Below are 144,179 nucleotides of genomic sequence, written 5' to 3'. Positions count from 1 at the left end.
CTGTCTGTCTGTAACTCTTTCTATCTATCTATCTGTCTGTCTATAACTCTATCTGTCTATCTATCTATCTATCTATCTATCTATCTATCTATCTATCTGTCTGTCTATCTATCTATCTATCTATCTATCTATCTATCTATCTATCTATCTATCTATCTATCTATCTATCTATCTATCTATCTATCTATCTATCTATCTATCTATCTATCTATCTATCTATCTATCTATCTATCTATCTATCTATCATTCATTCATTCATTCATTCATTCAAAAATATAGAAACATATAGAACTTGCTATAGAATTGAATGGAGCCACTCCATAAACAATAAAATACTCACTGTTTTAAAATAGACACAAGTCGTAAACATTATACATGTTAACATGATTTCAGTCTGATAAAATCTGGGATTTACAAGCTTTACCAGCATTACGTCATCATGACAAGAAAGTTGTAATATTGGATCTAACCTTACAAGGTTAGTGCATGATTTTATCACACTAAAATCATGTTAACATGTATAATGTTTACGACTTGTCTATTTTAAAACAGTGAGTACTTTAGTGTTTACGGATTTGCCCCATTCAATTCCATTGTTTGTACCTCACTGTAACCCTGATTTATAATATAAATAAATGAGTCAAAAAATGTTTTGTGGTAATCAACATTATGCCACAAATGCTGTTGATTGATGTGATGAGGTCATGTGACAGCAATGTAGCACACTATTGTTCAAAACGTTTATTGTTGCATAATGTGATTTGTTTCGCATTCTATGTCTAAAAATGTGCAGTAAGCACTATTTACTGTGGCGTAATTAGCAATCAAGTATTCTAAGTACGCAGACGTGAATACTTGGTCAACGCATACATAATGAAAGCACAACTCTTGAAAAAAATACTTCTTAATCATGCCTGGTGCTCAAGCTAATATTGTCACACATTAGGAAGTACGTCACTGTGGATTTTGAACTTTCGTTCAATCTACAACACTGCAGGAACGAAAGCTTCCTGATTAAAATCACAGTCAGTGTTTTGTTTGATGGCCTTTCACTGTAATTTTACTGCATGACCCCTCCTGATTAGTGTGCTATTAGGGCCTAACTGTCCATTTAATACGCATAACCAGCACAGCGGCTCTCAGAAAGCTTCATTAAGAAAGCATGTTTGGGCTAGCAAAAACACTACGCAGATATAAAGAGAAAAGTAATTACTGCAAATTAGCTGAACATCTGCTCGTGGTTTTGGGTTACCCTGAGATTAATTAAATGAAATATGGAGATTTCTGCCTTTTTTTTTTTTTTTAAAGCACAACTCATCAGGCAGAGATGCTGCGGTGTGGTCACATTGAAATTCTGGAATAAAATGAGATTTTGAAGCTCATGCTGTTTTGTGAAGCGCAGCTGACAGTGATCGTTTTGTCGAAGCCCCTGACTGCGATGACCTGAATTGGATCTCAACAGATTTAAAACAGCTATGCTCTAAAAAAAAAAGTGATGTTGAGTTCTCTTTCATCATCTCATGTTCGAGATCCACCTATGTGAAGGGCATCCGTACCTGACCTCTGCAGAAGCATTCAAGACAGAGGTGCATGTCCTATGTGAGGGAAGCCCCGCCCCTTACCTGGGTGCATATAAGGACCTGCACGCCCTGCTGTTCTTCACTTGACATTCGCTTCTCGCGACCTCTGTTTTTCATTCTCAGCTTGGTTGGATTATTGGACTTTCACTCTTTGTCTACAGAAAGACTCATTGTTAAGATCAGCCTCAGCCAGAAGTGACTGTCTTGCTTCTGCCAGGTTAGCTGTGTTTATATACTGCAAGCCGCCCACGCTCACTTACTACTACTCCGGCTGCCCGCCTTTCTCCTCACCTTTTCCCCCTGCTCCACGGCTGCCCGCCACAGATTTTGAGTTGTTTTACATTATGGTGCTTCCTAAACCCACAGCTACCCACGGGGACAACTCAAACACGGTCTCACGGCCTCGATATGGCGGCTCTCGGCATGGGTGACCCCCCACCCCCGCCATTGAGCAACCAATCGCCAGACACCTGGCCTTTGCTGTCAGGGCCCTCAACAGCTTGAACTCCTGGTCGACATGGGGCATCACCCCTCTCTATGGAAGGAGATTGTTACAGTACACTACCTCATCCTCCGTAATTTCCGTCAGGCTGTCCAAGTCTGTGGGCATTCTATGGCTCCTTCGGTGGTGGAAGAACGCATGCCCTGGCTTAATCTGTTGGGCCTCCCCAACTGCGAGAAGCGGCACATTGCGGGAGCACCGGTAGAGTCTGGTCAGGCTATTTTTGGACCTGCCGTCGCTTTGATCCAACAGCGCTGCAACGATAAGAAAAAGGAGGATGGATTCTGCCTTCCTAGGAAAGAGGTGACTATGCGGCACTCAGTAACTTTTGCTCGTGTCATCTTGGACTTACAGTGACGCCTATTGGTGTGGATGCAGCATTATTCAAAATCAATAGTTTTCAGTTACAGATACTATTGTAGAAATTCACTATTCACAATCAGCCATAATAAATGTAATCCAAGAGTGAAAGTGTCCAATAACAACAAGGTTATTGAGATTAAGGGAGTAGTATTCCTCTGGTCATGTGATTAAAAATGGCAGCCCCCGTGAGGACTCCCTTGCCTCATGTAGAATAAAACAGCTTTTATAAGGTTACTGATTTGACTAGAGTCCTCGTCTCACGTGAGTGGTCATGATTTTATACATATGTTTCAAAATTAAAATTAATTTCTTTAGGAGAAAATCTTTTTTATTGGGGAAAAATTGTAGAGTGCACCTTTAATGCATGTCTGTCCTGCATTATTCGAACCCTTCAAAAATGGACTGGAACATTTAATTTTAATCTTCTCCCCATCTTACTTCCAAAAGTAAGATGTAATCTGTTATATAAAAAGCTCTAAAAATAAGCCACTAAAATATAATTTGACTCTAGATGGATGTACCGTTACATCATCTTCAACAGCAAAGAACTTAGGTGTTATATTTGATACAAATCTGTCCTTTGAAAATCAAATTACAAATGTTTGTAGAACAGCATTCTTCCACCTAAGAAATATTGCTAAATTAAGGCACATGCTCTCGGTTGCTGATGCCGAAAAACTAATTCATGCGTTCATGACCTCAAGACTAGATTATTGTAATGCATTACTGGGAGGATGTCCAGCAAGATCAATAAATAAACTTCAATTGGTTCAAAATGCAGCAGCCAGAGTGCTGACGAGAACCAAGAAATATGATCATATTAGCCCCATTTTATCATCGCTACATTGGCTACCTGTTAAATTTCGTATTGATTTTAAAATTCTGTTATCTACGTACAAAGCTTTGAATGGTCTAGCTCCGCAGTACTTAAGTGATGATCTAACACGCTATATTCCAACACGTTCATTAAGATCGCAAAATTCTGGCCTATTAATAGTTCCTAGAATATCAAAATCCACAAAAGGAGGAAGATCCTTTTCATATTTGGCTCCTAAACTATGGAATAATCTCCCAAACACTGCTCGAGATGCAGACACACTCTCTCAGTTTAAGTCTAGACTAAAGACTCATCTATTTAGCCAGGCATACACCTAATTTATCCCACACTTAGGCTGCTTTAGTTGAGTCTGCCGGAACTAGAAACATTGAGCATGATCTCAAACTCTGCAATAAATTGAATGGCATCTACGCTTACATATTTTTATTTGTTTCCCTGTCTCAACCTCGGGACTCCTATCCTGAGGTCACCAGAACCGGCTGGATCCAGCACCATTCCTGCTTCATGTTGGACTCCACTGCTACATGTCGCTGAATGATGATGACTAAATGCGGTCGATTGATGGACTACGATCGTGAAATGGAATGCATAGACTAACTATTGCCCACAAAAGCCTTCGTCGGCCAATTGACAGGGACACTTGCATCTATGTGAACCTCTACAATTAATCTAGATGGACTTCAAAGACTTTGGTCATTAATCTAACAGTTCAAACACAATCGATTTTTACTCACTGACACCTTAACACTTAGTTTAATAATTTTAAAACATGATTTTACCTATACATAATTAATATTTACATTACATTCATAATGTTAGCCAGAGGGAACTGGCCCCCACAGTGAGTCTGGTTTCTCCCAAGGTTATTTTTCTCCATTAATCAACATCTTATGGAGTTTTGTGTTCCTTGCCACAGTCGCCTACGGCTTGCTCACTGGGGTTATTAACTCTTTCCCGCCAGCGTTTTAAAAAAAAAAAGTTGCCAGCCACCGCCAGGGTTTTTGACGATTTTAGCAAAACTTTAATGGCCCGCAGAATATTTAATTCCATGAATATATGAAGATGCTATATATCAAAATAAAGATCTGAGCCTCTGCTTTTAGGCAAATAAAAAACGATTTTATTTTATCTTCATTTGTTATTTTTAATGCCATTAAGGCATTAAAGGTAGGCTTTGTCAAAAACAACATTTCGGACAAAAAGCTGAGAAAAAGGCATTTCTATATACATTTTGAGCTACATTCTCAAAACTCCACTTTACGTTTAAGATGATCGCAATCTGTTTCTTTGATCAAAGAGTTGCGTACTCTTTCAAAACATGCGTCGTGGGTCTTTCTTACCGTATTCCACCTAAAACACGGATACCAGGAAAATTCCGTGTTTGGCGGAAGCTTTTTCATAAAACCCGGAAAATTCCGTGTTTGGAAGGGAAAGAGTTAATATAATTATCATTTAATTATTTTTAAACCATTAAAATCAAATTTTGTCTAAATTACACAATGATGATTAATCGACTTTGGACGTTGCAGTTTTTGTCGTCTGTTAATGCTGATGTTCTGTGAAGCTGCTTTGAAACGATGTGTGTTGTGAAAGGCGCTATACAAATAAAATTGAATTGAATTGAATTGAATTGAATTATGTGGTGACAAAATTACTATATCTCACCTGGAATTACAATAGTCAAACAGTAAACAACCCTGTAAGCACAACATAAATCACCAAGACATCTATATAAGAAATAGAATAGAATTGAATCCTTTATTTTGGTCACACATTATACAAACAGTTTTTTGCATATATACAGTGAAATTTATTGGTTTTCACATATCCCAGCTAAGCTGGGGTCAGAGTGCAGGGTCAGCCATGCTACAGCGCCCCTGGAGCAGATAGGGTTAAGAGCCTTCCTCAAGGGCCCAACAGTGGCATCTTGGTGGTGCAGGGGCTTGAACCCCTGACCTTCTGGTCAGTAACCCTGAGCCTCAACCGCTGAGCCACCACTGCCCCCTAAAGAAACATAAATGCAAAAAATATATATATTTTAGGCAACATATTTATGTACAGATGCCTGAAATGTTTTTTAAAGGTCAGATTTGCATGCATTTTGATTCATAAACTTCATATTAAAATGTCTGTCATTCAAGTATCCATCAGGAAGCATTTTAGAAACATGTTGCAAAACAAATGCTCTAAAAATGTCATCTTCCAGATTAAAACACATATAATACATGTCTTTGCAACATACTGTATGTGTGCTATCAGAGATGTTAAAAACATCAAGAACAAATGAATATTGAAACATCATTCATGTTTTTTATTTACTTGGGCCTGTTTGTTTTGAATATAGGTTAGCAAGCATGCTAGCAGGCTAACAAACACACATAAGTGTTCTCTGCTAGTACTCATTAATGTTCATTTTATAAACCCATTTTATTTCATCACCAGCGTGAACAAACTCTCGTAACACAAAAGTCTTTCTTTTTTTTCTCAGAACAGCACTAAATGCCCTCTCTGTCAGTTCTTGTGTCACCAAGGCCAAAAGTCTAGCAGTTGTCATGGATTTGTGTTTTGAGTGTCTATGATATATTCCTCAGTGAGGACACTGCTGTTCCTAACATTTCTGACCAGCTCTGTGAGAGAGAGTGCAGCTATATACACAATGATATTTCCATAATAACTATGACAATGTCCGGATGAAGTATAACGAGTGTAGGAAATGAGCAGCATTAGCATTAGCATAAAACAGTGTTGCTATACCCGCTTATTATAAGCAACAATGTGCTTTGGATTGTTTCTGAAATCTGCTTATAAATACAGTCAGACACGGGTTGTTTGCTTTTTTCTTTTTTTTTTATCAGAATACGGTCATATTTTTTGGCTAAAATATTTACAAATATTTAAACTTACAATTGTTATGTATTCTGACTAGCATGTAACTTAGTTCAAGTTCACCTGTTCAGTTGCTTCATTGTCTGTGCAGATGTAAATTGTTATATTACATATACATATATTGCTGATTAATCTCCCATGTATAGTGTTTGAGAGAAGTAATAACACATTAGTAAAGTTCAGTATACTGATGTTCAGCAGGGAAATCCCTTGCATACTATGAATGGATTATTATCTCGATTTTAAATATTATTTAACATTTATAATTTATTTAAAATAAATACATATAAAACTGTTAATATCATGCAGTATTATTTTCAGTATTTTCATCAAAAGTAAGTTTGAATTAAAACCGGTTGATTACATCATGACAAATCTTTTTCTTTTAATCTTCGTAATTATTGACAAAAAAAACTGCCCAAAGTACAATAATGTTGGGTGACTAATGTGAAGTATTTTGTGTAATCTAAATTCATATGAAAGTTGTTTGTGGGTAACAGACTTATAGACTGAAACTGCACTTTGTCAGCCACTGACTGTCTTGGGTCTTTTATTCCTGCAGGGGGCGCTTGACGCTCTGAAAACCGAATCCTCCATGCATCCGCATTTAAGTCTAAGAATCCATTTGGAGACATAGTTATTTATTTATTTTTTATTTATATATAAATATAAATATTTTTTCTCAATGCCCAATTCCCAATGCACTCTAAGTCCTCGTCGTGGCGTAGTGGCTCACCTAAATCCTGGGCAAATCACCCCCTTCACAGCATTGGGGGGACGGGTGCCCCTGTCTCCCCAAATTTTACGCCAGTGATGGAACATGGGAAATGCTTCACGCTGCAACCCCCCCAATGTTCAAGCCAAATCTATGCCCTTGGATTGGCCCAGTGGTGGGCCTGTCACACACACACACACATGCACACAGAGAGATGAAGACCAAGCTGAGCTGAGAAGCCCATGCAGGTCCCAGTGTCGCTGATGGAGCCATCAGCAGCGGCGTGACAGGTGCACGCAGAGGTGATAATTTTCTGCCGCTGCATAATGGACCATTGTTCCACGCCACAGACTCTTCCCCCATCCTGATGTTTCTCTCTTTCTCTTTGTCTCTTGCTGCTTTCAAGTGATGCTGGAAATATTGTATTTACGAGATGAGCACACATTAATGTCACCAAAATGTTGTTAACACCTGTGGGAATTGCTGGTAAACTTTTCTTAAAAGGAACGGTTAACTTTGAAGCTTGGGTCTAGCCCATGTTCATGTCCAGAAGTGGAAAAATTGACTTTCACGTTACAAACCAATGCTGTTTTTGTGCCAATTGATGCATAGTTTTTTTATTTGGACATGAATGCAGGCTATATGTATGCTTCAAAAAGAGGAACAGTGAATAATCACTTAAATTTCAGTCTGTTTCCACACACAAAGCTATTGTATGTCTTCAGAAAACTTAGAAAACAGAATCGCAGCACATCCCATCGTCATTACGAGATTGTAAAAAGAACTTCTCAAGGGGATTTGAAGCAGCATTACCTGGCACCTTTTTAAACTTTGTTTTTCGAGCAACCCCTTGTTAAGTTCTGCCACAACCTTCTGAAGTTGTTTGGTAGCAAAATGCTAACATAAAGACAGGTGGCAGATGGTGATGGTGAAATATTGCAGCAGGATTTCCTTTATGGAACCGCTCACCCTTCTCATGTCAAATATCACTATTGAGGTGAATAGATGGAGCAATATGCGGGGGTGCGAAGGCATGTTAAAAGAGCGGATGATGAGATGAGAGCAGTGGGGATTTCTTTAAGACTGCAAGGGAAGCTCAGCTTCCCCTATAATGTCAAAACAATAATGGTCAAATATGTACTATTGTGTAAACTATTTATTGACTAAAAATGCGTTAGAACACGTTCATCTCGAAGACGAGTTCGTTCGGAATCAGCTACATTACATATAGCAGGTCGGCTGACTCGATTTACTTCTCATACATTCCCGTAGCGTCAGTGCATTTCCCTGTTGAAGCCGAGCGTCCATTGACTTCAACGGGGCTGCTCTGAACAGTTTTTTCAGTGCTCCGAAAATAGACGGTCATTGGATAAATGCTGCGATTATGTCTCGCCCACGGACGCTCAGCGTCTCTGGGGGTGAATGAGGAGTGGGCTGGCCCGGACTCCGGGCTTCAGCGTGATGATTGGAGGATCTGTCGAAAGACTGCATCTCCTTTTGATTGACAGCGAATCTGTACTATAAGAAGTCACTGAAGCTATTTCAGCTCAGTCCCATCGTGGATTTCTCAAGTGTAGTCGAAAGACAAACTGCTGCAACCTATTTCTTTATATTTGTTTGGCGAAATTGCTTGTCAATTTGCATAATACATTTCACACAATTATACACCACATTCCTTGTTTCAGTTTTACCAGGTTTAATATATTTTGTTTTAGAGCGTTCGTTCGTTCATTCATTCATTCATACAGTAGGCTAGGCTAGCGTCGTACGGGTGAAACTGCGCACGATGGCAGACGGTGCTAATATTGTCGACCTGATTTTGGTGAAAGTCTTCCTTACGAGGAAAAAATTAGAATTAAACAGCAGGGCAGATCAACACCTAAGATTGATTTAGTGCAAAAAAATAGGGTAAATAAGTTTTTAATGTAGGCCGAAAATGAGCTTCCCCTCTTTGAAAGACCAGCAGCCGCCACTGGATGAGAGTGAGAAAAAGTGAAGATAAGCGGGGAGGAAGGTGATGGGCAAACACACAGGTGTTCTCTGCTTGTAATTTAATAACTTGCCATAGAACACGACGAATTAGCTTTTTGTGTATTTTATGAGGTTGGGGAAAGGGTTGGTTTAGGCAAAGGGGTTATGTTCAGGGTATGGTTTAGGGTTATGGGTAAAGTTTTTTCAACTGTAACTACAGATGTTATTAAAGCGAGTATTTTATATGTAAATACAATGCAACAATGTATGGTGTATACAGTATATACTATAAGTACATTGTATCAAATGCATATGTACAAAGTAGAAAAAGACACCTAATATAAAGTGGTTCCAAACCATTTTTATTTACATACATTTTTTACATACTCTGAAGAAGATTTATGTGCTAGGGTATTGCGGATGGTTGGCAGGGTGTTCTGGGTGGTAGTTAGTAGGTTTCTTACTAGCATAAAGTCTAAATAGCCCAACTTCCAAGTCGCTACGATATTCTAGTCTCTAGATATGGCTTGTGTCCCTCCAACCATTTCCTAACGTTCCAGGAATTGTTTGCTTGGAATGCATTTTATTCATCACTTGCCCTCTTTGCCGTAGAACTGTCTGAAAATTGGACATCTCTTGTTTCAGGTGCAAGTCCTCTCATCATCTTCAACAGAAGGTCACCAAGGAGATGGACTGAAGAGGCTGTCATTTGACAGAAGACGATGATTGTATATTGTGTCCTGCACCATAACAGGTTCCAAGAGTATTCATTTGCTGAAGGGTCTCAAATACCTGGAATTCACGAGAGCATCACTTCAGATTCCCTCTCTCTCTTGGTGAGGCAGCACTCGTTCTGCACACTTTATTACTTTGAAATGCTGCTGACCCTGGCTATAATTACCATTCTATTTCAAGGAGAGTGGCGCAATAAAGCACAATCTCGGGGTGGGAGTGAAATCCAATGGGGTCTTGCATTGTGAATGTCAGGGCGCGCAAACAGAGGGGGATGGGTGAAAGAAAAAGCGCAAGATCAGAGAACGGATGAGGGCCGCAGAGCTTGTGATGGCTCACTGTGAATATTTTTGCACCTCTTGTGTTCTATCTGTTATCACGGCATTTGACTCGCCTCTTGACATGCGAGTTCTGACTTCAAAAGAAACCAGACACTAGCCTTTTTTTCCCCCCGTACATGCTTCGGAATCGCTTCTGGGATTGAATTAGGGCAAATCCATTATGCTGTTGCCATGGAGACCAAGGCACAAATGCTGATAAAGTGTGTGCACTTTTTTCCTCGCCAAATGTGCTAGTTGAAACAGACGGCATGCAAGCATGCCACATTCCGTGCAGACTGACAGCGAAACTGTCAGTGTACATATTTGCGATGAAAGGTCTGACTCCGATTCAGAATACTTAAGCAGTGTACTGCCTGCAGGAGCGCTGCAGTTACGCATACGTTCATCGAGCTTGGATGCCAATTAAGGAAAGGCTGGGCTGCTGCCAGAGCAGCCACAAATAATCTGTCTCTTTCATTGGGCGGCTACAAACGGTCGCGATGGTTATCATTACAAAAACAAGAGCATGTTCAATCAGAGGTGGGAATAAATCACGGTGCATCTGACGTGGGACAAAAGAACTGGGGGTCTGCAGATGTATAACCTGAATGTAAAAAACACAAGTGATACAGATGTTGAAGCCTCTGTCACATTTAAAGGGATAGTTCACACAAAATGACTATTCTGCCATTTTTACTTACCCGTGTTGTTAAAACATATATATATATATATATATATATATATATATATGTTAATGTTGACAACATGGCGCCGCAGATGGCCGCCTCGGTGTGGAGCTCTTCAATTCTTTTGTTGTTTTTGTTAGTTTGTCCTGTGTTTAGCAATCTTTTACCAATCAGTTTTACCAGGGACGAACTGCTGAACATTCAGCAGCACATACCAGATAATCTTTTCCCGGTTTTTCAATATTCGGACGTTTTGCTGGACATTTTAGTTGGAGGCGCTGCTGTGTTGTTTAGATGCGCTACGAGACGCAGGCGAGGGAGACGAGCTGGCGCGCTGGTTAAACTCCGTCAGCGCGGCGTTCGAACAGCACTGCCGAGCATTCATCTCGCGAATCTCCGCTCTCTTCCCAACAAAACGGACGAACTACATCTCCTCACACATACTAATAAGGACTTTTCAAACTCTGCTGCACTGTGCTTCACTGAAACCTGGTTGAGTGAAGCCATTCCGAACAGCGCATTACATCTGCCGGGCTTCCAGCTGTTCAGAGCGGATCGCATCGCGGAGTTAACGGGGAAAACGAGAGGTGGTGGAACATGCTTTTACATCAACGAAAGTTGGTGTACAGATGTAACAACACTAAAGAGGATGTGCTGTCCTAATCTGGAAGCGCTCTTTATTAACTGTAAGCCGTTCTACTCGCCGCGGGAGTTTTCTTCGTTTATTCTGGTGAGTGTTTACATTCCTCCAAACGCGTCTGGGAACTTAGCGCTGCAACAGCTGGCTGATCAAATCTCAGACACAGAACAACAATACCCGGACTCAGTCATTATTATTCTTGGGGACTTTAACAAAACAAATCTCACACGCGAACTGCCCAAATACAGACAGCACATTACATGCCCCACCAGAGACAGGAATATACTGGACCACTGCTATACTACATTAAAGGATGCATATCGCTCTGTCCCACGTGCAGCTTTGGGTCTCTCTGATCACTGTCTGGTTCATCTTCTCCCGACCTACAGGCAGAAATTAAAATCAACCAAGCCAGTTGTAAGGACTATAAGGAGATGGACTATTGAAGCAGAGCTGGAACTACAAGCCTGCTTTGACTGCACTGATTGGAGTGTTTTTGAAGCTGCAGCTACAGACCTGGACGAGCTCACAGATACTGTTACATCATACATCAGTTTCTGTGAGGATATGTGCATCCCTACTAGGACATTTTTGTCATTCAACAATGATAAACCATGGTTCACAGGAAAACTCAGACAGCTTCGTCATGCCAAAGAGGAGGCTTACAGGGGTGGGGATAGAGTCTTGTATAATCAGGCCAGGAACACACTGAATAGGGAAATCAGAGTGGCTAAAGAAGCTACTCTGAGAAGCTGAAAAACAAGTTTTCAGCTAACGACCCAGCATCAGTGTGGAGTGGCCTGAAACAACTTACTAATTACAGGACTCCTACCCCCAACCCTGTGGCGGACCAACGACTGGCTGGCGACCTGAATGTGTTTTACTGCAGATTTGAAAGGCCCGATTTCACACCCCACATGCACTCGGACCTTCATTTCACACAACCATTAACACCTCCTGCAACCCCCTCCTCCCCCTCCTGCTACACTACCTGCACTAAAGATCTGTGAGGGCGATGTGTGCGTGTCTTTCGGAAGCAAAGGACAAGGAAGGCTCCAGGACCAGATGGCATCTCACCAGCTTGCCTTCGTTCCTGTGCTAACCAACTGGCCCCCATCTTCACTCAGATCTTCAATAGATCACTGGAGCAATGTGAAGTCCCATGCTGCTTCAAGCGCTCAGTCATTATCCCGTCCCTAAGAAACCAAAAATCACAGGACTTAATGACTACAGACCTGTAAGCCCTGACATCTGTGGTCATGAAGTCATTTGAGAGACTGGTGTTGGCCCACCTGAAGGACATCACTGGACCCTTTCTGGACCCCCTTCAATTTGCTTATCGAGCAAACAGGTCTGTGGATGATGCAGTCAACATGGGTTTGCATCATATCCTGCAACATCTGGACAGACCGGGGACATACGTAAGGATCCTTTTGTGGACTTCAGCTCGGCTTTCAACACAATCATACCAGATATACTCCGGACTAAGTTAAACCAACTCCCTGTTCCCACCTCTACCTGTCAGTGGATTACCAGCTTTCTGACCGGACAGGCAGCAGCTTGTGAGGCAGGGAAAATTCACTTCCACCACCTGTACCATCAGCACTGGTGCCCCCAGGGATGTGTGCTCTCCCCACTACTCTTCTCCCTGTACACCAATGACTGCACCACCAAGGACCACTCTGTCAAGCTCCTGAAGTTTGCAGGCGACACCACTGTCATCGGCCTCATCCGAGATGATGATGAGTCTCGCGTATAGAAAGGAGGTTGAGCGGCTAGCTGTCTGGTGCAGTCAAAACAACCTGGAGCTGAACACGCTCAAAACAGTGGAGATGATTGTGGACTTTAGGAGGAACACCCCAACATTGTCCCCCCTCACCATTCTAAACAGCACTGTGTCAGCAGTGGAGTCATTCAGGTTCCTGGGCACTACCATCTCACAGGACCTGAAGTGGGAGATACACATCGACTCCATTGTGAAAAAGGCCCAGCAGAGGTTGTACTTCCTTCAGCCAACTGAGGAAATTCAACCTGCCACCAGTGCTGCTGAAACAGTTCTACTCAGCGGTCATTGAGTCTGTCCTCTGCACTTCAGTAACTGTCTGGTTTGGTGCAGCCACGAAATTAGACATCAGAAGACTACAAAGGACAGTTCGGTCTGCTGAGAGGATTATTGGTTGCCCCTGCCCTCCCTTCAAGAACTATACACTTCCAGAGTGAGGAAAAGGCTGGTAAAATCACTCTGGACCCCACTCACCCTGCCCACTACCTTTTTGAACTGTTGCCTTCTGGCCGGCTTCAGAGCACTGAGCACCAGAACCGTCAGACACAGGAACAGTTTTTTCCCTCAGGCCATCCATCTAATGAACAGTTAAATTACCCCCATTGAGCAATAATTATGTGCAATACACAGTTTAATTTTAATTTAAATTATATTATCCAACTTATCCACTTCTGCCATTACTTACATTGCTCTGTACATAATATACTGTTTTTTGTTCTTTATATACAGATTGTATTAGATTTGCACTCACGTGTGTGTATGTGGGTATGTATGAAGGTGAGTTTATATGCATGATATGTATAATTATTTATTTTGTGTTCTTTTTGTTTTTAATTACCTATGCCTTGCTGCTGTTTTTTTGGTATTGTTTGTATTGTTGTTGACTGGAAGCTCCTGTCACCTAGACAAATTCCTTGTATGTGTAAGCATACTTGGCAATAAAGCTGATTCTGATTCTGATTCTGATTCTGATATATATATATATATAATTTTTTTTTTTTTTTTATTCTGTAGAACATAAAGCCAGTTAAATGTATCAATCTAGGTTAGCCTGTCTCCCAGGCTGGCTAGTTAGAATTGTTTGTTTTGATGGATTTAGAGGGTTTTTGGGGTACTTTTAAAGGGATTTTTCCTAAGCTACGAAATCAGTTAAACCAGCAAAGGCCCAGCATCCCACTTTTATTTAATAAAAAAAAAAAAACACCAGGTATTTAATGTAGTCTGGGTCATATTTTCTTTTACTCTGCATAGTTTTGTAATTGTTTTAAAAAACGAGGGCATGTCACGCATGTCCATGTTGGCATCTGCCTAATAGAGTCCAACAGTCTGGTTCCGGAAGTAAAAATCCCAACCATTTTCACCATAGGGGAGTATTTTTAAACTTTTAGACCCTGTTTACACCTGGTATGAAGATGCGTTTTTGGTTATCCGATCACATGTGGTCAACGCTAAATACAGGTGTAAAAGGGGTCTAAAATGTTTTGTGATCAGATCACAAAAAACAAATATGTATGTGGCAAAAACGCATGTGACTGCTTCACATTTGGTGTGTAAATGCTAATCTGTCCTGAATTCGTCCCAGCAGCAGCATAGTGCCACCCCTCACCTGTCAATCAACCTTTGCTTAAAACAAGAGTTTTAACTTAGCCGGTTACGAGCGGCTTTAAATGGAAATAACTGTCAGAGCGGAAAAGGTTAAAAGTTTATACATATACCACAACTGGAGTCGCAGGTTCGATCCAGTCAGGCTTCCTAAGCAACCAATTGGCCTGGTTGCTAGGGTGGGTAGAGTCACGTTGAGGTAACCTCCTCGTGGTCGCAATAATGTGGTTCTCACTCTCAGTGGGGTGCATGGTGAGCTGTGCTTGGATGCTGCAGAGAATAGCGTGAAGCCTCCACACGCACTAGGTCTCCGCGGTAATGCGCTCACAACAAGCCACGTGACAAGACGCACATTGGGAATTGGGCATTCCAAATTGGGGAGAAAAAACAAAACCAAAATCAACATTTGTAATGTTATGATTCACATTGGAGCTGGTTGGTTTGGTTCATGACTTCAAACGCTTTTATGAAGGATTTTTTGAAATCACTATGGAAGAATTTACACAGCATTCAAACAGAATTTGATTAGTCACATGACCTTTTACATCACATCCTTTAACAACAAAAGCACACTACTCCAATTTTTGTTGTCTTAATAGACGTTTTTAATCCAAATATAATAACTTACTCCACCTCTGAAACAACATTCCTTTTTTGATGACATCACAAATCCCCTTACATATAAACCCCTCCCCCTCCAACCAACTCACGCCATTCTGGTATGTAACGCCCACTCTTCACGGTCCATTAATTCCCAGTGATTAAAATCAAGTCCCATTCCATATCCTGTTTCACCTGGAAATACGTAACATTGCAGAATTAAAAGGGTTGCAAACGACATTTCAAAATGATTTCTCAAAGACATACTACCTGGCGAGAAAAACACAGCAGGATGATTTTACACACACTGCATCTGCATTCGAGCGAGCAGCAGTACGGCCGAGCTGTAATACATGCAACCTTTCTTTGTGTTCAAGTCATACAGTAAGTCAATAATATCTTTCTGTAGGCGCAATCTTTAAGCTCTCTTATTTTTATGCAGGCAAGCAGAATTCCATATTAGCTTATTTCCAGGGGCCGCTGTTGGAAGTCATGGAAGCACCTCAAGCCATGTCATTATAATATATTATACACAAATTTGCCACATATCACTTTCATCCCGGGTAAATGGCTACGGGGAGATGGAGAAATGAGCGGGAAGGGTGGCAACAGCGCGGCTGCGCGCCACCATTCAACAGAATCCAATTTACAGAGGCAATGAGGGATATGACACATAATGTATACTAATTTCACATCAGGCTAATATAACCTCAGACATGCTTCTCTTTACAAAACATGCATACATACACGGCCTCTGCTTTATCTTATGCACTGAAAGCATGTGGAGTGATGGTGGCGTAGTGGCTAAAGCACAGGGCTGTTAATCAGATGGACGCTGGTTCGATCCCCACAGCCACCACCATTGTGTCCTTGAGCAAGGCACTTAACTCCAGGTTGCTCCGGGGGGATTGTCCCTGTAATAAGTGCACTGTAAGTTGCTTTGGATAAAAGCGTCTGCCAAATGCATAAATGTAAATGTAAATGAAAGCAGCTAACGCTAAAACGCCACAGCATGACTCTTGCAGAATGTGTTTGATCTGAGTAATTCTGGTTAAAGTGACATTTATTTTTATTTTATTTATTTTTTTGCCATTTGCTGGTTCTCACTGATTGGGCTTAAGACCATAAAATCCTAGTTTTCTCTAAGTCTGTTAACATGTTTCCTGTTGAAACACAAAGTTTGGGAGTATCGAAGGGCTTGTCTCTTGTTTTTAAATAGCAGTTAGTTGAAGTTAGTTTCATTTTGTCAACTTTTAGGAGTGATTGGCAAATAGAGCAGATACCAGATATGGAATAAAAGACACAAAGAATTAGATTTTGAACCGAAAAGATGATTTAGTGTCATACAATAGTCGATTTACATTTAAAAGCTATGAAAAGAATTAACCCTTCATTTTGGGAGAAAATTCCAAACAACTTGTTCTGGTCAAAAAAAACATTTCAAAAATAGCATTAGAAAGAGCACCACCTATATATCAATGGTGGTACAAAGAAAAATGAAATATAAATACACACACACACACACACACACATATATATATATATATATATACACATATATATATATATATATATATATATATATATATATGTATATGTGATATTTGGAATAGTATCAAATTTGATCTGTTTGAAACAATAGAACAGAATAATATTTTTTATTTCAGAATATAAGCATCTGCCTCTCAGGTGAAAAATCCCATTGACTTCCATTGAAAAGTTCCCCACACATCCTGTATCTAGGGATCAGGACATCATAGAGACTTGGGGGCATTGCCCCTGAAACTTCTGATGCCACCACGCCGACTGAGAGCGAAACAAGCAAGGGGCACTCCGCACCTCGGACTTACGGCAAAACAATCAACGTTACATTAGTATTGTATAATGTTTTTAACATCTTAATGTTGAACTTTTTTAAGTCTGAGGAAGAGCGGTAATTTAAAATCCTGTTAATGCGAGCTTTGCAGGTGTCTTTCTTTTTTCCTACTTTTGAATTGTGTAATATTTAACGAAAAAATTTATTATCAAAACTGAAAATATTTTGTATAATTTTGTGTAATTTTTTATTTTATTTTTTAAGATTATTTCAATTTGGTGACATTTTTAATGAAATTGGAATGTGTAAATCTTAACATTATTTTTATTATTATTAATTTTTATTTGAGTAGCATTTTTCACCACTCACATTTTATGGTAACACTTTATTAGGCTCCATTTGTTAACATTAGTTAACATGAACTAACAATGAACAGAACAATACTTAAGCATTAATTAATATTAGTTAATGTTCATTTTAAATTCAAAAGTTTTATTTGTTAACAATATTTAATGCACTATGAATGTGAACTAACAATGAATAATTGTACTGTATTTTTATTAACTAACATTAACAAATAATCATTAATGCAGTAAAAATATATTGTTAAAGGGGTCATGACATGGTTTTTTTTATTGTATTATTATGTTCCCTTAGGTGCAATTATAGTATTAATATATTTTTTTTTAAGAAAAACTTTTAAAATCTAGTGATTTATGACCTTTTCCCACCCTGTTTCTCATCCTCTGATTCAAACAGTCTGTTTTGGGGGCGTTTTCCATTTAAGACTTCAGTGTTAACGCCCACTGTTATGATTGGCTAACGTCAGTGCCTATGTATCAATTATTGACGCCTCCAGCCAGAACAATATGCAAGTAAACTAAGTAAAAACACTGTGATTATTCATAATGAATGAAATTGCGCTTTAAAAAGTAGTTTAAAGTTTAAAATAGATTACTTACAGTTTAGCGTCGTCGTTGTTCCCAGAATAGTCGGCACGGACTTATCTTTGAGCAACAGTTTTCTGGAAAAGCCAGCATCATATTGAGATTTGTTCTCAAAACAGTCATCCTTAAAATGTACAGAACAAACGCTTAAGTTAACACTGCCGTGACTGGGACGTCCGCAAAAAATAAACTGCATCCATTTTTCCCTGACGCCTGGATCTTTCGGCAGCTTATTCAGAGGTTTTGTTTGACCACAGCCAGGAACAGCACATCTGTGTGGCATCGTAATTTTTCTGTTCACAAGTAGTCTCTGTCAGAGCTCGCTGTCCATCGACTGAACACTTGTGAGGCGCTACTGAGCGATGTCTGAAATTAAGCGTAGTTATCTTGCGCTGGAGGCGGTCATATGCAAACGCTGCTACGTCACTTCTAACCGTCACGTCACTTCTAACCATGAATCCAGAACGAGCTGTATTTTGAGCTTGATTAAATAAATGATTCGTTTAGAATGGGGAGGACGTCTTAAAATATTAAACTTGCAGGACGTTTTAATGATACAAAGACCTCTTATATACCAAAAGATCAAGGCAAATTTGGTTTCTCATGTCATGACCCCTTTAATTGTTTTGTTCATGATACCTAATGCATTATCTACGTTAACGAATTGAACCTGTAAAGTGTTACCCATTTTCTTAATAAAATAGAAAATATCTAATTAAAGTTTGATTAATCAAATAATCTTTGTGCAACATCCTGACGATTACCAACTGTCGAGTTATTGATCACATTAAAACAAGTAATGACATCATCTGCATTATAATGTAATTCTGTATTACATCACAATATAATATTATCAGGGTTGGGAGGGTTACTTTTGAAATGTATTCCACTACAGATTACAGAATACATGCTGTAAAATGTCATTTGTAATCTATTCTGTTAGATTACTCAAGGTCAGTAATGTATTCTAAATACTTTGGAATACTTCTTCAGTACTGTAAGACAAAATACACATACAAAATACATTCTCTGAAAAACCTAAATGTCTTATGCAGTGTTGTTTCTAAAACAAGATCAGTAAAAAAAATAGATATTTTTACAGGAAAACAATACAAAAATGATTAACAATAATATGATTTTTGCCCTAATATCAAAGGTCTTACTAGGAAAAAAGAAATTATGATCCAACGTGAATTTTCTTAATAAATAAATATGATCTTGTCTGGTAACATGTGCATGTAAAATGGCTAGAAATAGCATTTTAGCTTAGCGTAAAGCTAACAATTTACACAAGGTTTATTTCTATTTCTTCTGCTCCAAATTTACTTCAAACTCACTTCTCTGTCTGCGCGTATGAATGTAACACATCATAAGAAAGTGTTTCACCGCTGTTCAAATGCACTTTGAATCGTATCATGCAACTGTATTCTTATTACCAATTATTTCAATTGTAACTGTAGTGGAATACAGTTACTTATATTTTGTATTTTAAATACGTAATTACATGTATTACATTACATTTAAATCCCATTACATGTATTCCGTTACTCCCCAACCCTGAGTATTATAGCCTTATGTGCACATTTGTGCATATTTAATAAGATGATGCCTAACCAGCCTCTAAGTCGCCAAATTAAATCGTGTTGAGACAAAGAAAATTCCTTTCCCCTTTGTTTTTCATTTTTTGCATGCACATTCTCTGCCAGAGCATAATTTCATTTGTCACTTCACAGATCACTAGTTCCCGTTAAGAGCGGCTGAACAGAGGGGCCCAAATGCGAGCTGGAGGGATGCGCTTAGTATTGGCTGCTGTTTGTCATGCTGAGTGAGAGTCGTTGCGATCTGCGCAGGATGAGTGAAGCTTCACCCCCTGTCCCGTTCCATTCCACCCTGTCTTCTCTGGTCCCCCCATGTCCACATACACGTATCCTTGATGCGGGGATGAGACACATCTTTCATCACCATTGTGCGGTGCGGCACATACGATCCAGATGGAAGGATAAAACATGCATGAGTCGCCCGCAGCTCTGAAAATAATTATACTCATTTACCAGCGACGGAGAGAGTGCATCCAACCAAGTCACCACCCATCATAGAGACAAGCTCCCTGCATACTAATGAAGATGCCAGACAATGACTGACCACCACAGAGAGAGAGAGAATGTGGCATGTGTGTGCGTGCGTGTGCGTGGTAAATGTGTACATTTAAACGAGAGGTTTGTGCAAGTGTGTTTTGATGTGTGTATGGGAGAGATTAACAGACATATAGATCATAGAATCACATTACTATGTAGGTACATTTTTGCATAATTGTTTTTTACGTGGCTTGTTGTTCATATCACGACTCTTTCCTGGTGAAATGAACAGTAGAGGTGCCACAACAGCAATGACTATTATTCACTTTCACACAAATCACGAGTGCAACTGCAGATTATCAGTTCATAAACACTTCATTTTCACCCTGTTCCTCACACAATGTTATCGTATGACATCTAAACACTTACAATAGCGCATGACTTGTATGGCAATACATATTAACATTTGCATTACATAACCAACTACTTTTACAAGCTTGATCAAGTGCAATCAAACTGAGCAGTAGTTGAACTGACAGAGCGTTGCACTTGTGATGCAAAGGAAGGGGTACGAGTCCTGAAGAACACGTGTGTTGACATACCAAAAGCGTCATAAAAGCACCACAAAATTAGCTTTATCAAATGTGTTTTTCATGTCACATTTTCTTTTTATGACATTATCGGTTAGGTTTATGTAGGGAAGTTTGATTCAACATCAAATGACATAAATATGGGTTGTTTCTTGTCAAAACCTATCGGATGATTTCAGAAGACTTGGACTATGATCCACAAGCCACATGGACTGCTATATGATACTTTTGGGTCCCTTTTAAGCTTTAAAGATAGTAATTGTCCCCAGTCTGATCTCATAAAAAATATATGACTGTAGTTCCTTACAGGAACAGCATCAGGGCCGTTTCAAGGTGAAATATCTACTGTTTGGCACAACAATTTTTCTCCCAGAGATGAGTTTTAAATCAACAAAACCGACCTCCCTACCCTAAACCTTAAACCTAACCGATGGTGTCGGATGGTTCTCATATGTGAGAAGAAAAACACAATTGATTTTGAGGAACTCCTATGAAATGCAATGCTCTATAAATTGAAATACCATGCAATGTAATTGCATAGGAATAAGATTGTAAAAGTAGTTGGTTATGCAATGCAAACGTTGAAATGCATCACCTTGTCATGCGCTGTGAGGAACAGGGTGAAAAGTGAACAGATAATCTGGCATTTTACTTGTGATTTGTGTGAAGTGAATAAAAGTGATTGTTGTTGTAGCGCCTCTAGTGTTCATGAGAGTTGTTGCACCTCTAGTGTTCATGAGAGTTGTTGCACCTCTAGCCATGACACATACAACGAGCCACATAAAAATTACTTTTGCTAAAATGTTTGTATATTAATGTTATTGTATGAGACCAGGTTGCTGACTGGTCAGGGATCTCTTGGCCTGTGGTGGCTGTTCACGGACATTGTCCTATTGCAGTTGGGTGTGTATTGGATGCTCATTCCCTTGCTAGTGCAAGTAATTGATGAATGGGGTGTTTAATCTGTGGAATATGAATGAACAGCGGGTCCCCTTGAGAATATTCAGCAGTATTGTAATCATGCATGCTTATAGTGTCCCTACCTTTGACTAATGGCCTTTAAAGAAGCCTCTTAAAGCTCTGTTATTAAATTCACGATTCACTCAGCCAGACGTGTCACACAACGAATACTGTGCTTGTCCAATATGAAACGTATGAAATATTTAGCAATACAGTTTTAATACGTTTATTAATGAAGCTCATACGTTTTAGATTCAATGGCGTGTTGTGCAAAGTCCTATCTGCCTTGGACCACGAGGAGAAGCCGTTTGTAATGCCGGTGTCCTGAAATATGCAACCTATCAGGATTGTTACCAGTGCTATATTCACATACTTTTAGGGTTTGGGTTTGGGATAGGGTTAGGGCTTATGCTGCCTTCCTGAATTATCCTACTTCTCACTAATGAAGTGGTAATTAGGAATATGTCATGATTACATGCTTTGTTGTCGAAAAGAACGGGAAACATGGATGGCGCCATGTTCATTCATGCATATTTCTTGAGGAACTTTTATTTTGACACCATAATACATATCACTCAGTTAGCTTGCTGACGATAATGGAAGTTTGGTCAAATACAAGCTATTACCACAGTGTAATAATGTACAATATGCACAGAATGGTTGCTGATATACATAAATTAATTTGACCAAAACGGAAAGCACTAACAATTAGCTATATTTAGTCATGCACTACAGAAACTGTACTCTCCTCCGCCATGTTAAATGTTTAGAACTCCTCCCATCTCGGAAACTCTGGTATCAAAATTATCACCATATCACACTATTTGATAGTTATGCTGGAAGCACATCCTGATAGGTATTATCTGCATGACAACCTGTGCTACCTCGGTTTTTAGCACATTTCATGATGTTGTAGTACATACCGACAGATTCTCCCATGCCTCCTGACCCATGTTTTAACTTTACATATCTCTGTTTTTACTGCTGGTAACGCGTCCTGAGCAGGTATCACAGATCAGAGGGGTCCAGGGTAGCTCGGTGAGTATAGACGCTGACTGCCACACCTGATGTTGTGAGTTTGAATCCAGGGGATGCTGATTGATTCCAGCCAGGTCTCCGAAGCAACCAAATTGGCCCGGTTGCTAGGGAGGGTAGAGTCACGTGGGGTAACCTCCTCGTGGTTGCGATTAGTGGATCTCGCTCTCGATGGGGCGCGGGGTAAGTTGTGCGTGGATCGCAGAGAGTAATCTCAGACGCGGAGGCAACTGAGACTATAGTCCTCTGCCACCCAGTTTTAGGTGAGTAACCACGTCACCACGAGGACCTACTAAGTAGTGGGAATTGGGCCTTCCAAATTGTGGAGAAAATGGGATAAAAAAGGGGGAAAAAGCAAAACACAAAAAAATAAATGACAGGGGCCAGACTTTCTGTGCTTAGACTTTTATTTTGGAATTCTTGTTTAGTTCCCCATTCCTATTTCCTGTTAGTTTTGTGGTCCTTTGTAGTTTCCTTTCATGATTGGTTTTCCCCTGATTGTTTTCCCCAGGTGTTCCTCGTTCCCTTGTTTGGCCTTGTGCATTTAAGCCCTTGTTTCCACTGGTTTCTTTGTCAGTCTTCACATTTATTATTTGATGCTCTGTGCTTGGTTCCCTTTGTTTTGTTTCGTTTCCTTATATTTTGAGTTATTTTATCTTTATTTTATTAAAGCTGCATTTAGATCCTCATTCCTCGCCTGCCTCGTCACACACATTTAACATTTTTGGGACATTTCTTTCAATTTCGGTGACATTTTTGTCCTGAGCACCTGTTCATTTATACCCTAGATCAAGGCCATGATGAGATCTTTACATCAGGACATTTTAACATACTTTAGATTAAACATAATTTATTTTTGGAATTTGAAGTCAAAAGAAACCCTATTGATGAACGATGTTTGAAAATGGTGCATAAATCAATGTTTTTTTTTTTTTTATTTGCAGGTTACTCTACTGTTACCAACTCATAAAAATGAAAAGAATATTTAGCATAATTGTTTGTAAATATTACATTATAGTGCTTCTTTAAGTACATACAGTTTCAGTGCCTCTTACTCCTCCAATAATTTATAAAAAATTTGCAGTTTTTCTCTCTCTTTTCCTGTCCACTGAACCTGTTTAAAAACTTTCCGGTCGGAGGTGGGAACCTGTTCAATGAGCATTGATTTATGTCTTTCGATATTAACACATTTTTCATCCAGGGGCTGGGATGGAAAGCAAAGCTGATGAAGGATGGGAGGTAATCAAGGGTGTAATGTGGAGCAATGCCTGACCACAAATGAGTAATGAAGTTGCTAAGAATTCAAATGGCATTAGTTCAGACAGACATTATATAATGAATATTACATTGACTTTCAGCCATTCTATAATAGTAAAGTTACACCTGGTAAAGACCTGCACTGCTTGTCCTGCTTAGACCAACAATCATGTTTGGTTGATTACTTTATTGTTAAAACCAAACGATCTTCATGGACCATGAAACGTAACCTGTGATTATACACTCACCTAAAGGATTATTAGGAACACCGTACTAATACTGTGTTTGACCCCCTTTCGCCTTCAGAACTGCCTTAATTCTACGTGGCATTGATTCAACAAGGTGCTGAAAGCATTCTTTAGAAATGTTGGCCCATATTGATAGGATAGCATCTTGCAGTTGATGGAGATTTGTGGGATGCACATCCAGGGCACAAAGCTCCCGTTCCACCACATCCCAAAGATGCTCTATTGGGTTGAGATCTGGTGACTGTGGGGGCCATTTTAGTACAGTGAACTCATTGTCATGTTCAAGAAACCAATTTGAAATGATTCAAGCTTTGTGACATGGTGCATTATCCTGCTGGAAGTAGCCATCAGAGGATGGGTACATGGTGGCCATAAAGGGATGGACATGGTCAGAAACAATGCTCAGGTAGGCTGTGGCATTTAAACGATGCCCAATTGGCACTAAGGGGCCTAAAGTGTGCCAAGAAAACATCCCCCACACCATTACACCACCACCACCAGCCTGCACAGTGGTAACAAGGCATGATGGATCCATGTTCTCATTCTGTTTACGCCAAATTCTGACTCTACCATCTGAATGTCTCAACAGAAATCGAGACTCATCAGACCAGGCAACATTTTTCCAGTCTTCAACTGTCCGATTTTGGTGAGCTCTTGCAAATTGTAGCCTCTTTTTCCTATTTGTAGTGGAGATGAGTGGTACCCGGTGGGGTCTTCTGCTGTTGTAGCCCATCCGCCTCAAGGTTGTGCATGTTGTGGCTTCACAAATGCTTTGCTGCATACCTCGGGTGTAACGAGTGGTTATTTCAGGCAAAGTTGCTCTTCTATCAGCTTGAATCAGTCGGCCCATTCTCCTCTGACCTCTAGCATCAACAAGGCATTTTCAGCCCACAGGACTGCCGCATACTGGATGTTTTTCCCTTTTCACACCATTCTTTGTAAACCCTAGAAATGGTTGTGCGTGAAAATCCCAGTAACTGAGCAGATTGTGAAATACTCAGACCGGCCCGTCTGGCACCAACAACCATGCCACACTCAAAATTGCTTAAATCACCTTTCTTTCCCATTCTGACATTCAGTTTGGAGTTCAGGAGATTGTCTTGACCAGGACCACACCCCTAAATGCATTGAAGCAACTGCCATGTGATTGGTTGATTAGATAATTGCATTAATGAGAAATTGAACAGGTGTTCCTAATAATCCTTTAGGTGAGTGTATGTTCCGTGAAGGGACAAAGATCATCCTGTAAATGAAAGAATGTCCATCATTGATGACCCCATGAGATGGCTTGACAAGCACAGTTTTCCTTCTTGTGATGACATATTTTCTATTGAAACAGGAAGTTGGTAGTTATATTTTTTATTATGGTATTTTTTAGTTATTATTTATAATATGTAATTATTAGTGTTAATAAAGCTGATTAAATAAAGACTATTTAATATAAATAGTATATATAAATAAATATAAATGTTATAGTATTTAATATTAAATAACCATGTTGCTTTAAATATCTGTTTTTAAAATGGAAAAATTCAGTGATTAAACAAATTATGAATATTTGTATTATTAAAAATGTTAGTGTATTGTAAAATGTTATAGTATTTAATATTACAATTTATTATACCATTATACACTGTAATATTAAATAACCATATTATTATTCAACTTTTTTCATCTGTTTTTTAAAACTGAAAAAATATTTCAATATTTTTTATTCTTAAAACAGATTTTCAATTGTATTAATATGATTAATAATTACATATTACATTTATAATAGCGTTTTTATTATTAAAAATATAAATATATTACTATTTTTCTAAATATTATAGTATTTAATATTAAAATTGATTAAATTACAAGAAATTATCATAATAAATAACCATATTATTATGAAACTGTTTTTAAATATTTAAGACAAATTTTCAGTTTTGTTTATTTTATTAATAATTATGAAATTATTAATAAATATTTTTAAAATATATTATGTTGTAAAATGTTATAGTATTTAATATTAAATAACCATGTCATTTTTAATATTCGTTTTTAAATTTGAAAAGTATTTTAATACAGATTAAGACGTACATTTGATTAATTATTCATTATAAAATTATGAATATGTATTTTAATTAACAATGTTTTATATATTATTGTATTGTAAAATGTTATAGTATTTAATACAATTTATTATAATACATTATAATATTAAATAACAATATTATATTTAAACTGCTTTTAATATCTGTTTTTAAATACAGAATAAATATAGTTGATTCTTGGTGTTAACTTGATTAATAACTGGCTGATAAATATTGTTGGCGATACATTGGTGTATCTCTACTAAGAGCTGATGGCCTACAATGCGGCATATTACACTAAATGCATAAAATACTCAAATCTGCACACAGGAACTTACATTTACATTTATGCATTTGGCAGATGCTTTTATCCAAAGCGACTTACAGTGCACTTATTACAGGGACAATCCTCCCGGAGCAACCTGGAGTTAAGTGCCTTGCTCAAGGACACAATGGTGGTGGCTGTGGGGATTGAACCAGCAACCTTCTGATTACCAGTTATGTGCTTTAGGCCACTACACCACCACCGCTCTTACTGGATGTGCCTTGTGTGTAGTGTGCTATGCTACAAGGTCTACTTATATTACAAATGTATAGCTTCAGAGCAGTAGACTAATAAACATATGCAAAGTGGCCTTTAGCGACTGTCCTCTGAGACTCAACATTGACAAACCTACAAGCAGTAATTGGACCATAACGATTCTCTGGGATCTGTATTGATTTTCTGTTTTTAGGGCCTAGTCAAATGATCATGGTCTAGACATCAGGGCCTGCTTCTTAAAGCCCTTCTACCATAATCATCATATGTTGACCTAATCACTGTGTTTAGCAATTTATGCATGATTGTGCTGATTTTAAAATGATCATGATCACCTCTTACATCTGCAAATTGTTTGTTTAATCCAAGCACCAGAACAGGTTCATTTGGCATCGGTTCTTATGGTAAATCAGGATATTGGATATACTGTAGAGTCCCATCCTACTGTTCAATCCAGACCGATTACACTATAGACTGGGAATGGAGAGACCTTGGTTACAGCTTCCATAGTAACAACAGAGCCTGTGATACCTTATCAATGCATCATTTGTTTACGCACCAACTAAACTGAATAAGAATGCGTTTAAAACAATAGTTTACTAAAAAATGAGAATTCAGTCATTATTTACTGCAAGCCTTTTCCTTTTGTGTTGGAGGCAAACACATGCACTAATGCCTGCAAGCTCAGAGCCAAAGGCTCTTTTCACATCATTAGTCTCAGGAAATCACATCAAACGCTGATCTGAATGAAAGAACGGGCCAGACAGACCAAAACTACACACATACTCCGAGTTAAAAATATTCAGTTTTCCGAGGTCATGACAAACAGGATGGATATGGTGTGTTAAGGCACACCATAACTCTCTAAGGGTGATGGTGTGATGTGCTCATATAGCCCTCTATAGCCCTGTGTTAGAGACGGGTCACCAGCCATACATCACTGACTGTAACATCACATCAGCACAAGACAGTAAATAAGATAAAAAGTCTTTATGCAAGTGTAGATCTCACAGATACAGTTCACTCGATAATGAAAAATTTGGATTCATCATTTAGTCATCCTCATATGACATTCCAAACCCGTATGACTTTTGAGATGTTGAGCAGAACGACAGTCCAAGTCACATTCACTTTCATTGAATGGACAAAAGATGCAGTAAACATGAATGATGACTGAGGCTACCAATCTGTCTACCTTTTTTATTTATTTTTGTTATGATAATAATAATAATAATTGTATTTATAAAGCACCTTTTTAGTGACAAAGTATAAAGTGCTTCACAAAATATAAATAAAAATAATAAAACGCAGTAAACCATCCCTTTAACCTGGCATGACAGAGGCTATGACAAATCTTTTCACTTTAACTCTCTTTTATGAATATATATTTGGAGTCATTGTAACACATTTAAAGAGATCCATTTATAGCAGTGTATGCGGTTACAAAAAAGTAAGATAAATGTAGAAATATCTGTGAAATTCAATTTAACGCTGACGTGTGTAATTTCTGCGCCTTTAACAGAATGGAGAAGAAAAAATCCTGAATCTTAACCAAACTTTATACTAATTTTACAATATATAATATATTGCAATAATCAAGATGAATAAATAATAATTAGCATTTTTCCTGATATTTTTACCCAAAGAGTCCAATGAATTTTACAGGTGAATCTCATAAAAACAAATTTTTGTCATATTTCACCACAAAAAAAATAAGTCTATTTATAGGACCACAATTTTTTTTTACATTGTGACACTTTTAAAGATAACGTTTGATTTTGAGGTGATATATTACCCGGACATATGCTGTGATACCAGGACACTTTGCTATTATTAGGGATGGAACGATACCCGAATTATCAGTATCGGCCGATACCGATCCAGATCCGATACCAGTGTTGTTGTTTTCTTAATGAGTTTAGAACATCTATAATTCACTGTGTGGAACTGATTGGGGGTAGAAACAAAAACCTCTAACAATACTTTATTTCATAATAAAATAGGAAAACAAAATACAATTACATAAGAGCATGTGTCTGCTAGATGCATGTTCTCTCTCTCTCTCTCTCTCTCTCTCTCAATTCAATTCAATGGGCTTTATTGGCATGAACGTTTCAAAAACAATGTTGTCATCATATTGAATAAATAAAATAGAATAAAAGCAAAATACATTTTGTCCAATAACTTGGACAATATACTATAATATAATTATTAGTATAGAAATATAAATAACAGCAATATATAAATTATTATTATTTATTTGACCGTATCACATTGTGTGTGTGTGTGTGTTTTTGTTTGTTTGTTTGTTTGTTTGTCCAGATCTTTCACTGTCCCTCAGGTTGTGGCATGTTGACATATTGGGCAGCAAGATGTGCCCTGTCCCCTTCTCCTAGGGGTATTTGTAATTTTGAGAGGTCATTTAGGTCTTTAAATTCTGAAGTTTCAGAGTTAAACTTGTTTAAGTAAACATTCGTTATTTCTCTGAATGTTTCACATTTTAGGATGAAGTGCACTCTGTCTCTCTCTCTCTCTCTCTGTTATTTATTTATTTCATTTTATTTGTATTAGTATATCAATTCACTTTTCAATCACACAGTATTTTTTGGGACCCTGTCTGTTTTTAATTGTCATTTATAATAATAATAATAATAATAATAATATAATAATTTATTATACATTGGTAATACATGTCAGTTGTAATTTTTTAAGGCTTTTATTTTGAAAGTCCGGCACTGAGCGCTTCAGGAAGTCTGTGTTTGAGTGTTTGTTTGTAGGCTAATTCGCAGAATTGTAATCTCATTCAACATCAGGTAAAATGCTTGTCCGGTGCCGTTCTCGATGAATGTTATAGGCGGACCGAACTATTGATCATGTAGATCTGAGATGGAGTTTGTGCAGAGGGACCACATATTGCGCTGATCACCGCGTGCGCGCATGCGCGTGTCGCAGAGCTCGTTCAGTAAAGCGTGCTGCCAGAGACTACTAAGCTGTGCATGCTGACTGTATATTTATTATTTAACACAGCCTTTTGCTATTCACAAAGCTTTTGGATGACTGTAAGAGCCTGAATAAAATGCGCGCATTATATGGAGTACTTTAATGGTGTTTTGAAGGTTATTTATGTCATTTTTGAGCTTGACCGTAACATCACTGACCAACATGCGGTATCGGATTTTATTGGGCTCATCCGAACGATACACGATCTGGGTAAAAACATCTATGTCATCCCTATCTATTATATTAAATATTTTAAATAATTTTATTTGTATTTGTCTAATCTAATCTCTTTTCTGTTATTTTGGGCCTAAAATGTTTACGTGGGAATCTCACAAAACAAATTTGTGTCATAATTCACCCCTAAAATAATTGTAAAAAGGATTTAGATTTATTTATTTTTAATTATGATTTTTTTTGCAAAATCAAGCCTATTTTTAGGTACGTAAATATTATTTGCAGTGAGACATTATTGTCTGACACTTAACGAAAACGTTTGATTTTGATTTGACATATTACCCATACATGTCATTCCTTTGGCAATATATTAAATATTCTTTTCTATTATTTCTGTTGCTAAATCTTAAAAGAAGTACTTGCATACATATCAACACATCTATATTTCCAAAATTACATATTTTATTTTTATATGAAAAATTGACATCATAGAATTATCTTAAAATCAAATAATGAAATAAAATATATTGCATCGTTTCATGTTAATCTTGGCAGTCAAAATGAGCTCACTGTACATTATCACTGCTTGCCTTGAAGTAGCCCATTCAGTAAATATTGTATTAAAAAGTTCAATTTATGGCAAAGTTTAATATCTACATCTATCCAAGGATTCAGTTCTCCAGCATTGAGAGCGGGGCGAGCAATATGACACGTGATAGATGCGTCTCATTTGAGACGAGCTTTGCATATTCAGGGCCTGCTAATAAAGTCAGATGGATGGGGTGTGATCATTCATGATAGGTAGAGAGAGAGAGAGAGAGATGTAAACAGTGAATGGCACAGCGCTCTAAAATAAGCTCTTCATAACCCTTGTGTCTCCACCCTGACAGTAGCCGTAAATCCCAACTGTAATGATGATATTTCTGCAAAAGCATTGAAAGCAGCACTGGAATATTTCAAAACTGAAAATGGACGCCTTCTGTTTTTTAAAGCCTTAGCCTAACCCTAAATCATCAGATAGAAGGCATGACGACTGCCTTTGAAGAACTAACTACCCATATGCAACTTTCAAAAACCAACATTAACATTTGGTTTTGGGGCTTTGAATAGTATCTTGTACAATGGGGGGCCCCACCTTGGAATCAGCAAGGTTGAGAATCACAAAAATAAAATAAATATGAAACGGCATAATATGCAACAATACAAAATAGATTATGCTACAATAGATGGTTGATAAGGTGGAGTCCATTGCTTTGTGGTATACAACTTTCCATGCCGTGGGCTCTTGTTGTACTATGCACAATTTGGTAAAAATAGTGGGTCATCCAGGTGTTCCATGCATACAGAAAATCCACATATGACGCACAGCATACATACTACACACAGCATAGCATGAGCAGAATGGTAGTGTGCAATTGAAAACATAGCCATTGAATGATCTATGGTTGAGACTGCCACCGAGTGGTCTTGACTCGCATATACAAGTCCAAAAAAAGGCCAAAACACAACTGCACATGATAAGCAATGTCATGGTTTGTGCAATATTTGAGTATGTTTTATATTTAATTGAATGACATCTTGTAATCTTCTTTTTGAGTCTGTTTGGTGTGCTCTGTACCATGTTGTTTATTTAATCTGAGATGCACCAATGCTTCTCCAAAAACTACAAATTATTTATCAGAAACCAAAAACAAGTTTAATGCTCTTCCTTCACATAACCGTACATAGCCATAAATGTATTTTTAAAAGGTTTGATAATTGTTTTGTCCATGTCTGGAGGTACCGTGCATGCAAGTTTTATGAGAAAACTAGATTAGTCGTTGGATTCACCCAGTGCACTTTCCTGCTTAAAATCACTTCACAGAAAACCGAGTTGTTTGGCTTGTAAAATATTGTGTTTACTGACACTACAGAATCAGATGCATCAAATGTGCTTTAAACATCAGTCAAAAGTCTCGTTTGGGAGTTGTACTCCTTTATTTATTTATTAGAAATAAACACCAACAACAAGTCAACAAATATCAGTATATGTTAGATTAGATATTCACTTTGAGGATCTGACAGTAGTGAATCATTTACAGATGTGAGCATGTAGCAACTTGAAATCTCAGATAGGTATATCTATTATCTATTTTTTAGTCATGTTGTCATTTTAACGTCACAACTTTTGTGCTTTGTTGAGAATCAAATACGTTAGAATGTTGACACGTATGAAACCTGAATGTTTCGTCTTTGGTAAAATATACATTTCCGGATGGAAATTGACAAATAAATGTTCGCTTGGCTCAGGGAATATGTGCGACGACTTAGGAGAGAAAATTAATTGTGACTCAGGCTGTGACAGGCTTTGAGTAGAGGAAAGATAATGACTTTATCGTCAAAGCACCATGTATAAATGACAGCTAATGGACTAGAAATGAGAAATGAAGCACATACTGCCTCAGAACCAATGATATTCACCAGATCAGCTGATAGGAACTTGTCTGTGTTTATTTGTTGGCTTCTATTGGAATAACAAAAGAAACTGAGATTTTATAATCTACATTTGCAGTCGTAGTAGGTCTGAAGTTTGAAGTTCGTTTATTTGTCATTGTCAGGTGTATCACAATCACATTCAAATACATTTTCTGATGCAAATCTACATTTGTTCACTGTAAAGAATCCCTGTAAAGAGTATTTTTGTCTTATTTTCGGTAAAAATATAAAAACAAGAAAAACTGACCAGAGAAACAGAATGGCATGAGATATAATTTTTGTTTTCAAAGAAATGTAACACATTTTGGTGTTGTTTATACTTAAAAAAAAAACGAATATATATATATATAAAAATGTCCAATGGTGTAAGAAAAATAAACTTGTTTTTTTCTCTCACCACATTGGCATTTTTTTTTATTTACAATTTTTTTTATATATATAAAGCATAAACCCCACCAACTTTGTCTAATTTATTTTAAAACATGACAAAAAAGGCTATCGTATGACCTTTAGCTTCTTAAGTATATTTTTCTTGTTTTAAAAATGTTTTGATATTTTTACTGGAAATCAAGACGAAAAAACTACAAAATGATGTTTTTGCAGTGTTATCATCTGAATGCATTGCTTTCGTATAGTTACTCTTTGCCCGCTGGACAAACAATAGGCCTATTATGATATTAGCACAATACGTTATGAGATACAGATGCTATTTCACTGAATATGGCCTATTATTTCTACAAAAATAGTATGTGAAACAGTATGCATTATGCAACAATATACAGTATGTTAACAGCAAATTTCAAAGGAGATATTGCAATGATAAACAAACAGAAGTATGCTATGATGCTGAATGAGACGCAAAAACTCATGGTTGATTTTCTCCTGGTTCATTTGTCAAATTGGAAATGAAAAGACCAGTGCAACAAGAAAAGACCAACACTGGCTCGTTGCAAATGTGATTTTAAATAAAACAGAAAAATGCCTTCTGTGTTGTAACACTCAGTCTTGCCCGGTCATTTTACATTTCAGATGTTGTCATGATGTCTTTTCTTCTTTGCTCTCCTTGAGTGTGGCCCTTGAAATCTCACAGATAACTGGGGTGAAGGCACACAAACACAAACAAATATCTTGCCTTGTCTTTCCAATGCACACAATCTCATTCTGCACTTCAAAGTCTGTGAATAGATTCCCTGGAGGAAGTCTTTCAGTCGGCCTTCACCGTGCTGTGGGTCCCGATCGGCCCGCGTGTCACCTGTCAAATCTCCACACAGGAGAAGAAAAAGATTCGGGATGAGGGAGCACCACTTTTCGAATCCATTCCCCGGATAATACATCTCCTGCTGTGTGGAAGAAAAATGAGTGGAAAGAAAGTAAATGTTTCATTCAGAGACTGATGCATCATGGGATACGTGTTGTCTTCTCCACTGCCTCAATCATCCAAACAAAAACAATTCTACACACACTGATTTCGTCTATTTGTTGATGGGTTATTTATTTGATCATGTTTGCTAAGGCAAGCATCACTGTTGTTATTGTTCATACTTCGGATTAGAGGTTTTTATGGAAGCCAGATCCTGTCTCGGAATAAAAAAATAAATAAATAAAAGACGCAATCCTTTCTTTTGTATATCTCAAAATTTCAAATTTATAATCGCAATATCGACTTTAATTCTCGCAATTTCAGGCTTACTGCTTGCAGTTGCAACTTTATAATTGGGACCTTGTTTCTCACATTTGCGACTTTATATCTTGGAATTTTAACTTCCCGCAATTTTGACATCTCACAGTTTCAACGTTATATCTCACAGTTTTGATTTTTTCACAATTTTGACTATATCACAGTTTCGACATTATATCTCGAAATTGTGACTGTTTCTAACTATTTTGACTTTATTTCCCAATTTCAACTTTATTCTCATACTTGTGACTATTTTTTGCAATTTCAAATTTATATCTCACAGTTTCGACTTCATATCATGAAATTGTGACCGTCTCTCACAATTGCGACTATATCTCACAATTTTTTATTTATCTTGCAATTTCAACTTTATTCTCGTAATTGTGACTTTTTTGGAATTGCAACTTTATATCTCACAATTTCAACTTTATATCTCGCAATTTTGACTCTTTATCTTGGAATTTCAACATTATTTTCACAATTTCAACTTTATTTCTCACACTTGTGTCTTTATAACTCCAAATTACGTGATGTACATTCGCAAATGCGACTTTGCATCTCATAGAAGTCATAGTCACAATTGTGAGATTAAAAAGTCAGCATTACCTTTTATTACTTATTGTTTGTCAGGTTTGCTTTAAACCCCTATTAAATTATTAAACCCCCCATAAATACTGAACTTCAGCAAGTAACTCATCCCTCACTGTTTGTGCTACAGACTTGATTGATGACTCCAATCATACAATTTGTTGAGCAGATTTTGTATTCTTTTTCTAAGCAAACAGACTTACAATTTTCACCTAGTGAACAATAAAACAGTCCAAAACATCCCATTGACTTACACTAAAGGAAGGACCCATACTATATCTATGGATCAGAGTTTCATAGACACTTGAGGATAGGTTCTTTTGATTTGGGCCAGTAAGCAACCAACTATAACTGACCAAACAACCCTAGTGACCATATAGTATAGCACTGCATACATAGCAACCACATAGCAATGCCCTGTCAACCACCCAGAGCATCCTAGCATCTGTACATTTTGCATGGCCAAGCACCACTCATATTTTCTTCAGCAAATGTAAAAATCTAGTTATTTTCATATTCATGTGCAATGCCGACATTAACAAAAGATTGAGATTTACAGTGGAAAAAATAAATAAAAAAACATTATTCAAATTACATGCACTGTCTAGGGCCATATAAAAGCCAATGTCTTACACATGGACCTTTTATTGCAAAAGAATGATGGCAATCATAGCGTGACGCAGTCGTTTCTTTGCTTCAGACAGGCCGTATAAAAGGGTTAAATTAGGAATTGATTTGCATTCTGAGAACAAAGCAAAAACAGACAAAGCAACTATAAGGAAATATAATATTTTGTAAGACGGAGTTTGACAATATCAAATTATCCCAACAGATTGGCATCTGGTTAGTCCATAAATGAAGTACTCAATTTGACTCAAAACTCGATATAGCCCACAAGAATTACATTATCTTTGACGTTCTTCTAGAACATTTTTGCGTTCTTGGTCAGTGAGTCTTCTGTACCTTTTGTTTCAAACATACAGCTATAAACAGTCCTGTCATTACATACCATTTTGGAGTTTTACTGTAATATGGTCAGATCTCATATGGACAAATTGTATGATTATATATGAGACATCATTTATTTTTTATATGATGCCATGCTAAACAAAGAGACTTCAGACCTGGGTAAACTTTTCAAATTAATGTGTGGGGTGTTTTGCAGCTCCAATGCACAAGAATAAGGGTCTGTCTGCTGCTGATTATTCATGAAATCCCCCTTTAGAAATCGGCCTCCATTTGTTTCCAACTTTTTAATGATTCTAACGACCAATGATTTGCATGCCAGATAGAGTGCCCTATGTTTTTAAAGTGTTGTCCATGAAACATAATTTTGTCAGGCCTCGGTGAGGAAAAATAAGTACATATTCGTCGACAAAGTCTGTTTTAGCAGGGAAAGTAGTTTTGTTGTTTTCAGTTAGTGCATGTCCAAAGTCTGTTCTAAAGTCATCCATGAATTATTTGCAATGGCTGCAATTGCAGTTGACCTTTGAATGCGTGCATGCATGCATGCACAATAGCACACATACAAAACAGAGGAATATTATTTAAACAAGTCAAAGTATATGGCAGATCCAGAATTTTTATTTTTTTTTAATTATTGTTTGTAAAAAAAAGTGCAGAGACAATGTATGATATAAACTGTAGGCTATACACACATGTGCAGTTTAAACATGTAGTTCCATATTTGTCCTGTAACAATCAATTGTACAGTTGATCCTGGAGAGGGAAAAAGTAGTTGCGAGTAGTTGCCAGGATGTTGCTATGCAGTTTCTAAGGTGTTCTGAGTGTTTTTAGAGCATTGCAATACAGTTACTGAGGTGTTGTGAGTGTAAGCTTATTGCTATTCAGTTGCTAAGGTGTTCTGTGTGTTTGTTTTATCTCGAGTTGCTATGCAATTGCTACGTGTTCTGAGAGGTGTTCTGAGAGTTTTAGCACATTGCTATGCCGTTTCTAAGGTGTTTTGAATGTTTTTAGTGCATTGCTATGCAGTTGCTTAGGTGTTGTAAATGTTTTTAGCAAATTGCGATTGAGTTTCTAAGGTGTTCTTAGTGTTTTGAGCACATTGCTATGCAGTTGCTAAGGTATTTTTGGTGCATTGCTATGCAGTTTCTAAGGTGTTCTGAGTGGGGTTTTTTTTATCTCAAGTTGCTATGCAGTTGCTAAGGTGTTCTGTGTTTTTTTTTAGCACATTGCTATTCAGTTTCTAAGGTGTTTTTAGTGCATTGCTATGCAGTTGCTTAGGTGTTGTGAGTGTAAGCTCATTGCTATGCAGTTACTAAGGTGTTCTGATTGTTTTTTTATAGTGTTGATATGCAGTTTCTTAGGTGTTGTGAGTGTTTTTAGTGCATTGCTTTTAGTGCATTGCTTTGCAGTTCATTGCTTTGCAGTTACTAAGGTGTTCTTAGTGTTTTGAGCACATTGCTATGAAGTTGCTAAGGTATTTTTAGTGCATTGCTATGCAGTTACTAAGGTGTTTTGATTGTTTTTAGTGCATTGCTATGCAGTTACTAAGGTGTTTTGAGTGTTTTTAGTGCATTGCTATGCAGTTACTAAGGTGTTTTGAGTGTTTTTAGTGCATTGCTATGCAGTTACTAAGGTGTTTTGAGTGTTTTTAGTGCATTGCTATGCAGTTACTAAGGTGTTTTGAGTGTTTTTAGTGCATTGCTATGCAGTTACTAAGGTGTTTTGAGTGTTTTTAGTGCATTGCTATGCAGTTGCTTAGGTGTTGTAAATGTTTTTAGCAAATTGCGATTGAGTTTCTAAGATGTTCTTAGTGTTTTGAGCACATTGCTATGCAGTTGTTAAGGTATTTTTGGTGCATTGCTATGCAGTTTCTAAGGTGTTCTGAGTGGGGGTTTTTTTTTATCTCAAGTTGCTATGCAGTTGCTAAGGTGTTCTGTGTTTTTTTTAGCACATTGCTATTCAGTTTCTAAGGTGTTTTGAGTGTTTTTAGTGCATTGCTATGCAGTTGCTTAGGTGTTGTGAGTGTAAGCTCATTGCTATGCAGTTACTAAGGTGTTCTGATTGTTTTTTTATAGTGTTGATATGCAGTTTCTTAGGTGTTGTGAGTGTTTTTAGTGCATTGCTTTTAGTGCATTGCTTTGCAGTTACTAAGGTGTTTTGAGTGTTTTTAGCGCATTGCTAAGGTGTTCTTAGTGTTTTGAGCACATTGCTATGAAGTTGCTAAGGTATTTTTAGTGCATTGCTATGCAGTTACCAAGGTGTTTTGAGTGTTTTTAGTGCATTGCTATGCAGTTATTAAGGTGTTTTGAGTGTTTTTAGAGCATTGCTATGAAGTTGCTTAGGTGTTGGGAATGTTTTTAACAAATTGCGATGGAGTTGCTAAGGTGTTCTGAGTGTTTTTTGCAAATTGCTATGCAGTTGCTAAGGTGCTGATTGTGTTTTTAGCACATTGTTATGCAGTTGCCAATGTGTTGTGAGTGTAAGCTCATTGCTATGCAGTTGCTAAGGTATTTTGAGTGTTTTGAGAACATTGCTATTTAGTTACTAAGGTGTTCTGATTGTTTTTTATAGTGTTGATATGCAGTTTCTTAGGTGTTGTGAGTGTTTTTATTGCATTGCAATGGAGTTACCAAAGTGTTCTGAGTGTTTTTAGTGTGTCTTAGAGAGATCACTCTGAACAATAATAGTATACCTCTCCTAAGCGCACCATATGATTTGAGATGTCATTAATGAATGCAGCACAAACATGTTTGTTTTAAAATGAGGTTTAGGAGTTAGTTCTGTTTAGTAATAGTAGTGGTGCTTACTTTAGCACCACTATCTAGAGTAAAACAGTTAAATTGTGGAGTCATCTAGGCCTATTACTCTTGTATAAACCCAACAAACTGACACACATTCTCTTAAACTGTGGCAGGGCTGTTTCACGGTTACTGGGGAAACGGAGGATGAGAGAGTGATGTGATGTGAACACCAGCGGGACTGAGGAGAAGGTGCATTCAGCTGACAGTGAGAGCGCACAGATTCATTCATCTCCACCAATCATTGTCATTACAAAGAAAACTGACAGCACCGTTCAAGGTGAGGGAATTGAGGTAGTGTGCCAGGCCTCGCAGCTGTTTCAAGAAAACATATAGAGCAAATGTTCTCATTCTAAAGATAAGCATACAGCATTCATTAAAAACATTACATGCAGTAGGATGTAATTGTTCCTGAGCCAATGCCTTTGATAATGGAAGTGGATTGTGTAACGGGTACTGGATGTTTTAATGCTATAAGTATTCGTAATAATTATTTTAAGCATCTAAGCATAAACCTTTAGAGTGGGCCTGGGTAGCTCAGCGAATATTGATGCTGACTACCACCCCTAGAGTTGTGAGTTTGAATCCAGGGTTTGCTGAGTAACTCAAGCCAGGACTCCTAAGCAACCAAATTGGCCCGGTTGCTAGGGAGGGTAGAGTCACATGGGGTGTAACCTCCTTGTGGTCCCGATTAGTGGTTCTTACTCTCAATGGGGCTCGTGGTAATTTGTGCATGGATCGCGGAAAGTAGCATGAGCCTCCACATGCTGTGAGTCTCCGTGGTGTCATGCACAACGAGCCACGTGATAAGATGCGCGGATTGACACTCTCAGAAGTGAAGGGAACTGATACTTGTCCCGAATTAAGGTGAGTAACCATGCCTACTAAGTAGTGGGAATTGGGCATTCCAAATTGGGGAGAAAAGAGGCAAAAAAAGAAAGAATATACCTTTAGAAATGTTTCAATGGTCATGAGAAAAATTTTATAATTGATTGATGTTGTGCATTATGTTAAAAATAACAACTGTGGGAAAATATTATTATTTATAGTAATAATAAGCAAAAATTGTATCAATAATTTATGGATGCAATATATATCTAGTTACTGATTGAGTAAAATTATTTATATATATATATATAAAATACATACTTTTTAACTTTGTTTCTGATACTGATTTTTTTTTTTCTCAGTTAAATCATGCAAACAGCCCTTTGCTGCCATCATTTGTATTTCTGTGAAAGTGAATTTTATTCTGTTACAATTTAAAGAATGAAATATATTTTTAGATTAATTTGACTCTTTTCTAAATGAACGCAATTAAGAGTTTTTCTTTTTTAAGAGAAAATTAATTACAAAGAAATGAAAGATAATGTTAAATAAAACGTTTTATTATAGAAGCCCACTAAATCAGGCTTGAATTCAAGCCCAAATAATAAAAATAAATAACTTCAACAAATATACAAGTACATAATATAAAAATGAATGTTGTTTTGAGCAAAACTGATTTAAATGTATCCACTCCATCCAGACAAAAGATGCTGCTATGACGTTCTGCTGATGGGTGTGTGCGCTCTGCGCATGCGCGTTCATGCCGTACTCTCTCCTGTCCTGACCTCCCGGTTTCTGCGGACGCTGATCAACTTCTCCCGTTAAACCCGCTCAGATATACCCACACAAAAATCTGGCACACACATGAGGGCATGGCAGCTGTGTTCGGCAAGATCAGTATCGGAATTTATGTGGAGATCAAGCGCAGTGATGGTGAGTCACACCGTTTATCTTGTTGGGATGCAGTTTGTCGCCGCATCATCTTTGTTCAAACCGAGTAAACCAGTTTAACAGAGCGTCCGATTTAAACAAGACAAGACAGCTGGTACAAACTATAGAATACGGTCATTATATTCGTATGCATGAATATTTGTGCAATGCCGCCCTTGGTACAGAGTTATATGGTTTAGAGATGCCTGCTTGGGCGAATTTTACTATGGCTATGGCTTGGCTCATGAATATTGATTAAGTTCGCCTGACGTTGCTTGGTAACTATGTTGGAAAGTTGACGGACGTAAATGTATGAATAATCATGAGGCAAGCCGTCGCCAATAGGATTGGCCAGCAGATTAGCGCCGCATAACAATGTCTGATTTTCCTCCAATCAGGTTGACCGACTGGCCAAACGTCACAGTACGTAATGAATATTTATAAGATAGGCCTCTACAGTAGTAGGAGCGTGAATTCTCAGTCTGTTAGCATCATCCGTGAGGAAGACGCCCTGAGTCAGCCTGTAAAATGATTTGCAGTACTGTTTTTGTTTCTTAATTTTCGTTTAGTTTATTGTCACTGCAGCAAAATAAAAGTATAAAATGGAGCCAAATGTTATTTCACCTGGTCTGCAGTACAAAGAATTCACTGGAAACAATAATAATACACTATACTCAATAAGACAATACCTAGCTTTCTTGGTAAGTTTCTTTGATGTTGGCTTTACAAAGCTTAGTCTGAAGGACAAATAGATACAAAACACACTGTGTCAGTGCAAGTCTGGTATTATCAGAAATACTCAAACCAGCCTGTCTGGCACCAACAATCCTGCCACAGTCCAAATCACTGAGATCAAAATGTTTCCCCATTCTGATGGTTGATGTGAACATTAACTGAAGCTCCTGACCCATATCTGCATGATTTTATGCACTGCACTGCTGCTACACTATTGGCTTAATTCCAATTTGGTCCAGTTTAATTAAAAGCCCTTCCTTCCACGTCGTGTCATATGCTTTTTCAACATTGAAAAATACCCCCACTAAAACGTCTTGATTAACTTGTGCTGCATCCATTGTGTTTCGACTTCTTCTGAAACCACTCTGATGAGCACGAAGAAGACCTCTTGCTTCAAGAACATAAGTCAGCTGAGACATAACCATTCTCTCCATTACCTTACACTGGATGCCAAATATTTGGAATATTGTGCAGAATTTGTTGTTTCGGAAGGAAATTGCTACTTTAATTCACCAAAGTGGCATTCAACCACTAAGTGTAGTCAGGACATTACTGATGTAAAAAAACAGCACATCACTATTTGAAAAAAAATAATTGATGTGGAAGACCAGATGTACAACTAAACAAGAGGATAAGTACATCAGAGTCTCTAGTATGAGAAATAGACGCCTCACATGTCCTCCGCTGACAGCTTCATTGAATTCTACCCGCTCAACAGCAGTTTCATGTGCAACAGTAAAGAGAAGACTCAGGAGGCCTTATGGGAAAAATCCACTTTTGAAACAGAAAAACAAAAAGAAAAAGGTTCAAGTGAGCAAAGAAACACAGACATTGCACAACAGATAATTGGAAAAGAGTGTTACGGATCTTAACCCCATTGGGCTTTTGTGGGATCAGCTAGACCGTAAGGTGCATGAGTGTAACGGGAGCCAGCTGGTAGATAGCTGTGCAGTATGTAAACCTCACTCTCCTGACCTCTAGCCTTTAGCCTCCTTGTTAGCGCACCCTCCTCCCATGCTGGAGACGTCGGTTCGAGTCCCGTTCGGAGCAGGGCGAGCTGGACCAGTTACATGAGAAGTGCCCTACAAGACAGTCACATCTATGGCAAGTGCTACAGGAAGTGTGGGGTGGAAGGTCATCTGAGTACCTGGACAAACTGACAGCTAGAATGCCAAGGATCTGCAAAGCTGTCATTGCTGCACGTGGAGGATTTTTTTATGAGATCTCTTTGAAGTCGTTTAAGGGAAAAAAAATTCTGCTCCACTTCCTTCCATCTTTGCACCAGTCACAAACCAGCGTTCGCTAACCGCCTCCAGCAGTCCTGTCTAGCGACTCCCCTCACCAAGTGTGAGTGTTACCACCTTGTGGACCCACTAATTAGTGCAAAAAATTCCAGGCACATGCGCATAGTTCGGATTCAGATTACGCACGGTTAAAAAAAGTCTGGCTGCACGCATTCAGTGCTCGAGCACTCTGCTAATGACGAAATTTGCATCATGGATCCTGTCTGACCGAAGTATATTTTGGGGTTCACCGTTTTTGTCTACATGCAATTTTCCTAATATGGATGCTATTCCTAGAGGTGCTGTTATGCTTTTACAAGAGGGCTGCTAAATCACCGAAACCCTCACCTGTTCATTTAGATCCGATTGAAACTCCATTTTGGATATTATGCTTTTTGACACGTCCAGCGTCATGTCATTTTGGAATTAGGTCTCTTTAAAAAAAATAATAATAATTTTATTAATTTAAATTTTATTAACGAAAATACAATTTTGGATATTGCTCAGAGATATACTGTTTGGTTTTTACAGTATAACTAAAACGATAAAGAACGAATATTTCATTATTAATATTTTATTGCTGCTTGCCCAATTTCATACTCACAGAAGCAAATTCAATAATCAAAAGCCTTGGAGAAATGAAACGGTACATCCAATCCATCTCTTTTTCAAAAACACAAAAGGTCTAAAACTGTAACCTGTGCTTTATTTTTTAAACATGGAGTGGTGGTGGCGTAGTGGACTAAAGAACATAACTGGTAATCAGAAGGTCGCTGGTTCGATCCCCACAGCCACCACCATTTTGTCCTTGAGCAAGGCACTTAACTCCAGGTTGCTCCGGGGGGATTGTCCCTGTAATAAGTGCACTGTAAGTCGCTTTGGATAAAAGCGTCTGCCAAATGCATAAATGTAAATGTAAACACTTTAAAAGTGTTTTATTTACACTTGTATACCTGGCACGTTTCTCTTATTTTCCCATTAACATAGATTTACATTACTTAATGTAAATCTATGTATCTGTACTTTTAATGTTTGTTCTTGTTACAACTCCTTGGCAATAAAATGAAAACCTTTGGGGTTCACAGTCACAAATTTTGGTCTTGGTCAAGCCAACATAATCATAAATACATGTGTAATATGTGGGTGGTGTGGCATAGTGGTTAAAGCTCAGAGCTGGAAACTGAGCTGGTTGCTGGTTCTATCCTCACTAAGGGTCAAATGTTTACTATCAGTATTGTGCGTTTGAGCTAGACACTTAACTTCAGGTTACTCCAGGGCTATTGTCCCTGTAATGTGAGTGTGTAAAAGTGTCTGCAGCAGCGATGCAAAGCAATGAGGTAATAATAGTTTGATGCAAAAGCAGTGTGCAACAGATGGCTTAAAGCTTTGGTCAAATTATATAATGTCACATGAGGTCACTGGAATATTGCATGCAAACGGCTTTAGATTTAATTGACACTGGTTTTAATAATCCAGCTATAAAATATAATGGGGGTGTTTTATGGGCATGCTAGTCTCACATAGTCAGACCTTTGACTTATCGACATTAAGTCTAGTCAACACTGCAGCTTATGTGTCTTTTCACATGGATGTAAATCATAGCGGGGCAAACTTTTATAGCGGTTAATGGGAGACCACAGCAAATATTATTTTTGCGTTTCCATTTGCTCCAACAACAAAAGAAATGAAAATTATCTATTACAACTTCAAGAATGATGGTTTGTGGTAGTCAGAAGAGAGAAAGATGTCATTTCCTGCCACCCCAGTTTTGATTGAATTAATTCCTGGATTATATAATACAGAATAATGATATACATTTAAATGAAATAATTAAAAAAGGATTTCTAGACACTTCATCAACAATCAACATCTTATGGAGTTTTGTGTTCCTTGGGGTTATTTATACAAGTCTTATTTAATTACTTATTTTTAAACATGATTAACAATCGTATTTGATCTAATTACACAATGATGATTCATCGACATTATAGACATTACAGTTTTATCGTCTGTTAATGCTGATCTTCTGTAAAGCTGCTTTGAGACGATGTGTGTTGACTTGACACTGCTAATTAAGGTGGATACCCCAGTCTGGGAAAAGTGTCCATTCTGACCAAGAACCTCTTGATTTGACAGGAAGAGACTACTTTGGCACTACTAGCGCAGAAATAACACACTTTACTTTTAATGTTACGGTTACGTTCCTCTGGAATTAACAATGGTAATAAAAAAGTGAAGTTGGTATGCTTTAAGAATGATAGAAACACTGATGCACTAATGGAGTGGTGGTGGCGTAGTGGGCTATAGCACATAACTGGTAATCAGAAGGTCGCTGGTTCGAGCCCCACAGCCACCACCATTGTGTCCTTGAGCAAGGCACTTAACTCCAGGTTGCTCCGGGGGGGATTGTCCCTGTAATAAGTGCACTGTAAGTCGCTTTGTATAAAAGCATCTGCCAAATGCATAAATGTAAATGATGCGTCACGTTTTTAGGAATATTTGCACATGCACCGCTTGAACGTCCGTTCATTGATGTACAATAATGTTTGAATTGCCTCTTATCATCAGACAGCAGACTACTGCAGTAAACCTTTTTTGTATTATCAATTTCAGGCAGAGTACACCAGGCCATGGTGACATCACTGAACGAGGACAATGAAAGTGTGACGGTGGAGTGGATTGAAAATGGAGACACAAAAGGGAAAGAGGTATCATGTCTGATATTTAGATTTCATCATATTGGCTGTGTACAAGTAGGCAATGCAACTTTAAAGGCAAAAGCTTCATTGCAGAATCATTATTTATAGTCATTTTTAAGGAGCTTATTGTGTTGTAGCTTGCTGTACTTATACATGCATTATGTCTCTTAGAAACACACAGTTATACTGTTGATGTGTTAGGATAAAAGGAGATTTATTACAAAGCAGATTTTCTTTCTTTGCTGTAAATCTTTGGGTCAGTAAATTGTCTAGACTTATATAGTGCTTTTTTTAACATTAGAGGTTACCAAAGCGCTTTACACTGTGTCCCAATCACCCATCCACACTCACATTCACACACCAATGGCGACAGAGCTGCCATGCAAGGCGCTAGCCTGCCATTTGGGAGTAACTTGGGGTTCAGTGTCTTGCCCAAGGACACTTCGGCATGTGGAGTCGTGTGGGCCGGGAATCAGACCGCCAACCCTGTGACTGGTAGCCAATCCGCTCTACCACCTGAGCCACAGCCGCCCCATAAATTAGGTGTATGTGTAAAGTATAGGGGTGTAACGATTCACACATCTCACAATTCGGATCGGTTCACGATTCTTTAAACTAAGCTTGAATCAAGAAATGTTAAGATTGAAAGTTGATATATATATATATATATATATATATATATATATATATATATATATATATATATATATATAGTGAGGAAAATAATTATTTGAACACCCAGCTATTTTGCAAGTTCTCCCACTTGGAAATCATGGAGGGGTCTGAAATTGTCATCGTAGGTGCATGTCCACTGTGAGAGACATAATCTAAAAAAAAATCCAGAAATCACAATATAGGATTTTTTATCTATTTATTTGTATGATACAGCTGCAAATAAGTATTTGAACACCTGTCTATCAGCTAGAATTCTGACCCTCAAAGACCTGTTAGTCTGCCTTTAAAATGTCCACCTCCACTCCATTTATTATCCTAAATTAGATGCACCTGTTTGAGGTCATTAGCTGCATAAAGACACCTGTCCACCCCATACAATCAGTAAGAATCCAACTACTAACATGGCCAAGACCAAAGAGCTGTCCAAAGACACTAGAGACAAAATTGTACACCTCCACAAGGCTGGAAAGGGCTACGGGGAAATTGCCAAGCAGCTTGGTGAAAAAAGGTCCACTGTTGGAGCAATCATTAGAAAATGGAAGAAGCTAAACATGACTGTCAATCTCCCTCGGACTGGGGCTCCATGCAAGATCTCACCTCGTGGGGTCTCAATGATCCTAAGAAAGGTGAGAAATCAGCCCAGAACTACACGGGAGGAGCTGGTCAATGACCTGAAAAGAGCTGGGACCACCGTTTCCAAGGTTACTGTTGGTAATACACTAAGACGTCATGGTTTGAAATCATGCATGGCACGGAAGGTTCCCCTGCTTAAACCAGCACATGTCAAGGCCCGTCTTAAGTTTGCCAATGACCATTTGGATGATCCAGAGGAGTCATGGGAGAAAGTCATGTGGTCAGATGAGACCAAAATAGAACTTTTTGGTCATAATTCCACTAACTGTGTTTGGAGGAAGAAGAATGATGAGTACCATCCCAAGAACACCATCCCTACTGTGAAGCATGGGGGTGGTAGCATCATGCTTTGGGGGTGTTTTTCTGCACATGGGACAGGGCTGACTGCACTGTATTAAGGAGAGGATGACCGGGGCCATGTATTGCGAGATTTTGGGGAACAACCTCCTTCCCTCAGTTAGAGCATTGAAGATGGGTCGAGGCTGGTTCTTCCAACATGACAATGACCCGAAGCACACAGCCAGGATAACCAAGGAGTGGCTCTGTAAGAAGCATATCAAGGTTCTGGCGTGGCCTAGCCAGTCTCCAGACCTAAACCCAATAGAGAATCTTTGGAGGGAGCTCAAACTCCGTGTTTCTCAGCGACAGCCCAGAAACCTGACTGATCTAGAGAAGATCTGTGTGGAGGAGTGGGCCAAAATCCCTCCTGCAGTGTGTGCAAACCTGGTGAAAAACTACAGGAAACGTTTGACCTCTGTAATTGCAAACAAAGGCTACTGTACCAAATATTAACATTGATTTTTCTCAGGTGTTCAAATACTTATTTGCAGCTATATCATACAAATAAATAGTTAAAAAAATCATACATTGTGATTTCTGGATTTTTTTTTTTAGATTATGTCTCTCACAGTGGACATGCACCTACGATGACAATTTCAGACCCCTCCATGATTTCTAAGTGGGAGAACTTGCAAAATAGCAGGGTGTTCAAATACTTATTTTCCTCACTGTATATATACACACAGTATATATTATTACTTTAAAAACATAAACAGTTCCTTTCCTTTAAAATTTAGCTACAAGTTCTGTTCTTAAAAGTGCTAAATGATCCGTCAGAGAGGTACTGGGACTAAAAATCAGCGCAGAAAAGGGCAATGGTGACAGTGACCCCAAATAGTTTTTTTTACTTACTGAGAATACAGAATTATGTTATAAACATATGCTGCTTACATACTGTCACTGATTTCATACATTTAAAATATTTCTAAAATAATATTGTCTCTGATTACATCTAAATGTTCTTTTCAGAAATGCATATTCAATGGAAGTGCTTATTCAGTTAATAATAATTTACTGATGAAATCAAATCAGACATTTGACATCATGATTATTATATTCCCCCATAGCATTATTATACATCATATTCACCATTATATATAGTGGATTAATATGGCACTATCATTAAACCTCTTTAAACTTCCTTTTTCTGTCTTGCGTCAGAGCAGATCACTCTCGCGCTTCAAATGGATATTCGATCCATCACGCTGAATCGGTGCGTCTCTCTCACGCTCCTGATGCTCCCTGTATTCCACTCGCTTTTCGTAAAACACCTGTGGCTGCTAGTGTGTTGTCATATTTTAGAGCTCCTTGTGTACAATGAAGCGATTTCCATTTGTATTCCTGCGTTACATAGGCGTAGGATGTCACACATATTGGATTGATTAGACGTTAAAATAAAAATGTAAAAAAACCTCCATGTACCGCGATGTAGTGTGCCATAAACCATCACACACCAAGTAAAATATAAAAAAAATACACAATAGGCAAAACTAGACAATTTGTTGAGATCTCTTCTGAAACTACACATGAAAATACCCGGGCGGATTATTAGTAGTGATAGATGTGTTGTTGTTGTTGTTGTTGTTGTTTTTGTCCTATTTAAAGATATTTAGCATCTGTGAAAAATGCTTGATTGTCATGAGTTAAAGTGGTTTTAAAAACTGGAAACCCCTTTCTAATGTTCTTGTTCTGTGTGAACAGATCGATTTGGAGAGCATCTTTACAATGAATCCAGATATCGTGCCTGATGAGGAAATCGTACAAAGTCCAGAAACTCCTCCGCCCCCTGTGTCAAGTGCCATCAAAATCAACAAGATTCCCCAAAATAAGGTCTGGGTCTATATAGCTACAGAAAACAGCCATGTGTAGAAATGGATATATCAATCATTCTTTTATAAATGTTCAAAGGTTTAGATCCTGTTCAGTGTGCAATCACAGTGTACAGTAAGATAATTGAATTTGTAGGGATAGTTCACCCCCCCAAAAAATGTAATTCTCTCATCTTTTGCTCACCCTTATGCCGTCTCATATTTGTGTGACCCCGCTCCTGCTTGCCCCCCAACACTGCACATTTTGTATATCTTCCTTTACTGACAAACCCAATTCAGGTCTTGGAGTCTCCACTAACGAGCTGATGAGTTGAATCAGGTGTTTGATTAGGGAGATTACCAAAATGTGTATTGTTGGGGGGCCTCCTGGGACAGGGTTGGGAATCACTGGTATAACGTTTAGCTAAAACAGTCATAACATAGCAATGAATAGATGGTCTGAAATGTGAATGTTTTTGGGATTTGTCTCTTGTAGAATCGACGAACAGTAGCTCCACCTAAAAATGAACCACCCGCAAGGGATAATCGAGGTGTGGTAACAACTTACTGTTATATACAAATGCATATGTGGTGCAAATGACAAATGTTAGGCCTTTATTCATTTCAATACTTTACATATTGTGTTAAAATTACGTCTGGGTCTTTTTATAGGTACGACACGAGCGCGGCCGAGCCAACAGACTGAAACGCCTCCAGCAGCACCTGCGCCTGTACCACCTCCACCGATTCAACACCAAACCCTACAGCAGCAGAACGGTACCAGAACACACTCAGAACCTCTTAATCGCAATCCTTAATTGTTCAGTGCAGACAATACTGTGTTTAACTCACTGTACACTGTCAATTAAATAACTGATTTGTGTTTCCACCTAATGCTTAACAAGAGTCACATGTAGAATTGATAAATAAATAGCAAACTCTAGCATGACAGTCATTTTAAGGTCTGATGGCTTGTAAGAAATCTGACTTCCAGACTTTTGCCTTGTTCTCTTTGTTATAATTGTGCTTGACACACTGCACCCTTTGAGATAGCTGTGTTTATTAAAGGGGTCATGACACGAGGAATCAAATTTTCCTTGATTTTTTGACACAAGAGGTCATTGTGCTATAACAACATACTGTAAGTTTCAGAGCTCAAAACATCCTCCTCACCGCAAAAAGAGCATTTGTTGAAACCAAGCTGCCAAAACGACTTCCTCGTTCTCAACTTCCTCCACATTGAGATTGTGTCACAAGACATTTGCATCTGACCCCTCCACAACAACACATCAACACTTACTTTACCGTATCACTTTAAGTTAACAAGACTCCACAGATATTCCACAGTTGATTAAAGTCTATCTTGATGACAATACACAAATAACATTAGACAGAATCAATGTCAATAGATGTAACCAAGTTCCATAGATCAAAAATAACAGGTATGACTCTGTTATATATAATAAACGGTACAGTGCTTAATGAGACCCCCTGTACTACAACTCAATGATCGTTGTCAAAGCACTTTGTTAATATGACTTTGTTTCCTGGCAAAACTAGTGCACACTGTCTCCTGGAAGCCAATCAGATTGGTGCTTCCTATTGTGAGAAAGCTCATATAATTTTGGCATGCAGTATCCACCATTTGGTCTGAGACTAGTCTGAGGTGGTATAAATGCTGTCCAGTGACTTTCTGCATGTGTTCAGCTCGCAGGAAGTCCAACTGTGTGAAAGAGGTGGAGAAACTTCAGGAGAAAAGAGAGAGAAGACGATTACAACAACAGGAGCTTAGAGAGAAGAAAGCACAGGTGAACAGGAAGCTGTTAACAGTGCTCATCTTTCAGTGCTCACTAAAGCTCTTCTGATTGGCTGAGTTGTGTTTGGACCTCTTATGACATTTAACTTTTATTAATTTATTTCAGGAGGTTGAAGCCACAACCCCTAATTATGAAATTCTGTGCATGATCCGAGACTTCAGAGCGAGTCTGGATTACAGGCCACTGACAACTGCAGATCTGGTAAATAACTATTCATCATTACCATAATTACGTCACAGTTTGAATTTTTTCATTAGAAAACAATATATTAACTGTGTTGTATGTTATTATAATGTATGTTGTTATAATATGATTTATTTTTCCAGATTGAGGACCACCGGATATGTGTGTGCGTGCGGACACGCCCACTAAACAAGAAAGGTGAACCTAAAATTCCTTTTTATTTGGAATAATATTTGCTGTAATTCCACCAAACTTCTACTGTACTTCCACCCTACTTCTACAATACTTCCACTGTAATTACACCCTACTTCAACTGTACTTCCAATGTTTTTCCTATGTACTTCCACCATACTTCCACTGTCCTTCCACCCTACTTTTTCCCTACTTCCACTGTCCTTCCATTATACTTCCACTGTACTTCCACCATACTTTTCCCTACTTCCACTGTCCTTCCACCCTAATTTTTCCCTACTTCCACTGTTCTTCCATTATACTTCCACTGTACTTCTACCCTACTTTTTCCCTACTTCCACTGTCCTTCCATTATACTTCCACTGTACTTCCACCATACTTTTCCCTACTTCCACTGTCCTTCCACCCTAATTTTTCCCTACTTCCACTGTTCTTCCATTATACTTCCACTGTACTTCTACCCTACTTTTTCCCTACTTCCACTGTCCTTCCATTATACTTGCACTTTACTTCCAATGTTTTTCCTATGTATTTCCACCAAACTTCCACTGTAATTACACCCTACTTTTACCCTACTTCAACTGTACTTCCAATGTTTTTCCTATGTACTTCCACCATATTTCCACTGTCCTTCCACCCTACTTTTTCCCTACTTCCACTGTCCTTCCAATGTTTTTCCTATGTACTTCCATCATACTTCCACTGTCCTTCCACCCTACTTTTACCCTACTTCAACTGTACTTCCAATGTTTTTCCTATGTATTCCACTGTCCTTCCACCCTACTTTTTCCCTACTTCCACTGTACTTCCATTATAATTCCATCATACTTCCACTGTACTTCCACTCTACTTCCACTGTACTTCCACCCTACTTCCATTGTACTTCCATCATACTTCCAATGTACTTCCACCCTACTTCCAATGTACTTCCACTATAATGCCATACTACTTTTAGCCATCTTCCACAGTACTTTCACTGTTTTTCCTATGTACTTCTACTATACTTCCACCATAATTTTACACTAATTCCAACGTACTTCCATTGTACCTCCATCATACTTCCACTGCACTTCCACCATACTTCCACTGTACTTCCACCCTACTTTTACACTACTTCCAGTGTACTTCCACTATACTTCTACCATACTTTTACTGTACCCACTATTACACACTACTTTTACCCTACTTCTACTGTTCTTCCACTATTTTTTCAATGTACTTCCACCCTACGTTTTCCCTACTTCCACTGCCATCATACTTCCACTCTACCTTCACCATACTTCCACTGTACTTCCACCTTATTTTTACCCTACTTCCAAAGTACTTTCAACATACTTCCACCGTAATTTCCCCTATACTTCCACTATACTTCCAACCTACTTTTACAATACTTCCACCCTACCTTTACCCTACTTCCACTGTTTTTCCTATGTACTTTCACTGAACGTCCACCCTACTTCCACTGTACTTTCACTCTTTTTCTTATGTACTTCCACAATTCTTTTACACTACTTCCACTGTACTTCTATCGTACCTCCACCATACTTCCACTGTACTTCCAACCTACTTCCAACATACGTTCGATGTACTTTCAACGTACCACCACCGTATTACCACATATTTTCCCTGTCTTCCATCCTACTTCCACCCCTTCTTTCCATACTTCCATTTCACTTTGGTTTTTAATTTAAATGTATTGTGCTGTTTACTGTATACTGAATTATGTTGTTTGAACTCAATCTCAGAGCTGACTATGAAGGATCTAGACGTCATCACCATCCCCAGTAAAGACGTGGTGATGGTCCATGAACCCAAGCAGAAAGTGGATTTAACAAGATACCTGGAGAATCAGACGTTTCGTTTTGATTATGCTTTTGATGATACTTCGACAAATGAAATGGTTTACAGGTCAGCGATGACATTTTTTTAAATAAAAAAGGTGAAGATGTGTAAGCATAACAAAAAGAGCAATGTAAAGAAAGTTATTAATTAGTCCAGTCTCAAGGTGACATAGGAGTTTAGTAGCCATTATTTTATACACCACTCTTTTTTGCTACACATTCAACAGACGTAATGTGACGTATTTCAGACTGAAATGGAATATTTAGTGGGAAATAATATAGGGTGAAACTTTATCCATCAGTATTTAATTGGATCGTGAAAAGTAAGCTGTGATATTATTGGTTAATATTAGTTTCCCTGCACATACAGCCTCAGTTACAGCAGAAGGAAAGTAATTTCAAAGTTATTATATTTTGATAAAAGATTATGAGTAAGAAAATGAAAATCTATTAAGAAATTTACATTTATTCATTTGGCAGACGCTTTTATCCAAAGTGACTTACAAAAGAGGAAAACATAAGCAAATCATCTTAAGGAGACAGTGGTATGGAAAGTGCCATACTACAAAGTTTCACTAGCATCAGAATAGTATTTAAAACAGATTAAAGTGCAACAAGAAGATTTTCTTATTTATTTATTTTCCTCTTTGTGTTGGTGCGACAAGGTGACGTTCCATAGCCGACCGCAGGCTTCTGGTGGGCATGTAGTTCTTCAGAAATTATTTTAGGTATGCTGGAGCAGACCCAGTGACTGTTTTGTATGCCAGCATCAGAGCCTTGAATTTAATACGTGCATCAACAGGCAGCCAGTGGAGAGAGACAAAGAGTGATGTAACATGCGCTCTCTTTGGTTCATTAAAGACCAGACATGCTGCTGCATTCTGGATCATTTGCAGAGGTCTAATTGCACATGCAGGAAGGCCTGCAATGAGAGTGTTACAGTAGTCCAGTCTAGTTATGACAAGTGACTGAACAAGCAGGTGTGGCATGTTCAGAGAGGAAGGGTCTTATCTTCCTGATATTGTAGAGTGTAAATCTACATGATCTTACAGTCTTTGAGATGTGGTCTGTGAAATGTAGCTTGTTATCGATGGTTACTCCTATATTTATGACCATTTTGGAAGGTGATACTGTAGTTGTACCCAGCTTTATGGTGATGTTGTGTTCAACAGTATGGTTGGCTCTAAAGACAAGGAATTTGGTCTTGGCTGGGTTGAGTCCAGGCCGAGATATCTGCCAGGCAGGCAGCGATTCGAGCAGTCACTGTGGTGTCTTTGGGCTGGAATGAAAAGTAGAGTTGCGTGTCATCAGTGTAGAAGTGGTAAGAGAAATGTGACTGAATGATGGGTCCCAGTGATCTTGTGTATGTGGTCCAAGCACTGATCCCTGAGGTACCCCAGTAAGTAACTGATGTGGCTTGGATACCTCCCCTCTCCAGGCTACCTTGAAGGACCTACCTGAGAGATGGGATTTCAACCAGTCAAGCACAGTTCCTCTGATGCCCAGAGTACAGAGGGTGGAGAGCAGAATCTGATGGTTGACTGTGTCAAAGGCAGCAGAAAGGTCCTGCAGAATCAGAACGGATGATCTGGATTCAGCTTTCGCCTGTCTCAGTGACTCAGTGACAGACAGCAGTTCAGTCTCGGTGGAGTGTCCACTTTTGAAGCCTGACTGATTGTCATCCAGCAACTTGTTCTGTGAGAGATAGGCAGAGATCTGATTATAAACTGCCCTTTCAAGTATTTTGCCATGAATGGAATGAGCGAGACTGGTCTGTAGTCTTCTATCTGTGTTTGGGGTTAAGTGCAGGATTTTTCAGCAGCAGGGTTACTCGAGCCTGCTTAAATGTAGTGGGAAAAGTGCCTGTAAGTAGAGACGTGTTAATTATGTGTGTGAGTCCAGGTAAGATGGACGTAGAGATGGCCTGGAGAAGGTGAGAAGGAATGGGGTCAAGGGGACAAGTGGTGTGGTGGTTGGAGAGGAGGAGTTTAGAGACCTCAGTGTCAGTCAGAGGAGAGAACATAGAGTAAGAAGGGTTGCATACAGGAGACTGGTGTTTGACAGGGTGAGGTGCTGTGAATGCACCACTGATGGTTGTAACCTTATTTGTAAAAAATTTGGCGAATATATCCGCTGTCAGGTGATGGAGGGGGAGGGCAGAGAAGTGTGTTGAATGTTCTAAACAAGCTACGAGTGTCTGTGGCGCTGTTGATTTTTGTCTGGTAATAGGAGGTTTTTGCAGCTTTAACGTTATCTGAGAAAGTTGCAAGCAGAAACTGATACTTACCTAGATCTGCTGGATCTTTAGATTTCCGCTATCTCCTCTCAGATGCCCTGAGGTCAGTCCGATGTTCACGAAGGACGTCAGACAGCCAGTGAAATTGTCAATTTTTTATGTTAAATGTTAATATAATTATTATGAATTCATATTAACTTTTAAAATGATCATATATAAATTAGAACTCAAGACTTTGACCCCTGGTGTTGCAGGTTTACCGCTCGGCCGCTGGTAGAGACCATATTTGAGAGGGGAATGGCGACTTGTTTCGCCTACGGACAGACGGGCAGTGGAAAAACTCATGTAAGTATTACTCTACAGATGCCATGATATTAAATGATACCTGATGGCATCACAATGTAATACTTGGTGGAAAAGAATTAGCCAGAGGATCATTTAGTTTGATACTGTGTTATAACAGATTTTCCTTCTTTCCAGACGATGGGAGGAGATTTTTCTGGAAAGAATCAGGATTGCTCGAAAGGAATCTACGCACTTGCTGGTTTGTATCTGACCATCAGCTAATCCTTAAATAATAGTTCCTCTGTCATCATTTACTCTCATTTATCTCTATGCTCGTATGACTTTCTTTCTTCAGTGGAACTCAAAAGATGTTTTGCTGCTGCTCTTTTCTGTACGATGAAAGTAGATGAAGTAAGGGGCTTCAAAGAGAACAAAAAAACTCTGTAAAAGTTGTTTACATGACTTGTGTGCTACATTCAAAGTCTTCTGAAGCCGTACAGTAGCTTTGTTTGAGGGCCAGATTGAAATTTAAGTTATTATTCACTGATAATTTTGCCTTATGCCTGTTTAAATTGGGTGAGTTCATGTTACAACCGAGAACTTAACTTGTTGCTTGCAGACGTATGAGTAGATGATGACCGAATTATTCCTCATGTTTGTGTGAACTGTCCCTTAAAATAAGTAATTCCTTGTACCTAAAATGCACTGTACTTTACTTTTTTCCAGCACGGGATGTTTTCCTCATGTTAAAAAAACCTAACTACAAGAAGTTGGATCTTCAGGTGTATGCAACTTTCTTCGAAATTTACAGTGGGAAGGCAAGTTCTCCCGTTCCTGATCATATCAGATAATTTAACTGAGTTAAATCCTGCACACTAATCAAGATTTGCACCTTGCTTTTTATCTGTTTGTGAGCAGGTGTTTGACCTTCTAAACAGAAAGGCAAAGCTGCGTGTGTTGGAAGACGGTAAGCAGCAGGTTCAGGTGGTCGGGTTGCAGGAGAGAGCGGTCAAATGCACAGAGGATGTGCTCAAACTCATCGAGATGGGGAACAGCTGCAGGTTAATGTCTCAATATGATCAGGGAGGGTGGAATTCTTCCTTCCTAAAGCGGTGACGCCCATCGTCGACTGAAAATAATCAGTTGTATCTGTTGTGTTTCACCTCAGAACGTCTGGCCAGACCTCAGCAAACGCTCACTCGTCTCGCAGTCACGCCGTCTTTCAGATTATTCTTCGCAGGAGGGGCAAAATGCATGGCAAATTCTCTCTCATAGATCTGGCGGGAAACGAGCGAGGTGCGGACACGTCGAGCGCCGATCGACAGACACGACTTGAGGGGGCAGAAATCAACAAAAGTCTCCTGGCACTGAAGGTTTGCGATAACTGCTACTTCAAAATCTGTAGTGATGATAACAATCTCCATTGCATTTCTACTTTTTTGTGTTAATTTGGATGCAAACATGTTTGATTTGTGTTTTCATGTGTCAAATAGGAGTGCATCAGGGCTTTGGGTCGAAACAAACCACATACTCCATTTAGAGCTAGTAAACTCACACAGGTCTTACGAGATTCATTCATTGGAGAAAACTCAAGAACATGTATGGTAAGAAATCAACCGAAACGCTGCTGTTCATTACTGTGATAACTTTTGTGTTAGATAAACACTGTGTAGCTTATGTTTATCATGGCTTAAATATGTTTGTGGAATATTGTTGATCTTTTCTGAATAGATTGCAACAATCTCTCCTGGAATGGCGTCATGCGAAAACACATTAAACACTTTAAGATACGCCAACAGGTACGTCTGCCCACTAACAACTCTGAATGTACATAGATAGGGCTGGGTATCGAGTTCGATACATTTTAGGCACTGACCGAATTGCCTCTAAACAATCGAGTATCAAAAAATGTCTTGTCGTTAGGACCAAATGTCGATACCTAAGGGGTTAATCTCGTCAACGTCAGTGATAAGCATGTAGCATGCTAGTTGTGCCCAAATCTCAAAGTGCCAGTGTTTGGCTGTGTTTAGGCATCAAGGGAAAACACTAGTTTACGCCGGTTACGCCCAGAGGCTGTAGTGTGTATGCATCTCAAACCCCATACATGTGAAAGATGTGGACAAGATCAAAAGTGTGGCGACATTTCACCAGGCTCGATGCCAACAGAGCGCGATGCAATATTTGCAACATGATAATTGCTGCCAAGACCGGCAACACGACAATTCTGATGAAGCACTTGACAGTTAAGAGCAGAAAGTTGCTTCGACTGCAAGTAGACCGAGCCGGTGCAGTCATCCTCTTAGCGTCCTCCTGCCACAGAGCCTCATTCAGATGCCCACCACTGAGTCCTCCTCCAAAACTACTGATGAATGCAGCGGTGCTATGACTAGGACTCCGACAGGTAAGGTTAACATTTAGCCAACAAACAAAATTGGCTAACTTGTAGTGGTACATGCTTGTGTACATGTTAAATTAACATTTCTGTGCTCGGTGACATAGTCCTATAAACTGGGACCTACGTAACGTTAGACATTGTTTGGATGTATGGCTATAGATAGCTAGCTAAATCAATGCTAAAAATGCTTTAAGGTTAACCGTAACTGACAAGTTTAACTCACATTAAACTAGTTATCTTGTGAAACCGTACTTATCCTTAGGATCGGCTGAATTTTTTTTTGCCTCTTCACATTAATGTTATAGCCTCTGCCCCTGCCGACACTGGCATGAGGAGACCAGAAGGCTCAGGAGATGAGTCTTTGAGTCTGTAAAAAAGTCAACAAACTGAAAAAATAAAACCAAATGTTTTTTTGGAGGTAATGTTTGTAATCTTGTTAAAACAGATTTCATAAAACTGGTATCGTTTAGGTATCGATATCGACTGTTTTTGAACGATACCCAGCCCTATACATAGATGTAAGATATACTATATAAAAGAAAATCAGCCAACCCATCATTCTCTCTTGATATGAGCTGAATTGTGTTTAACCCTCTATATTGCAGCGTTTCTGATGTAACTAGTCTAATTAAATCGATGGGCTGTATGTGATGAGAAGAGAATTCCAGTTTTTTCAAGTAATTAATAGCTTTTAGGAATTGTACTAAGATGCAACTTACTCTTTGAGACCAGCTTGCATGTCATAAAATTGCTTTGGCTGTATTTGGGGGAAGTGACCCATATTAAGCATTATGTCAACATATCCCATAACCAATATGCAGAACTGATATTTAATAATTGTTTTATTTGTTTTTGCATAATGATAACAAAATAAAAAGCATTAGACAATAAAAATAAAAACACAATTGCATTAGCCTTTGAATATTTTAATAATAATAATAATAATATAAAGTAAATGTTACAGTATATTTTATTAAAATGTCAGGAGATTTGCACGAGTGGATTTTGTTAAAAGCTCTGGCTGCATACGCTGACTAAATTAACAAAGTAACATTTAAAGCTGAAGTGTGTAACATTGTCAGTGTTAAAATTAAAGGTCGACCGATATTGGATTTTTCACATACCGATAACGAAGCTGGTGGAAAAGGCCAGTAACCGATTATTCAGCCCATAGTTTTTAAAATAGTTTTATATTGAATGCTACAACATTTTCTTAGTCTTTCCTTACTATGATGGCCACATCGTACAGTAGAGGCAACAACAGTCCAAAATAAATCAAAGCACTTAAAAGCACATATGGGAAATAAATCATGCACTCTTACAATGATCTACAATCTATTACAGTGTAAACACTATAAAGTAACTATATGATATAATTGTATGACCAGTAAATCATCAACAGATTATCATCAGCGATCGCTTGCATAAATTGACTTGCATATTACAAAAAATAGACTTTTTCATTTTCTGTAAGTACATCCTTGGACAAAGTGAACATGAACATTAACATTGAATTTTGATTTAAATTATATCTGCTCAACAAGATCTATTCAGAGCATGCATTTTTATAAATGTACCCCTCAACCCCCAAAAATAAAACACAGAAACATGCGCTATTCTCTAACAACAACCTCCAGATGCCGCCATTTATCGGTATATTCGCTATTATTAAAACGATAACCGATTAAGCAGAAAATTGCAAATATTAATAGAAAACATTGGTAAAACCGATCAGCGGTTAATCTCTAGTTATAAGATGACATCTATTTTAGTGGAACATTATTCACATCAGGGACCAAAAACAAAATGTTTTTCATTTTGGTTCGCTCTGAGCAGAAACAGTATTTTTTGTTATGTTCCAGTGTCCCGCTCTTCCTTTCCAAATAGTAACCATCAGAACAGAAAAAGGTTAATAATGTTCTTTTTAAAATGACGTTCTCTATGCTAAGGATGGGAGATATACCAGTTGCACTGTTGCCAGATCTCACAAGAGAAACAAGGCACCTGTAATGGAAAAACAAGCTCAAAATTTGTAATTTACCGTACCCAGAATTAGCAAAAATATGCATAACATTTTTTTTCCCCAATAGAAATTATAACAAGCATAGTATACAGTACCCTATATAAAGTCTTGTGTATTTTAATGTCGATTCAATAAATGTGTGCTTAATATTAAATATATCCATAACAATATTTCAAATATTCATTTGGTCACCTATAATAAACGAATAGCCTTAATGTCTCTCTCCTGCATGGACTAAACGTCACCTTTTGCATGCCAAATTATTTTTTTAACGTTGGTTTTAAACTACCAGTTTACTTCAGAATCAAAGGGGATGCTAATGTTCTACTAAAAAGAAAGAAACATCACTCAAAAGGTTAGTGGTGTAATTTAGGAAATGTACTGTGATCAGGGCTGGACTGGTAATCTGGCATTCCGGGCATTTGCCGGTGGGCCGAAGCACTTTGGGGCTGATCTGGGGCGGACTGGCCATCGAGAGAATCGAGTGGGTCGGCCGCGTAACGTGCCGAATGGGCCGTGATAGGCTAATATGAGCCAGCGTGTTATGCAGAACGGACCACAAAACGGCGCCGTGATATGCAGAAAAGGACAGCGAACAACCCATGTAAAATCCCGGGCCGATTTCTCGCCCCAGTCCAGCCCTAACTGTGATAAACCATTTAGATTTTGGTTTCCTGAAAAACTTATCAGAACCAGTTATTAACCGGTTACCAGCATTTGAAAATAATGTTTTCACTCCGGAACAGTTGAAAGGAATTTCGTTCCCGTTTTCAGTTACAATCTACAAAAAATGACATTCATTTTTGGTTTTCGTTCCTTGAACTGTTTTTAGTCCCTGATTCACATATTTCAAACATGTCAAACTTTGATTTGTGTGGGCTTAATTGTGTCATTAACCCCTAAAGTGCTTTCTAATCTTGTGTATGTGTTTATGTAGATATTTCACATGCCCAAAACAAGTTTGTCCACTATTCAATTTTGGAAATGTACCATGCAATACTTCAAATTTTGATTTAAAAGTGTTAAACTTTTTTTAAATGTGTTTGGGGAGAAGTCTTAAAAGAGTTATTTTCAGTTTCGTCCATATAAAGTTAAAAACAACTCAGAATATCCCTTTAATTGCTCTTCTCCCTGAAACGTCTCTCTGTTTCTCTGGCGGTCTGTTGTCCTGTCTTCAGAGTGAAGGAGTTTGGTATAAGCCCATCAGACATTCCCTTCTCGCAGGGGGGCAGCAGTCGCTCCGAGCTCTCTCCTACCTATGAGTATGATGACTTTGATACCTCACCCAGCAGGTCTCACCCTTTTCCAGTTTTAAGCCTGTCTAATTTTAGACAGCGCGCTTATAAAACGCCCTGTTTTGCTTTCCCATTAACCACACTAATGATTTGCTTCAATTTCAATTCACAGAATGCTTCTTATCTTCATGCACTTGTTTCCCTTTCATTTAATTATTCTTCGTCCCTTTTCCATTCCATTTGCATGACATTTCAGGCATGTGTAAAGGAACAGTTCACCCATAAATGACAATTTTGTTATTCACTCTTGTTCAGTGAAACGTTTCGGAATATGAAACTTTTTTGTACGACGTAGTAGCCACAGCTTTCAAGCTCTAAAGCGACCAAAAAACCAAACAAAAGCACCATAAATATAGTCCATACCACTCATGCACTATATTCTGAAGCCATGCAATTGCTTTGTGTGAGAAACAGACTGAAATTGAAGTCACTCCCCTGCTCTGAAACCCCCCAATAGGGTATGTTCTTGCATATCTCGTGTTCCTCACACAAAGCTATTGTATGACTTCAGACGTTTTGGAATAATGTGCACGAGTCATATGTCATAATCATAAGATATTCTTTTTGGAATTGACAGTACAAATCACCATTTACTTTTGTGTTATGAAAAGGAAGATGTGAGCCATACAGGTTTGAAACTAAATAAAGGAGAGTAAATGATGACTAAATAAGCATTTTTAGGTGAACTATTCATTTAAGCATTTTCTGTTGCAACTGCACTCTTCTAACATGTTGATTTTTGTTCACTTGTGCCTTATATAGAGCTGATGAAGACATAATTATATAATTATTATGAAGTATGAAGGTGTTTATCAGCACATTCATTCATTGGCTGCCCATGCTTCATGACATCATGACATTAAATCCTCTTGTTTTCACACTGTGAGATTGTGTATTGAGATGATGTTTGTGTGACTGTAGGGTGAAGGAGTTGTCCATTGACCCCAGTGTAGTGATGGAGGGTCGGACCGGAGGTCACTCTGTCAATCAGCTGGATGTGTTGGAGGCTCAATGGGGAGTTGGCAGCTCTCCTCAGAGAGACGATCTTAAGCTGTTGTGTGAACAAAATGTAGGTATTTCTCCTTATACTTACATTCAACATGTTTTAATTAGAGGTAGATTGATATATCGGTTTGACAGATTAATCGCTGCGATAGTTGATTTTTGGAACTATTGGTTATCGGAAAAATCGATGCTGATAATTGCCGTTAGGTAACGTTCAACATGTTTTAATTAGAGGTAGACCGATATATCGGTTTGACAGATTAATCGCTGCCGATAGTTGATTTTTGGAACTATTGGTTATCGGCAAATGTCGATGCTGATAATTGCGGTTAGGTAACGTTCAACATGTTTTAATTAGAGGTAGACCGATATATCGGTTTGACAGATTAATCGCTGCCGATAGTTGATTTTTGGAACTATTGGTTATCGGAAAAATCGATGCTGATAATTGCCGTTAGGTAACGTTCAACATGTTTTAATTAGAGGTAGATTGATATATCGGTTTGACAGATTAATCGCTGCGATAGATGATTTTTGGAACTATTGGTTATCGGCAAATGTCGATGCTGATAATTGCGGTTAGGTAACATTCAACATGTTTTAATTAGAGGTAGACCGATATATCGGTTTGACAGATTAATCGGTGGTGATAGTTGATTTTTGGAACTATTGGTTATCTGCAAAAATCGATGTTGATAATTGCCGTTAGGTAACGTTCAACATGTTTTAATCAGAGGTAGACCGATATATCGGTTTGACAGATTCATCGGTGGTGATAGTTGATTTTTGGAACTATCAGTTATCGGCAAAGATCTCTGCCGATAGTTGCCTTTAGTTTTGTGGCTTTTGCTGAAGGATTCTACAGTTAGAATGGCTTTGTCCTACAGTATAACAGTAGCCTCTAAAGGTGAAATAAATACAATCACTGAAACCTTTTGGGGATTTGCTGTATCTATATCTTTCATCATTGATAATATTCATCTGTATTTTCTTCCTCACTTCAATGCATATTTTTGATTTTAGATTTAGTTTTGATTAGATAATGGAAACATGCTCCATCAGCACATAGGCCGTGTCTTCAACTACATATGTTGTGAATAATAATGAACCTCATTCCACATTAAACCTCATAGATTATAAAACCTATTGGTCAATTTATCGGTATTGGCAAAATCCACAATCGGCCGACCTCTAGTTTTAATTAATTTTCCCTATTACCGAAGCACATAATGGTATATTGTTGTCAAGCACATCATGTCCCAGCTTAATATGTGATGACAACTATAAGTTAGCTATTCATAGGTTGATTTCCCCAAAGGTATAAACACGGTGGCTCTCCAGCTCACTACAGCAACATTGAACTAACTGATTCCACATGTTTGGAGCAGGACTGTCTGTTTTTCTTTTTTACTAATGACAGATCTTCGAGAAACCTGTATGGAACCGGTCATTGGCTAAATTCAGAACAGTAGTATGCATACCATGCAAATTGCTTTCCTTTCTCTGTAGACGACACACTTTTAGCAAAACACATTGAGGCTCAATCCACAGAGTAGAGCATGAAAGCATGTTTATGTGATGAATGTTGTGTACAGGAAGAGGAAGTGTCTCCACAGCTCTTCACTTTCCATGAGGTTGTGTCCCAGCTGGTGGAGATGGAGGAACAGGTTCTGGAGGACCATCGAGCCGTGTTTCAGGTACTGACCTCACCGCTGCCACGGTTGTGATGATGGATAACCTTGAAGGCACCATATTCTAAACTTCTGTAGCATTTTATTTTCCCCTAAAGTCCACTAAGAAGGTTAGTCAAGGTATCTTGCCAGTTCAGGAAAATGTTTTGTTTCATAACGATCTGCCACACAAATGCTTCATTGTGTTGATCAGGCTGGGACAGGTTGTTGAATTGTGAATAGGTGATATGTGCACTGTAAAGCCAAAAGTGTGTGGACACCCCCTTCTACATTTCAGCACTTGGCAGATTGTTTCTCACCAAAGAATATTACATAGCATTGCACTTTTTGTGCCAGATACTTCATCATGGAGTCTTCCATTTTTGTATGTGATGGTGATGGTGGTGGTGTAGTGGGCTAAAGCACATATCTGTTAATCAGAAGGTTGCTGGTTCGAGCCCCACAGCCACCACCATTGTGTCCTTGAGCAAGGCACTTAACTCCAGGTTGCTCCGGGGATTGTCCCTGTAATAAGTGCACTGTAATTCGCTTTGGATAAAAGCATCTGCCAAATGCTTAAATGAAAATGTATGTTTTCAGTTGTGCTTTTGTCATATCGCAGGAGTCCATACGGTGGCTGGAGGATGAGAAGGTGCTCTTGGAGATGACGGAGGAAGTGGATTATGACGTGGAGTCTTTCGCCACTCAACTCGAGCAAATTTTGGATCAAAAGATCGATGTGTTAATAGAGCTCAGAGGTCAGTGCATGTGGAGTTTTACTCAAATAACTTTCATTTAAACACAATGACAATGGATGATTCTTTGTAGCGATTTATTGATTACAGTGCTTAAAAATACCAATATAATATTTTTGATCCTCTGTACGTCCTTCAACGATTCAACGTTTTGTTGACGGTTTCATTTTTAGGTCTATTTTATTTTATTTTTTTAGATTTGCCATTCAAAATCGAAAATGTGCACGCTGCTGCATGTACTGTCCTGAAGGAAACTGAAAATCTCATGTTTAAGATAATGCACAACAAAACATTTTTGGTAAATTCGTGCTTTTTTTTAATGACAGATAAAGTCAAGTCTTTCCGCTCTGCTCTTCAAGAGGAGGAACAGGCCAGTCAGCAAATAAACCCGAAACGTCCTCGAGCTCTGTAGCGTCACTGCAGCACCAGCGCACTTAATGCTCAACACTTTATTTCCTGCCTAAAACACATTTTTAACAATCAGATCAGCTGTTCTTTCTCATCAATCCTGTCTCAATGTGTACATGAGTACTGTTAGTGTTGTGACCATTCAAATTCATCCATGAGAAGCACATTTTAAAGCCTTGTTGTATAGAAAAAGTTAATTTCAGTTCTTACTAAAATGAATGATTCATACAATTGAAGGCCTGTGATGATGTGATGAAGGGAACTTGTTCCAAAACTGGAGCTATTGCATGGACAAACCAACTTTGATTGTGCATCTGATTTGACCGTGTGTCTGTAAGTTTGTAAATATTTCATTAACACATTATTAATGCTTTTCAAATGTATAGATACCCGTTTACACAAGAGTTAGCCAGTTAATGAAATACAATTATGATCTCCTAATGCAGAGAAATCTCCAGATATACAGTTAAAATGATGGATGCACCAGTATTAGTTGATTTTGACAGATACATTAGAAACATACATTAGCATGGACAAACAGTTATTATCTGCCAAAAATATCAGATCAATTAAATGTCAGTATTGCCCATGGTCAATAATATATCCTTGTTACCATACAAAAGCTGCACGACTGCAATACAGATGATCTCTATCGAGACATACAGAGCGGACTACCTTTGTTATAGTTACTTATGTTGACGTGTTGCAAGACGTAATTGCACTGTTGAGTCGTTTTATTTGTTTTAAGAGGGACGTAACAAAAAAATACAGGCAGTGTTGCACCAGCTTTCCACAAACCATCATGAAAATGTCTAATTCTGCTCTTATGGACAATCTAAAAAAATAATAAAAAAAAAACCTTTACATGGTACGTTATGCTGTCGATATCCAAAAGGAGTTTTGTTACCAGATAGTGTTTTATGTTTACATTTTTTTAATATTAAGATTTCTTGAAAGTGGTCAATATTAAATTCTGGCTACTGGTTTTAAAATGCTATTTATAAGAGCAGTCCAACACGATCCTGTCTATCAACAAATTAAGTGTTTTTTTGTTTTGTTTGTTTATTCCATTTTGAAAGTTGCTTGTGTGATGAGTTGAAATGCTCCATGAGTCTGGAACTGTACGGTACTCAATGATTCATTCAATGTATTGCGGCGCAAAAATAAAGAGCCATCCGATAACTTCATCCTGTATGTTTTCTTGCGCTTGGAGAATAATAAAGGAATATTTCTGGTTCAATATAAGTTGAGCTCAATCGACAGCATTTGTGGCATAATGTCGATTACCACAAAAAAATTGCGACTCGTCCCTCCTTTAAAAAAAGCTCAAATCGAGTTTCAGTGAGGCACTTACAATGGAAGTGAATGGGGCCAATTACCGGAGGGTTTAAACAGAAATGTGGAGCTTATAATCTTATAAAGCATTTACATTCAGTTGTATACTGTTATGTGTACAAGATTGAATCTTGCACAAAATAAAAGGTGGGAAAGATATCTGATGACTCCTACTCCCTGATCAGAGTACTGTAGTGGTTAAGACCTTAAAAACCGGCATTCAGTGGGGCAATCCCCAACAGTACAGTTGTTTAAGTTGTAATTTTCAATCATTTGTTGACATTACATTTACATGCCAAAATTGGCTAGAATGTTTCACAGAAAAGGTAAGTGAGGGATTTAATTACGCTAAAATCATGTTTACACACATATTGTTTTTGTCTTGTGGCTATTTTATTTAATTTTTTTTACAGCATTTTAATGTTTAAAAATTGGCCCCATTCACTTTCATTGTAAGTGCCTCACTGTAACAAAGAAAATGAGGGACAAGTCAAAATGTATTTTTGTGGTAATCAACATTATGCCACAAATGTTGTCAATTGAGCTTAACTTGTATTTAACCCAGAATTTTCCTTTAAGATGGCACAGTGCATAAAATCTTTTACATTTATCAGATGCATTTATCCAAAGCGACTTACAGAGCCCTTATTACAGGGACAATCCCCCCGGAGCAACCTGGAGTTAAGTGCCTTACTCAAGGACACAATGGTGGTGGCTGTGGGAATCGAACCAGCAACCTTCTGATTACCAGTTATGTGCTTTAGCCCACTACACCACCAAAAGGTTATTTTAAAAATTACCTTTTATTTTATATAGGAAAGTCGGCGACTTCGCGGAATGACCCAACAGCAACGTTGCCAGTATGTTTATCTTTTTATTCTACAAATGTAGTATAAATATGTTTGAAATACCACATTGCCTATAGATAACCAGGGTAATCACAAACCATCAAGTTAACATGACGACATGTCCAAACAAAAGTGAACCAATTCCACACCTTACTGGCCAACATAGGAATGAAAAAAAAAAAATAATAATCTACATTCTCAATCAGGTGATAAAGGTAAAGTCTTGGATTGCATATTGAATAGTGCGATGGTTGGAGCTCATTAAATCGAGAAGTTATTTTTCCCCTCCCCTTTTCTTCCCAATTTGTAATGCCTAATTTCCAAAGTCCTTGTGGTGGTGTAGTGGCTCACCTCAATCCGGGTGGCAGAGGATGAATCTCGTTTGCCCCTGCGTCTGAGACCGTCAATCCGCACATCTTATCACGTGACTTGTTGAGTGCGTTACCGTGGAGACGTAGTGCGTGTGGAGGCTTCACGCTATTCTCCGCGGCATCCACGCACAACTCGCCACGTTTCCTATAATTCTAATAAAATATAGATATAAAACTATTATAATTGGAATGGCCACTTTACACATATAATACATTATAAATCACAGAAGACTTGCAGAGTTGTCCAACTGCATTTAATCCACAGTACATACAATTATACATATGAGAGCACTGAACCACCGGCCTGGTAAGAAAACTGTAAAGGAGGGATTCAGTCCAGATCAGCACTTCAACAGTGTAAAATAAACCTGCAGCTTTCACTCATAATCCAAAGGTGTCAGAAAAGCCTTCTCTTCCACTGTAAGTGTTTGACACAGCAAACTCAACGTTTGGCAACAAAAGAAAAAAGGAATCGGTAACAGATGACAATAGTTTAGGAATATTACACCACATTTATTTCATCCAATAGGAACATGTTAAACCTGAAACACAATTGTAAATAATGTGTCTACTGCTATGTCAAAAATGCTGTAAATTCTCATTTGTAACAGTATTTCTGGTCTTTGCACTGTCTGATATATTATAGCCATAATTACATTTCTTAAAATTTGATCTCAATATTTAAAGGAATATTTCAGGTTAAGCTTAATCAACAGCATTTGTGGAAAAATGAGAATTTAATTTCGACTCGTCCCTCCTGAGGTTACAGTGAGGCACTTACAATGGAAGTGAATGGGGACAATTTTTGGAGGTTTTAAAGGTAGAAATGTCAAGCGTATCATTTTATAAAAGCACTTGCATTAATTCTGTTAAAACTTGTGTATTGTTTGAGCTGTAAAGTTGGTTAAAACGTCATTTTTACAGTCAGGGTTTAAAATGTCAAGTCGTTATGGCAACAAAGTTGTAAAATTGGATATAACACACAGAAAATGTTGGTTAACTATTTTATCACACTGTAATCATGTTAACACACATATTGTTTACGTCTTGTGGCGATATATTTAAAAAGGTGAGTATTTTAATGATTACTGACTGGCCCCATTGACTTTGACATTGCCTTTTTTCAAAGAGGGACAATGTTTTTGACATTTCTGTGGTAAGCAACAGTATGCCACAAGTGCTGTGTTAGCTTGACTTGTATTGAACCCGGAATATTCCTTTCAAAATATGGTTTGAGATTTACTAAGTTTTGCCTTAACACTTTTTAAGATCATTTAAATATTTGGAAGTAACATTTGATATGATCTGCTCTATACAGACAACAGCATATTTGCATTGATAAACTGGAGGTATGTATTTGTGGCTCATTACTGAATACAGGAAACCGTACGAAAGCTTTTCCTGTGACATGCAAAGTACAAAAGTGGCTATAATCAGTTTAATCTGTGGATATAATAATCGTACATTGGCCTACAAGTGAGACCACGTATGTTTAAATACATGTTTACTGTGTAAAAAGAGTTCAGAATTGTGGCACAAACTTTCATATGACTCCCTGCGATGACTGAATATTGGAATCTCAATTAAGCGGATGGCGCACATCAACTTGCTCAGCACTCCTGAAAAATAGCCAGATTTGAAAAACTGCAGTAGGTTGTAGAAGTTGTTGATGTGAGTGAATGTGGAACAGTATGATGGAAAAATCGCAATTTCCAGACTGAGAATTTGTTTAGTGACTAACATTCAAATTGTTATTTCTTTAACATAATAAACCAACAAAGGTGACCTAGATTTCACTCATACAATTTTTCAGATGTCAGTAACATTTTAGAACATTTCCACAGAGACCCCCTGATGTCTAGAGACAACTAGACGCAATAAAACGTCTGAACATTACCTACTAAGACTAGCAATGCCAGTCCAAATGCAAATTTAAAAGCAACTTTTTTTTCTTTTTAAGTGGGAATGGCAAATCTTGTTCAGCACCAATTAAAACCAAGTAGTTTGGAGCATATTTATCACAGATAAATGTAACAACATTAATGAGACCGTTACAAACCAATTCACAATACGTGGACATTTTGACTCCCAGTGCATCAATGCGATAAACCATTTTCCAGAGTACGAGTTGTCAAGAATGTCTGCTGAATAAGAAATTAAGCATTTGTTTGTACATATGTGTGTGTGTGCTCCTTGCCAGTTTGTTTGCTGAACAGACTTGATTGTCCGTGTGGTGCGTCCTCTAGAATTTGGCTACAGAAACACTGTCAACAATTATGCACACTGAGACACATCATTGGTCCTTAAAATAATCTTTTTAGAACTGTCAGACAAAAATAAAAGCAACATATGAAATAGTCAAACCTGAAATAACCATAATTTTATGAAGCTACAGAAATAAATAAATTCTGACTGTAACATGTCCTATATAGTGAAATTTCTTTACAGTATCTTTACAATATCTACACTGTTTTACGTCCCATTCGGACCACAGATTATAACATACACTCCAGATGAACAGCGAAAACTGGGGCCGAAAACCGTCGGCTGTGTTCGAAACCTCCCAGTTGATACAATCTAACATAAAGCTTGATTTGAAATCCTTAGCGCATATGTCCACACATGCAGCATGGCTATTCCAGTGTGTTCATGACATGATATATAAACAAACCGCGTGCGGTTCACGACTCCACCCGACTGAAGCGACTTTGTCATGCTGTCCGATCTAAAATCGTAAAATAAAAAAAGCACAATTTCTATATACCTCAATCACTTACATATGAACAATATCATAAATTACTAAACTTTAAAGGACTTAAGTTGATCTAAAATGATCTAAAATCTTAAAAACATTATACATGTCCCATTGCAACCGCTCAAACGCTCTGGAAACGTTGCTACAATACATTAGAAATGTTATACGTATTTGAGTTCTGGTTTTGGCACATTTCTCTTGCGTTATTTTGTTTCCTATACATCGGAGAACTCTATAATCGTGCATATACGCACAAATACCCTGCCATAAATAATAAGGGTCATGTACTACATGTAAACGTTATGTAGCGACATGAGATGGTAACAAGAACCTCCTCTTTTCCACTAGTGCAAAATAACAATGAGGTTATGCAGTTGCAGAACTACAGCTTTCGACATGAATTCATTTTGGCCATCGGCGGTATCGAGTGAGCGATCGATTCATCACTCCCCGATCAACCGGAAATGAGTGCAAAGTTCAAGAGGAAACAGTTGAGAAAGTGTGAATTTGGTCTCTGATTCTGACAGAGAAATCTTGCCCGGTTCGGCCAAAAAATTGCCCGTTGTCATCTCAGCTTATCGTTAGACCATGCAAATACAGCAAGCTGTGCAGCCTGTCCTCATGGGGGATTGCGAGCTTTTCTCCAAGTCTTAAGAAACAGCGGGAACGTTTTTACAGCAGATCAGATGTGACATGAAATTGCACGTGTGCTTACGATTGTTGTTTGGTGGCTCAGAAATAAAGAAATGCAGAACGTGACCCAGCAGCCCATGTCGAGAGCATCTTGTTTGAGAAAAGGTGCCCTCAGAGGTATTGCAAGTAGATGGCCTTGTAAAGGGATAGTTGCTCCTTTTGAGGACTTAAGAGTGATACTGCTCTCCATTCATACTCTGAAAACAAAATTAAGGCCTCTGACGACCTGCAGACCAAGTGTGATGGGGTTCGATCCTTATTGCCAAATGCTGCTGGGTTTTGACTTGAGATGTCACCAAGATCGGGCGAGAGATAAAGAGCGAAAATGAATAAACCGTAAGTGAAATGGCCTCTGGGTCTTCTAAGCTCCTCTAATTCATGGCTGCCCTGAGCAGGTAAGAGGAGGCACGTATATACATGTGAGGGACACTCTGTCGATGCCAAACGGGAAATTGAGGAGAACTTCCTGGATGTTCCTTGATGACGGGGGAAGGGGAAGAGTCCAAACCCACCCAATGATTTGTCTCCCGTGCAAACAGTACATTCAATCAAGTCAGAAGCGAGGGCCATGACCCAGAGCGATGCTTAAGGTGCTAGAATTTGTTGACGTTAAAATGTTTGGCTGCCGGACAAAAAAAATTTATAAAATAAAAATCTTCTTTTCCCAAATGACTCTCATGCAACAATAGTAATGCGGTGGTGAGGTTTTATCACAGAGTTTGTTGTATTACCGTGAGATAACGTTTGCCCCTACGTTACAGGGTCCGTCTCCCAATTTTACAGGCCACGTACATGTTTTTGTGCCATATGGAGTGCCTTCCATTCCCTCAGAACTTGGACCCGGTGGGGGAGCCTATTTAGGGCTCAGAGCTCCGCCCTCGAGTTTGCTGGTCCGGCCCCAGCAGCCCGCAGCAATGCTCATGCTTCTCTGAGCACGCTCTGCCCGCTCTCGGTCACATTCGGATTGGCTCTGGGCACGTTCGGGACGGCCCACTTGCACAACCGGCGTGGAGGAGGTGGGTTGCGAGGAGATGGTGCGCAGCAGGTGATTGCGCTTTCGCAGGAACTCGCCGTTGCCGCCCAGTCCAAAACTGCCTTTCCGTAGGACCATGCGAGCACTGCCGGTCTTAGCGGGTCTCGACCTCTGATTGTACTCCAGCTGGGACAGGTGAGATGCATAGCCATCGGCGATGAACTTAGGGACACAGTGGAGAGAGATAGGTCAGAATGAAAACTGTTTTCCAGTGAAAATATCTGAACATTCTTAAAACAAGATTTGTTTACTTGACAAGCAAAATGACATAACATATATTAAGTCTTGTTTTTTGTTTGTTTGTTTTTTTCTCCCCAATTTGGAATACCCAATTCCCAATGCGCTTGTGGTGGCGTAGTGACTCGCATCAATTAGGGTGGCGGAGGACGAATCTCAGTTGCCTCCGCGTCTGAGACGTCAATCCGCGCATCTTATCACGCACATTACCGCAGAGATGTAGCACGTGTGGAGGCTTCACACTATTCTCTGCGGCATCCACACACAACTCACCACACCCCCCACAGAGAGCGAGAACCACATTATAGCAACCGTGAGGAGGTTACCCCATGTGACTCTGTCCTCCCTAGCAACCGGGCCAATTTGGTTGCTTAGGAGACCTGGCTGGATTCACTCAGCACGCCCTGGGTTGGAGTCTTATTTTTAGAGACTTTATGCCTAAAACAGGAAAAACAAATCTGCCAATGGCAAAAGAAAAACAAACTTGCTTTTAAATTAAGCTTTTTTTTCATGTTTTAAGCATAAAAATCACTAAATTAGGTTACATTCTCTCAAAACAAAACTCATTATGTAATTTTGTTTGTAAATTAAATATATCTTTTGTAAGAATGTACAGATATTATTACTAGAAATCAAGACAAAACACTAATTAAGACAATTATGTTTTGCAGTGTATATTTTTCTTACACTAATGGCAATAATTTTTTTTAAAGCATAAATCTAAGTAAATATTTTCACATTTTTCTTTAAATAGTCATTTTGCTGATCATGTAAATGCATCTTGTTTCAAAGATGTTTAGATATTTTTACTGGACAAAAGACAAATACTACATAAGAAAATATTTGTGTGTGTGTGTGTGTGTGTGTGTGTGTGTGTGTGTAAAACTGATATTACCGATACCAGTAAAATTTCTCGATACCAATTTTATACCACAGAAAAAAATAGGTAATATGCTATTAAACACTTCTTTAGCCTAATTTAACCTAATATGTTCATTTTCAATGTAAATAGTAAATTAAAACAATAGCATGTTTCCTTCGAGTGTTTTCAATTAAGCACACATTGCTTTAAAAAAATGTAATACTCCCAAAACAATTTTTGGTTTTATTTTTTTCTAAATTCTATAAAAGAAATTCCAACATTTTCCCTTTTTTCCCCCACTGAATTCCATGTTTTAATTCAATTTCATCATCAAAACAATCCAAACTTTAATCAGATAGAACCACATAATGAAAATGAATGAAAACATTGAAAAAAAGTTCTATTCATGAAAAAAGCACAATAATACTAATGATAACATTCATTTTCCTAAACATATTTCTGTCGCAATTTCTTAAATTACACGCGTCAAGCTTTTATTTTGACGTGAAGGCGTAACTGGTTTTGTGTTTTTGACAGTAGTTTCACACTTCCGGAAAAGATATAGGTTATATGACCCAATGCACAAAATTCGGCTATTTAATTATATAAATATTTAGTCTGCAGGCACCTTGTCACACATTCACTTTGCAGCACGCAGCACATGCAGACTGTTTTTTATTTAATACAATCTCATCCATTTGTGGTGTAATAGTCACATCAAGACATATCTCAATTTAAATTTGATTGTCCATTTCTGTGTAAAAGGAGTATCAGAACACACGTGTCAAATGAGTGTGTGAGCATTTGAAAGCAGCTTGGTGTCAGTCAGACAGCGCACTACAGGTACTGCAGAATCACTAGTGTCATTACATCATTTTTATTTTAGTATCGACTTGGTACCGAAGTACCAGTACTTTTGACATCACTACATACTGAGGCTCAATAACTGTATAAACGGCCTCTAAACAAACACGAGGATAGTGTCACCTAAGACAACAGAATAATATCACTGTGGTGTGTTTGCAGTATTAAGCCTTTGTGTAAATGATACCTGACACTGATGTTGCATCTTCTTGGTCAGTCTCCCCACAATGTAGATCTGTGATGGAGGCAGGCCCAGTGACGTGTACACTGAGATGTCTTTAGTAGAACCATAAGCAGCAAATATCTTCATTTGTGCCTACAAAAAAAGCACAATCTCATGTAGACCAGCAAACAGACAACTGAATAAATCAAACTGCAATGAGAGTATTTTCAGTAGAAGCACTTGACTCTCACATTTCAAACTTCTGTTTAAAATCTTTACACACTAGTCTACTGTTTAGCCAAACAGTAAAAAGACCCTCCATGTTCCAATATGTAAGACCATGTCCTAAAAAGTCATTTATGATGCAGAAGAGGAGTAGTTTGTGATGCTACTCACCTCTGTGATGAGATACTTGAGGAAGTTGGCTTTGTGTCGGAGTGGGTCGTGTACCAGACCATCACAGAAGGACACGATTCCATGAGGGAAGTTGTGCTGTGAAAGCCAGGCCACCACACGCTGCTTCTGCATGTCTGGACGTCCCGTCACATACACAATCAAGTAGCCCAGGTCCTGCCAATGTCTGCGAGAGGAAGAAGCATCGTCAAGGACAGCAAACAAAAGGACCGAGAGGCAAAGCCGAAATGGAACCTGTTCCATTATTGACTGATGAATATTCATGAGTTGTAGGGCATTTGCCAACATAATGTTATACATTTTATGCTTATTAATATCCTAGAGCTTTCAAGTTACATACAACAAACTCTGCATAGACCATCAGACTGTTCTGGAGGCGTGGTCTATCTTTTCTGACTGATCAAACTTAAAACCTGAAAAATCCAATATAATATAAGTTTAATTACTAGATGGCAACTCGGAGGTTCTTCTCGGAGCGGTTCACGTTCAGGGCCCTCGGAAGTTATTCGTTTCTATGACAACACTCATTAAGCCAAAACGGATTTGTTGTTGATAACAGCTAAATGTTTATCATTAATTCATCTCTCTATATGTTGTTGTAAACGTTTAAGAACAAAGAAAACACTCAAGCTAACGAAAGCATAATAAAGTGGCAGAGATATGTGTTCACTACATTTAACTGTTGATATATTTAAATAACGTCAAGTCAGAGCTTTCATAGAAGTCCAAGTTTACAACTTGAAATAACGAGTTCTTTGAATGCTTTTACAAGTCGGAATCTCGTAGTTAGGAATATTCCGACATGACGTAAATGCAGCATTACATTGAGAGAATTTTCAGATGAACCAACAGTATTCATACTCTTACTGCCAAAAATTCAAATGTAAACAAACCCACACAAGGACTTTAATATGGTCCTTCTCATTTATATTTCTGTCTCTCTCTAAACATGCTAGAAACCCCAAGCAACATGCTAGCAATGCCTAGCTACATGCTAAAAAATATATAGGTACATGCTGAAATGCTAGAAATGCATAGGAACAAGCTAGAAACACTAAGTAACATACCTAATTACATAATAAGAAAAACACCTTGCTACATGCTAAATCATAGCAGAATTCTAGCAATGTGTTGAACATGCTAGCAATGCAGATCAATACTTTCCTACCTACCTTGCCTAACTAAACTCATGACAATACATTTTATACTAGTTTAAACTTTAAGACAAATGCTTTGTCAAGCCAACATCAAAGTTTGTTTCTACAGACTTGCTAACAGCATTATCAAGTGCTGTTTATTATCAAAACCTGATTATAAAACTTATAATCAAGTTTTTTTTTTTAATTAAAATATTTTGTATTCTTTTTTAGAAGTTGATAGAAGATTTATGAATCTTCTATCGTTTATAACCACATACCTTCTAATTAACATAATTTATCCAAATACATTTTCAAAAAACCTTTCAAATCCTAGAATTTTCAGGAATCCGTCCCCAGGACTTGATTGGTTTGTGAAATTATATTTTTGGCTAATTTCCCCACTCATAAGCATTGGTAACGGCAGCAAAACTTGCTTCAGATTCAAAGAATACAAGGAAATGTATTATATTTTTATGAAAGGCCTGATATATTAAGGACAATAAGACTGGATGAAGATTTTTGCAAATAAATTTATAGAGACTGCACTCATAAACAGCCATTTCTAGTAATTCAATATTTAAATATTTTAACTTATATTAACAGAAACTTACATGACGTTTCCATCCCTGAAAATCACATTTTGACCCTACATAAGGTAACTTTTTGTTCCCATGTTGTCTTCGACTAAAAAAATGAAGTCAAAGTCTCACCGGACCACGTCAACTGCTCCTGCACGCACTTTAGGGTCACTGCCCATGATGGACACGCTAGCGGCAAAAGAGCCATCAATGCTGAACACGACAAACTCAGTGCCATGGGGCAACACGGTCAGGTAACTGTCCGCAGATGTGTGGTCGCCCCTGTGGACAAAAAACATTCAAGAGTTGGTCATGTTAAAAAATACAACCCGCTTTTTAGTGCAATAATTTGAAATGTGCAGGAATAACACCATTAAGATCAGTCAAACTAGTATGTTGTATGTATATACCTGACCACCATTTTGACAGGATACACTCCAATTCCCAACCGTTTACTCTCAGGAATCACGTAGGAGATTCGGCCACTGCTATTGGTCAGTTCTGTGTCAAAGTATACCCACTCACCAGACGGAGGCTGCGTCATGATATGGATGTCCACCTTGAAATCACCACAAACAGAAATGAATGACCTGAAAACGACTGACAATACAAACAAGTTATGATAAATAATAAGAAACTACAGAAATCAGGCCCTTTATGGGTGATAACCTTCTCTCCTGTCAGTGTGACCATATCCAGGGGTCCATACATGAAGCGACCTGTGACCACCTGAGAGCCATCCTCCGTGAACACGGCATCATTCACACGATGGTTTGCTGTAACATTCTTAAACACAAACGCATCATATAATAAGTTCCTGTCAGCGCCTTTCAGACATGTACAGTTAAGTGTTTAGTGAGAGATGTGTAGAGGTCTCACCCTGATCTTCACGTGGGTCCTCTTCCTTATCCACTTCTCCCGTGGTTTGGACGGAGTGAATTCTGACACCTCCTTCCCATCGAGTTCCAAAATACTAGAGTTCTCATGCCTCATGACCTGAGAGATGGAGAAAAATAAAATCCACATATGTAACCATTAAAAGGAACTGCTCAAGTGAGAATTCAACGTTAGTTCCATGGCAGATTTGGCAAGGAATATTCTAGGTCATGGGTTTGCAAACTTTTCGATGCTTGGGACTCCCAAAGATGATGATCCCGTTGTATGGGACCCCTGTTCATAATCATTAGTTATGAAAAAATACAAGTATCTTTACTGAGAATATGGTCTTACAACCCCTAGTGAGCAAGCTAAAGGTTAAACATTTTGCTTCTAGCAACACAAGCTCAATTTTGTGCATTGTTGCGATCCAAAATGTGTCAGAGAGCAATTCATAACAATACACAAAGCATGAAGTATGTTTCAAAGCATGGTCCAATTATTCTGGCTTTACTTTCAAAACAGTGTCATAGTTGCATATTTGAAATGTTTATTCACGATGTTGCCTGCAAGGCTTCCATTGTAATTGCGTTACTGTAAATGTGTTTTGTTCATTTTTAAAGCTGAGGGACGACTCAGTACTATTCTCCATGGTTACTCAACCGTATGCAGCAGATGCTGTCTATAGTTATAAATAACCCAGAATGAGAGTCCATCTTTTTTCAAATAATGTAACAATGCAGAAATCTTCACCTGTCGTAGCAGGAAAGACACAACGTCAGTCGATTCCCAATAGGAGGCGTGGAACAGGTGAGGTAGAGCCACGGTAGGGAACGCAGTGAGGGCATCAGGACAATATAGCGCAAAATCAATGCGCTTAGTGCCCCACCAACGAGACGCGACTGTAGGAAACAAAACATGATATTCAGTCACGCGAATCAATTAGGGTTACAATGGCAGCTCCAAATGCCATTAAAGATATCTCTATCACTTGTACATGTTTTATAAATGTTTCAGCAGCTGGTTCGAAGACAGGATGAGGATATGATGCAGGTTTGCTTTAGGGGCTCAAAAGAAAGGAGAGAAATGGAGAGCAGTCATTTTTGAATGTGCACTAGGCAATGCCAGGCTGGAGTGCACATCTCTTGTTTGCTTCTTCCCATGATCCATTGCAAAGACATTCAAGTACACAATTCTATTTTTGGCTTGAATAAAGTCATAAATAAATAAATAAATACTGGAAGCAAACTGAGTCACCAGTTTGCAGTCTAAATTGGATGCGATGCAGTGAAAGACTAGTCACAATCGAATATAAAGACAATAAATTGATTACGCCTCATCTTTTTATTGCATTGTCCTCATATGGTTTCATGCAACAAACATGTTGCATGACCAAAATAGGACAAATTTCAGTCCACACTGAAGATCTGGTGTTTAAAATCGAATTTAAACTGGAAATAAACTAAACATAAAAAAGAACAACAATAATAATAATAAAGCATGAAATAAAAACAACAACCTTGTATTTAATTTAATTAAAAAAAAACTAAATCAAAGAAACAGAATGACATAAAATAACAAAAAACTACTTAAGCTTCGGCAATATTTATTTTTTTGCTTTAAAACACACGATGCTGGGATAACATGGATCATGATGTTTTGCACAAATAAAAGAATAGTTGAAATCAGAATGGTTACATTCTTGCGATCTGAAGCACTAATATCTGTTTTCATTTGAAAACACATCGATTTTTCTGCATTTATTCCTCATTCACAATGGAACGCCGTTTCTCCACCACAATTGGAGCGCTTTGAAAGCACTCTCTAGTACCGGCCTATGTAACCTCTAATAGAAGACACAAGGATGTAAGCATGACGCACAACCAGGAAATGGAAGCAAGACAAGTAGGTGACCTTTTAAAGCATCTTCAGAACAGCTTCAACATCCAGCGCAAACTCAAGAGTTCTGAAGATGAAGATCCAGAGCACCAGCGCTGAGCTTTTAAAGGGGAAGGGGGCATGACTTCAGAAAACAGAGGCATCAGGGCTGGGGAAGTCACTAAGAAAACAGGCTAGGCTGAAAATACGGAGGTTCAACAAGAGGAAGTAGGAGAAATTGCAGGGAATGGCTGGGTGGTAGAAACTAACGCAGGCAAACAGGAGAGCGGGCAAATCTTGAAGGTCTAGAAGACCTGACCTGACATCTAACCCACTCTCCTGCACCAGTACCTTGCTCGATGTCCAGCGGGACACATGGTGATGGTGGGTCTGAGCCGAGCGTGGGGGAGGGCTCAAATCCTAGAGAGTTGCTCTGCTCTGAATCATCCAAACAGCTGCAATCCTGTGATTCTACCTGCTGCCTATTTTGCACTTTGCTGCAGGATTTGGGGGAGGGACTTTGGGAGCCGTTTTTATTATAGGGGCGGGCCAATTGGGACAAAAGACTGAGCTTTTTGGAGAGACTAAGTTGCCATGCTATGAGACAAAACAAAATCAAAACAACAGTAGTCATAAGGAGAACACAACAGTCATTGTTCCTAGTGATATAATGGACACAATAAAGCAAATTAACTAAAAAAATCATTATGTAAAAGATTTGCTCCATAGACCTTAGATAGACACGATGCCAAACTTAAATGGACATCAACGAAAATGAGCCTGTACTGGATAGTTCATGAAGCACGAGCAGACACATTTCTATGTAAATTGTTCGTAAAAAGAATTCTTACATAAATTCCCACATTTGACACTTTACGCAAGAAATACAAAATGTTTTACAAACATCATATTCATGCAATAACGTAACAATGGTTTTATGAACTCTGCATTTGTGCAACAATTTATGTAAGAATAGTGTTATGAGCATCAATATTATACGACAATTTACGTAACGTTGCATTCATGCAACAATTTATTTAAGAATGGTTTCACGATCGTCACATTTATGTTAAAACAATTTGTTAAAATAGTTTTTCTGAACATTGCATTCATGTAACAATTTATTTAAGAATGGTTTCACGATCGTCACATTTATGTTAAAACACAATTTGTTAAAATAGTTTTTCTGAACATTGCATTCATGTAACAATTTATTTAAGAATGGTTTTATAAACCTGTTAAAAAATTTACGTATAAATGGTTTTAGTAATGTTGCATTTGAGCAAACATTTATGAAAGAATATTTTTATGAACCAAGTTCATGTGACAATTAATGTATGAAAAACAGTTTTCCAAATGTTTCCAATTTATTTAAGAATGGTTTTACAAACATAACATTCATGCATCAATTTACGTTGAAATGGTTTTATGAACATCGCATTTATGCAACAGTTTATGTAAGAATGGTTTTACAAACGTCACACTTGTTTGGCAATTTATATACAAATGGTTTTCGGAATGTTGCATTTGAGCAACAATTTAAGAACGAATGATTTTACCAACGTTCCATTTAAAGTCAATTTAGGTACAAATTGCTTTAAAAAAAAAAATCACATTTGTGCAACAATTTATGTCACTTTCATGCGACAATTTCACGTAAAAAAAATTTTTTACGATTTGCATTCATGCAACAATTTATGAAAGCATGGTTTTACTAATGTCACATTTATGCGCCAATTTGGTTTTACGAACATCGCGTTTGTGCAACGATTTATGTAAGAATGGTCTTCCGAATGTCAAGTTCATACTATACTTTATATAAGAATGGCTATACAAACCACACATTCATGTATCAATTTATTTATAAATGCATTTTCGAGCAGCGTTTTTGTGCAACAATTTATGTTAAGAATGGTTTAACAAATGTCATGAGTGACAATTTACATAAGAATGGTTTTACTTGTGTGCCACCAATAAGGCCCAATATGGTGACTATTATGTCATAGTTCTGCTGACAAAACACTGAAAATACATCTTTCCAAAATATTTCCTGCGAACAGGTTGTGAAATGTATGTGTGACCCAAGACGTTCAGAAAGCATGATGTAAAGAATGGATTTTATTATTCCTCCCCACATCATTTAAGCAACAAATTAAATATGTTGTCTATCCCATCTTAAGTCTGCAAGTAAACACAAATAATATGCTCCTACATTTGAAACTTCATTTAAATTTGAAACTTTAATCGTTTTGGAGGGAAAATTCCCAGTACGTTTTTTTGAGTGAACATCCAGATATTTTATTCATACCTTTTATTTGTTTGTATTTGGCTGCAAGCGTGTGTGCAAGTTAACTCACTGTTGGCGATGTTGGAGGCAGTGTATGTGTCCGCTAATCCCGACACCTGGCTGGCGATGCTGGTCTCACTGGATCTCCGAGCCCCGCGGAAGGCTGGAGCTGATGCTGGAGATGAAGGATTGGAGTGTTCCGAAAACATAATGCCGTGAGAGTGCATCACATCAGCTGTGAGGAACAAAACCAAATCTATTTAGTTTCAGGGACCAGAAACAGACAAAAGAAATTTGACTATCAACTTTACTTATTACTTATGATTATAGCCCTTTGATTAAACATTATAAAAGAAAAATTCAAACACAATGCCAAAAAGAGAAAGGAAGTAAATACTGCCCCTGAGTCTACTTTGATCTGACATGACACATTATGGAAGGATTTAAGAGGAAATTTACTGTTGATTTTACTTAGAAGTCCTCATGGAGCATTATTTACCAAACACACATGGAAGCACATCATTAGAATTACAATTTGTAATTAGTAAAATTGACAGAATTTTCATTTCATTACTGTTTTACAACTTAAAGGTGAAGTGTATCATTTCTTTGCCACACTACCCCCACCTGCCATTGCCAAAGAGGTAGTCACGCCCCCAAACTCACTCCAATGGTTGAGCCAAAAGTTAGCATGTCAGAGCGCTCAAACAAACAGAGCAACGCTTGGAAACTTTTTCAGAGCCAAAGTATTTATCAGTGAATTTCACAAAACTTGTCAACAGGTGATATATCACCTCTAAATCAGAAGACAGAAATATGAAAATATATTTTGCTCATTGAATATAAAGATAGATTTTTTGACAAAATGACCATTAAGCACATTTTTAACCTCACATCTCATTTCTGTAAACCAAAACTAAATATCTTTATCATTCCTAGAAGTATATATTATTTAAATATTCTTTTTTTTTTAATAAATCATGATATTGTTTGTTATACTGCCTTCAAGCTGATGGCACTCTTAAGCGAGAAGCAGAAAAAAACACAAGATGCAACACAATGGTCAAAGACATCCATCTAGTGCATGTTTACATAGAAAAACAATTGAAAAACAGCACAGATGAATGCAAAAAAAGAAAGAAAAAAAAAGTCGGTGTGAACAACCCCTTTCATTCTAAGTCAACCTATGAATGGCTTACTTATAGTTGTCTCCACAATAAATTCATGAAGGAATAGAATAATTTTACTGACACCAAAAATACACACTTCACCTTTAAATTAAATTCCACCAGTTCCACATTGGTTACACTTCAGGAAGTCAAAAAACTAGAGGCAAGCCTAAATCAGAGCACTGATGTTGAAGCGGACATATAAACAGATCATGTGAGCAGACAGAAATGAGGCAACGCCACACACAGGCAGACACACAAGATGGGGACTTTACGCCAAAAGGGATGCAAGAAACCCGGAATGACTACACACACTCGGCTGGGGCCGGCATGGTCTGCCAGTTGAGCACAGGGACGGGAATGGAAGTCTCACTGATGCCATCCTGACAGCGCTGGGCGGCACAGCTCCCACTCTCCAACAGGAGGTGAGGGGAACTCTGGATGGTTTCCACTGCGGCATGAGGGACGTGGAGACATGAGAGTGCAACGAGACGAGAGAGAGACAAGAAAAATAAAGACAAATAACAGAGACAGAAATGAGACAAACGGAGGTACAAAAACACCAGTCATGAAGCAAAACTCACGGCAGAACTGCAATGATGGAAAATGCTTGTTTCGACTAAACTGTTACAACAATATCCTGTCCAATGTGCAATAAAAACATGTTATGTTTACACCTGGCATTAACATCTGTTTCGGGTGATCCGATCATAAGTGGACAGTGCCAAAAACAGGTGTAATCTAGGGTTGCGCTGCTACAATCATTTATCGGAATACTTTTTTTTTCATGATAATGTAAATACCAGGTTATAACAGTGATCTGTCTTCTCTGACCACTTGTGCTTGGATCATCCGAGGATCATATTAACAGCAGGTATATGTGTTAGTTAATAAATCCCCCCCGTCTTACCCAACAGGGCTGACTGGCCGTCCCCGAGGGGGAAGCGCTGGTAGCGGGGCACACTGAGCGGAGGCAGCAGGTGAAAACGCTTCTCCAGCAGGGGCTCCAGGCGTGAGGCAGAGGGGTCCGCGGGGTGGAACAAGTTGTACACCTGCTGGCACGCTGGACGGAGATGAGCCACTGAGGACAGAACGTCAAGAAGAAAGACTAAATTTACAACAAATTCAATTATTAAAACTACAAAAGGGATTATAGTTTTAAATAAAAAAAATTATTTGGTTTTCATTTTTAGTTTATATTTGTCCATTCAATGTTAGTTTTATTTATCAGTGTTTTTTTTTTTATATTTATTTTTTAATTTATCTTTAGTATTTTAGGGCTTCCAAAGTTTATGCCTGACCTAAAATAATTTAAATACGTTTGACATTATTTTTCAACTTTAATTGCCGTTTTGTGTCATCGCATTCAAAGAGCATTTTCATGTATCAGGTTTTATAATTTAATGTATCAAAAACTGAAATGTGTGGTGATTGTTGTTTTGGTGTTTTTTGTATTTTACTTCAGTTTTTTTTTTTTTACAACTTAAAGGATTTCAGTAAATGTTTTTCATTTTGTTTGCGTTAAGTTTTGGTTTCGTTTTTTTTTTTACAACAAAAGATTTCAGTTAATTAAAATGTTTTCATATTCTTTTTGGTTTCGTTTTTTTACAACAAAGGATTTCAGTTAATTAAAATGTTTTCATATTCTTTTTGGTTTCGTTTTTTTACAACAAAGGATTTCAGTTAATTAAAATGTTTTCATATTCTTTTTGGTTTCGTTTTTTTACAACAAAGGATTTCAATTCTTGAAAATGTTTCAATTTTGTTTTCATTATTTTTGAGTTTCGTTCGTTATTTTTTGTTAGTTTTCGGTTTATTTTTTTAGTTTTTTAAACAAAGGATTTCAATACATGAAAAATGTTTCATTTTGTTTTTGTTAGTTTTCGTTTTTGTTTTTATGAAAAGACAATAAAACAATACAATAAAAGTAACAATGCTACACTTGCATTTATTTTAATTCTTTTTAGAATTAATTCAAATTTATAATAATCAAGAGTTAAAGAGGATTTAATATGTAGAGGCAACTTTTCAATTAATTAAAATATTTTCATTTTGTTTTAGTTATTTTGTCAGTTTGTTTTTCGGATTCCTATTTTACAACAAAGAATTTGAGTTAATGAAAATGATTTCAATTTGTTATTGGTTTCGGTTTTTTTACATCAAAGGATTTCAGTTAATGAATACATTTAATTTAGTTTCATTAATAATAGCACAAACAAAAAGCAACATTAAATTAAATATTTGACAGCAAAGAAAAAAATGTATCTGCAAATGTTTGCTATAAAATAACTAAAAGAAAGTTGGTGTTGGTACTGCAGCAGTAAAGTCTTTAGTCCTCTGTTCAACATGTTCAGTTATTCAGCCATCCTTGTGTTTGTTTTGGTTGAGCTCTACATGACAGATTTTTATGGAATAACCCATAAGCATACTGTTCATTTCCCCTGTGAAAGCAGCCCTTTAAAACAATCTCTTAATCTGCTAGCAGCCCACCAGGCCAACTGATTTAAATTCCTTTCAGGATTAATGTGTAAAGCCTTTTAAAAGACGTCAGCCTATTTGTGGAGAGATTTGGACTTTGTAGCAATAACAGAATACAAAATGTAGATTATACGGTACACCCCAAGTAATCATGTTACACTTTAAATGACCTTTTGGCATCAAATCTACACTTTTTGTTTTCAGAAGATTTCAGAAGTATTGTAATGAGATTACTAGAGGTTAATGTACCATCTAGAGAAGGAACCACAGTCTTCCTCAGCGCAAGGACCAGACCCAGCGGAGAGCCAAAGAGGAAGAAGTCAGCCACTTCAAAGTCGAACTTGCCCAGAGCGCCGCCACCCTCCAGCATGGTACTGCCGCTGGACCGCCGCGATCCCGGATCGTTCCGCAAAACGCTGGAGTGCAGACTATGTAAACACATATACAGTAAACAATTTACATTATGTTCTACATTACTTATATTATTACTACATTATCAAACATAAGATTTGATTGGGAGTCACCTGGTCAGGAAGGCCTGGTGCTGTTTGATGGTGTCCAGCTCGTAAGTTGAAGAGTCGCTGCGTTTTCGTGGCAGCTGTTTTTTGGGGTCATCAGGGCCGCTGCAGCGTGGAATGTCTATATTACTGCGACTGAGATGACGGCTGCCCTCCAGAGACAATCCTGAACCTGATCCTGAGCAGTGAGTGCTGTTAATTATGATCCCTGGTGATAACAAATCGTTGTCCTGCAGAGAAAGTCAATCAAGAGTGAATTCAGGTAAACTGGGCCACTTTTTGTGATCAAGGTGACTGGAAAAAAGTGGCCTGAATTCACCTCTAATGAATCAATATAATAAAAAAAGTCTGCTCAGATTATTTATTGAAACGATTAATTTTGTAGTTAGGTTAGGGGATCACTTCTGAAGTGCTACATGTGACAGGGCGGGGCTGGGTGGTGATTCTACACACCTGGTCCCTTATCAGGTTAATTAAGCCTCCGAGGGGGATAAAGGCCGACTGCGGATGGTGGTGCGAGAGAGAGATTGTTTACGATAAATAATAGTTTTAATGATTAACTTAAACAAAAGCAGGAGCAGCTGCCAGTAAACGATCTCTCTCTCTTGCACCACCATCCGCAGTCAGCCTTTATCCCCCTCGGAGGCTTAATTAGCCTGATAAGGGATAAGGTAAGGGTGTGTAGAATAACCACCCAGCCACACCCTCCGCCCTGTCATGGATCACTTTAAATAATGACAGAACTTTCATTTTTGGATGAACTATTCCTTTAACAATGTAATGTATCCAAAGCACCATCCAAAGCATTGAGTTGTAGCAGAAACTAAGATTTTGGTGAGAGTAGGGTTGGGCGATGTCCCCTAAATTGGCAGTTGATGATGTTGACAGTAAAACATCGCGATGGACGATGATATCGTCGGTGGGGCGGGGGGTGAATTATATAATTTTCAAAAATTATATGAAAAATTATAATTTCGTTATTTTACTAACCCAACTAATGACTCGTCAGCGCTTTATCAGTAGGTTGCACGACACGTGAAGCATTTTTTTTTTTTAGCTTTCACTTAAGAAGAGTTGTGCACTTTTTATTTTAATATATCTCTTTACATAAATACTATTTTCCACTTAAAAACTATAATTTTGTTATTTTACTCACTGATGAGCAAAAGGTCGAGGCAGAAATGACCATGTACCTGCAGGAAATGGCCATTGATGGGGAACAGGACCCGCTGACTTGGTGGAAAACGAACGACAAAATGTTTCCGTTCATGGCAAGATTAGCACGGAAATATCTGTGCATATGTGCTACCAGTACTCCATCAGAGCGGGTCTTCAGCACAGCGGGTAGTGTAGTTACTCCAATCCGCAGCTTATTAAAACCAGATAAAGTGAATATGTTGGTATTTCTGGCCAGAAACATCGAAATTTAAACATGGTCTATGGTGAAAGATATTAGACTCCTTTACGCATTTTTCGCCATCCGTTGCGGAGCTATTCGATTTTGCATATTATTTTTTAAACGTTCATTTGTGCAGTTCATATGACCACTTTACAATATTTCAATAACAATTTATTTTGTAGCCTGTGCTGAAGTTAATTGTGCTGCTAATTATAAGTGAAATGTTAATGCCGAGTTTCGGTCTGAGTGTTGTTCCGTTTTCTTGTTCTTTATTTGTTGTTCTTCTATGTTTTAATAAATGTGTGCTATTCATATTCACCTTGTTCCTTTCATTTGATTTGACATTATGGATTTATGGCCAAGGAAATTTTTCTTTAAAAGTATTAACCAGACCAAAGTTATTTGACGTTCGCTGGTCTGGGTTTATCTAAAACTGCCGCTTCAGTGTATACAAGAGTATGTGACAATGAGCAAGATTTTCTGAGACACTACAACTACTAATAATTAATTAATAAAGGCTATTTTCTTGTAGCCTACAACATAAAATATTTTAATCTAAATGTACAGTGTAAGACGTAAAAAAAAGACAAGAAGCTAACAATGTCAAGATCAATATTTGTGTAGCCTGCCTGACACGGTATTTTCACAGACTAACACGTCACGTCTCTGGCATAAACTACAGTATTTAAAATAGCATATATGCATTAGTTATATTCTCAATTTAATTTACAGAGCAATCCCTGCAAAGTTTTTAGGTTAACTATAGAAGAGACTAGGATTAGTGAGTCACACTAGCAAGACTCGCAAAAGGGGGCGTGGCATCACGATGGTGGCTCTACATCGTGATGTTGGTCAGCCATCACGATGGACGATGATATCGTCCATCGGCACAACCCTAGGTGAGAGGAGCAGTTTCACTGTTGACCAAGGCAAACAAACGCACAAATGACAATCAAATTGCTCAAATTATTTAAAGATGGAGCGATTAATCAAACACACGCGCACATTCATAATTGAAAAAACACAATCAAAAACATGTCATCAAGAAACCGTTGTTGGATTGACGTCACAACCATAAGCATATCATTGGCATATGACCCTAATGATGAATGAAAGAGCGTAGGCCAATCATGACACAGTTCATTTACATATACAAGTCGTAAATGTACAAAAGCAAAAACAATATAGAATTGTAAGGGTCAAAGAAAGGGTGAGAAATTATCATGAAAAACTAAATTTTTTGGTGAAATAAACTTTGATTAACTTTGTTAGTGTACTTCAGGGTGAAAAATGCAACAAGTGTTGAAAATTACCCCTTGAATAACAACAATAACACAGGAAGTCAGTTGAAATAAGATAAAAGACAAATAAATACATTTATTTTATGTTGTAATTTATTAAGAGGGTTCATAAATCATTATGAGGATGATCAGGCAGGCACATGTGTGTGTGTGTGTGTGTGTGTGTGTTCCCACCTGTACGCTGACTATACTGCCCCGTCGGCTGCTGTTCTGACTCTCTGACACTGTAATGTTACTGCTACAGAGAGCATCAAATCCCAGAATCCCTCCAACACAGTCACCAATCAGACACACCTGCACGCATGTCACATCAATACATTATATTCATATATGCTGGTAAGAATGTCAATTGAACTTTTGTATTGTGATGCATTTCAGAGTAAATCTGAATATTCAGTAGTGTTAATGTAAGGAAGACTTGATTTACCCATCTTAATTTGAATGGGACGTTGATTGCTACGCTATGGCACTATTAGTTAAATTGAACATGATTTTTAAATTATCCCCTTTTACATTCTTATTGCACATTTTGTTCTAAATAGGTGTATAACATTTTTGAAATCAAAAGTCTTTAATGACTTTCCTTTTTGTCTGACATCACCAAGCCCTTTTATTTTTCAACCCCTCAGCTTCAAATCCAAGCCCTTATTTTATTTCGGAAATATTTCACATTACGGAAGCAAAATGGCATGTTGACTTAAATAAAAGATTGTTCAATTAAAACATTTCTTTTTACGTTTACATGCCAAGTAAGACCAGGAACATTTGAGAAATAATCAAAGTTTTTCATTCACTATTGTCTTTGAGACAGGATACCCATCCGTTTAATTTCCATGACCATTCCAGACCTTTCTCTGGTAACTGGAAGTGAAATAATTTTACAATAATTTTTATTCAGACAGATTGGCTAATGAATCATTTAGAAAGATTTGAGAACCATTTTGACCAATTCATCGAAAAGAAAAATTCCAATGAAAACAAAAATAAACCCAATCCACTGACTTGGCCTGTGAAAGTGGCCCCCTCCAGGGATTTGATGAAGTCACCGTAGACCTGATTGGCTCGCACTATGACCGTAGCCACGGCGTCTTGGTACTGTGGCGCAGAGGTGGCCAATAGGGGCAGGGCGGCCAGAGGGATGTGATCCTGACTGTTGGACAAACAGCCCTCATCATAGCTGTACGGACTCAAACTGTGTCAAGGACACACAGAACAGAGAGCATGCTGGGTTATTACCAGACAGAAGCAATTTAAAACACTGAATGTAAAAATAGATGTACAGTATTAAGATTAGTTGACAGGTTTGAGATACCAACAAATGTTGGGAAAGCTATTTTTTAAACGAGTAGCTCGTAGATAGGCAAGCTACAGTTTCTAAGTAGAAAAACAGTCAGTCTTGGGCTATGTTCAGAATAGTATAGAACAGATCTGACTGTTTTGTTGGTCCTTTAATTTGATTTTAGTGTAGATTAACCATTATTTAAATAAACCACTATTTGTTGGAAATCTGAAAACTACAGCTGAGCTACCAAAAACGTAATTATGATAGTAGTGTTGCTACTTAAATGAGCTATTTCCACTGCTACTGCTACTTACTGGCAAGGCTTTGGATCAAGTTGCATGTGTGTGTGTTTGTTTGTTTTTATACTCACTTTGAGACCAGAGAGAAAGCCTCCACACACACCGCCGGACACGGCACCATGCGAATGGCAATGCGGCTCAAAGCGTTTGGATAATGAACCCTCATCACAGCATCAAACGCGGTGCTGATGGTGTTGACATCACACTGCTTGCCGTTCTGGTCACCGATGCCCGTGTCTAGGATGTTTCCACCATGCAGGACAAGGATGAGGACGTGGATTTTGGAGGGTTGTAAACACTGCTGTGACGAGCAATCCTGAGGAGACATTTAAATTGCTGTTTCTGCTGCATTTCACATACATCCACACAAACACTCATGACAACATGCAATTATGAATGACAGCTATTAATAAACAGATACAGACTGCAAGGGTAGGGTTCCGAAGGTAAAATCCCATTCACAAAATGATTTTTTGCAATAAACTTTTCAAGACAGACCTTTTATGAGGAACAGTTAAAAGAACTGTTCAACGACACATTAAAATGTCTTTATGCAGCTTTTTCATACGACAAAAGTTCATAGTGACTACAGCTCCAAAATGAATGAACATGAATAAATAAAACTTGAATAAAAACTAGTCCATACGAGTCATGCGCTACATTTCAAGTCTACCTTTCATGCAGAATTCAAAAGTGTCAACCCGCGCATCTTATCAAGTGGCTTGTTGAGCGTGTTACCGTGGAGACTTCACGACATCCACTGCGGAATCCACGCACAACTCGCCACGTGCCCCACCAAGAGCGAACCACATTACAGCGAACATGAGGAGGTTACCCATGTGACTCTACCCTCCTTAGCAACCGGGCCAATTTTGGTTGCTTAGGAGACCTGGCTGGAGACACTCAGCATGCCCTAGATTCGAACTGGTAACTACAGAGGTGGTAGTCAGTGCATTTACTCGCCAAGCTACCCAGGTCCCCACGGCAAGATTATTAAATAATGACTTTTTATTACTGGTCTGTTCCTCACACAAAGCTATCGTATATCTTCAGAAATCTACTAAATCTACTTGAAATGTAGGACTGGTGATTTATCAAGTTTGCTATAAAATTAAGCAATATTGTGAATATCGTAATGATTGTAGTGCACTTTTATTTGGCCACAATATTTCTAAAAGAGTGACTCATTTCATGATCCTTCTGGTATTTGACAATATTGTCATTTGTGACTACTAAACCGCAATTGGCTGCATTTTAATTCAATGTATAGATGGTATCTGTGTGCTTCAGATTGAACAAGTGTTCTAATGATATGCTGTTTTAGCGTTCTCAGAGGGGTTCGTGTGCATTGTGAAAGCAAATATACTGCATATTCATGCACTAGGGCAACTGCAAACATTTGGAAGTGCTACAAAATTATACAAATCTAAAAACTGAACATGATATCACAGAAAAGGATCATGTGACAGCGCTTCAACAGATTTGTCATGAGAAACACTGCCCAACTGAATAATTTCACACACTTTCAGTTTTCTGTCAAAATAAAAGCTCAGAGTGAAGGTGGAGTAAATATGTAAGTACAAATGTATCGTTATTGTACAAAACAAATATAATCCTCATAATAATTAATATTAAACAATATTTCAGTATAATAATTGTATAATAATAAAATTTAACATGTCTCCAAAAAGTGAACGACCTTCTTTTTTAAAAAGTGAGTACAAATATATGTAGGCAAATGTTGTTGCATTAACGCATCTAAATAAAAATGATTACATGTTGTTTTTGCGTAATTTAGTGAAAACCATAATTTTTTATTTCAAGCATTATATTTTTTATCTACTTGACTACAAAGGCTGATTGATAGAAATGGTAGTTCCTTTGATTAAAAAAAAAGTTTAATGTAATTTTAGAGCAAATACATAAATATCGAGACGTATATTGAATATCGTCAATAAGCTTAAAAATATCAATGTAAAACTATTGTAGCCATATCACCCAGCCGTAATTTAATGGTGTTCTTTTTTTATTTTGTCAGATGTAGTTACTATGGAAGTGTGTGGTCACTGTTACAGCCTTTAGATGGAGATTATTCCATGATGCACATGGAAAAACCTCCAAGCCACACACTACTAGTCAAAGTGTCCACTATGCAAATGAACATTTATGACATCACAATCAGAGGTAAGATCAGGGTAAATACTGTATCAGATGAACTCTATTCAAACACAATCTCTATCAGCAACTCCCACGACACAGGAAGACGACTTCAACTCTACATGTTTTCTGACAGGGCTCTAAATCACTAATGGTCCTAAACTGACAGTTTAGACATTGTGACTCACAGCTGGGCGTCTGCGTGTTCTACGGCTACGCTTATGGAGGGTGGAGCCTCGCATGGACCTGGGTCTCTGTGGACCAGAGTTAAAGAGCACTGACATGAAACACAAAAGGCCTTCAACTCTCTTCCATGGCCTTCGAAGTTGACTACATGCTGATGTTGTCTTTAAGACCTTCTGGAACGTTCCTACTTATGATCTCAATTGGTGGTTGGAATTAAGATGTGATGCGATGTGTAAGATGTGTTGTAATTATGATGTGATGGAAACAACGGACACATTAAGGGGCGTTCAGTCTGAACTCATTCTTAAAAAAGAAAAAAGAAAAGCTTGACATAACAACAAATGGAACGAATGGTCTCGACTCGCATTTTTAAATGCATACATCGGGTCTTTAGTGACCCATTCCACCTGCTTTACTTCATACCACTTCTTTAGTACTCCATTACCAAACAATAATAATAAAAAATATATATATATCGTTCTATCATTTGTTGCATCATCTCTTTGATATATGAAAAATAAAACTCTAAAAATATAACTATTCTAGAATATAATAGAATAATCTATTCTATTTTCTAATTGTCTTAAAAATGCTTTTTACACTTTCTGGGCATTTTTGTAGATCCATTTTTAAAGATATAATTGCAAGTCCTTTAAGACCCAAAGTAATAATGTTTGCCAAAACAACCATCCATTTAAGAGTTAAACTGACAATGCGGCAATCATGCACGAGATGTTGAGGCATTTGCATATTTCTTTCATTTACTAATGAACAAAAAACGCTTTTTCAGTGCTGGTGCTTGATTTTACCTTATTTTACTGTTCTTATGCGACCACAGCAAATTAAAAGAAACTTAGTTTGGTGGTTCAGGCCAATAGCCTAAACAGGCTAAAGAGCAGTATTTTCTGGCAATGTTGATAGCTATTCTTCATCAAGAGTACACAAAAGGTGTATAAACAAAACTGTACAGTCTGACTGACACATGACTGTGAGAGCTATTGCATAACATAGAGAAGCTTTGATGCTGTTGTTTTCATCAGCATTAAAGCAGTGTAGCTGCTCTTGGCATGTGCAGAATATTTGTTCCATTAACACAAGTACAGATCAATGCATTTGATCTCTCCCTGCTGCAGTTGCATTAATAATGCAACAGCAACAAATCCACTAATGTCATCATTTAATCTTGGAAATATGCAATGTTTATGTTGAGGAAATGTCTTAATAGAAATGATGCATAAGTGTAACATACCTCATTGAGGCAGTCCACGCTGGCCGTCCCAGAAAACTCCACCCCAGATTCTTGATACAAGTCACCTAGAAATACAACGAAATACATCTAAAAATAATGCACTCTTGTAATGTTTTGGATCATCAATTGTTTATTTAGTAAACACGGTGTATTAAAAGTCTGTGGAAATCTGCATATGAATGCAATGATTTTGCTAGATCTTGAATATCGCAATGATTTTAATGAGCTTTTTATTTAGCCATCAAGTCCTCTAATGACCATGTCATGTGTCTAGTTAAATGGCCATTCCTCATTTATTTATGACTCGTATGTGAGTTGTTTTAATAGTATCTCTGATTTAGTATTAATAAATAATAATTAAAAAGATGAATTTCAGTAAATCTGTTCACGCTATTCAATGTAGGGATGCACCGGTCCAATACCTGGATCGGTATCGGCTCCGATACGGAGGCTTTTAGACGGATCTGGTATCAGTCTGACAAGCCTGATCCAAATCTGATACTGTGTGTTAGTCATGTTTGTTACTGTCAACCTCAAAAAACAATGTAAATGAACCATAAAAACATCATTAAAGTGGTTCATATGACTCGTGCATTTTATTCAAAGCCACTTGAAGACGTGCGATAGCTCTGTGAATCACAAAAGGCTGTGTTTTATAAGTAAATATATAAAATGCACACACAGTGTCAACGCATAAGTGAATGGCGCTGCTCTGTTTACACACACACACACACGCGCGCTATTTTTAGCCTTCATGCCGTCCGCAATATTTGAGCGCTATTCACGAATAACATCTCAGATGTAGATGCTCAATAGTCCGGTTAACTTATATGCATTTAGAACGGCACCATAGGGGCTTTTATTTTTTTTTATTTGAATAAGCAGCAAATTAAACTATTGTGAACTTGCCTACAAACAGACACATACAGGGCTTCCTGGAGAGTTCAGAATGTCAAAATAAAAGCATGAGGGTTTGAAAGTTAAAGGTGCACAATTGAGATATATTACGATTATAAAAAAAACAACATTTGTATCGGATCGGCCGATACTGAGATTTCCGATATCGGAAGAGAAAAAAGTGATATCGATGCATCCCTAATTCAATGCATCTATTTGAAACTCTGAATCAGTTATTTGTTTGCATAATCATTTAAGTCTTTGGCTTGCATTTAAATGACATAAATATATTAATGTTTAAGTAAAATAAATATATATTGTGGTGTATTACCATGTTTTGTTATATTGGTGGTGAACAACTTATTCTGGTCATTTAGGGAAAAACAGTGTTATAAACACGCCTTACTTTAAATTAACATTTGAATGTATTTTACTTCTTGCATTAAACATTTTGAATCTATTTGGCTACAATGGATGTTTGGTCGAAGTGTTGTTCTCTCTAATTGGGGAAAACTCAAAAAAATAAATAAAAGTGTAAGCAATTTCACAGCAAAAATATAAATGTTAAGATAAATGTCAATGTGCAAACTGTACAGCAGCCAGTGTTTGACATTGACTGTCACCTGGTCTTTATCAGCGCTAAATCTATATAGCCAGAAGGTTCTGTCCTTACTGAGTTCTCATCTCATTAACAGCTTGAAATTCTTTGTTATTACTTCTCTAAACCCCACAGAGTCAACAGGGCTTTATAACAACAGGGCTTTTTAATAGGAATAATCCTATTAAAGATGTGAAAACAGACCACCACCTTCCTCAACCCAGACGGAAAGATGCCGGGAGATTAATTCTGACAGTAACATGGGCAGGATCCTGTTTTAAAGTGCGACAGCACAGTTATACGGTAAATGGCCTGCACTTATATAGTGCCTTTTTAACCTTAACGGTATTCAAAGCACTTTACACTGTGACACATTCACCCATTCATACGAGGAGCTAGCCTGCCATTGGGACACTTCGGCATGTGGAGTCATGTGGGCCGGGATTCGAACCACCAATCCTGTGATTAGTGGCCGACCCGCTCTACCACAAAGCATCATAAAAATCTTGTGTATCATTAGTCCCAGTGCAAAAAATAGTCCTACAGTAATGATGTCACACATACCCTGGGCTTCCTCCGCTGTCTCGATTTTATCCATCAGGTCGTTAGAGCTCCATTTCGTGATCTCCTTGGCAAAGATGTCCTCGTTGTCAGAAAGGTCCTCTGTAAAATGAGTCGTCAGCTTTTAGTGAAAATCACATATTCATAAATATGTTTTTAAACTGAGGTTCTGAGGGGTCTCACACCTTTTGGTCACACCAACATCATTTGTGATTTAGAAATCATGTAAGGGTCTTTAATGATCATTGTATAAACATTTGAGCCACCTAAACATTTTAGAGCTCAACATAACTAGGAAAAGAATTGTAACTATGGAAAAATCCATGACTTCTTGGGAAATTATAGACTTAATGACTATTGACCAGGCCTGAAAAACACCATTTTAAAATTCTGTAATTTTCAAGGTTGTCTATGACCATGGGACCGTGGGATTGGTTTTGGTGGGACCGTGGGATTTTTAAAAAGATTATTCTAAAAAGTTCTTGAGGAATTTTATGATGTTTCCATGTGTTTACGAAGCTTCATAGTCACAATCATTATTAATACAGGTTTGGAACAACTTGAGGATAGATTAACTTTTTGGGTGAACTATCCCTTTAACATTGCTCCTGCAAAGCAGTATCACTTTTATTTATTAGATTTATTTGATATTTGATTAAGTATATACACACTCACCGGCCACTTTATTAGGTACACCTGTACATCTGCTTATTCATGCGATTACCTATTCAGCCAATCGTGAGGCAGCAGTGTAATGTAAAAACAAATCATGCAGATACGGGTCAAGAGCTTCAGTTAATGTTCACATCAACCATCAGAATGGTTAAAAAATTGATCTCAGTGATTTTGACTGTGGCATGATTGTTGGTGTCAGACGGGCTGGTTTGAGTATTTCTGTAACTGCTGATCTTCTGGGATTTTCACACACAACAGTCTCTAGAATTTACTCAGAATGGTGCCAAAAACAAAAAACATCCAGTGAGCGGCAGTTCTGTGGACATAAATGCCTTGCTGATCAGAGAGGTCAACAGAGAATGGCCAGACTGCTGACAGAATGGCTATGGTAACTCAGATAACCCTTCTATTAAATTGTAGTGAGCAAAATAGCATCTCAGAATGCACAACGTGTCGAACCTAGAGGCGAATGGGCTACAACAGGAGAAGATCGTGTTGGGTTCCACTTCTGAGCCTGCAGTGGGCCTAACATTTGTGTACCTCAGCAGAAATCTAGATTTGTCAGAACAGGCAATGTTTTTCCAATCGTCTACTGTCCAGTTTTGGAGAGCCTGTGCCCACTGCAGCCTCAGTTTCCTGTTCTTAGCTGACATTAGTGGTACCCGGAGGGATCTTCTGCTGCTGCAGCCCATCCACCACAATGTTCAACGCGTTGAATTATCAGAAATGCTTTTCTGCATAGAACTGTTGTAACGTGGTAATTTGGGATACTGTCACCTTCCTGTCAGCTTGGACCAGTCTGGCCATTCTCTCCTGACCTGTCATAAGCCGTTTTTGCCCAAAGAACTGTCGCTCACTAGATGTTTTTTGCATTTTGCACTATTCTCTTTACACTCTAGAGACTGTTGTGCATGAAAATCCGAGGAGATCAGCAGATAATCACTTTGCTCCCTATTCTGATGGTTGATGTGAAAATTAACTGAAGCTCCTGACCCATATCTGGATGATTTTATACATTAAATAAATCGCATGAATAAGTAGATGTACAGGTGTACCTAATAAAGTGGCCGATGAGTGTTCATGCTTTATATTTGTGACACAGAAAGTAAACAGAACGATATAGGCCCAGAGACAAAATATACATTTAGAAAAAAATGGTTTTTTTTAACGAAGAGTGTAATTTTCCATTATTCTGCACAACAGTGAAAACTCAAGAAGCATGTGCAATTTTCATTGCTCTCTGGAAAACTTTTTGTTAATCATCATTAAAACATGAAATAAAAATGTAGTTGTTATTTAATCTCAGTTAAAAAAATTAAAATAAATAAATAATAATTTAACCGTTTTTTCCCCTCTGATTATTTGTATTTTTTTTTTAAATCTAATTTTGGGGTGGGTGGCACAAACATTTGTTTTGTTTTTTTTCCCAAAGGGGGGCGTAACCTCATCTGAGTTTAGAATGATATGAAGGTAAGTAAATAATGACCAAAATGTAATTATTGGGGAATTATTCCTTCGGGTCATTGTTAAGCATTACCGTGAGCATCAAAGAACTCGTCATCTGTGCTGTCCTCAGAGTCTCTAGCGATGCTCTGCATGCGCCATTCAGAAATGCTGTGGCATGAAGGGCTTCCTGTGTGCAACACACAAATGATATACATTACAGAAGTGTCTGAAGTGTTCTCGAATTTATTATATAAGGTGAACTTACCACCCCTCTTGGAGGAGCGTGAAGATCTGGAGGAGGTGGACCACTGCTTGGTCAGCTCTCCTCGCGCCTGTAGAGTGTCCCCTTTGCTCCTCACCGTACCATCTGCCTCGATGGAGCTGATGGCCTCTTTGTTTTCGAGCTCTTTCTCAGGGTTGGTAACCGTGCCATTGTTCTCGCCGCTCTCTTCATTGCAGCTGTACTGTGCCATCTTCTGTGCAAGGGCCAGCTGGGTCTCCAGCTCAAGTTGCCGGATGTCCTCCATGGTTAAACCGTACCACTCATCCTGCCAGCACCATGCCTGTCGATGGGCACGGACCATCACCTTCCTCAACCCTGATGGAAAAATTATGGGAGATGAATTCCCACAGTAACAGGGTCAGGATAATGGAGTATTTAAAAGTGCCACAGCACTGTAATATAACACTCAATCAAAAATACTTATATATATATAATATATAATATATTGAGTATGACAGGAAAAGCATACAACAGGAAATTATATCACAGACAACCCCTAAGAAAGTCAGAAAGTCTGATATCTGATCATTTCACCTATTTATGACATGGCATGCTAAAACCATGCAAAAAGCTCATGATGCTAATGATTAAAAATATATATAAAAAAATTAAAATGTACCTAGAAAAATTATTTGGAACGTATTTTAAGATGTAACTCCACTGTACACTCAATGTGTGAATTTTAAATTGTATCTAACTTTTACACTATTTGGCATGTTTAAAGTCATTGCATTAAAATCTTTGGTATGAATTCTTCCGTTCTGGAAGAGAGAGAGCCACAATAAGAAAAAAAGCACTTAATTCACTAATGCGTTACTTTCCATAAAAATGTAAAGATGCAACATGATCAGGTTTTGAAATTAACACCCAACTACCCACCCAGTGCGGGTATTTCATGTGCAGTGGCGGGTACTTTTGCTCATCTGGCCGCCACTGTGGCGGGCGACTGTCTCAGAGTGGCACATGACAAGGAATGCTTTTTGTATATATCACCATATAGTTTTGTTTTTCTGTCAGGAAAATCAACAGTTTATTTCTTAAATTAGCCATGTGGTAGGGGTGGGCAATACAAGCAAAAATATAAAGCAATATTCTTGACATTATGGTAAATAATGATATATCATGATACACATTTTTATGGAAAATTTTTAACAAAAATATATAAATAAATAATCTGAAAAAATTACAAAAGCTCCTTATTTTATTTTATTTTTTCCCAAAGTAGTCTAATTTGTGAACTCATTAAATATATTTAGTAGTACATTTAACAAGTTCATTGCAATGAAAAAACGTTATCAATAAATAACTAATAATTACAAATTATAACATCTCTAGTCTGTTTTCAAAGCAAACAATGAGGCTTCAGCCCAGCATGATATCCGCTCATGCTTCTCTTGATTAAGATACAATATGTCACAGATAACCAGTCCTTCAAATAAATAATCTTGCTAATCAAGAGATGCAAATATGTTTTAAGTGTCCAGACAACAGCGTGGCAGACTAGGAAAATAGAAAAAATAAAGGATATCAGCCAAGGAAGAGAAAGAGGAATGGCATTAGATCACTCGAAAATTATCAGAGAAAGAAGCAAATAACCAACAATCAAAGTAATGAAAAAGATTAAGCAGACATCCTCTCCCATGTGCGATCCCAGTTTTGGGTGAACAGGGCACAAATGGTGAACAGGTTGATATTAAATCGAAGAATGAAAACCAAATCAATGCATCACTGCTATTTTTGGAGAACATTCTGAAAAGTGATGACACGAATCTTGATTTGTCCGATGCATAAAGTCTCTCTAAGGCCACATCAACACAAATCCATTTTCATTTCAAAACGCTTTAATTTGGCTACGTTCACAACTCACATCCAAACTGGAACGCGCATTCCTCTACCAAAATCAGACTTTTGAAAATAACCGTAGTACTTAAATCTGTACCCACATGTTGTATAATAAAATGAAACCCATGAACATTGTGCAAATGTCTGCACTTACCCACGTCGTGAATGAAGCGTTCAATCTTAGACTGCATGCCCCAGTAACGGAACTCCACTTTGCACAACTTGTAAGCGCACATGACGGGCATTGTGCCTGGGTTGTTGCTGATTTCCAAGATCCAGTCGTCGGACAGGGGGCCCCGCTGGGTTTTTACAGACTTGAAGAGTTTAGGATCCTCCTCGGCAAGGTACTCATGAGGGCCAATGAAATCTTTCACAATGTCAATGGGGTCTGTGAAAGACATTTGCTCCTATTAGTGATCACAGTTTTGGGGGAACAAGGCACAAATGGTGAACAGGTTGATAATGAATCAATTAATGGAAAACATATGAATGTATCACTGTAATGTTTTGAGCATTTTAGAGCAAATACATATTATTTTTAGATGCCAAATATCTACCAACCCTATTGTGGATGAACACCGTATTTTTCTATGGCAAATTAAATCATTTTTAAATGTTAAATAATAATCACTTAAAAAGGTACAAAAAAAATAGCTTTTTGTTTATATAGTTAGGGAGCTAATTCAAGGGTTGCTTTCAAAAAAGTACAAAAAGAAACATTAATGGAATTGTTAAGGAACCATATTTGTCAAGTTGAATCAGAATTAAAAACCGAATTGATGAAGAGTCCCTACGGTTTCCAACCCTACTCTTCTTGGTTTATTTACATTAATACGGTGTCAAAAAAATGACTTCTAACTTCACAGCTTCACACTTTGCAGGTCTTCGATGATTCACAGTAGCTGGTATTGGGCTGTCTCCTAACTCGCAGACAGGCATGTCAGCAGCAGATGGCCTCTAGGTGTCTCTGCATCATGCTAATGCAGGCACATGCTCCAGCCCGAAATAGAGTTATGTAACAGCATTGACAGGGCGCTTCCCCTGCAGTGTTTCCGTCTGTCTACATTCGGCACAGACAGCCTTCAGTACCTGTCCCAGAGTGCAGTGGCACTCTCCCACAGTGGCACATTACCCAACAGCGGTGTGGTAATATGTCAATGAGGTAACACGCTGTCTGAATTTTAAACACAGACAGAGGCATGACACAAGAGCTCTTCCTGCTCATATATTGCTCGAGTGCGCAAGGGTCTGTCAGAGCTACACAAACCAAGAGCTTCTGAAGCAAGCAGTGCTCACGCGGTTGATAGTGTGCAAGAACGCTTTATCTAGATGCTGACTTGAGGTTTTGCATTTGAATATGAAGTATATGTTAATTATATGGAAGTATATTCATGAAAAATCTTTGAAACAAAAAAAAAATTGGTTTCATATGGTTGTATATTTAAGCTGTGAACATTTCCATTGAAAACGTTTCGCACAAAAGTTTCATTAAAAATTAAATAATAAATATTTACCTTCCAAAGTTCAGCTCCAAAATATTACCTGTTATTATTTAACAGGTAATATTTGGTCCATTATATTTCGCTTTGCAAACTTGCCTCTAAATTTTCAGTGGCTTAAATTTTACATCCACCAATTGCAACTCTCATGCAGAATAAAATTGAAGAAGGTGCAACTGTACCTATGTCCCGTTGTCTCTTCTCGTTAGAGGACATGTTGAAGACATCATTGTGGGTACCTGTGTCAGGCTTGTAGTACGTCTCAATATCGATGGAAAACTTTTCAACAAAGGGACATGTGTAGCTAAAGAACACAGGAGAGATTAACACCATTGACGTAATTTCATTACATCAACGCCGTGGATTATCACAACCATTCTGCGAGGTTCTCTCATCTTTACATAGGTCAGGTAAAGATACACATATCCTAAACCTTTAATAAGGTAGTAAAAGGTTATCCCCATTTACTTCCTTAATCTGACTTATTTTGGAGGAAAACAGGATATTCGTCCAGAATAAATATAGAGCAGGACTTGCTTGTGTCCATCAGGAATGACTTGGATCATGCAAAGTGGCCATTACATACCAGAATGAAGCCAGGTTGTAGGAGGAGAGGGTTTGAAAAGTAAAGCCCAAAGCATACTTTGGTTTTGACATGAACGCTTGGTGTCTGCATACTGTCGAACGTGCAGCCTTGCAAAGTATACTCCATTTACTGTGTGTGCATACGCAGGTGATTGGTGCATGCACACAACGACTGCTTTGAGATACTAGACTATTTCTCTTCAGGAGTTTAGATCCATAAAGATGTCTTTTTATTCTTTCAAGACTCGAGTTATACAACCGCAGGTATCTCCTGGCCTTCTCACACATGCGATGTTGACGTGCACATCCACTGTTGTTGTTTCCAGCTTTGTCTCTTGTTGTTTAGCGGTGATTACATCTTCTAGTGCTTCTTCGTGAGGGCAACGGCTCAACTGTAAGTGTTGCCACCTCGTGGACCCACTAATTGCAAATAATTCCAGGCACATGCGCATTTCACGCGTTTAGAGTACGTGCGGTTAGCAAAATCGTGTTACGCATGCTCGAGCACTCTGCTGATGACGAAATTCATGCATCCTGTATGTGGACGCTCCGTGTTCGTGTGTCTGACTGTAGTATACTTTAGGCTTAAAGTCGATTTAAAGGGATAGTTCACCAAAAACAAAATATTATTTTATTATTTACTCACCCTCATGATGCGCCAAGTGTATGACTTTCTTTCTTCACCAGAACACATTTGAAGAAAAATAGAAAAATATCTTAGATCAGTAGGTCCTTAAAATGCCCCTTAGGGGGGCCTGGGTAGCTCAGTGAGTACTGATGCTGACTACCACCCGTGGAGTCGTGAGTTCGAATCCAGGGTGTGCTGAGTGACTCCAGCCAGGTCTCCCAAGCAACCTAATTGGCCCGGTTGCTACAGAGGGTAGAGTCACATAGGGTAACCTCCTCGTGGTTGCTATTAGTTGTTCTCGCTCTCAATGGGTTGCGTAGTAAATTGTGCGCAGAGGGTATCATGAGCCTGCACATGCTGGGAGTCTCTGCGGTGTCATGCACAACGAGACACGTGATGTGCGGATTGACCGTCTCAGAAGCAGAGGCAACTGAGACTTGTCCTCCGACACCCGGATTAAGGTGAGTAACCATGCCACAACGAGGACCTACTAAGTAGTGGGAATTGGGCATTCCAAATGGGAAGAAAAAGTACTTAAATATTTCATATTTTTTGCACCAAAAGCTATCGTGTCATTTTAGAAGACATTCATTTAACAGCTGGTGTAGTATGGATGACGTTTAAACAGACTGTCTGTGATTTTTGGAGCTTCAAAAGAGAAATCTCCATTCGCTTACATTTTAAGGACCTACTGAGCAAAGATATTTTTCTCTTTTTCTTCAAATGTGTTCTGCAGAAGAAAGAAAGTCATACACCCCAGGGATATCATGAGAGTGAGTAAATAATGAGAGAATTTTCATTTATGGGTGAACGATTCCTTTAAAGGCAAAGCAAGTTATTCCAATAAGACAAAAGATTACAAAGACAAACTTTGTTTTATTGGGAATAACAGTCACCAAGGAATCATGCACAATAAGATCAGGAATGTTCATTAAGGAGGTAAATAGAAAGGAAAGAACTTGGGGGATAAAAGGACCTTTGACAGAATTATTTTGCACAAACGAGTCATGCAAAGACTAGGAACATGAGGGTTAAAAGTACAAAGGCTCACTTTTGATTTCATGTCGTCTATAAGACCAGTGCTATGAGGCTCCAATGTTAAAAGCTGTAATTGGTATTTATCGGAGGACTCTTGAAAGAGAGCCAGTTTGTGTATTATTATCAGAAAGTTAAGGCACTCACCGTGTGCGGGTGTAAGGGTAGGCGTTCCAGGATTCCTCCTCCACACGAAGAGCAGCTTTAGGCAAGATTGAACGGAACCAGCTGGGAATGTGTTGGCCGATGTGGTAGACCTTATGTGTGTACTGACCAGAGCCGCCCGGCCCATCTTTATATGGTCGGTTCTCCAGGATCTCCACCCCGCTGCCCTCGCCTTCGCTCTCTTCACGACTCTTTTTCTGGAGAGAGGAAAAGATCAAGGGTCAGGGAAACTTTGCAATGCTTATAAAGAGTCCTGGCAACAATTAAGAAAAATGTTGCACCATAGAATCCAAAACATGTTACAAAAAAAAATTTAAACAACCATGTTAAGATAAAATTGCACACTGTATTGATCAATCAGCATTCAGAACTGGAATTTTCCATTTTATAAAGGAGCTTAAAATATCTCAGGACAACTTTTTTACATTTCTATTTGAACTAATTATGTTGGCCTGATAAAGACTTTGTTTAGGGTTTATCTGAAATCCCTAAACAAGACCAAAATTATCAGTTGTAACTGCCAAGCTAAATCCACCAAACTTGGCACAGATTGTAGAAAACATTTCCTGTGTTAGGTCAGTTAGGATCACTATTTTAAGAATGTGAAATGTCAGAATAATAGTAGAGAGAATGATTTATTTCAGCTTTTCTTTCTTTCATCACATTCCCAGTGGGTCAGAAGTTCACATACACTTTGTCAGTATTTGGTAACATTGCCTTTAAATTGTTTAACTTGGGTCAAATGTTTTTGGAAGCCTTCCACAAGCTTCTCACAATAAATTGCTGAAATTTTGGCCTATTCCTCCAGACAGAACTGGTGTAACGGAGTCAGGTTTGTAGGCCTCCTTGCTTGCACACACTTTTTCTGTTCTGCCCACAAATTTTCTATCAGATTGAGGTCAGGGCTTTGTGATGGCCACTCCAATACTACTGCTGCACGATTAATCATATCGCAATCGCGATGTCAGCCTGTGCGATTATATGACGGCAAAATGCTGTGATTTTATTAAATAAATAAGTGCACGTGAGGACATGACAGCCCATTCTCTCTGAGAGCTGTTTGCCCATTTTCTACACCGCTAATAAAAAGATGACCAGTCAGTCTCAGTTTAGGGAGTGGCACGTGTGGTCATGTTATGTGAGTTTCCGGTGTGCAGCGTGGAAATCAGGTGAAGATGGATGCCGAGCAGACCGACACTGAACTGGTGGCCAGGAAAAATAACACAGAAACACAGATCACAGCATGTCGACATATCTTTATTTCATCTTTAATTAAAGTTCATATAATACGGGTGCGTGACATGTAAATAAACACAAACTCCAAAACTGTCATTCTCTGTGTGGTCAGAGCTGCTTCAACCAGTCGTGGAAGAGACCCAATGTGAGCGGGAGTCGAGACCGGGAGAGATATAAAGTTCTGCCGGGTGATGCGCACTCTAACACGGAGACTCTCGTCTCTCACCGCCGCTGTCTGCAACTTGCAACGTGTTGCATCATTGATGAGATCATCATAAGATCAATCTTATGTGAAAAATAACATTAAAATTACAACAACAATAAAATGTGTGTGTGTGTGTGTGTGTGTGTGTATATATTATACACACAACAACAACAGCTTTAGTGGTTTGAGTGAACCACACTTTTATATCCAGTTTCCTTTTCAAAAGAGTTTATAGAAAGTACATGTTACATCCTGCTTAAACTAAACTTATTTTCGTGAAAATTCGTATGTTCTTATTTATTGTTCTATTTTATTTAGGTGTAATATTGAGAAATTAACACGTTTACAGTAATGCAAAGATATTATTTAATTTTGTAAAAATATTTTAATTTGAAAACACTGTGTATTTATAGTTGTTGTTGCTCCTTTGTATGGTTGAGTTGAGAAATACACATTTCAGCATTATCAGTAATCTATTTGTGCATTTCCCTTGATAACCAAGCAACTTGACTCATGATACTATTTGTTTATTATATTGCAATCGCATATCGCAATATTAACCTCAATAATCGCAATATGACTTTTTTCCCATACCGTGCAGCTCTAGTTGATATAGAACTCGTTTTATGTGGATATAGATACGTGTCTACCGGTGTTCTCATAGCATCTTCACAAGGTTCTTTGCTGTTGTTCTGGGATTGATTTACACTTTTCGCACCAAACTACATTAATCTCTAGGAGACAGAATGCATCCCCTCCCTGAGCAGTATTATGGCTGCGTGGTCCCATGGTGTTTATATTTGTGTACTATTGTTTGTATAGATGAACGTGGTACCATTTTAGAAATTGCTCTCAAGGATGAACCAGACTTGTGGAGGTTCACAATTTTTTTTCTGAGGTCTTGGCTGATTTCTTTTTATTTTCTCATGATGTCAAGCAAAGAGGCACTGAGTTTGAAGGTAGGCCTTAAAATACATCTACAGATACACATCAAATTGACTCCTATTAGCCAATTAGCCTATCGCAAGCTAATTGGCTAAAGGGTTGACATCATTTTCATGCTGCTTAAAGGCACAGTTAACTTAGTGCATGTAAACTTCTGACCCACTGGAGTGAAACAATCTGTCTGTAGACAATTGTTGGAAAATTACATGTGTTATGCACAAAGTAGATGTCCTAAACAACTTGCCAAATCTATAGTTTGCTAATATGAAACCTGTGGAGTGGTTAAAAAAATTTGTTTTAATAACTTCCGCCTAAGTGTATGTAAACTTCTGACTTCAACTCTATCTATCTATTGTATCTACCTACTGTATCTATCCATCCATCCATTCATCTCATTCAGACATAGGCTTTGTAAAGCCAACATCAAAGTTAGTCTTGACAAACTTAACCTATCTAGTTGACATTAATGAAGCTGTAATTGTGGAATTGTTACATGTTCTCTGTGGTTAAATAAGATGAATGATAGGGCCTTAAATTTGGCACACTTTGGTGCAGATGGCCACATAGATCCCATCGGCCATGAGGCTGCATTAGAGGGATGATAGCTGCTAAATTAAAAGCTTACAGCACTTGCTTAAGGCCTCCATTAAGGTGAAGTTTGTGCCAGAGAGAGATAGTAGAAAGTTACACCGTTTTATCTCCACCACAAGCATTAAATGCTGACACAGTTCTGGGATATGGAATACAAGGCAACTGTATTACTGCGGAAGCTGGTAGCATTTTAATGAAGAGAGAGATGACAAAACAAAGAGGTAGATCTTTTAGTTTTTTATTAATGATGACTGCTTAGGGAAGAATCACTTAAACTACTGACCATTGGAAGTTTTAAATGTGGCTAACACAGTTTGTGCTATGGTACCTTGAGGTTCACAGCTACATGTGCTAAGCGGGAAGAAACCACAAAATCACATCGTGGTGTTACTGTATGTAGAAGAGGTGAGCTGTCAACAGGTGGTGGTGACAGGAGAACAGACAGACAAATGGCAGATGAGAAAGAGAATGGGAGGTAGAGACGGTGCAGTATCAGTTTATGCTTATTGTCCCAGCGTGCAGCCACCAGCACTTAATTATAGCGCTGACAGATGACATCAGGCCCCGCACACGCTACAATCAATCGCTAACACACATACACACACACAAACCATTGCCCAACGGTTCTCAATTGGCTTTGCCAGATTTTACATTGGACATCAAGAGGCGCCCCAACACAGTACCAAAATTGTTTATTGTACAAAAGTAAACAAAAAATGGCCATTATAAAATAGAACCATGAAATTTGGTACTATTGCCATGACCTGCATAGGTCCAACAAAATGCAAAATGAACATAGAAACAACAGCAGAGGTGTGATTTATCAGCCCAACACATAGTTTAGTTCATGGTTTTCAAGGATGTGTCGAAGCAAGAGTCTACTAACTTTCAAGAGAATTTGCAGCAAAACGCTACTGAATTCAAGGGTGTATGACCTTTTGCGCAAAAAACTAAATTGACCAAAATATAAGTAGCCCATGCAACATTTCAAGTATTCTGCTTTGTTTGAGGAAAAGACAAATGTAAATTTAAGCCGTTATTCACTGAAAATCATCCAGACTTAAGTCATATTGATAACAAAAATGGTGCATCGGTTTTATGGTGCCTTATTGTCATTTTGAAACTTGATATAATGTAAGTGCATGGGGACTGGTGCTAAGGAAAGGAGCGACCAGGATATTAGAAAAATAAAAAATAAAATCACCTTTTGTATTACACAGATGAAAATAATACACAAAAAAAAAAATATATATAATATTTTTCACATATTTTCCTGTAAAAATATCTAAACGTCCTTAAAACAAGAAGCAGAATGACAAGCCTTGTTTCCAGTTAAATCAAACCCAATTTAATAAAGTTTCTGCTTATAACAAGAAACAATTCAACTTTTGGCCTATGGGGTGAGAACTTGTATTGCTTTTGATTAAAGTTTTTTTTCTTATCCCAATGGAAGACAAGACAAAAATACTAAATAAGAATTTCTTTTTTTTTTTTTTGCAGTGGACGGGTTTAAAGTGACATAAGGGTGAGTAAGTGATGACACATTCTGTGTGAACTATTCCTTAAAGGCCACTATAACTAATGCAAACTAATTCAATCTGTGAAACTGCAGCCAAAATGAAACTTTCATATGGCAAGATTCCATTGCACTATAACTAATAACACATTTGCGTGGATGACTTGAATTTTTATGAAAAAATATATATGCTTTACAAGGAGCATCCAAGAAGATTTGTTGGTGCTCTCATGATGATTTTTTACCACCAAGGATCTGCCCTTAAAATATTAATCTATCGGCTGCACACTTAATTTAGGATCTACACAGACAAATGGAAGTCAAACGAAGCCCTATATGGTCATGGATCATGTGAAAGGGGTTTGACCTCAGCATGACGCACCTCTGCTGCCCATCGGTGAATAACAGAAATCACAGGATTGAAGTTGCCCTGGCAACAGGCCTGCATCATCGTGACCTCTCCCTCTTGCACTGCAAACAAATGACTGCAGCGAGCGCCACGCTCCGGCTGATGTCACAGTTATCCATGGCAACCGGAGCTCAGCTGTGACGATGCAGAGGAGGAGAAGGGGGGATGTCGGACCGAAGGGGGAGAGAGAGAGCCGTAGAGCGACTTGTGATGTTGCTCTGACGGAAGCCAGATCAGAAAGGAAGCTTCGGAAAATGAAATGCCTGCAGAGTATTTGCTTGTACTTATCAATTACCAAAGTGTAAGTGCAGAACTCATCTTTGCTGTATCCTGTTTTTTACAGAAACAGAATATTTTGGTAAAGTACTTTAAAGAGTACTTTAAAGATAACATGTCTTTTTTTTAAACTAACTAAACTTATGTTCCTTGAGGTTCACTTATAATATTAGTCATATATTTGTAAAACATGACCATTCTGTCCCTCTGTCAGAAACGCTCAGTTTTGGTGCTGCTTCTCCTTTAAGTCTTGACAGTAAACACCCACTCTGCTCTTGACTGACCTGCCAACTCTCCGCTCACTGCTAACACTACGTGTTGTTGTGGAAGCGGTCAGATGCAAATATCTACCACAGTGTGACATCATAATGTGGAGGAAGTAAAGAACGAGTCGTTTAAGCAGCTTGGTTTAAAAAAAAAAAAGGAAGTTTTGAGTACTGAAACTGGCAATATGTTTTTGTAGTACAACACCCTCTTATGTCAAAAGGTCAAGGAAAATCGTATTCCTTATGTCATGACCCCTTTAAGGTTTATTAGGGTTGAGTAAAAACAGATTTTCAGATTAATCGCAATGTGCATTTGAACATTCCCCATATCGATTGTTAAAATCCCAAGATCTTTTACTCTATTTCACACAACCCTATACAATGCAAGTAAATCACTTGCATATGCGATAACATTATGTGCTATGCGACTAACAACGTCTGTGATTATCTATTGGATATTTTTGGAAAATTTGGATTGACTCGTTCAGCGTAATGTGTGTCCAAAGACAAGATCCATGCAATCCATTTGTCATTGAATGTCTCTTTTAATACACTTTCTGTAATAATAAATAATAAACATGTAATAAAATATTTGTTCAATATATATTCATTTAATTGTTTATTGATGAAATGCATGGAATATGTACATTTTAAAATAAATGATCAAATACATTTCATAATGTACCAAGTTAGAAGGTCCCTTGTATAATAAACAGCATTAGCAGAGAGAGAATTTATTTTATACATTAGCAAAATTGACATTATAACTAAAACATATCCAAATCTAAACGAAATTAGGGATGTGCATGAGTAATCGAGTAATAGAGATGTGATAGTGTCTGTGCTTTTGAAAGCAACTGTTTGGCAATACTTTTGGCAATATTTTGATTTGTATTGATTTCTACTCTATTTGTATTCAGTTCTTGTTGGGATCATGTAAACCAACTGACGAGGATCAGCTTTAAAAGCTTGTGAATTCAGAATCGAATCAGGAGATGTGTATCAATACCTTAGCCCTAATGTTTACCAATTAAAATACTATTTATTACAACTTAACTCATTACTTTTAATGACAGTGCCATTATTAACAGACTGCATGAAATGGCTTTACAAGCAGTTTATTGATTGTTGTGAGTTCGGTTGCAGGTGGGAGGATATTTCTGTTCTAAAGAGCATTTATCTGCATTTTAAGTGTATTTTTTAATTGTGTATTACTACTAAAAGAGAATTCTGTCAGCATTTAAGAGTACACTAGTATATATATATATATATATATATATATATATATATATGTATAACCTCAAAGCAAAGACACATGGACTAAAGTCACAAAGCTTTCATGGGTACCATTAACTATATTATTACTACTTATTAAAAACACTATATTTGTGTGTATATATATATATATATATATATATATATATATATATATATATATATATATATATATAGTCACAACAAGAAATGTGTATATTTAACTACATGTTGTTATATAAACATCCAGTCAGAAAGTGAGTCAGATATTAATTCAGTTTCCGATCTGACAAGATTCCACATAAAACTCGCCATAAACAACACCATCAATGAATATTACTGCAGGAAATGCTGCATTTCATACACATGCACATCATCTCACACCATCAGCAATAGCACAGGTTTGTGATTATTTTCCACCAATGCTGAACATCTTCTCACATTTTCTGACCACAGTTGTCACAAAACATAAGGCTAAGGAGAACGCCTCATGCTGTAATCAGGAGGAAACTGGGACACGAACACACACACACACACACACACACACGCACACACACACACACACATTTAATACTACACCAGCGAGGTCACTTTGCCAGTGTACGAGTGTACCAAACCATGTGCATGCCCTCTGCGCACTCATTAGATGAACCCTTTGATGGCATGTCAACAGATGGTACATATAAACAACAGGGCTACAAAAGACACAAAACACCACAAACAAATAGCAAAAACTGGCTTTAACAAGGACCACGAGGCAAATGTTCTCTTTAGATGCTATATTAAAGGAATAGGTCACCCAAAAATGTAAATACTGTCACCCTTTCACTATCATGTCAAAGCCATTTGCTACTCATTTTAAATAAATATTCCAGCAAAAAAAAAAAAACTTCTGAGCTAAATCGACAGCATTTGTGGCATAATATTGATTACAACAATTTATTTTGACTTGCCCCTCCTTTTCTTTAAAAAAAGCAAAAATCTGGGTTACAGTGAGGCACTCAATGAAAGTGAATGGGGCCAATCTGTAAATATTAATATACCCAAGTGTTTTACAAGACGTAAACAATATGAATGTTAACATTATTAAATCACCTACAAACTTTATCTGTGTAAAGTTATGGCCAATATAACAAATACGTTGCCATGACAACGTAATTAATTTTAACAGAAGAATTCTGTTGTGATTTGGTAAAATTATAAGCTTCACATTTCTGCATTTAAACACTTGAAAAAATTGCCCCATTCACTTGCATCGTAAGTGCCAAACTGTAACATCGATTTCCGCATTTCGCATTTTATGTAATCAATATAGTCACAAATGGTGTCGATTGGGCTAAACTTGTATTGAACCCAGAATATTCCTTTAGCCTTAATAAACACTATTTGTGGGGGCCTGAGTAGCTCAGAGAGTATTGACGCTGACTACCACCCCTGGAGTCACGAGTTCGAATCCAGGGCGTGCTGAGTGACTCCAGCCAGGTCTCTTAAGCAACCAAATTGGCCAGGGTTGCTAGGGAGGGTAGAGTGATATGGGGCAACTTCCTTGTGGTCACTATAATGTGGTTCGGTCTCGGTGGGGCACGTGGTGAGTTGGCATGGTAACGTGCTCAACAAACCACATGATAAGATGCACGGGTTGACGTCTCAGACGCGGAGGTAACTGAGATTCGTCCTCCGCCACCCGGATTGAGTCACTACGCCACCATGAGGACTTAAGAGTGCATTGTATGTGGTCTGGATACTGTAGTGGATCTTTTTTGTAATTGTAATTTAATAATAGGAATAATATTAATAATAAAAGTTATATTATACAATAATAACATTTCAGTTGTAATTTCTTAACTTTAAAACCTTCTGGCTTTTATTTTGGTGGGACATTCCAGGAAGAAAGTTGAGCTGTGCTTAAAACAGCAGCTTCACAAGCCGTTTAATACACATGCTGCTGCTATGAGTGTGTGTCAACAACAGATTCACTGAATTGTACTGTACATGCAGACCATATATTACTAATTAATTGAATCCTTTTCAATTCACCAAACTACTGTATGGCTTCCAGAGACATTGAACATAATACACAAGTCATATGAACTACTTTAATGGCGCTTTTATGCTTCTTTAAATGTCATTTTTGAGCTTGACAGTAATGGTTATGACACACAATAACACAATATCAGAGCACTGGAAAACACTCTTTATTAATGTGCTAATGACCAAGAAAGCGATCACTTCACTTCTGGGGATGTGGGACAAAGCTTTTTCTCCATGTGAGTGTTTCTGTTACAGGATTTTAAAGTAACATTTTCTTAAAAAAAAAAAAAATTGGCTAAGATTTTGGTCTTTTTTCTCTTTTAGCCAAAAACCAAATATAGCATTTTCGGCTGAAAAGTTTTGCCGGCTGAAATTTCGGCGCACCCTTACCCTTTATTATGCACATTTTGGGGGAAAAACACAAAAATGGACAAGATGTGCTATTTTGCGCAGTCATAATCCTTAGCAGACTACGCTAATAGATCAGCTCGGACATATTTTGCTTGTTCTATCAAGTTTGTACATGTTTTTATACATCCAAATCTTTAGTAAATCAGGGCCTATATGTGTTAAAATGATTTTAGTGTGATAAACTTGCTTACTAACCTCATCTGTGTAACTGTATATCGAATATCAGGATAACAGGGTTTGTTACCATGGCAACAAATTTACTGGATAATAATATTGGATATAGCTCTACACAGACATGGTTAGTAAGTGATTTTATTACACTAAGAGGATGTTAACACGAATAATGTTTACATCTTCTGGCTTTACTTTTGAGTTTTGTAACATTTACGAACTGGCCCCATTCACTTCCATTGTTAAAATTTAACCTGTATAGAACCCAAACCTTTATTTAGTAGAAACATATTCATTTTTGGAGCTTGACAGACCTGGGTCCTATGAAGTGTTGTTGTATGAAAACTAATTTCATGAAAATTTTCCAAAAAGGGTTACACTGGGAAAATAAAAATAAAAAGCACGGGTTTGAAACAACACGGGTGAATACCGTAAATAAATGACACCGGTTTCATTTTTGGGTGAAATACTCTTTTGATGGGCATTTATTATTTGCTTACATTGAAATACAGAACAACACAACATTTGTTGCTCATTTTCAAAGCAAATTTTGAATCTGTGCACCAAGCTAAACGACTCAGCCATCAGTCTTATGGACGTTACTTCACACTTTCGATGACTCACACTTTCAGAAATCTGCTAATTAGACTCACATTCCCAGAAGACTTTGATTCTTTTTGTCAACATTGCTTAAGCCAAACTCTTATGCCCACTGACTTCGCACACGTGTTTAAATTTAGCATGCCTGTTGCAAATGGACCGTGATCTTCAGCCAGTCTATAGGAGCTGGTATCTTTATACTCCCACTGACAACAACATGGAGACAACGGCGTTGACAGAGCACTAATTAACCTTATAAGACCATTCAGAGAAAGCGGTGCATGTGGGCGGAAACCCTTGTGCTTAAAGGGACAGTTCACCAACAAATGAAGCTTTAGTCACCATTCACTTACATTGTGAGGACAAAAGTGACTGAGTGCAACATTATTCCTTGATGAAGACCTTTATGAAATCCCAATGGAAAAAAAGAACATGAAAAATACTGAAAATGCATGAAGCATGTTTTAAGCTGATGCCAAAATACTCCAAGCATAAAAAACATAGTATGCACAAATATTGGGTAAAACAGGCTATTTTTAATTACACTTCATTTTTGGTTGATCTATAAGGTATATTAATAATCATATTGTCTCTCGCTTTGCCCACCATCAAAAAACATTTTTCTTCTATGCAAAGTATACAATTGATGCTGCACACCTTTTGGAAATACTTTCTTGTGCGGAGCACATCTACAATGCCTTAAATTGCTGTCTTAGTGGGCACCTCACTAGGTTTTGGAACGGAGCTATACTCTCTGCCTCAACAAAAGAGCAGTAACGCTCCCAGATCTTAGTTCACGATTGATGTTCGAAAAAAGATTCAACTCATACACTTCTACAAAACCTCACAACATTTACATTAGCACATTTTATTGATTTTTTTCCACTATCTCTTTGGTGGTTTCAGCATTAGTACGTCGCGCAAGTTATTTCCTGGCTTGGCAACACCCAAAAGCTCTTTGACATCCTCTCTTGGAACCACAGGCCAGATTTACTGAAATATTTAAAGCATGTGAAACTGTTGATCTCAACCGAAATTACTAATTTTTCTGTGGATCACTAAAGGAAATGTTTTGATGAATCTTTTCCATTTAAAAAAACCTCTAAAACGAATTAATACACTACAAAGCAGTCCATACCATATGCCTACTGATATTCAAAGTCTTTAAAGCGGACCTATTATGCAAAATTCACTTTTACATGGTTTTTGTACATGAATGTGAGTTGGCAGTATGTGTACACAACCACCCTACAATGTTAAAAGTCCACCCACTCCTCATTCCTATATTTCTATTAATCAAAAACAGTGAGTCAAAAGGAACAGTTTTTGTTTCTGATCTAAAGTGACGTCACGTTAGAGCAGGCCCCACCCACGACTGGTGATGGACTCCGCCCTATTATCATAGATCCTCCCCTGAGTGATATATACACACAGTCTGCCATTTTTTCCCATGCTGAAGCAGATACAGTGGAAGAATAATGTCTCAGCTTCATAAGCATCATAAAGTGTTCTATTGTTGGCTGTAAAAGTGAACAAAAGAGTCTTCATGTACTCCCGGCATCAGAGCCACTGAAGATGGAGTGGACAAGTTTTGTTTCTGAAGGAAATGTGCCCCAAAACATACAAAAATGTGTGGATGTTGGTGCAAATCATTTTACACCGGACTGCTTTGTGAATGAGTGTCAAAATAAAGAAGGATTTTCAAAAGAATTTGATTCTCAAGCATGGATCAGTACCAACTGTTCGTGTTCCAGCTTTATATCCTGAAGATGAAAGTATCTCACTTTATATTGTGTGAATGTTTGCAAATTGCCTTTCCGAATGTGCTTGTTAGCTGATTCCACGGCTATTGCTGTTAAAGTTACCATTGTCTCTGATTGTAATTATGTCGTTATTACCAGATATACAAATACATTCATACATATATGGCTGAACTCAGGGCTGGACTGGTAATCTGGCATACCGGGCATTTTTATTTTCATATGGCATTGGTTCTGATTTGTTGTTGCTGTAGTATCCGAACCACAAGCTATAACGGCACAGCCCTCTTCCTGAAAGGGGGCGGGGAGTAGCAGCTCATTTGCATTTAAAGAGACTGGAAATCAGCGCGTTTTTGATCCCACCCAAAAAGACGCATTTATAACATGGTATAAATAAATGATCCGTGAGGTATTTTGAGCTGAAACTTCACAGGGGACAACTGAGACAAATATCGAATGTGTCCATGTGCATAAAAAAGCTAGACGCAGCACCACGAATAGAGCAGAACGCAGATGTCTCAAGTTCCTTTTAAAGCTCAAAGTATCCTTGAGACAGACGCGAACACTAGGCATCTGCGCCCATATTGTAATATGCAGAGCGCTCGAGCACTGAACACGTGCGGCCAGATTTCTAACCACATGTGCTTATGCACAAACGTACATTAGGCACATGCTGCAGTTGCCTGGAATTATTCTTATTGGGTGCACAAGTTAGCAGAACTCACATTTTAGCCATTGCTGTCACAAAAAAGCACTAGAGGAAGATGTAATCGCTGCTAAACAACAGGAGCCAAAGGTAGAAACAACAACAGTGGATGTGCACATCAAGAGTGCATAGGTGATGAAAGTCAGGAGGAACTCAAGCCTCAAAAAGGAATAGATATGAGCACAGTTAATGAAGTATACTTTGAAACGCTAGCATTCGACTGTACGTAGACACCGAGCTTTCAAGTCAAAACCGAAGTATACTTTGGGCTTAAGTTGACACAGTGTCTAAACATTGCAGTGCTCCTGTGCCAGATGCATAAAACAAACTGTGACATGAGAAAGCAGCAGCGCCCCTGTCAAAAATGCCCATCTAGTGCATGTTTACTGTTTAAAACAGTATTTGGATGGCCATATCACCACCGAAGACCATTTTTGTCCCTGCAAAAACCCCTCCTGAAGATGTATCTGTATTTCATTGTAGTATTGGTTTGCTCTTCACAAAATCAGTCTCTGACATACAGCAGAGGTTTTTGTGAAGGTCTCCGGCTATCTTGATGGTGTCTCAACGCATTTGGTTGATGTTTGTGGTTCAGCCAGGTCTATTGATGCTACCAGGTCCCTGAACTAGTTTAAGACCAGAATGCACCAGTGCTGGCAGCAGTGACTCACCATCATCGGCCATCAGAGGCATGTTTCCACTGGCGGCTATTCCATTCCAGCTGTGACCTTCTATTGCTTTTGTAGTGGAAGAATTAAATTTTCCTACAGAACAAATAACTGCTATGAAAATGAAAATTGTGTCATTACTTACTGACCATCTCTAATGATTACACTACAGTTTGCCGCTAGCACGTTGCTAAGCTAATGCCAATATGCATAGAATGTGCAAATATTGGGTAAAATAGTCCCTTTCTTTTGAACTGAAAATGTTTTTATTAATGTTTTTAGAACAGTTAGCAAACCTGAATCATGTAGAGCTGAGCGATGCGGTACTCCTCCACGCTCATGGGCATGGGGATACGGTACTCTTTGATCAGCATGATGGGCGTGGAGCAGGGGTGGGCTGGAAACGCTCCGCTGGGTCAGGGGCAAATCCACCAGGACGGCCCTTAGCTCGAGTGCATCAGAGGAAAGGAGACAAGCTCATTTCTCAGATCTGGGGAGAAAAGAGAAATGTCCATATAAGACACTGAATCATTTACATAAGTCCTGAGGAATGCAGAAGTGCAGGTTGGGCGTTTTTTTACAATCAGAAGAACCATACTTATAACCAAACAGCTATTGTTTATGAGCAAAACAGTGAAAGTTTAGCCTACTTAAAAATAATCAAGACTGTTTTCCACACTGCTTGAGAAATAACAACACACTTCATGACCCTTAATTTGAATGACTTGCAAAACCAAGTACCAAGAGATATTCTGCAAATTCATGCATGCATTACGCATTCTGACATCATGTTTACAAATATCATGCAGTGCAACCAGCTCGCAATTAATAAATACAGTGTTACTGTAAGCCAGCAGTGTAGTAATGTGATCCAACGGTCCACGAATGGCATCTATGCCAACGGCTGCAAGAAAGGAAAACACGATAAGTCTCATCCTGAGCACTTGCCCGGCTTAAGAAGAGTAAATCCACCTGGTTATGACACTGAGGTCTGGCAGACACAGTTACTCTTCTGCAGTTCAACAGGGGGAGTCACCTGACCAAGGGTGCTTTGAGTAAGACGGATTATCCACGGACAATTCACTCAACTCTTTCTTGGGAGTTTGTGCTGGTGTAAACAAGAGACTCATAAACAGTCAGTGACCATGGATAAACAACAACCTTGGAGTTCCCCAGAGAAGCCATGCTTGGTACAACAGCTGTCAGCTAAAAATGGTGACCATGATTTGAAAAAATCTTGCTATTATGTAGGCTATAAAAAGCATGCATTACTGGGTTACGCCATACAGAACATTTGTGGAGTGAAAAGGTTTGCTCTGTGATTGCGACACCCCTGGTTAAAAGGAAGTATTCAATGCAATTACGACGCTAGATGGGGATTAGACGCTAGATGCTATCAATAGAAGCAACAATCAAAGGGTCAAAAAGGAAAGGTTAGGAACTACTGTTCATTGCCGGTGCTTGATTCTAGGATTCCAAAAGGCATTGAAGGAGTAGTTCACATATCAGTCTGTCATTACATGTTGTTCCAAACCAGCTATGACTTTCCTCTGTAGAGCAAAAAATGACAAATTTAGCCTAATATTCATGCTGCTTTTTGCCATACAATGATCACAGGTTGTCAAGTTCCAAATATGTCAAAAACATACCATTAAAATATAGTCTGTGTGACCCGTACACTATATTCCAAGTCCTTTGAAGCCATACGATAGCTTTGTGATAAGAGCAGACAGAAATGTAGACAATTCAGACATCTCCTTTTGTGTTCCACAGAGTCAATACTGGTTTGGAATGGCATGATGGTAAGTAAACAATGACATAATTTTCATTTTTGGGTGAATTAATGCTTTAAACGAGAATACTCAATTGATCTGAGTAATTCGGAGTTGGTGTCACTTTAAATCCAAGATGGTTTTATTATTCTTCCACTATAAACAAATATAAGGTCACAGCTGGAATGGAATAGCCGCCAGTGGAAACATGCCTCTGATGGTCTATGCTGGTGAGTCACTGCTGCCAGCACTGGTGCATTCTGGTCTTAAACTAGGTCAGGGACCTGGTAGCATCACTAGACATGGCTAGACCACAAACATCAACCAAATGTGTTGAGACACCATCAAGAAGATGGAGACCTTCATATAAACTTGAGCTGTATGGCAGAAAATGATTTTGTGTAGAGCAAACCAATACTACAACGAAATCCAAATACATCTTCACAGGGGGGATGATCTTCGGTGGTGACTAACGTATACGGCCATCCAAAAACTATTTATGAGTTGGGACTGTGCTAGTGGAAATGTATGTTTCCAGTGCTGTTTTCCTTTCTTCAAGCTCTTAATATTTTATGCAATCTTTAGGAATATCTGAAGTTAAACAAGGCCAGTTTCATTCAAACAGAACATATATTACAGAGGAGGAAAATATTGTCCATAATTTAGCCTTGTCTCGGTGGTCCAGAGTATGAAGCTCTTTATGTACTTGCCCTTATATTTACAGTGCGATGGATGACTATGGATGGCTCTTTATTAATGTTGTTTGGAGAACAACTAAAAGATAAGGTTTATTAGATCAATGTAAGTAAGTGTGAAGATGTGTCATTATAAAAAACTTTATTGTGGTGCATGTCTGAGAGTTGTCTCGGATCCTGCTTAGTGCTGTTTGGCATTTTAAGGCTGTCTACTGTTTGAGGTTTCACTTCCTCCACAGCGCTTCAAATGGGTCACATCAGTTTTGTGGTCTGCGTTGTGGACCACAAATTGAGGGAAGCCCAGTTGACGTGCCAAAGCTTCACAGATACAGTGAGTTAGAGCAGAGCAGACCGTCAAATTTGCCACAGGTGATCCGAAATTTTGATTGGGCGGTCACCAAAAAAACATTCAAATGGAAGAACCCTGATCTTGCTTGACCAAAAATCGAACAAAACTCGATTAGTTTACGATTCACATATCTAGTTGTCATGCCCTGATCCTTAAAACCATGAATAAAACTATGCACTAGTATTATATACGAATTCCCAGACAATGGGTTCACTTGCAAAAAAACTAACAAAATAACACAAGGTAAAAGGAAACATGACCCAGACTACATTAAAGGAATAGTTCACTCAAAAATTTTAATTCTCTCATTTACATCCCCTCATGCCATTTCGGATGTGCATGACTTACTTTCTTCTGTAGAACACAAATGAAGATTTTTAGAAGAATTTCTCAGCTCTTTTGGTGGCAAGTTAATGGGTGCCAAAATCTTGAAGCTCTAAAAATCACATAAGTCGGCATGAAAGTAATCCATATGACTCCAGTGGTTAAATCAATGACTTCAGAAGCAATATAATAGGTGTGGGTGAGAAACAGGTCAATATTTAAGTCAATTTGTACTACAAATTCTCCTCGCTGCTCAGACAGTGTCCACTTTACCATGCTCCCCGTTCAGAGCAAGAACCCCTAATCGCGACCACGAGGAGGTTACCCCATGTGGCTCTACCCACCCTAGCTATCGGGCCAATTTGGTTACTTTGGAGACCTGGCTGGAGTCACTCAGCATGCCCTGGATTCAAACTCGTGACTCCACGGGTGGTAGTCAGCTAGGATTGCAACGGTATGATAACAGTCTCAGAAAATATAATGGTTTCACAGTATCACGGTATACAATGAAGGTTAACAATTAAAGGAGTAAAAACGGAATGTTTTAAAAACATTTTTTGGTTGAACAAACGCATTATTATAATTGAAACTTGAAACAATTTTTTTAAATGAAGTATGTGTAAAACAACATCTCCCTTTTGAAGATAATTTTAAATAAATAGAATAAATAAGAAAGCTAACAGAATTATAATAATAAACGGAATTATAAACACAAGAAAATAGCATGTGAATATAACATGTTATATATGTTAGCATAGCATGTTAAATTAACTCCTAAATGAAAAATAACATCAGCTGTGTGAGCTTTTAATGTTATTAACAATTAAATTAACGTAGGTGCACGATAGCGAAGCCAGACTGTTTCAGTACCTTTAACTCAGTGCTTCTCAACTGGTTTTGCTTCAGGATCCGATTTTACTTTGGAAACGGCCACTGTTGATATAAAATTAGGTCTAATAGATTCTACCTTTAGATTATTTAATATGAAACTATAAGATTTTGTCAAAATATAACAGTTACTTTTACTCATGTAAAATTGTGAAACAATTTTGTAAAGGTGATGTATAATGAAAAAACTATTTATCGCATAGCAGTGTTGCTCTTTTCCTCCTCAAGTGCTGTTTGGCATGTCAGGACTGCTACTGTGTGATAGGTTTGACTTGACTTCCTCCGTTAGTCTCACTAGAATTGAAATTGGTCACATTAGTTTTTATGTCTGCGCTCCGCAATATTGAGGGAAGCCCGGTTGTTGCACGCGTGTGCGCCAGAGATCATGATCGCGAGCTTGTTACACTTGTGCAAAAGTACAAATGAGAAGCCTTTAGCTGATTTTGATATTATCAATAAATCTGATTGGCAGTCTTAAATAGGCCATCACTTGGGTGGCCACCGAAATATCTTCAATGGGAGAACAATGGCATTGTTCTTTCCCTGCTGTCCGCGACACAGTCCGAATAGATCTGTGACCCACCAGTTGAGAAACACTGCTCTAACACTCGCGCGCGCGCACACGCACACTAATGTCAGACCCCCACGCCTCGCTTCTCTCTGACATTTTCTTCGCTGCATGTGTGTGTGTGTGTGTGTTGTGTGCAAGCTGAGGAGTCTGACAGGCAGTCAAGGAGGATAGGAGATGTGCACACGCAGGTGAGATTCTCCGTCTGGTTGTATTTTGTTGCTCAATACCGTAGATAAGCAAATGTACATTGAAAACTGTAAATTTTCATACAGGTATACCATGAAACTGCTGCAACCCTACAGTCAGCGTCACAAGCTGAGCTACCCAGGCCCAATTGTTTCTAGTTCTTAATTTGTGGGCTATTAATAATTTTCCACCTGTTGACGTTGACAGATATGGCAAATGGGGCCATTGGAGAGAGTACATTTAGAAATGTCTTCTGTTTTCCATGTTTCAATAATTTAATTACATTTTTATGCAAAAACAAACTAAAATATTCACAGACACTCAGCAAGGGGGGTGATTGACGTTGAAATTGGATATTGCGATATTTTTTAAAGCGATAATCGATTAAATAATTTTCTTTTTTACATTTCTCCTAGTCCTATTGTATGGCAAATTCTTGGCTTCAGAGATTTATACTCTGAAGAATAAAACAATTTTAATAGTTTAATTTTAACATTTAAAGTTATTTTAAGGATATTTTCTTTTTTACATTTGTACGATAAACTATTCTGTATCTGTGTTGGTTCACCACTTAATGTCCAATGTAAAATCTGGGTGTTGAAGCAAAAAAACAGTTCATAACAAATGAGAACAATTAACTCTTTGCTTCCACTGAAACCAGTTTATCTGCATGCCACAACATTGCAGTCACTTGAAATCACATGGTTTGCCTGTTATGTCAGCAGTAGGGTATTTTAGAACACAACATGAAAACGTTTCAATGCAGTCACTGTGGCATTTGTGCTGTTTGATGCTTTACATCGTAACCTCGTAAAACATGGACAAATTCGACCACCATGCAAGGACAAGGATTTTTAGAGGGATATCTTCCCATTTTTTACAAGTTGGTAAAATTTTGCAGCACTACGTTTAAGTAAACCACCCAGCGTGTGCTCTACGATGACATAAACGTACAAGACATTGCATTCATCAATAATTTGGTATTTGAATATTTGAGCTCATAAAAAAATGTATATTCAAATATTCTATTATTTAAATGAAGGTAATTAATGAGAGATTAATGAGACGTTGTAAAAATTTTATTTTAGTAATAAAGGTTGTCACCATTAAAAAAAACAAGCTTCTAATTATAATCAAAACAAGCTTATATCATGTCCTGTGTTTGTTTGTTTTATTTAAACAAGCAATGCATGAAAAAAAAAAAAAGAATAGAATGAAAGCATTTAAGCTCACGCAAAGCGGAGAAAAAGAAACATACAAGACGAGTATAAACACTCGGCATATAATAGTTAATATGTTTATATTGTTTTTCTCAACAAAAACATGACATTAGATACAAGCATATCCACATGCTCTGTAAACTATACTCCTTTATACATACCAGCATTCTCACAGGAAGCCACATTCTCGCAAGAACCCGCTTTTCTGGTGTCCATCTGATCGAACTGACAGAACCGTTTGCTCATCAAATGCGATCGACAGCGCCACCCAGTGCATTCTGTTATAACTGCCAGTTTTAGTTTGTGTGTTCAGGATTTAACATGCATCTCACTGTATAAATGGCCAGCAAAGCAAAACTTACTATTCGAATAATTATTGCAGAACGAATATTCGACTACTCCTGCACATCCCTAGTAAATACATTTCTGGCAAACTAAAGATGCAGATCAGATGTAATGGAACAAGCTAGAGGTGGGCGATCTGACGATGTTATATCATGATCGATCTTGAAGACATCTTCAAGCGGATCGTAGCGATCGCAATCTTTTTTGTACTCGTAATAATGCTAAAACTAAAACAATGACTGCCTACAAGATGGCTGTGCTGATTGGCCAATTATACGTGTCTCTATCATGTGTCTTTCAAGCACGGTGACATATTTGAAACATAATTCAACATGAACTAGCAGCATGGCGGATGAGGAGCTGGTGTAAAATTTGTCGGGTAACGGTCGGCTCTTCCAGAGGTAATATGACAAACCTTTTCAACCACCTAAAAAGGAAGCATCCAAAGGAACATCCCGAGAGTGTTGCACTCAGGTCAGTACAACCCCATTTAATTGTATCTCACGAGGTCCCGAAACATAAACAGTTACAGTTATCACTGACCGGCACATTAGAGATTCAGTTCGTGGATCGTGATTATGTGTTTTAAGATCGTGATGTGATTTTTTGGGAAGATCGCCCACCCCTAGAACAAGCTATTTTCCATAATTAGGTTCTGAAGGTTTCTAAAAATGTATCTCGTTGGCAAGTACCTCCAGTTCTTATGAGAGGACAGTTCCAATTGAGACAGCTCTCTGAGAATCCTAAACTATAAGTCTATCCAAACACATATAGATACATAAATGATCCAATATCATTTAAAGCACATCTCAGCGTCAAAACAGACTAAAACAGAAGAGGGGTAATAACGGTTAATGGCATATTAATTCACTTAAAGCATTAAATGAGCGATGCAAATGGTAATTGCTTGTTTGTGTCAAGTGTCCATGCTGGAATATGTTCGCTCATCATGTAGATTACATTAGAGCTGCAAAATGTGCTTTTATTTAAGATTTTTAGATGTTGGATGAAGACATGCTTACAACAGAATTTATATAATGTACACCCTATAGAGTGACCAAAGACGACCAAATGTTGACATTTTTCCCACACTGACCACCATTTTAATGCAGCAAGGCGTGTATCAGTCATTGCAAGACGATGTAGTTCAGGTTTTAAAACTGAATTATGACTATTACCATTGTGACATCACAATGGACACCTCACCGATTCATTTGCAAGTGAAAATACAGTGGGATTCAAGAGCATTCCATTAGACACTCGGAACAAAACTGGAAAAAAGGCAAACGTTGAATTGCATTCTCAGCACAATTCCGACCTGCCAAAAACACCAGTTGCATTGCAAACCAAGCTCTGGGACTCAAACCGAAGCAATTTACCTGTTAGATGGCGCATATCATGCTGTCTATCCAAGTGATACGATCAATCAACAGAAACCAGTCTGTGCATATCCTATTCCCAAACAGAAGCATTCTAGCATCAGGCACCATAATAATGCTACTTTATCCTCTTGTGTAAAATGGCACTGAAAACAACAACAAAATGCTGCCTGTTAAATCATAGAAGAAACAAGGGGGGGGGGGACGTCTTTTTTATCTCCTTAGTTGCAACCTTTTCCTCTTGTCGTTTCTTCTGTATCCTCCTCTTGTGGGGCTATAAAGCTCTGTTGCCATAGAAATCTAAAAGGCTGTCATGGGATTGGCTAGGGTGGGTGTGATGAAAGTGGCACAGGGACAGCCCACTAACTGCTGTGCTGGTAAAAGGCCCCACCCCCTCCTGTTTGCATTTGCTTTTGCAGACTGACTGATAGCTATTAGATTGAGTCTAAGGGGAGCACAGAGCAACATCTGCAGCTTAATATGAACACAGGTCACTCACTAAGCATTACAGAATGGCATAAACCCCTTAACTAGGCAATAGCTATATGTGTTTAAAGCTGAGTGTACAATAGTCCAACGTGATCTCATGAGAACACGTATTTACTCTTACGTAAAGTTTGGTTCTAGCAAACATACAAAAATTGCCACCTCAAGCGTTACGACCAGCTGTTTTACGCCAGTGATGTCGAACGCTCATTATCTCTCAAGTGTCAAGTAGGGCTGAAACGATTAGTCGACGTTATTGACAACGTTGACAATAAAAAGTTGTCGACCAAAATTTTCATTGTCGAATCGTCATTTGAACTCAGCGTAACATGAAATCACATTAAACTCTAATGATATTGTATGAGAGCAGGACTGCAGTTCGCACCTGACTGAGGAGAGAAGAATTACACAGCTCGCAGTCCAGATGCACTCTTAAACTTTCACAGCTTTTTTCACAGGGAATTACCAAATAAGTAAATACAGAAGCACTCTCGTTGTGGAATAAGTGGAGTCAGAGCTCTTTACAGGAAACCTGTTACATCTTAAATGCAGTTTTAATAAGTTATAGCTTTATTAAAATATTAAAGGAAGCAGGTCATGTAATTAACTACAAACTCAGAAACTGGCATTATTCTGTGTGGTCAGCACCTCTTCTATGAGTTGTGCGAATGTCCCGGGCTAAGGGGGAAGAGATTCAAACTGCACCCGGCTGGTGCACACTATGTCGAGGGGACGCTCATCCCTCGAGCGAGCACGCTTGATGCAGCTAGATTATTACGTGATGGCTCGTGACTTATTGACTCATAATAAATGTGTCACTGTACATTTCTTATCGTGAAGAAAATTGGCAGTATGCAGCTTTAATAAGTGAGAGTTTGTTTTTTGTGAGTTAATGATGGATTGAAGTGAACAGAAATGTGAGACAGGAAGTCTTCGCCCCATTATACACTGCAACAAAATATGTTTTTAATTTGTTTTGGCTTGTTTTCCAATATAAATATCTCAAACTAACTTTAAAAAAAAATTACATTTACTTTAGGAACTAAAACGCAGAAGAAATTTTTTTTATCTGAGAATGTTGACTATAATATTAGAAATACAAATATATTAAAATATCTAAAAATCCTTTTAAAAAAGATGCATTCACATAAGAAGCAGCAGATAAGATATTTATACTTGCTTTTAGAGAATAGATCTTGAATAGAAGTACATTTTGTCTTCACTGCACTTGCAGAAGTATAACCAAGTCAAAAAATATAAACGTATATACAAAATACACATATATTTAAGATTCATTCTCTTAAAGCAAGCCTAAATATCTTATATGTTGCTTCTTAAGTAAATTTATCTTGTTTTAAGGATTTTTAGACAATTTTAAATGGAAAACAAGACAAAAACACTTGATAACAATAGGATTTTTTGCAGTGAATTTCTAATAATAAGTATTTTTTCCCTTTAATTCAATGAATGTCATTTAGAGGTATTTTTAAAAGATGATTTTGTCCTTTTTATTGTTAGTAAGCACGTTTAATACAACCTTTTAAGTCAGGGCACAAGTTGAATAAAGGATTAAACGTTGCAATAATCGCTGAAAAGTCGAATAATCGTTCTAATAATCGATTATCAGAATAATCGTAAGTTGCAGCCGTAGTGTCAAGTGACATTTCACAGGGAAACTGCAACTAAACATGTAGGTAATAAGGCACGTAATTTCATTTAGCAAAAATGTTGCCAAAATCACGAAATGTTCATGAGACCAGGCTGCAATATGCATACCATCCACCCTAAACAGTAAGCTTTGGACTAGTGCATCCTAAATAAAATACGTAAAAGGTGCAAGGATGTAGCATTTCCAGTGAGGACAAAGATACCAAATATGAACCTAAACAGTAAGAAATAATAAACTGGACAACAGATGCAATGAAAGTGAATGGTGACGTCCCTTCTTGTGTCATTATAGGTTAGGTTCTAAAAACAACATGAGGGTGAGAAAATGATTACAGAATTAAAATTTTGGGGTGAACAAACCCTTTAAGCAAACATGGAAACAAAAAAGATGTGAAAAAGGTTATCAAGGCACAAGTTTATGTCCCGAATACTGGCATACTTGCTAATTAAGTATGTTCTTTCACTTCAAACATTTTAGTGGTTGCAATGTGCGCAAATGAGAAAGAAGCCCAAGACAAAAACACAAACTTACTTAATTCTTTCATATTTTACCACATGGCAATGTGTCTGGTTTCCATTCAAGAACACCATGTTCTCATGTTGCAATCAACCAGAAGGAAACCATCATTTTGCTTTTCTTTAAAAATGACACAGAGTAATCTCTCAGCTTGATCTCATATCTTGTTCCATTATAACAGTTTATTAGCATTAGCACGTACCAAAATTGACTTCAGACATTTGAGAGGGCCTGCTTTGGTTAAAACAATGTTTTGCACTAAAAAGAATGTAATAAGAATGAACAACACATTTCACTTCTATCAAAAATATCAGTGATGAATATTAGCTCCCCAAAGCAGAGATTCACAGTGGTCTCTGAGATTAATTCACTTAAACAATGTTAATGTGAGGTCGGCCCATAGATTAGATACGTGTGACATTTCATATGGCACAATCTTAAACTCTGAGGGGATGCTAAGAGCGCTTTATTGATTTCTTTGGGGTCGGCGTCCTCCAGATCGGACACTTATAAGGGGGTGTCCAATTACAACAGCACATCAGGTTAGTTAGTCAGCACAGCAGTTTCAAACATCCAATTCCATTCAGAATGCACACATGAAGGAAAAGGAGAACTTTAATGACACCACCACTAGTGGCTTTCAAGATGTTTTACTTCAGGACCAAGATTTAACATCGGACATCATGAGGCAACTAAACACAGAACAACAATAGATTGTAAATATGTCCTTAAAAAAAAAAAAAAAAAAATCACACAATAAAATGTGTTACCATGCATATCAACTCCTTGCATAGTTTTGCAAAGAAACATCTCAAATGCAACAAAACTGTCATCTTCTAGTGCAGACTTGGACAACTTATGGCCACGGGACGGATCCGGCCCTCCACATGGTTTAATGTGGCCCGTGGCTCATTTATCCTAAAAGCATTTTTTTTTTTCTCCATTGGATATTTCAGTTATCTTGCATTGGGACGAACACGCCACCATTTTTTTTTTCTCCATTGGATATTTCAGTTATCTTGCATTGGGACGAACACGCCACCACCAGCGTTTAACATGCTCAGGGTTGCTAGTGATCTCTAGTGCAATATTCTGCTCAAGGAAAAGTGTTACACGGCCACTCTGTGTTCATTCTTGAGGCTGCTTGTGATGTTTGGTGCTGCTAAGTTTGCAGGTAACCCTTCTCAGTGATGAAATTAAATATAAAAGTAGATCTCGGCATCATTGATATGTGGAAAGGTAATCCATGTCACGTGAGCAAAGGCAAGCGAGAGAAGAATATACATTATTATTTGTGCAATTTAGAAATGTTGGATTCCCTTCGCACCTGCATGTTAATCTAACTCTTGCAGTAATCATTTATCAAATTCATGCAGCCTGTTTTATTCAGTTGTGTGCTGAATGGAGAGCCAAACCATTGACAAGACCCACATCATAGCATGTAAACGGGTAATGTTTTGAGAATAAAATAAAATCGCCCGCTTTGCGACAAACATTAAAAGTTCTATAATTTCAGTTTTTTTATTATTAAAACAGACCCCTGATGTAGAGTGTGTTTAATTGAATAATAAATTAACAGGGAAGTAGAGATGGTAAAATAAATCATTTATAATAAGCTCAGCCATTATTCAGTTTTTTAATGCCTGATAGAAAATTAACAACCTTTGTAGAGCAATACAATACTTTAGGCAATCGCAGAATAGTCCCATTAGTCACATGTACACTTGACTACACAACTATTCCTGTGCTTAAAAGATACAAAAACCCAATCAGTGCAGAACACTGTATCTAAACAGGAAAACAATGTGGCCCCCTATGCACTACTTAAGCCCGATGTGGCCCCTATACCATAATAGTTACTCACCCCTGTTCTAGTCCATCCGACCTCATGCACAACCTTCTTCAGCAGTCCTGTAATGGCAAGAGTAGACGTGTCATGCGTATCACACTATGTGATACACAAAAACAGGAAGTATTTTGGGGACTTTGGTATGTCTGACATTTTACATCCTTCTAGCTGACCTGATTGCCATCAACAGTTTTTTTTGTTTTTTTTTAACAGACCCATCTAGTAATGGCAATTCAGTAAATTGAATATAAATTCTCTGGCATCTTTAAACAGCCGACATAACACAGACGCAGGACTCTGCTTTGCTTTGATCGTACATGACCAGTGCTGCCCACAACACGCAAGTGTTCAAACTACACAGAGTAACTTACTGTGATGAAACGAAGCATGATTTTTAGATTAACCATCGGCGAGCACACCACAGTGACATACGTTTCCTTTTGTTTGGTTTCCTTTGCTTTAGAGATGTTATGAAACAGGACAAAACAACGCATGGAAGGAGAGCGTTTTGAATTTTATGTTTGTTGCTATTGTGATTAAAAGGAATATTCCAGCTTTAATACAAGTTTAGCTCAATTGACAGCATTTGTGGCATCATGTTTACTACAACAAAAATGTATTTTGACTCGTTCCTCCTTATCTAAAAAAAAAAAAAAAAAATGCAATAATTTGGGTTACAGTGAGGCACTTACAATGGGGCCAATCAAGTACACAAAATGTTTGTTAACATGATTTTAGTGTGATACAATCTTTACTTTACTGTATAAAGTTATATCCAATTTTTTCATATTCGTTGACATAATGAAGTAACACCTTAAACCATAAAACGACCATAAAAATGTCAATTTACAGCTCAAATAGGCCTAATAAACAAGTTTTAACAGAATATGTGCTTTTATAAAATTATAAGTAGAGATGGGACAATAGATAGAATTTCGATATATCTTGAACCAAACAAATTACGAACCATATCGTGGCATAACTCGATATTTCGAAATTTGCAACATTGTTTTCTGTTCAGGTGATTCAAAATGAAATGACCCATCAAATATCATAATCTCTCTATCGCTTGATTTTACCACTACTGTGCTTTTTCAACACTATTTACAGGGTTCACACAAAGTCCTTGAAGTGCTTGAATTTAGCTTTTAGAAATTTAAGTACTGAAATACCTAGAAAATCACTTTGTTTTGTTGAAAAGTGCTTGAGATAAAACTGATCATTTCCTCTGTGTAATGTGTGTCAATCAAAGATAAGGCGACACATTCATTGAATATTGTGTCTTAACATCCTTTCTGTCCTTTATAGTCAGATAAAAAAGTAAAAAGAAATCTTAATTTTAATTTCACACAGCATGGATGCGCTAAAGAAACTGATTCTCGGTAATGTTCACTGAACCGGAACGCTGCGAAATGCACATTGAAACTCTTAAAGTGACAGTGCATTTTTAGCGTTCTTCCACAAATGAATGTAATCTCAATGTTTTTACTTGTAAATTGTACACATTATTTCAAACAGTGATAGTTCATATGTCATATATATATATATATATATATATATATATATATATATATATATATATATATATATATTTCATGGTATAATATTAATTAATAGAATGTAGTATTTTTACAAAGTTAAAATGTGATTATAATAATTTTGACGACAAACAACTTAAAAAATATTTTTTTTCTGGACAGGTTTGTTCAGTACTATTGCTTGTTCTGCACCTAGTCAGCCTAAATGTAGACTATTTTTGAAAGCTTATTTGTTTGTGATATTTTTGAATAGAGAAAAGTATATGAGAAACTTGTATTATTTAAACTTTGAGCATTTAAATTGTGTATTAAACAACTTTATTTTAATGAGAAATTATGTGTAATTTATTTTTAGGGAAATAAAGTGTTCTGTAATATTTTGTAATTTAAGTGTTCGTATATAGAGATAATATTGAATCGTGAAACTCATGTCATCATATTGAACCAAACCATGATATAAACATATCATCCCATCCCTAATTATAAGCTTCATATTTCTGCCTTTACGCCCTCAAAAAATTGTCCCTATTCATTTCCATTGTAATTGCCTCACTGTACCTCAATTTTCACTTTTTTGCCGTAATCAATATAGTGCCACAAATGCCGTCAATTGAGCTTAACTGGAATATTCCTTTAAATAGTAAACGTTTAAAACTCCCATTGACTTGTATTGGGGGAGGGACCTGAGCCATATCTATAGAGACAAGGGGCTGGATTCATGAAGCATTCTTAAAAATAAAATTCTTCTTAACAACTTTTTTCCGAAAAAGTTAATGTTTTGTATTCCCTAAAAAACAAAAAGTCTTATCTTTTTCCTTAAATCGTTTCTTAAAGTTTTTAGCTAGAAGTTCGAAAGAACTAAGAACTTTTTTCAAAAGATTTTTGTGAATCCCGCCCCAGAATTCAGAAACAGAATATCATTTGTTGAACTCTTATGACTTGGTTGGGTCAGCAGGCCTATCAACGACCCAGAACACCCCAGAAATGGCAAATGTGCAATAAACTAACCAGAACCCACTAGCAAACATATATCATCCTAAATATAATTAAGAATATCTTAGCAACTGCATAGCTACACCCTGACAACCACCTACAACACACTAGCATTGTGGCAGCGACTTTTGCATGGAGAAGCAGGACTCACATTTTCTTTAGAAATTTATTAAACAAAGCAAAAAAAAGATTCGGTTATTTAAGGTCAGCCAATATGAACAAGGAATGGAATATTTCACATTTAATTCATGACAATGTGCATCTCTGCCGACAATGAAATACAGCAGGTAATCCTTTTCAAAGTATTTTCCATCTTACTGCTCATCATCAAACACATGGATAAAGCGCTCTTACAAATCTTTTGAACAACACTGTAAAACAGTTTTTATCAGAATATTCAAAGTCTCCTCACACTCTTATTCTCAATAAATTAAGAGGCAAATAAGTCCAGGACAACGTGCCACTACAGAAGAAACACAAATAAATGGAAGAAGAGAGAAGTGCAAACAAACCGCTGACGTGAGGGGCGGATGACGAGAAAGCGCAGTGTATTTATAGCGATGGACAGCTGATTGTGGCTCGCCTCCGCGCACACTCGTTCCTTTAAATTATTGTAATAAATCACTCACCTCACTGGGATTTTAGCTCAGATAATCGTCAGTCGCTCACCGCATACGGAGCCTCCACTCTGAGCTATTAAAAAGCCTTTTACAGACCGATCGCGGGAAATGGAACCTACTGAGAAAACGACTTTGGTTTGAGTCTGAGATGGTATATCATTGGTGCTGTGGGGATGTTGGCAGAGCGCATTAGGGAGCTTGGCGTATAATATATGAGTTTAATAAGGTGGATACCTGATGCTACTGCTGATATGCTGCTGGGCAATGGTGAGGAACATATAACGTGGCCAAGAGGGAAAATACAAAATGCAGAAGAACTGTGACATATAAACGCCACCAAAATGTCATGATGATGGCTCAGTATTTGCACACTAAATCCACACTTAAAAAAGATATGTATTGTATCAAATAACAAAATATCAAACCAAGTGGCACAAACACACTTTTCATGCAAAATAACTCACAAAAAGTAGCTTTCCAATTATTAGCCTCGCAATAGATATATTGTTTAACATGAAGACAGAGTATATGGATGCTTTCTGTTTGTCAAACGTTAGTGAAACTTGTCCATATTTGCAGTTCACCCAAAAATGAGTCCTTAACATTCTGCATAACATCTCCCTTTGTTTTCCACAGACAAAAAAAGATATAAAGAGTGTGTAAAGAATTTGATATTTTGGGTGAACTATCCCTTTAATGTGATGAGCAACACCTGTAGTTTCTCTGCTAGCACAACTTTGTGAACTTGAAAGGAACTGACTTTGACACCAGTTGAGTTAGTTCAGAGAAAAGCACTAGCATCCTTTGTTTGCAGATGAAACTTGCTTTGCAATGGGATTCACGCATTTTTAAGCATGCCACAAGAGTTCAAATACTTTTTGGAGCCACAGTACAAGTGAGAATACACAAATATGACACCTATATTTTTGCACACTCACAGCGTCTAATTTAAACAAGGTTCCCGATACACTAATGCAAACGTCTAATTTAAGAGAGACACTGTGTTTATCAACCGCATTCTCTCCTCAACTTATTCATTCTACTTCTGCTTTCTGCTTTGCGATGCAAATATCTGCTTAAAAGAAATGCAAATCCAAAAACCTCATGATCAATTGCAAATCCTTGCGAGAGTCACAGAAACAGCTGCTCCTATACTATGATACAATGGATTTGATGAATATTTATGCATGCAGTGGTGGGAAACATTTCATTGGTCCTAGTGCCTTACCAGGAAGATCTCAGGGCAACTCGGCAGAACCGCAGAGGCCAAAAAATGTCCACAATCACAAACATCATTGCAGCTTTTCTCAACAGGAAGAACATCAAATCTCACCATCAAGATACCAGCTAGTTTTCTGGTCCCTGATTATGGTGAATAGTAATAGCATAAATGGAAATACTGACGTATTGTGCCACAGTGTTATTATTTAACAGACATCCTTAGTTAGCAATAACAGTTTGTAGAACAGATCAATCTGTGCCAGTATTGATTTTGATATGAAATTGGCATAACTTGATGCTTGAGAAATCAATGCTGTTGGTGGACTATTGCCTTAGGTGTTTGATACAGTGTATTTTTCACTGAGGAGCTAAAACAGCCTAATTATAGTACAATCTCTAGTAAATTTTACAAAAACGTAAAGCTCTGAGAAGAGCTACGATGCTGGAAGTACTGAAAGATTGTTATTGTGTACGTATATGGGCTGAGCCATACATAAAAAAAATAAATAATATAAAAACATTTTTCAGGCATATGCCAATATTGATATACATCTTTAAATGTATGTATTTGTTTTTGGTTTAGCTAGATGAACCAACATTTTGGCCAAACAACCATTGTTGCAAAGTAGATTAAAAAAATGTATTGTTAATAATAAATGCAAGAAAAATCCAGTTAAAAAATTATCAAGGCATGTTTTCCAGTTTAGTTTTTTTTACAAAACAAAAGGCAAGGAAGAACTACATTTAATCATTTTCACTTTTATGTGGCAATAACAATACACAGACATAAATGCAATATTTACCTATATATTTTTACCAAAAAAAATTAATGCATGAAGTGTCACACAGAGACTCATGAACGTTTTAGTGTGATGATGCTAATTAATTGGTAGGTTTTTAATAATTTTCGCATATAGCATTCGTACCACAATGTTGATGACCAGAAAAATCATTTATTTAAAAACCATGGTTACGGTAAGGCACTTACAATGGGAGTAAATGGGGTAAGTATATATACACAAAATTATTAAAGCATAGCCACAAGTCGTAAACATTTTTCGTGTTAACATGACTCCTGTGTGATCATTTATTTTCTAAATGATTTCAGTGAGATAAAAATCGCTTTTAGAATTTACCATTGTTGCGTTGTCATGACAACAAAGTTGTATTATTGGATAAAACTTTATGCTGATAAGGTTAGTAAGCAATTTAATTACACTAAAATCACATTAACACATATTGTTTCCATCTTGTGGCTATACTTTTGAAACAGAGTGTATTTTAACGTTTATGGATGCACACTATATTAGGGAATAATAGGGAACTTGCAGTAAAATAGAAAGTATGTTGTACAGGGGCCTGGGTAGCTCAGAGAGTATTAACGCGGACTACCACCCCTGGAGTCATGAATTCGAATCCAGGTCTCCTAAGCAACCAAATTGGCCCGGTTGCTAGGGAGGGTGGAATCACATGGGGTAACCTCCTCGTGGTCACGATTAGGGGGTTCTCGCTCTTAATGGGGCGCGTGGTAAGTTGTATATTGTACATTAAATGATGCGATATTCGCATTGTTGCTTTATTTTATATTGCAAGCAAAATCATAGCAAAGGCAGTTACTTCAGAGCCATAATTTCTTTCTAAGTTCAGATAAGAACAGTGCGAGCATCACCATTAATCAAATGCACAATGGGCGTGGCTTCAGAGTGCCACATTAGGCCCAATACCATTAGTGTCTGGATGCGCTCCAAGTGCAGAGGCTGAAATATAGACAGTTGCTTCTCGCCACTAGGAGCCTGCTATGACATAAAACCCTCTCCTCTCCCACCCAACCCTGGAGCCATTTGTTACCAACATTAAGCATCTATAAAGACCAACTGCCCATATCCTGATTGCTTTCATTAATAATGGCGCTCTGCTTTCTCGAGAACACTATTGCCCACACACGCAATCTAAAATCTGAAGTACTGATGTCACAAAAGAGGTTGAAGTTGGTAACTATTCAAAAATAGAGTGGTCCTTTCAGTGTATTGCCTTCCCAAGTCTCTTACTGTAAGTGGGGCATACCACGCTATTAAAATTTCAAAGGATCCTGATGTTTGGCTATGTCGTCACAAGTCTTGCAATAGCGGTCTGAGATGGTCCAATTGTGAATTGGCTTGAGATCGGTGGATGCTACAATTTCAACAAACATACACAAGTCTTTGTCACCTTTGCAAGCCATCAAGATCTACAATAGAGATGCTGTTCCCCTTGTCGACTATGGGAATCAACAGTTCCAGATAAACTGGGCTGACTAATGAGCTGTGAACAGAGACATCAATGGAGAGGCCATGGTTTTTGTAACTTTCCAGGAGTTATTTAAAACATAACACCCAAGCATATGCCCACACAGAAACACCAACACATTTCCTGCTCCAGCACAATGGGTATATTTGGAAACGTAGATGCCAGTGGTGCCCAGTGGAATGTATGCCAAGAAAACCAAGAAGGAAATAGAATCAAAACACCAAGCATGTATCAATGATTTGCTGACATCTCTGATCCACCAGTCTCCAAGACAACTCAAGACTGGAGGGGATCCGGAACAAGCTATACTAAACACGATACAAACCAGTCGCAAACAAACATACACACTTGATTTATTAATGGCCTCAGCAGACAGATATACAGTGTCTGGAGAGGGTCGAAAGTCTCAGTTACACTCTCGGCTCACTTCAGGGAAAAGTGGTACTGTTACACGGGTTAACAGATTCCACTGTACGCCTGTGACTTTAATCCTATCATGCAGACCACACAAATGCAATACAGTGCAAGAGTGCCTGCCCACTTTTCAATTGTCTTGGTTCCAGGAGTATTTTTCCCATTCATATTTTCTATAGGGTTTTCATAAAATCCTTCATAAAAGGAGTTCTAAGCCATGAACCAAACCAACCAGCTCCGAGGTGAATCACATTGCAAACTTTGATTTGAAGCATAAAAGTATTTGAAAATCAAAAAAAAAAAAAAAAAGAAACTTTCATAAGGGAATGAACTACAATCCCACCAAGCATTGTGAATGATGTAATAAGAGTTAAAACTATGGAAAAATATAAAACTATTGATTTAAAGTTGATTACAAGTACAGAAATAATATATTTATGCAAATGCAAAGTAGTTTAAGAGTATTGGGAGACCGACTTAATTGCATCATTCACAGTACATCAAGGGAGTGGGCAGTCGCTGCAGAGCTCTTTAGCCATGGTTTGTTCACTGCAATTTTCTTATTGGTGAATATGTTCACTTCAGGATCATGGGTAGATCTTCACCAGATGTTCTGCTATTAAACATGATTTATTTTTTTTTATTAAGTTGAAATAATGTGGGCTAATGGCTTTCACAGCAGCATATATGAATTACAACCTCTGAGCTGAAGATAAGTCTGGCTTAAAAGGTTTATGAGTTAATTAAAAATCAAGTGGAACATGAATGGAATTTTTACTTCCGGAACCCAACTGTTGTGCTCCATCCGGTGCAAATGTGACCACTAGAGATGGGTCACAATGGACCGACCAGTTGTCCAACGAGTTGATTAGTGAGGACAACGAGTTTATCTAGATTTCCCTTTTTTAGATTACGTACTTAAATGCGTTTATGATATGAACTATTCTTTCCATGAAGCAAATTATATTAACATTGAATCAAACATTATGGTACAGTAGAGCTATACTGACTTAAAGTCCCATATTATAAGTACAATATGAAAACAATACATTTTATGTTTATTGCACAAAATTACAATATATATATATATATATATATATATATATATATATATATATATATATATATATGTGTGTGTGTGTGTGTGTGTGTTAGGAGTGTAGGAAGACAGACTCAATTACATCATTCACAATGAGAGATTGGTTACTGATTGGAGCTCTTTTGCCACATTTCCCATTTCCATAGTAACAGTGACTTCATTAATTGGTAGATCTCTCTTTAGGATCATGGGTAGTGTAGTACTAATATAGTACCAGGAATTTAGCTATTAAACAAGTATATAAGTTGAAGCACATTTCTTTGCTTAAAGGAATATTCTGGGTTCAATACAAGTTAAGCCAATCAACAGCAATTGTTGCATGATGTTGATTACCACAAAAATGTATTTCAACTTCTTAAAAAAAGAAAAGAAAAAGAAAACAAATCTCAGTTACATAAAGGAACTTACAATGCAAGTTAATGGAGCCAACCTGTAAATGTTAAAATACACATTTTTCAGAAGTACAGCAACAAGATGCAAACAATATAGATGTTAAAATGATTTTAGTGTGATTACGTCTTTATTTTGTGTTTTTATTTTGTAGCACATTTCCAGCCCCTGGCACGCTTGGCTGCCTTGTTTGGTGGGAATGCATGTCAGTGTTTGCTATGTCGCTATAAATAACAAGGTGTGTTTAACTGTGTAGTGTTGTCCTGGCATTTTGCTTTTGCTCTCTGGTGTGGCACTGGCTCGCTGCTGGTGTCATGGTCATATTGGCATGCTGTCATGAGTCTGGCAGCAGCCTGCCTTGCCTCCATCCACACATAGGTCTCTGCCAGAGCTGCAACCATTAGCAGTCGTTTCTCCGGCCAGGGCGGGTGGAAGGCAATCAATACCGTGACTCATTCATTCTACGATGTCTGCTTCATAACAGGATTCATTAAGGACAAACCTAATCATTTTGGCAGGCTAATTAGATACAAGGAAGCATTTTTCTCCTTTCCTCATTGTGCTCGAAAAGAACATCGCAAAATATACTCGCTGCATAAATGAGGGTTGCTAGGGTAAGGCAGCGTTCTCCCCATGCAGGGGCTCCAAAGTGGAGTCGCAGCTAAAATAAACAATTCCATGACAAGATAATTGCAAGCCTGCGATTAAGACGTGATGAACGTCCTAATTATCATGACAAGACCAAAATTATCAAGCAGAACTGTGTTCCATGTGTTTATTAATCAACAGCCCTGCCAAGCTAAATTAAAAACAGATATCACTGATGTAACCAAATACTCAGGACTGAAGGGGGTACCAAGTCAACCACTCATCTGTATATCCCACTCAGTGTTTTTCAGCCCTGCCAGATATCCAACTATATTCTTGAAAAGGCTATAATAGATAGCTAGACAGACAGACATATGAAAGAAAGACAGATGGATGGATAGGAGACAGACAAATAGAAAAAAAATTAAAAAAAAAATAAAAGAATGATGGATGGATGGTGACAGATCGACAGGCAGACAGACAGAGAAGATCAAAAGAATGATGGATGAATAGAGACAGACAGACAGATAAAAAGGAAAGACATAAATGGATGGATAGATACAGACAGACAGACAGCACGGATGGATGGGAGACAGTCAGATAGATAGATTCATGGCATGTCATATTCCTACAAAAAGAAGGGTCTCTGCTCTTTATTCAAAATCTCATCGCTCTGTTAGACTCGATGATACTGCTGTATTTATACTCACTGAGAGTGTTTACTGTTGACTCTAGATACGAGACTTACCTAAAACGTAACATTGCTTACTTGCAAATAAATATAATAAATGAGACACAGCCAAACACTTGATAAAATTGGAGTAAAAATACAAGCCTGCACACAAAATATGCATGAAAGCTTGCATGCCTATGCTAACGGTCCCGAGTCCTGACTGCTTTATGTAAACACGGTACAGAAGTGTAATAATTCCAAGATTTAATTTATTGTCATTCAGCATTTACACAGGTGATCAAGAGATACAAATATTTGTATATAGAGCAAAGACAGCAACAGAAGGACAATACAAATTGGAGAAACAGCAGGGTAAATTTTAGTACTAACTAACAGGTATGATTTAAAATAAATGTTATAGTATTAATTCTACTATATTATACACTCAACGGCCACTTTATTAGGTACACCTGTACATTTACACATTCATGCGATTATCTAATCAGCCAATCGTGTGGCACCAGAGTAATGTATAAAATCATTCAAATACGGGTTAGGAGCTTCAGTTAATTTTGTCTTTTATCTTGCAGTTTCAACAAATCTCCACATTATTTGCGGCAGCTTGCAATGTTTGAAAATTTCTGCAAATCTTCCTCAAAAAAGAATAAATCTGAGGGAATCCCAACGCTTTCCTTCATGTTTGACAGTGGCAAAATACATGTTTGAAAAGCTTGACACAGTCGCAACATGCACAGCTGCAATTGTATTAACTCCATAGTAAAAGCGTCTAGCGTCTAGTGTTTAGCATCTCCGTCTCCTCCAACTTGTGCGTTCACTATCAAAATCCTTGTCTAAACTTTTGTGGGATCGAATACAGCACACATGCCACATATATCACAGATAGTGTTTAATCTTCACACTGCGTGCTGCGAATGAGACTAGCGTTTATACAAAGAATTCCAAACATTCACTTAAAATCCCCATTAGTTAAGTAGTAAAGCGATTTGAATGTGAAGTGCTTAATATATTTGAAAATAGCAATATGCTTATATGCAGATAATAAATGTTCATAAATGTTTTTTACTAAAACAAAATTGATCACATACAGTATATGCAAAAAATGTTTCAAAATATTTAATAAATTGCCATTTTCATAATTTTGCTTTCCTCGATACATTTGTGGAATTTAAATTTGTACATAAATGCTCAAATATATGAACTCTTATTGTATTTGTTTACGTATATCAGATTTCGATATTAGACGAAGTAATAATGGCAACAGGCCCAATTATTTAATCCTCATTTGTGTTTTAGTTAACAGATTTATTGCACATATATTTAAAAAAAATATCTGGCATTGTCTGAGGCAGAAAATGTTAATACAAAAATAATTAACAGTCTTCAAAACACCCAAAGGTTTCACCTAAATATAAGGCATTTTTGTGTATAATTCTGTTTTTGTTTTGTTTTTGCTTGCTAACTGCATAGAAAGTTATTGTGCACTAAAATATTTACATGTAATTGCATTTACAATGAAATTAACACAATTACAGAGGTATTTAATGATGATTTGTGAGTTTTTACTGCAAAACAACAAAAAAATACAGCAAATTGCATCGCAAAATTTGAGAAAAGACGCAGCAAATTCAGTCATTTTGGGCTGCGAAAATCAGGAAAAAGTGTTGCGAAATCCCAGTGGGACTGAAATAGTGTGGACCATGTTGGTTGTTAACTGAACATCCAAAGTGACTCTAAATTATCCAGATTTAAGTACATAGTTCAATGTTTGCTGTTCCAACACTTGTCCCAGGTCAGCAAGAGGAGTTCATCATTGGGACGAATGTCAAAGCTGTTTTTCGAAATAGGAAACCTAACAGAGTCATGGTCGCCACTCTGTGTGTAAACCCTAATTCGGAGTTGTTTTTGGATCTGTTATCTTGCGTCTCTCACTGGAAGGGGTCTGAACCACTTGAAAAAGCTGGAACTGTGATTGGAACAGTGCAGGTCATTCCTATCGCCCCAAGACAGGAGTACATTATGAAACTACCATGTAAGGGGTCATACAAAAAAACAACTTGGGGGTGATAGGTGAATTAACCCAATACAAAAATCTGATATATGCAATACATGTGCAATATTAAATTTACCCACACGTACGACAAATCACATACACATACATATATATATATATACATACATACATACATTATATATATATATATATATATATATATATATATATATATATATATATATATATATATATATATATACATACATACATACATTATATATATATATATATATATATATATATATATATATATATATATATATATATACATACATACATACATACATACATTATATATATATATATATTATTCTTTATTTTTGTAGATATATATATACACATGTTGTGCCACACATAAGCACAACTATATGGAATAGTTAACTAACATAATTGTATCACACATGTCTGTCTATGAAAGTATTTTACATTGCCTTACATGTATCAGATTTCTGTATGGGGAAAATATAAATGTTAGATATACCAAATATCCTTTAAAATATACTCGATGAGTCTAAATGAATATTTAAAACAGCATACATTTCTACAGGTGAATGAGTCTTTAATGCAATATCAGACTGTGATAAGTGATTAGCCTTTACAGTGATAAGCTTCATTCATTCATTCAACTGTAAAAATTGGCCAATTTACAAATCCCATCTAATCTTCAAAAATGTAAAAGCCTGAAGATAAGCCTGGAAATTACAGCATAATAAATATCACCGATAGCACTTGTCTAGACTGTTTGATGTTTACACCTGGAAGACGTATTTATAATGCTTTTTGCTCATCTGCAATTTGTCTTTAAGACATATGTCAATAAGACATTCAGCAAATGTCTTAGAGACATTTATGATTTATGTTTGTAAATCTGATATTTTTAAGTTGTTTAGCAGATGTTAATTAAAATGTGTTAATTAAATGCTTTCCAGATTTAAAGACCTAAATTGGACATCTCGGAGATTTACAAATGTGCTATTTGGGTAGCACAACATTGTAGCTTTACCTCAAATATATAAAGGCTTAAACAACAACAAGTTAATCAAAGCAAATGAAATGCATTAATAATCACCAATAACTCCCAAATGGATCGTTTAAATAGGACAATCTGTTTCCAAATCAGGGTTTAAGTCGCTTAATTTTGTATTTCAGTGACTGAAAAGAAAACTCGCAAGCAGCGTTGGGTGTAATGCATTACTAAATAATTTAATTACTTTTCATTGTAAAAAGTAAGGGATTACTCTTAATTTCTCAGTAATTTAACTGGTTACTTCTGATGTAATTGCGTTAAATACTGTATAGACTATAGACATTTCTATATAAAACAATTGTGAATTTAAAACTGAAATTTAATGTGTAATGTTAAAATATATGTCTTCGAATTTAATGCTGCCCCCTTACATTCATTGGACGGTTCATGAATAATTTATTTAATTTTATATGATTTATTTGAAAGAATTCATCCTTGTATTTTAAATCTGGTCGAGGTTGATAAGGGTTTTAGAAAGTAATTAGTAATAAGTGATGCAATTACTTTTCAGACAGAGTAATTAGTGAAGTAATCTAATTACACTGTAGACTATTTAATTCGTAATTAGTTAGTTTTTAGAGTAACTTACCCAACACTCCTCACAGGTGAACGTTAATGACCGTTTAGGGGGGAAAACGATCGTTGAGAATTTAATTCAAATTAGACAAGCGCGCGGGCATTTAACCCGCGCTCGCTCTACTTACCTTAGGCGCGGGAATTTTAGCTCGAATCGGTTGTTATCGGCACGATGTGGCCATCAGTGTTCAGCGGCTTTATCCCACGCACAGCCCCGGCTCAGATCGAGGTGTCTGTCGGCCAGTGCAACGCTATTTCACCCGGCTGTGTTCAAGTAAGCAGTTGGCTACCATTTCAACCAAATACTGTAAATAAAACAGGAAAGGCCAGCCTGACAGTCTGATTCGTGCATTCGCGTGAAGAACATAAAAAACAGTCCGCCGGTTTTAAAATAGTCCCTCCGGCTGACAGTCCAAAACATGCACACGTCAAATAGAAAGTGACAGGACTTGTTAAACCACACTGCTGATCGACTGTCAATCAGATGGGCGCTCACTGCTTGTGCATTGTTGTTTTCAGGCTTCCTGTAGCATTAGATCCTCTGCAGCAGAATATTGTTGATCCTTTAAAAGCAGCGAGCACAGGAAGTGTACAGGTATGCTGATCAGTGCTTCTCCGTGACGTCTCGTGGGTTTTCTGTGGATCTATTTAAAGCATATGCGCTTTCTAAAAACATTGACCTAGCTTTTCTCTGCGTGCACGTCCTTTCCTGTGTTCTATCTTTACCGAAAGTGCGAGCAGCATCATTTCTGCTGTAATATTATTGGATGGTAAAATAGCCTCCCCTTCCTCTCTAGAGGCTTGTTTTTTCCCCATTGCTGTTGCGCCCTCTGGTGGAGAGCAGCTGTAATGCAATAACTAATTATTACCGACTTTATCAAATTAAGTGACTCTTAAAGGAATATTCCGGGTCCAATAAAAGTTAAGCTCGATCGACAGCATTAGTGGCATAATGTTGGTTATCACAGAAAATAATTTCGACTCGTCCCTCCTTTTCTGTAACAAAAGCACAAATCTGGTTTACAGTGAAGCCACTTACAATGGAAGTGAATGGGGCAAATCCATGAAAGTTGAAGGTGCTGTAATTTTTACATGAAATAAGTGTCCTGAGATATCTCACTGGTCAGTGTGACAGCTGTAGACTTTGTGAACAGCAAATAAAAATGTGTCAAACATTGACGCCTTTCACCTGTCAATCATTTTGCTCTTTCTCATGGTGGTGGACCTTATTCACGCTAGCGACATCTTTGTTTTTAATGGTATGGTTAATAGCGTGAAGCCTGCACATGCGCTATGTCTCCGTGGTAGCGTGCTCAACAAGCCACATGATAAGATGCATGGATTGACGGTCTCAAACGTGGAGGCAACTGAGATTCGTCCTACACCACCACTAGGATTTAAGAGCGCATTGGGAATTGGGCATAACAAATTGAGGAGGGAAAAAAAATGGCGTACTGCACCTTTAAAATACTGTTTGAAAACTATAGCCGCAAAATGCATGTCAGCATGATTTTAGTGTTATAAAATCACTTACAAACCTTTTTTGTGAAAAGTTATATGCAATATTACAACTTTGTTGCCATGATGATGTAACGCCATAAACCCTAATATAGTTGTTACAGGAAAAATTACGTGATTTTATGATATTAAACTTCACATTTCTGCCTTTAAACCCTCCAAAAAGTGGCCTATTCACTTCCATTGTGAGAAGGGCCGGGCAGTTATGGCATCTGCCACCTTATGTAAACTTGTACTGCAAGACATGGTGCACAACAGCGAAACAAGCCTGTGTGGCGCATGATCATGGAGTAACAACGTTTCGCCTTTGGCTGTCAAGAAGCGTTCCTAAAATGACTGCAAAGTGGACTGACTTGCCTTGAAAGATCTTTGCATGATTGTCTCGCGCACAGTGCGTGACACAAATTCCATCATCAAATTTCAACTAAGAACGCAGCGGTTTTTCTAGACATGCAGACAATCCGTGTCTTTGTGTTCAATGTGCTAAAAGAGTACCACAGAGAATTAATAGCATGCGAGTGTCAAACACGTCTGCGTGGCCTCGCGGTCGAAAGAGTATATTTTCAACCATACATGAGACAGAACGGCACGCGGGAAAATGCAGTAGACCCAAGTATCAAGTCTCCAGAAGCCACATAAAAGCTATGTGTGAAGAACAAACTGAATTTTTGGTAGCAGCCATGGTTAATATGAACTGTAGTGGTGCGATTCTTTGAAATTACTTCTTTCATGTTCCACAAGAAAAATGACATCATACAGATTTGGAACCTCCTGAGTGTGAGTAAATAATGACAGAATTTTCATTGTTGG

General features: G+C 37.8%; 2 protein-coding genes across 6 annotated transcripts; one reads left to right on the top strand and one right to left on the bottom strand.

Annotated features, from left to right (window-relative positions):
* The first annotated feature begins 40,046 nt into the window (after positions 1 to 40,046).
* Positions 40,047 to 65,641, top strand: LOC127635865 (kinesin-like protein KIF2A). Of its 2 annotated transcripts, none has more exons than XM_052116115.1 (21): positions 40,047 to 40,199; positions 44,828 to 44,922; positions 48,262 to 48,390; positions 48,865 to 48,919; positions 49,041 to 49,145; positions 50,076 to 50,176; positions 50,291 to 50,386; positions 50,512 to 50,566; positions 52,306 to 52,468; positions 54,892 to 54,982; positions 55,118 to 55,181; positions 55,649 to 55,740; positions 55,841 to 55,983; positions 56,091 to 56,295; positions 56,416 to 56,526; positions 56,654 to 56,721; positions 60,519 to 60,602; positions 61,557 to 61,704; positions 63,236 to 63,337; positions 63,933 to 64,068; positions 64,392 to 65,641. In XM_052116115.1, the coding sequence occupies exons 1-21, from the start codon at positions 40,139 to 40,141 to the stop codon at positions 64,475 to 64,477; spliced, it is 2,190 nt and encodes a 729-aa protein (XP_051972075.1). In that variant the 5' UTR covers positions 40,047 to 40,138; the 3' UTR covers positions 64,478 to 65,641. The 2 variants fall into 2 exon arrangements, with proteins under 2 accessions (XP_051972075.1, XP_051972074.1); XM_052116114.1 differs by having other exon boundaries at positions 60,519 to 60,632.
* A 1,626-nt stretch (positions 65,642 to 67,267) lies between these two features.
* LOC127635716 (membrane-associated phosphatidylinositol transfer protein 2-like) lies at positions 67,268 to 142,560 on the bottom strand. Of its 4 annotated transcripts, XM_052115941.1 has the most exons (26): positions 141,980 to 142,560; positions 116,400 to 116,593; positions 103,041 to 103,255; positions 100,828 to 100,949; positions 99,301 to 99,534; positions 97,287 to 97,619; positions 97,113 to 97,208; positions 94,904 to 95,002; positions 92,845 to 92,909; positions 89,324 to 89,568; positions 88,674 to 88,863; positions 87,846 to 87,965; positions 84,978 to 85,201; positions 84,703 to 84,881; positions 82,886 to 83,056; positions 82,289 to 82,426; positions 80,877 to 81,041; positions 78,871 to 79,116; positions 77,395 to 77,543; positions 76,645 to 76,761; positions 76,435 to 76,551; positions 76,176 to 76,324; positions 75,898 to 76,047; positions 74,031 to 74,214; positions 73,659 to 73,787; positions 67,268 to 71,670 (listed from the first exon to the last, which is right to left on the bottom strand). In XM_052115941.1, the coding sequence occupies exons 2-26, from the start codon at positions 116,475 to 116,477 to the stop codon at positions 71,329 to 71,331; spliced, it is 4,257 nt and encodes a 1,418-aa protein (XP_051971901.1). In that variant the 5' UTR covers positions 116,478 to 116,593; positions 141,980 to 142,560; the 3' UTR covers positions 67,268 to 71,328. The 4 variants fall into 4 exon arrangements, with proteins under 4 accessions (XP_051971901.1, XP_051971903.1, XP_051971902.1 ...); XM_052115943.1 differs by lacking the exon at positions 78,871 to 79,116; XM_052115942.1 differs by lacking the exon at positions 82,289 to 82,426.
* Between the last annotated feature and the right edge of the window lie 1,619 nt (positions 142,561 to 144,179).

The sequence above is a fragment of the Xyrauchen texanus genome, chromosome 43, assembly GCF_025860055.1.
Source record: "Xyrauchen texanus isolate HMW12.3.18 chromosome 43, RBS_HiC_50CHRs, whole genome shotgun sequence".
In the NCBI taxonomy this organism is placed as follows: domain Eukaryota; kingdom Metazoa; phylum Chordata; class Actinopteri; order Cypriniformes; family Catostomidae; genus Xyrauchen; species Xyrauchen texanus.
Note: the sequence above shows the minus strand (reverse complement) of the source record. Positions and strands in the feature narration are given on the sequence as shown.

Excerpts from the sequence above, each read along its gene's own strand:
- LOC127635865 (XM_052116114.1), top strand. The coding sequence starts at position 40,139 with ATGGCAGCTGTGTTCGGCAAGATCAGTATCGGAATTTATGTGGAGATC. Across the intron at positions 40,200-44,827 it reads GGAGATCAAGCGCAGTGATG|GCAGAGTACACCAGGCCATG; the intron begins GTGAGTCACACC and ends TATCAATTTCAG. Across the intron at positions 44,923-48,261 it reads GAGACACAAAAGGGAAAGAG|ATCGATTTGGAGAGCATCTT; the intron begins GTATCATGTCTG and ends CTGTGTGAACAG.
- LOC127635716 (XM_052115941.1), bottom strand. The coding sequence starts at position 116,477 with ATGCTGATCAAAGAGTACCGTATCCCCATGCCCATGAGCGTGGAGGAG. Across the intron at positions 77,544-78,870 it reads CCCGCTGGACATCGAGCAAG|TCGCGTCTCGTTGGTGGGGC; the intron begins GTACTGGTGCAG and ends TGTTTCCTACAG. Across the intron at positions 71,671-73,658 it reads AGATGCAACATCAGTGTCAG|TTCATCGCCGATGGCTATGC; the intron begins GTATCATTTACA and ends TGTGTCCCTAAG.